General features: G+C 35.3%; 1 protein-coding gene across 1 annotated transcript; it reads left to right on the top strand.

Annotated features, from left to right (window-relative positions):
• Positions 1-26,329: 26,329 nt before the first annotated feature.
• On the top strand, positions 26,330-142,157 carry LOC138713010 (uncharacterized). Its single transcript, XM_069844692.1, has 4 exons — positions 26,330-26,466; positions 79,089-79,231; positions 89,334-89,407; positions 141,834-142,157. The coding sequence occupies exons 1-4, from the start codon at positions 26,330-26,332 to the stop codon at positions 142,023-142,025; spliced, it is 546 nt and encodes a 181-aa protein (XP_069700793.1). The 3' UTR covers positions 142,026-142,157.
• The last annotated feature ends 2,022 nt before the right edge of the window (positions 142,158-144,179 follow it).

The raw sequence follows: 144,179 nt of genomic DNA, 5'->3' as shown, positions 1-144,179 counted from the left end.
AAGATCAATAACTTTTTGTCTTCTTTTTGTATTGAAAGTTGGTACTGAGCCTCTGTGAACAATTTCTAGCTCAGCTGATCCAAGGAATTTAAGTAAAGTCACCCCCTTGGATTAGTGTCCCCACTCTCCCACACGGTGTGGTGGGAGGTGGCGTCACAACCAACTAGTAATGGCAGCCCTTCTCCTTCAAAATATTTCACCAGAATTGCAGAATTGGGACTTTTTCTGGTCTGTGCGGAAAGAATGCACAACAAACTGCCAGTTTCCTCACAGAATCTACATAGAGGAGATTAGTTCACACAGCCACTATATCTCGGCTATCAAACGTTGGCTAACAAAATTGCATTGATTCTCCTTATATATACCACACTACGAGAAACTGAATCAGATATACAACAGTATACTGCACCACCAGAATTTCCTATATATTTGACTTGTCCCTTATACACCCAGAGTTACTGTATTAGGGCCACTTTAATATTAAACTCTTGGAAAAGCCGTGTTACAGAATGACGTGCGAAAATTTAATCGTCAATTTACATTATAATTCTTTTCCACTTCTGACATCTGCTGCCCTACGGAGACTCCTCCACAGGTTCCACTGATTGAGTGCAACCATTGAGTCTCTCCTTCCCAGACCATATTTTCTTCACAATTTCCAATTCAAATATTATTTATGTAGACATTTCAAGAGTAGAAAAAGAAAACTTCAATACATATAAAAAAGAAGAGACCAAATGGAAGAAAGAGAGAAAACCATAAAATAGAGAAGCAAGTAACAAAAGTTACTAAATTCATGTCAAAAAATATTATCCATCGTACTGAAAGTTATCTTACACATTTTGCTATGATCCCTGTATACATCTATATGCACGGTCCTACAAAAGAAAACAATGTATAGTCTACGACAAACAAAAAGAATGACATCAAGCATTTCTTCATATTTTCGTTGCACTGGCATGCAGTGATTGATTACATTGTACTGGAGTATCTTAATAATGTGAATTTTATAAATTGAGAGAAAAAAAAGATATAAAATGGAAACCTAAATATTGATTCAAGTCGAAGAGTATCAACATTAATTGAAAATGACAATGAATAACGAAATGCACTTGCCCACATGGAAGGGAGGTTGGGATGGGCAGGGCGGAACTCGACATGCAGCCACCTCCACGTGGTGAGTTCTGGGTTGTTTCAGTTCATACAGAATGAAACAAGCAAAGAGCTGCATCTCAACTGTGAATGGTGGTACGAAAATTGTACAGGCTGTTCAATAACTGTAACTTCACACACTAAATCCTTAAGACAAAGAAACAGAATATTCCTTCGCCATTTGTTCTTTTTATTTAATAAGAAATCGATTTTATTTCTAGAAAAAATTGATACATCGCAGTGAATTCAGTAGCACTTGCCAACAGATGGAAACACTCTTCCTTGCAGCACAGATGGCAGTCACTAGGAGACTGCCCTTACACCCTGTCCCCGCGATGCTCAGCTCTAAGGTGAGTACGCGTCTTGTAACAGCTTTACAAAGTAGCCATTATTTAAACTGATTTACTATTAATAAAAGTATTAAAATACTCTTAAATCGTAAATGTAACTAAAACATTATGCAAATTATTTATTGCCACTGAAAAGTGTAATGTAGATATTTTTACAAAATGTATATTTGTAAATGTGTTTAAAAGGTACCTGAAGGGTAGGTGAACAATACAGCAAGTGCTTAAAACGCTAGTTTTGCACGTGTTTCATACAAGATTTTATAGACAGTCGCTCAAGAATCCCTAATGTATTTATATTTTAAAGAGAATAAAATTGTTGATTGGTTCTCTCGCAATGGCGAACTTCTGATGTTAAAGAAGAAAGAGTATTCCATTCGTATGGAAGGAGAGAGATTTTATGGCCTTCGGGTATGTACTCGTAGTAGACCATCGTGATTGTTTTGCTGGTTGTTAGGAAGTTGTTTTCTGCTTGTCATGTAATTTGGAATATACAATTATTACAACGAAAGCGATAAAAATTACGAAAATGAGTGATTCTAAAGTGTATAATATAGGTATCAAATCTCCAAATGTTGTAATTTCCAATTTAAATAATTGTGTTGTGAATGTTTTTATAATGAATAAATTGTTGGAATTTATGTTTTCAGTAATTCTAATTAGCGTCTTTAAAAGTACTTTCAGGCATGGAAATTTACTTTTAAGCACGCTAATTTATGAATGCGGAAATCAATGACTTTCGATACTAAAATGAGGATCGAAAATTCGTCATTATGAAGTAGCGAAGCGTGACACAGTTTTTGGGTAAGCTGGCGTTCGAAAATAGTGATCTGGGCCGTGCTTTACATCGCTAAAAGGTAAATGAAACGCGGAAACGCTCCTGTTTTTAATTAACTAAATTCTAAATTGATCTTGTCCCTTCGAAAATGTTTGGGAAAGCTTAGCTTACCCTGCCTACCCTGACGCTACGATGACTGTCTAAAAAGTAATTATTTTTGAGAAATGTTAGCCCAAAGGAATGATATGGTGCAGAACTTTTCCAGTTACACTGTGCTCAGGATTCGTCTCTCAAACGATTATCACCGAAATCTTTCCACTCTATATAAACGTCACTCATTTTTACAGTCAGATAAATTCTCAGGAATAGTTTTCAATTTAGTGTTTAAACTTCACAGAATGTAACAAGAATAAAATAAGCAGAAACACACACTAAATAGCAGACTCTATTAAAACAAGAGAATAAAAGTATTACAGTTTCTTCAGAAACAATTACATTGTGGTATGATTAGGGTAACTCAACAAGATAAAAAAAAAACTTCACAATTGCTCATTGGCTCCACAGGATAGCAAGTCAGCATACCGACAGTATATATTTTACATATAAAAAATAATAAAATTGGGCTTCCAATCATAAAATGAAACTTAATTTATCAATAATTTAAGAACTAATTGCTTAGGCTATATTTTCCATTCTTAAAATCATGTTACCATAAATTGAAGGATTGTCTAATGTGATAAGTCTTTTGCGTCTCGCTAGCTAGTGTCTAAATGTTTGGATAGCCAGATGACCTGGGAGATTAAGCAGTCTTCAATTTTTGGGGACATGGCTCTTTTGATAGTACCAGAAAGTTGGCCCTAATTCTGAATCGTTCGACATGTTAAGTGTCAGCGTACTATCGAAATCCAAGACGAGATAACCTAGAATAATGTATGTAATTATTCGCACTGCAATTGGGTAAAATATACCTGGTGGCAGTGGTAACTAATTACACTCAATAATGACAATAATAATAAAATAATAATAATATAATAATAACAGTATTATAATAATATTTACAAGGATTATGCTGAATTAAATGGAGCACGATCACTTAAAATAACATTTAAAGTAAATCTAACTTACATTTTAACCCAAAGTTCTAACTCAAATCAACGAGTATATATATATATGTTCTTACATGCACAAGTACCTTTCAGAACTACACTCATTTCGCTCTCAACTCACTCACTGCACTGGAACTACGACACATTTCACTGACACTATCCTGATTTCACTAATACTTCAAAAACATTTCACTGTTCAAATAATTTGTACTACCACTATAAACTATAAAACTTCACTGACACGAACACACTTCACTGACACAACACACTTCTTCACTGATACAACACTTCAAATAATAAAACATCAATTACACCCTTATTATTCCGTAGAATCGTACTTACTATATTAGCGTCAAAATCGCTAGTCTAGACCCTATTGCAAGCTATTTTAGCACGTTCACTGAAACTTACACCCTTTCGCTATAAATCAATCTCTTTTCTCTGCAACTGTAACTCAGAATTTGCTTGAAGCTCACTGCACTTTCACTACAACACACTGCACACCCAATATAAATAATTGGAGATTCACCATGTGCCTCTGCTTACTCACTATACTCATAAAACAAAAAATAGTGTGCATAATATACTACTTTTAAATACATTTTTGGTTATTGGTAAAACCTTTAGGAAGTCTGCAGGTAGAGCATCCCAGTCCCTGATAGTACGATTGAGAAAAGAAAACTTTTCAGTGTCCGTCGTCTGTCTTCTTTCACTCAATTTATGTGAGTGGTCGTTTGTCGAAGAGTAATTTGGCGGCTGCAACTTGTTGCATTAAACTTTATATTTGGTTTTTGGCTACCGGTTAATATTAATGGATGGGACTAATTTAATAGACCATACAAGTGTTAAATATATTAGAGAGAAAATAATCCAAAAAGGATAGCTGCCCTTGAAAAAGGGGTACCGAGCGGTAACAGCACCTAAATTAATTGTAGATCAACAATATTCTATTTTATTTTATTTTACTTGCTTGCACTTCCTATTTGGGAAAAGGACATTGTACCAGAAGAATGGAAGGAGTCCATAATTGTACCAATTTTTAAGAAGAGGGACAAGATTAACTGTAGTAACTTTCGAGGAATATCACTTTTGTTGACGTACAAAATTTTGTCCAATATTCTTTTGAGAAGATAAACTCTTTATGTAGATGAAATTATTGGGGATCATTAATGTGGTTTTAGGCGTAATAGATCAACTATTAATAAGATTTTTTGTATTCGACAGATATTGGAGAAAAAAATGGGGGTATAAGGGTACTGTACATCAGTTATACATAGGCTTCAAAAAGATATATGACTCGGCTAAGAGAGAAGTTTCATATAATATTCCCAAAAACTAGTTCGATTAATTAAAATGTGTCTCAGTGAAACATACAGCTACTACTTCTTTCTGATGCTTTTCCAATTCACTGCGGTCTAAAGCAAGGGGATGCACTATCACCATTACTTTTTAACTTCGCTCTAGAATATGCCATTAGGGAAGTCCAGGATAATAGAGAGGGTTTGGAATTAAACGGGTTACATTAGCTTCTTGTCTATTTGAATGACGTGAATATGTTAGGATGAAACCCACAATCGAATATAGAAAACACGATTTGGGAGTAAATTCCGAAAAGACAAAGTATATGATTATGTCTCGTGACCAGAATATTGTACGAAATGGAAATATAAAAATTGAAGATTTATCCTTCGAAGATGTGGAAAAATTTAAATATCTTGGAGCAACAGTAACAAATATAAATGACACTCAGTAGGAAATTAAACGCAGTATAAATGTGGGAAATGTCTGTTATTATTCGGTTGTGAAGTTTTTGTCATCTAGTCTGCTGTCAAAAAATCTTAGTATTTATAAAACAGTTATATTACCGGTTGTTCTGTATGGTTGTGAAACTTGGACTTTCACTTTGAGAGATGAACAGAGGCTAAGGGGTCTAAGTATATTTGGGGCTAAGAGGGATGAAGTTACAGGAGAATGGAAAAAGTTACACAACGCAGAACTGCACGCATTGTATTCTTCACCTGACATAATTAGGAACATTACATCCAGACATTTGAGATGGGCAGGGCATGTAGTACGTATGGGCGAATCCAGAAATGCATATAGAGTGTTAGTTGGGAGGCCGAGACGTAAATGTGAGGATAATATTAAAATGCATTTGAGGGAGGTGGGATATGATGATAGAGACTGGATTAATCTTGCACAGGATAGGGACTGATGGCGGGCTTATGTGAGGGCGGCAATAAACCTACGTGTTTAATAAAAGTCATAAGTAAGTAAGTATAAGTACATGCGTATTTCTGGAGTTTTAGATCATAGAAATCCGAGCACTAATGATGATGATGATGAATAAAAATAATTAATTTGTTTGTTTCCATGAACAAAGAGAGTGGCGGAAATGTATAATTCATGTATTGGTGATGATGATTGTGATAGTAGTGATGATATTGATGATGAAAATAATGATAAATAATAGAAGGAATCTATGTAGGTCACTTGAAAGATGATAATGGTATAATGATGATGGTGGTTGTGGTGGGGAGCAGTGGTGGCCCTCAAAAAAAAAATTAAACATTTAAAATATTCATTTCAAACATGTGCTTTATCAATTTTTGACATCAGTACATTCCATTTTACAAAATTACTGGACATTCTTTTAGCAAGTACCAACATTCACCAGTGAAGTATCTAACACAATAAGATACTTTATTTTTTATTTTTACTCTTTTATGATTTAATGACACAATTTTTCCCTTCTTCTTTCACAATAATGACAAAATATATTTACCGTAGTAATAAGACAAGCAAAGGGAGTAGCAGAGATATTCCTGATACTTGGTCTAAAGAAATATATATATATATATATATATATATATATATATATATATATATATATATATATATGGCATATTGCCAGAATAAATAACTTGGAAGAAATACTATTTACTTTATGTTCTAATAAAGAACTGCCCAATACTGATTCTGTTTAATCGAGATACTGTATATATTATTGTGAAACTAGACGTTTTTAATGACAAAATTATAACGATTTTTTAAAACTCTACATTTTATCTCTGCAACTTTTCAGAATTATGCCTTGCAACATTTGAGGAGGATTGTCATGGTAAGTGATGATGTTTATATGAAATCGATTATAGATGTTTAACTTATGAAATCAAAATAATTCATAAGTAAATACTTTAATTTAAAAGAAATAGAAATGTTATTTGTTATATTGATAAGTTGTGACATTTAAGTAGTTAACAAGTGGCTATTAATCAAATAATTAGGTTGTTATTCGATACTAATAAAAAATTGATAATTTTGGAACTTAAATTAATTTTCCCACATGTCTCTATATTTCACCATGGTTTCATTCAGGGGCGTATTTTGTGGACTACGGGGCTACCGGCGGTAGCCCAAGGAAATTACAAAAGAAAAAGTTTATAATATAACATAATGTAATAATTTTGTATTACCATATTAGTTTTACCACAGTAATTAAAATTAAAGTAATTGTTAGGTTTATATGCGCTCTCTGCTCTCGAAAAGAAACAAGTTGTCAAGGCGGCATCACTGGAGAAACCGCTGCTACGAGGGATAGCCTGTGACCGTTCCGCTCGCGCACAAATGTCTCACAACTGCCCATCCCCCGCTCCCCTCTGTTTCCATCGTGCAGTGTAGGCGGGGTGAGTTACCGCTTTCGTGATCGGTTTCTTCGCAGGCGCGAAGCAACATTACGCTTAGTACGCTAGCTCATGAATGTGATTGTGTTCTTGCAGTGCAGTATTTTAAATTTGTGATTTGTTCAAGTGTCTAAGAGTTATATTAATTGTGAATTATTAAGTTTTTAATTTTCCAATTAAGTGATATTGTGAAAAATATGGCAGAACAAGTTTCTGGAGAGGTTTGTGTTGAAAATGACTGTGTAATAGAAGGTTTATTAAAAGTGCCTTTTAACCGTCGTACATACAACGAGAAAGTTGAAATTGTGAAAATGGAAAGACCAACTCCTGAGTTAAATTTGTCCATGGACGTAAAAGAAAAACAGCGTGAGTACACACGCCATTTCACTTCAACATCATATGGTAAGTGGAATTGGTTGTGTGGTAGTTCTAAACTGTCTAAACTATTTTGCTGGCCATGTTTGTTATTTAGCCGCGAAACTAATGTGTGGTAAAAAGAGGGGTTTTCTAATATGAACTCCCTTCGAACGGCAGTCCTAAAACACGGCAAATCAAAAGCTCATATTTATAGTAGCATGAACTTTGCAAACTTTGGGAAGACAAGAATTGATTTACAGCTAGATATGCAAAAAGCTCTACACATCAACCAACACAATGCTCTTGTGAAAAAAAATCGGGAGATTTTACTGCGTCTTATTAACGCAGTCTGCTTTCTAGGAAAACAAGAATTGGCTTTTCGGGGTCATAATGAGAGTGTGGAATCAGACAATAGAGGAAATTATATTGAATATTTAAGTTCCTTAAGTGAATTTGACCATTTACTGGCCAATCATCTTGAGAGTTCAACAATATTCCGTGGTACTTCTCCCGCAATTCAGAATGACTTAATATTTGCTATAAGTGGGGTTATGATAAAGAACATAAAATCTGAAATAGAAGAAGCACCTTTTGTGGCCATTGTTGTTGATGAATCAAGTGACTGCTCTAATCAGAGTCAACTGTCCACTGTTTTAAGATACGTCGACAGTACTGCCAATGTTCAAGAACGGTTCATAGGATTCACAAATGTCAGTTCGGGCAAAACTGCTGCTGCTTTGTTTCAGCATGTGGAAGGTGTTATAGCAGAATACAATGTCGGCAATAAGTTAATTGTACAGACATACGATGGTGCTTCAGTTATGGCGGGAAATATTAATGGCTTAAAAACAAAAGTTCAAGAAAAGTATCCTCAAGCACTATTTGTCCATTGTTACAGCCATGTTCTCAATTTAGTTTTGCAACAAACTACTTCAACCATTCCAGAATGCCGCATTTTTTCAAAACACTGTCGGGTTTAGCTGCATTTTTCTCATCATCTCCTAAAAGATCAGAAACACTCAAGGAATTTATGAAAAAGAAACTCCCAAAAGTAGCACCAACTACATGGAATTTTACATCTCGGCTTGTAAATACAGTAAAGAAATACAGAGAACAACTGACTGTTTTCTTTGAAAATATCATTTGTAATGACTCTGAAGAAAACTGGGATGATGATGTAATTGTGCAGGCTCATGGATATTTGTATTTTTTCACACAGTTTCAGAATATATTTCTTCTTGAAGTCTATGCTAGAGTGTTCGCATGTACAGATGTGCTCTACAATATTCTTCCGACAAAAAGTCTAGACATAGCATACTACTTGCAAGAGGTATCAAAGTTAAAAAATACTATATCCGAGTTCAGACGTAGTGGGTTTCCGTCCATATGGAGTAATATGGAAAATGAAAATTCTTCAGACAATACAATGGAACCACCATTAAAGCGAAGAAAAGGAGATGATGAATTTAAATACAAGCAGCTGTACTACAGCATACTAGATCATATGCACATGGAAATTACTGACAGATTTTCTGATTATGGAAAGCTTCAGTTCACACATCTTCTAGATTCTCAAAAATTTTCTGATTATAGAGAAAACTTCCCGAATGAGGCACTAAACAAATTATTTCAGTCCTATAACAGTCACTTTGATCAAGTACGTTTGAAAAATGAATTAAGTGTAATATATTCAGCAGAAGTCTTTGATTTTTCGAACAAACCTATCCATGAAATATTATCTGCCATATATGAAAACCAGCTGAACCAAGTTATTCCTGAAGTCCTTAAATTGGCAACATTAATTGTGACAATACCAGCTACGTCAGCATCGGTAGAAAGAACATTTTCTGCGTTGAAGAGAATAAAATGCTACTGTAGATCAACTCATACACAAGAACGTTTATCCGGCTAGGCACTGATGTCCATTGAAAAGTCATTTCTACAGAAACTTCGCAAGCGGCCCAACTGTATGTCAATGACGAAGTCATCAAAGTATTTTCGTCCCAATCAAGACGTCTGGAATTCGCATATAAATAGGTAAGGAATTTTATTATAGGGATTTAAAAATATATTTTGTGTAATAATAGGGTCAGTGGTAGCCCAGACCCTTAAACCAGTATACGCCACAGGTTTCATTTCGTTATTCTCCTGCTCCTGACTTTGCTCTATCCCCTTATACAGTATGACATCATACGAGTAAATCCATTAACAGATTGTGTTGAAATCAGTCATCAGTATGTTTAAGAAGTTCGTACCGCTATATAAGCTTAAAGATTTTAACGAAACATAAGTTAATGTGCAGTTACGATGTTGCACGAGAACTATGGTTGTGGATTCCTGCTTTGAACATGAATGTTAGTCCATTGTATTTACTTATATTTACCTTAAGTAATGGGATTCTGATCACATGGCTGTTTAATGTGAAAGGTAAAATTGACATGGACATCTTGATTACGGTCTCCTATTAACTAACCGCAAAGTAAAAGATCAGAGTCAGAGAAATGACACGCAATTTCTCATTACCATTCTACATGTTTCAAAACAATTCAGTTGTAACATCTGTCTATCATTAATCAGAGCAGATAATCCGCAGTTAACATTGTGAGACAGTTAGACGTCGAACTCAAATCGTCGTGTGATTCCCTCTGCCTTTCTTTTCCCGAAGACTTTACTAAAGCTAAGTATTTTCTTACTGCGTAGAGTAGGTTTAATTTTTACTTAATCAATAAAAAAAATGCTTCTCTCTTCTTAACTTTTACAATAAACTGTCTAGCTTTTATCAATCAGTTAATCTTTTAGTACTTTGATTTTTATTGTATTTGTAAATTTAATATTAATTGTAATTGTAATTGTACTTGTATTCTTAATATTGTAGTTGTAATCCCCTGGTAGAGGGGAAGAGAAGGCCTGATGATCTTATCTCTACCAGGTTAAATAAATAAATAAATAAATAAATAAATAAATAAATAAATAAATAAATAATAACATACTTACTTACTGGCTTTTAAGGAACCGGAGGTTCATTGCCGCCCCCACATAAGCCCGCCATTGGTCCCTATCCTGAGCAAGATTAATCCATTCTCTATCATCATATCCCACCTCCCTCAAATCCATTTTAATATTATCTTCCCATCTACGTCTCGGCCTCCCTAAAGGTCTTTTTCCCTCCGGCCTCCCAACTAACACTCTATATGTATTTCTGGATTCGCCCATACGTGCTACATGTCCTACCCATCTCAAACGTCTGGATTTAATGTTCCTAATTATGTCAGGTGAAGAATACAATGCGTGCAGTTCTGTGTTGTGTAACTTTCTCCATTCTCCTGTAACTTCATCCCTCTTAGCCCCAAATATCTTCCTAAGCACCTTATTCTCAAACACCCTTAAGTTCTGTTCCTCTCTCAAAGTGAGAGTCCAAGTTTCACAACCATAAATAAATAATAAAATAAATAAATTCGAAATTTTCGAGAAGAATTACGAATCATGGAAGACCTTTCAGGACGGGGAAAAGGTGTTGAGGTGCATAGCGAAGTAACAGCCGCCAACAGTTGGATTGCAAACAAGAAAGGACTTTCGACTAGTGAATGGATATCTAGCCTGAAAATGACAGCAAATTTGGCAGCTGTTCGTTCCGTTCCCGGCAGATCTCTCGACGGTACCCGGTGCAGACATGGCTGCCCGGAGATTGAAACTTTAGCAAACGTCTTGGGATTCTGTGAACAGGGATTGCTTTTGAGGAACTCTAGACATCATCTTGTAAGATCCAAAATTGCTGCCGCATTAAGAAATTAGGGCTGGATAGTAGAAGAAGAAATCTCCTGTCTGGCTGAAAATGGGTCAACGAGACGAGTAGATATTTTAGCGTACAATGCTGACACTAAGCAGGGCATCGTTGTGGACCCCACGATACGTTTTGAAGTAGAATATCATCAGTCAGCCGAGGTCCACCTTGAGAAGAAGTCGATCTATAAGCCTACATTCAACTATTTCAAACTGAAATATGCCTTAATTCACGTTGAGGTATTCGGCTTGCTCATAGGTGCTCGAGGGACTATACCAGCTTTTTTCGAAGAATTTCGTCGGCAGTTTGCTCTGCCAACATCTCTGAGGTATAACATTGTGATAATTGTGTTGAAAAATTCTGCCAAATCCTATTTAATCACATGCTGCGACATTAATAGCAACTGTAATTTTTCACGCCCTTTCCTTTGTTTCCTTTTTTAAAAATGTAATATCTATGTTTACATATGTATAATAATTTTTTTTGAGGATATACTGAGTCCGTAAGGGCTATCCTCAATGGGGGGCAGTGTCATATTATTATTATTATTATTATTATTATTATTATTATTATTATTATTATTATTATTATTATTATTATTATTATTATTATTATATCGTATTGTCAATGCTATTTCCGTTTATATGTTTTTATTTTATTGAATTATAATTCAAAAGACACACGTTTACTGTGCTCCAAAAAGATATACATATATTTTTTTCTAGCCTCCACATAAAATACATATTTGTAATCACCAAAGACAGACAAACCTGATTTCAGCTGTGTATTATGTGATCTAAATAAATGGATACCTACTGTTACCAATGAATTTTTCACAAATTCACATAAAGTTATTCATATCGTGCAATGATTTTAATACCGATACAGGTAATGTTTAAAAGTATTAGCGTTTTATAACGATATTCTAAGTATGCTACAAGTAATCAACAGTGATGTTAAAGCAGATTGTTGAAGGGAAAAGTTGTAAAATTAATATTATGTTACGGACACTTGTCTGTGTATACCAAGGAGACCTCTGCGAAGAGTGAAGCAAATTCTTCTAGAAAAGATCTACATCTGATAGTTGTATATGACGTTTCACCTATTTGTGATGGAAGCGAACATGAATTGTGTTAGTATACTTGCAGTTGTGACTTTGTCAACAGAAAAGTTAGGTATAGGGGAGTTAGGCCTAAAATGACATACTTGGGTAAAATGACATACTATGTGTTTTGTGAAAACACTGTAAGCTGAGTTTGAATTTACAGCTCTATAGTGCACAGAAGCTGGAAACAGTGGTTACATCCAAGTTTTAGTAAGCGAAGGCGATTTTTGGTGTAGCAGGTGCAACTAGAGGAAAAAAGTGCAAGACAATATAATATTGTTGAGGTATGTTATGTATTTTTTGTCCTTTTAAGCTTCAGATATTAGTGAAATAATGTTCATGACTGAAAACATGAATATTTCCCTCTATAAAAAGCATTACAACATTACAATATCCAAATTCATAAAGAGGTTAGTCATTTTACCCAAGTGCATGTTCCTGATTGGAAATGAGAAGCCATATATTACGGGCGATAGCGATTTGCAAAATTGGTGTCAAATTTGTTTACAATGGCTGATTAGTGATTACTTCTGTGGAATTATGCAATATAAAGTGGCATTTCTCTCATTGCTCGACTGAATTTTTCGTAAAGCTAACTGATTTTAAAATAGGTGAGATGGGGATTTCTTTAAAATATATAAAACCCTGAAGTTTCTAAAATAAATATATTTTCAATATGTATATGCACTGAATTTTGTTACTCTGATTTATCCTGTTATTAATGAGCTAGATTTTGCGAGTCTGAAGTTTACTTGCACCTACTTCACCAAAAAGCGCTTTTGTGGAAAACATTGTAAGATGAGTTTGGATTTACAGCTCTATAGTGCACAGAAGTTGGCAACAGTGATTACATATCATATTAGCCTTCCCTCGCCACTGCATCCACCGACTCCAGCCACTTGATGTCTCTTTCTTCGGGCCTTTGAAAACATATGATCAGGCCATTACAAAGTGGCTGAGGAACCTTCCTGAACGTGTGATAACACAGTTTCGAATTGCGGACTTATTTTCTGAAGTCTATGGAAAAGCGCAAGCATCACCAATGCATTGGGTGGATTTTCTTCAACAAGAATTTGTCCACTCAATTCGGAGATATTTCCTGATCACTTATTTAGTCCTGCAGCGCCCACAGACAGACCTCTAACGAATGCAGTCCCTACAGAGGGGCCAAAGGGTGCAACACAGAAGAGCAGTTCAACAACAAGAAATGCAAAAGAACATATGATAGGGCCAACCCGGAAACGTCACAAACGAGGCCTTCACCTCATGTGACACAGCAAGAGATCTCCCAGATTCCCTCTGGCACTAGATCTGTGGCGAGAAGAAAGAGAACACATGAAGGGTCCCAAATCGAGCATCTCTTTTATTAACCAATTAAAATTAAAGGAAGCTGAAAGAAGAGCTGTAGAAGAAAGGTGTTCAGCAAACAGAGGAAAAACACAGCTTCAGTTTGATCTAAGCAATGGGGACCAAGATGAAGAGAGTGACTTCGATGGTGATATTGAGAACGATGCACCTTGTCTGTACTGCAATGAATTTTACAGCCAATATAAACCAGAAGAAACATGGCTACAGTGCAAGAAATGTTTCTCATGGACACACAATGAATGTGCAAGTGTATCTAAGGGAACAATTTTTTTTTTTGGAACTATGTAAAAATTAACTTAAGTGTGTCATTTTACCCTAGTAACGTGGGTAAAATGACATAGTTTTTCTATTTTCAAACATATCTTTCAGTTAAAGATTGTCAGTATTTTTCACTTTCTGTTGATCTAAATATATGTGTTAATGTTGTAGTATTAGTTATATATAATTGACTAAAACAAATTTGGTAAAAATATATATTTTTTTCAAGATTTCCTTAAGGTATGTAATTTTAGGCCTAGTTCCCCTATTCCTCATTATCTGCAGTGACTAAAGTTACGTTAACTTTTACAAAGCAGTTCTTATAAATATTCTTAATTCGAAAAATATACCTATAATATGTGAACAAGTTTTCATTTAGAAGCCCAGTTCTCATGTATTGTTGTTAAGATATTAAGAGTCCACTGCAAGAATGATGAATGTCATTTGGAATACATTGTGCAAGAGAAGCAATTGAAAGTTTGAAATGCTTAGCGCTCAAAGCTTAACTGTGATTATCCGATCATTACTGGACAATGACTATCAGTGTTAATGCCATATAACTCTCTATGTACATTCTATATGTCTTAAACTATGCATTGACAGTCTTGGTTCATTTTCGACAAGAAAGCGACATCCATCATTCTTGCAGTGGACTCTTCATGTAAGTAATACATAAATACTCTCTGTATAAAGAAAAACTATTCCCCGAAATTAAAAATATGAGTTTAACAATAAATTTTACAATTTGAACAATACAGTATATAAAACTAAATACAAATACAAATATTTACATACGGAATACTAAATAGATACCTGCAATGACATTTTCTTTTTACAGAAAAATCAAGTTTTTCTTTTGATTTATTTCCATATCAACTAAGATTACGTCAATTTGTAAAGTCATTATTATAGGTCTGTAGTATTTAAATACTGTAGGAACTTGAAATCGAGACGTTTGAGATGGGCAGGGCATGTAGCACGTATGGGCGAATCCAGAAATGCATATAGAGTGTTAGTTGGGAGACCGGAGGGAAAAAGACCTTTAGGGAGGCCGAGACGTAGATGGGAGGATAATATTAAAATGGATTTGAGGGAGGTGGGGTATGATGATAGAGACTGGCTTAATCTTGCACAGGATAGGGACCGCTGGCGGGCTTATGTGAGGGCGGCAATGAACCTTCGGGTTCCTTAAAAGCCATTTGTAAGTAAGTAAGTAAGTATTTAAATTACAAAATATTTATCTGGAGAAGTTTATGACTAGTTGCGAATTATGTAAATAATAATAATTAATTTCCTTCAAAAACATTTTTGAATGTACATTGTCTACACCATTTCATGTAACACACGATTTTTAGCAGAATCATAACAGTGGTACCCATTAGTCGTTTCTTTTCCAAAATTCATTATATATCATGTGCATCTTCCTAGATGAGCAAACTTGTAGGCTCTGAATATGAACAAATCCGACCTGCAGTTTAGGAGAAATCACTGTACAGACAGACGGACAGTTGGGGGCATATAGACAGATTGAATGCTCAAAGCCACTTTTTCAATGTAAAGGATGTTTAAATCGACTCTTTGCAGCATCAAAGTACTTTCCTTCGTATTTCGTATAACAAAAACATAAAAAGAATAGATAGAGAAAAATTAAAAAGTACCGGTAGCCTAAGAGAGAGAAAATCGAAAGAGAGCGAGAGAGAATGGAATAAAAAGAGAGAGGATGAAGGGTGAGAAAGTTACGAAATGAAGGAAAGAAAGAAAGAGAAATGTTTTAGAATATCAATTAACAGCGTGTAAATTTAGTGTAGATTTAATCAGTTAATAATAAATTATAATAAAAATCAATAAATACAATTAATGAACTCCTCTGATAAAGAGAGTATTATTGTAAGAAAAATATTTTCAACTAGTAAATTCCGCACAAAACTCTAGCAAAATTAAGTTCTGTAAATGATGAAGCTTCATCGTAATTGAATTTTTTTTTATTATTTACACAAATACTGATTGAATCATCAAGTTTTCAAAAGGCATATTAATGTTAAAAGATTAAAGAAACAGTTTATATTATAATACTGCTAAGATATATCTTACTGAATATAAAGGGCACACTTCAAGAGTTCTATTTATTGAGCTTGTATTTACATAGTCTACTTCATGAAAACATTCCAAATATTGTTACATATATAACACTTCTGGAACTAATTCATCATTGGAATTCCTGTAACCTATTTAAATTTTTCTCAAGAAATTCTTCGGTTGAATGAAATTATTATGGTGTGTGTTGCTCTTCAGTTCACTAGTGTTTAATATTCGCAATATATATTAATGTATTTCATAATCTGTCATCAGTATTGACTACTGTTACAGAAATTTATTTCAGTCTTCTCATCATGTCCTTTCCCATTTTAATCAACACTTAAAAAAGCACAGAACGAAAATTTCATGGTTTACTGGCCACGGTCACCCAAAGTTAACTCACTGGGAATTTAGAAGGTTCCATTAACTATAAGTTCCATTCTGTTAAAAGTGATGATGTGAATAAGAAATTTGAAACAAATATTCTGAGGCTATACCAGAGTGACATTATTTGAATAAACAAATTTTTGGTGCTGATAAATAGTACTGTTATTGAAGATGATACTGATAATAATAATAATAATAATAATAATAATAATAATAATAATAATAAACAGTAATCCACTTTATGGGTTTAGGCTGCTGAACTGTTCCCAACTTTAGTAGAGTTTATATGCTGTAAAAATTTCCCCTAATCACGTTGAAAGTGCTATATAGTATAGTTTGAAACAATTTTGTGATAATACGCAAACTCTTTGGATGATTAAACTCGGTTATATCTTTTATGGAATAGTGTTAGAGTTATTAATTTAATTAGAGTGGATCGGGGGAATATACCTGACTTTTTCTTTGATTGAAAATTTAAGATACTGTTTATTTAGTTTTGAATTTCATATTGAAATATCGAAGTCTGGAAGGTATTTTGAAGCTATATTTTTGATACAAAACAGAAAACATTAATTAACCTTGTTTATAGATAAAGGTTTTCTTCTTGCCTGCACTGTAGGCATTTTTTCCCGATAGTCGGGTAAAATGGCAAATGTAATTAACACATTTACTGATATATATATATATATATATATATATATATATATATATATATATATATATATGTTTCGTATTACCTGAACGTGGTTTGATACATATATGTAACAAATTTGACTTAATCTAAAGCTCATGGATACTTTCTCACTCGTTTACCACTACTTAGCAACACAGTCATTGCACATATTTTATTGCTGTGTGCAGGACTCGTGAAATCACTTCTTGCACACAATGAATTCAATCCAATACATTTTTTTGTCATTAGTCTCTTTTAGGCGGCGTTTAAGGATACGGTAAGGAATCCCGTATGCTTGCGATACTCTAAAACAGTTCATATCCTCTGTTATAACGTGTTCCATCGCAAGTTGAAGACTGTCCTCAATCCACTGACTTCTATCAGAGGATCTTGTTTAATGTTTAATATTCCCTGCAATAAAACAAACAATAAAACTCTTGCAACAAGTTACCATCTTACCCCGAAAAAAAGTGATCATCTTTCCCAAGTATCAGGGTAAAGATGCCTAGTGCTGTGACGCAACCTAAGATGGCGGAACAAGGTCGTTGGTTGTTAACAATACAAACTTAAGAACCTTTACTACAACATACATTACAAAGGTTTAACAGTTATTACGAATTCAAGGTTGCATTAAAATTTTAACATACCTTTGCAATTATTTTGAAGCAGAAAAATTAGCTGTTTTCTTGCTTTTCTTCTTTTCACAACCAGAACACGTGGCAAAATGAATTAGCTTCCTCCCTACAGAGATTCAACTGACTCAATGATCATGAAGACATGCACATGGCATCTCTCTTGAAAGAATGTGAAACTACAAAGAAATAAACATCTTCCCCCGATAGTCATCTCCCCCCGATTTACTCTATTATACTATTTTTTTATTATGAAATTAAAGATTTTATTCACTTCTAATATATATATATATATATATATATATATATATATATATATATATATACATATATATATAAAACAATATCGATTGTTTACTAAAGAAAAATATGTTTCAGGTCCTTTCCATGATGTAAAACATTCATCTTACGCAGAAGTTAAAAATAATACAGCACTCCACTTGTGTCCCTGAATTTTTTCATGATTATCAACGACAACAGAAATTTGGAAATTATATCAACTTTGTTGTTAATTGTTATGATTGAGTGTAAAGACTAAGAACATTATCGTGCATTCTAAAATAAATTTAACATAATTTGTTATAAGTTAGGGAACGTGTTAAGACGAAGTTAAGTTCAATGTTAATCGAATACATATATTTTTGATTTTACATACAAAATACGATACCAATATTTAATTGACAATGTGAAAAACGTGGCATTTTTCACGTTTTATTATTTCTGGTTGAAGAACTGAAGAAATTGTTTATGTTCATAAAATGTAATTTTTGCACATACCGATATTGCAGCTGTAAATAATTAAGATAATTATTTCTGCAAGCATATCTGCAAGTCATTTTAGCCCTGAGTATAGATCCATAACCAGCTAGCTAACATTCTTTTATTCATAAAAAATTGTGCAGCTTTTCTTCAGATGTACCTACTAGTTTGTCTAATTGAAGAAATGATAATTGCGATCGACTTACGACTTACTTCCTGAATAATGCAGATCTAGTTCAGTTGAACACCAAGGGAGATCAGAGCAACCCCTAGTGTTGTGTGCTGGTTACGACTCTGAGTTATGTATTCTTTTATCACCTTCCAAATATATTTTGCAATAATTCAGAATCTAAATTACTGTAAAACGATAATTAAGGTGAAAAAAAGCATAAAAATATATAGTTTATATGATAGTAAAAAATCTACAATAAATACATTACACAATGTACAGTTCTTAATGTAAATGTGATTGAATATTAAAAAAAAACTCAATTAATTAAGCGAGAACAAAGTTTGCTCAAACTGCAATTCTTGCAGAGTTTATGGATTGCTAAGTGTAAATTACAAAATATTATATTTTGCACTTATTACAACATTGGATACTTCTGTTTGCTACCAGTACTTGTTTAACTGGTTAGATCTAAGCTTGACATAGCATGCAAAATAATGTAAGGTATTGTTATTATTATTATTATTATTATTATTATTATTATTATTATTATTATTATTATTATTAGCATAAAGGTGTAAAATTACGCTAACAAAGATAAAAGTCATCTGAAAAAGCAATAAATTATTATCCCTATTTGCTTAGAAGTTCTTTACAGAATTTATTCCATTTCTTTACAATTAAGTTAGCAGAGAAAAGTACGATATATTTACGTACTTGAATTCTAGTCGAGTCATACCTATTGTGAACAAAGGACAAATTGTGCGGTTACGCCAAGTTTACACCAAAATAAGGGTGGAAAGTTGCTGTGAAAGTGGTGGCCAGCAGAGAGGTGGGATTGCATACCTTGCATGTAAGCTTTTTGGTAGGTACAGCTGCCATGCACTAAGTTCCCTTTGGAAGACTTAAGTTGATTTATGCCACAAAAGGGAAATAACACTGTAGGAGGAGAGGAGAGTTCGATCCGGTGCTGTGGATTGAATTCGGCGTAGCTCAGTGGTCAGAGCGCTTGGTACGTAGAACCAAGGACTCGGGTTCGATCCCCGGCGACGGAACGAATTTTTCTCCTAAAATTTTAATTGTCACTATAACAGATATTATTCTGTTGGACCAAAATAATAACATCTTTAGTAAATTCTTCTAGCTAGCAGTGCATGTTTCTGTACAGATTGCTGTGCACTTTACTGCGGAATCCCGGCCATTAGTCACTCAGCTGAGTGCGCTCCTTGTATAATGGCAGTTGACTTGAAATGTCAACGTATATGCCCAACTTGGAGTCAGGCCACAAAACAGAAATAACACTGTAGGAGGAGAGTTCGATCCGAAGCTGTGGATTGAATTCGACATAGCTCAGTGGTCAGAGCGCTTGGTACATAGAACCAAAGACCCGGGTTCGATCCCTGGCGCCGGAGCGAATTTTTCTTCTCAAATATTAATTTTGATTGAAAGCTGTGTAGACACACGGAATTAACACGTTCTGAAAAAATTAGCACTATCGGTTGGAATTTATAGATTTTATTATCGTTTATACAAATCGCATTTTCGTCGACTGAAACGCACGTATTTCCATTAATTAGTTAACCCCTTCAATCTTGGTGTACATTATAGTATACATTGTTTCTTTTTTTTCTTTTTTTGGAATGTCTTCGATACTTTTAAATATTTAAAAAAAATCAGTGTGATAGAAATCGAGAATATTATTTTTGAAACATTTATATACCTGAATTAAGAATAAAATTTAAAATTTTGGGGCCCCAGGGGTCAAAATTGTCCCCAAATTTGATTTTCTGTGAAGACTTGATTTGGAAATTTTGGATCCCCAGAATAATTATGTGACCAGTTTTTTTTCAATTTTTTTTAAGGGTTAAGTTATTCACTAACAAACTTATAATTCTCTCTACGGGACCAAGAAACTTTTGATAAGAGTGTGTGCAGACACATGAATTAAACATTTTTTTAAAGGAATTAGAAGAATCTGTTGAGATTTGTAGCTTTTCTTCATGTTTTCATATTTGAAAACCTCGCGAAATCTAAATTTACACAATTTTTTTTCTTTGCGTCGAACCTCGAAACCTATGATAGGCCTTGGTCTAGACACATGAATTTAACATTTCTTCCATGTATTAGATAAATGCGTTTGAAATTACAGATTTAATTGACGTTTTAATATTTGAATAAACCGAGAAAACTGTAGACTAGTATTAATGTTTGTGTTCGTTTGCATCGAACCCTGGAAATTTTGAGAGAAAACTGTGAAGACACCTAGATTTAATATTTTCTGAAAGAATTGGTGGAATCGGATGTGATTTATAGATTTTATTATAATTTTAATATTCTATAAAATCGCGAAATGTAGAATTAATATTTTTGTTGCTCCGCACCGAACCCTGGAACTTTTGATAGAAAGCTGTGTAGACACACGAATTAAACACGGTCTGAAATGATTAGCACAATCGGTTGGAATTTATAGATTTTATTAACTACTATACAAATCACATTTTCTTCGTCTGAAACGCACATTTTTTCCATTTCATAGTTATACACTAACCAACTACTTATGTTTCTCGGCATGGGATTATGAAACTTTTGATAGATATGTGTGCAGACAGTCGAATTTTAAGGAATTACAAGAATCTGTTTGTATTTGTAATTTTTATTCATGTTTTCATGTTTGAATATCTCGCGAAATCTAAATATTCACAATTTTTCTTTGCGTCGAACCTCGAACCCTATGGTGGATACTGGTGTAGACACGTAAATTTAATATTGCCTCCAAATGTTAGAAGAATTCGTGTAAATTACAGATTTCATTAACGTTTTAATATTTCAATAAAAAGAGGAAACTGTACTATTAATATTTTTGTTCATTCGAATCGAACCCTGGAACTTTTGATAGAAAACTGTGTAGGCACCTGAATTTAACACTTTCTGAAAGAATTAGTGGTATCGAATGTGACTTATAGATTTTATTATAGTTTGAATACATTTTGAAATCGTGAAGTATGGAAATAATATTTTTGTTTCTAATAAGGTGAAACCACGAGCGCAATTTAATAAGATTATGCAACGAACAAAATTAAATTACTTGCAAAACTGAATTACTTACATAAATGATAATAATTATTATAAAACACAGCAATAAAACATTGCTATATTTCCTTTTAATTATGTTCCAAAACAAACTGCTATCTATCGCGGCATCGACATACTACATATCTTATTGCAAACTACTCTGAGTGTAAATGCGAAACAACAATACTTAACGTTTAGATTGTGTTAGTTGAAATGTTATATTAACAGAATAAAAACACGAAAGGTTTTTACAGATATTTATTTATTACTTGAAATTACAGCTATTGAAAACGCAATTTTCGAAGTTAAATTTTGTTAGTATTTCTTGATTTTCTGTGATTGACTCTGAAGTGGACTGGACTGAGCTGGAGGTAGAGGGATGTCCAGGCATTACATGTCCAGTATTGTACGAGACTTCTTATCAGATGAGGCGCTTCCTTACAAAGCGTTTTATCAAGAAACACAACTGTGATTAGTTGATTTCAAGGCGGTTCTGAAACTTTATTGGCCAATATCGCAAACTCATCCTATAAGTTGAGTTGTCGTGTTAATGCCGGGCTTTGGAAGCCGTAGGCTAATTTTCTGGTGACCCACGCAGGAGAGTTGGTAGGTCTGTACCATAACATAATGAGCTTATCAAACCCACAGTGGCGTCCTGCTTCCGGCACGTTTCTTTCCTTGGACGCAGAATGCAATGTAGCAAACTAATCTCGTTTATTTGTGTACCTTCACTTTTGTACAGACAACGCAGGGATGCGTTCGAAGTTTACCATGCATAATGAAGTCTCATTCATTGAAATATAAAAGAAAACATTTGGTGAAGCCCAACACTGACACTTCGCTGGTGAAGGTAAGCACATTCGTAGAAAACCACAGTAGTATCGTAAGTCGTAACTGCTGCATCACTGGCAATTGTGAAATTTCGCATCTTTTTTGTGGAGGTCCAAGGTTATTGAAGAGGAATATGTACATGTACATATCAAATTGCGCCTCAAAGATGATTTCTTTTTCTATACAATCTCCAGCAGTACCTTCAGCCATGTTAAAATATTATCCCTTCATGTCTTTCTGTATGAACCAAAGAGGTGGAAGATGGAGAAAACTTTTCAGAAGATTTTTTAATCCATTGCACGCCGTTTGCGATATTGTCATGTTGGAGAATGAATATTCTGCCAGGTCGTTTGTTACCGACGATAAACAAAGCTTCTTCAGTGGACTTTCTTGTTACCGATCTCCATTAGCACTTCGATTATGGGCTCGAAGACAATCATCACAACACCTTCAGCATCCCAGAACACTGTGCCCATAAACTTAGAAGCTTTTGGTTTCTTGTCGACGATTGTGGTTGACGCCATTCCATGCTCTTGCATTTGGTTACGAGATCCAAGTGATGAAACCAACTTTTATAACCGTCTCTATCCTAAGAGGGATGAAGTTACAGGAGAATGGAGAAAGTTACACAACGCAGAACTTCACGCATTGTATTCTTCACCTGACATAATTAGGAACATTAAATCCAGACGTTTGAGATGGGCAGGGCATGTAGCACGTATGGGCGAATCCAGAAATACATATAGAGTGTTAGTTGGGAGGCCGGAGGGAAAAAGACCTTTCGGGAGGCCGAGACGTAGTTGGGAGGATAATATTAAATAGATTTGAGGGACATGGGATATGATGATAGAGACTGGATTAATCTTGCACAGGATAGGGACCTATGGCGGGCTTATGTGAGGGCGGCAATGAATCTTCGGGTTCCTTAAAAGCCATTTGTAAGTAAATTCACTGTACCTCTGGAACCAAGCGAGGCACACATCGTGCATGAATTTTTCTATAGCGCAGCTTCAACAGAGTTACTATAACAAAATTTGCGAGGCCTACTATAACAAAATGAGTCCGCCGAGTTAGGTCTGTGGCAGCGCGTCTGCCTCCATACTATCCGGCCCGGGTTCGATTTCCGGCGGGGTCAGAAATTTTCATGTAAAATTTCTACCTCGGGACTAGGAGAGATGGCGGTGCACAACTTCTCATCACTAAATTGTACACCAATATGCCTGGATTAATCTCAAATGTCTCCGCAGTGCGTATGAAGAGAAGGCATATGCCACTGTTGATAGTGATTCGTCCTTCGGATAAGGACGTTAAGCCTGGTGCCCTCCTTGGTGCTGTTCGACAAGAGTAGGCTACGAGCCGGCACCGGGTTTCCCTTTCTCTCTTCTCCACCTTCATCATCATCTTCGCCCATTCCCTAGTCTAAATGAACACTTACACATACATTCATCCTAGTACATGACATAAATCTTCTCAGATATACATCATGCATAACGTGGCCAGCCGAAGTGGTGTGCAACTTGAAAATGGAACACAGTCCTGCCATCTATCCGCAGTATGCGGAACCCGATTCACGCAAGTGAAGTGAGTAGGCATTAGACACACACACACTATAACAAAATGCACTACAAAATTGTTAAACACTCCTCATTTCTGATCCCGTTCTTAAGAATATAGCGATAACCATTGTTATTTTTTTAATAATATTGGATCGTATCCCGGCATAGCTCAGTTGGAAAGAGCACTCAGCGCGTACAGCTGAGAGGTCCCGGGTTCGATTCCCGGTGCCGGAACGAATTTTTCTCAAATTAAATATTGATAATACACATTGACTACTTCATAGTAGTCGTGTAATATTCAATGAGGATGGCGAGACCTCATATATAATGAATATGTGATGTATTAAGAAATCATTTGCATGGATAATGCTCACTTCTATTATATGTTGTAAATTGCAATTTTTATTAAATGTTACTATTTTAATAAAACTTTGCCTTTACCTTATAATAAATTAAATTTAAATAAAAAGTTTATGTATTATTTCTTTGAATTTATATGTTTATTAATCATTATTAAAATTATTCTCCTAAAACTGCCGTCTGTATTCTGAACAACAATTATTGTTTATACAAGCGTGACACAATTACCATAGCAACGAAACACGCATCGATAAAACAAAACCAAACCTTCTAAACAGTATGGTACCTGTATGAAACCAAACTGCTGATATGTACAAAAGATACAGCTGTTTGAAAATGGAAATTTACTTTTGAATAACCCTATATATACATAATATATAATGTATATACAGCATAATGTAACATTTCATTGTGAAAAGGAATTTTAAAATGTTAGGCCTACATTTGTGCAGACCAAATTTCTGCACATTTAAAGAACAAAACTATTTGTTAATGTGTTATCATAATGCACTGCTCTTTTAACTTGACTGATCATACCTGGAAATTAAATCAGTGGCTTTCCCAAAACACGCTATGAAGTGTTTCATATAAAATAATTTTTATCTCGGAAAGGAAGCAAAAACGATAAAAATTGTATTAAACTTTTTTGTTTGAAATAAATCAAAGAATAACTCCCTGAAATTAATGACATTATTTACGGTTCACTCTGTATATTGTGAATTCTTCTCTTTATGTTCCCTGAGATATACTAATTGGATTTCTCTTTTGTCCTTACATTTTCTAAGTTTATTTAACTACTGTGTGACACAAAAATCATTTGACAAACGAGAAAATAATATTATTTTGAAATGACAAAATGTAGGACCATGACAAAGACAAAAGGGACCACAATAAACACCACAACAAGAACAACAAAGACCGCGATAATGATAATGACCACGATAAGGGCCACGCTAATGATCACGATATGGACCACGATAGGGACCTCATTAAGGTTCACGGTAAGGACCACGACAAAGACAAGGACAACGATACGAATTACGGCAAAGATCACGAAATGTTCACGACAAAGTTCACGATATGAACCACGACATGCACCACAAGGACTATGACAATGACAACAAGGACCACGATAAAGACCAAGACAACAAAAACAACGATAAGGTTTACGACAAGGATCACGATAAGGATCACGAATTGGACCACGACAAACACCACGGCAAGGACCACAATAAGAACCATGATAAGTACCACGACAAGGACTATAACATGGACAAAGACAAGGTCTACAAGGACCATGATATTTGGACCATGGTGCTTGTCGTGGTTCATGTCATGATCCTTATTATTATTATTATTATTATTATTATTATTATTATTATTATTATTATTACCTATTCGTGATCCATGACGTGGTCCTTATCGTAATCCTTATAGTAGTTCTTATCGTGATCTTTGTCGTGGTGCTTGTCATGGTACATACAGCGATCCTTATCAAGATCCTTATCGTGACCCACTATTTAATGATCCTTGTCGAAGTCATCTTCTTGATCCTTATCATGGCCCTTGTCGTGGTCCTTGTTGTATTTGTCATGATCCTATATTTGTAATTTAACAATAATGATGTTTTCCCTATTACCAAGTGACTTGTCTATTACACGGTATTCCCGGAACATTCAAATCACTCGTGGACTTCAAGTCAATAGGAAAACTTTCATGGTCGATGTTTATTTGAACTTTGTCCTTGATTTGCTACGGTTGCTCTCGGAATGTCCTGCATGTATTTTACGTTATGTGTAGGCCACATATGTAGCTAGTTGAATAATAAAAATTATTTTATATTCTTTGTGTTTCTCACGGAACAAGGAAAAAGTTTAGGATGGGAGTGCCAGAGGACCTCGACCCACAGCTACTGGTGAGGGAATCTCCCCTGCGGAGAGAGTCCACATGTTATAAACCCCACCTGCGTCCATGTCCAGCAAGTCTTTCGCCTACCATCATAGCTTTCAGATCAAGGTAAGACAGTCCACACATATTTTATCATGTAATGATTGAAATTAATCGAAAGTAGCTTTGAAAATCAATGGACTTAAAAGTGACAATTTTTTTCTTTCTCCTGCAAAATCTTAAAAAACACACACATACACACACAGCGGATTTCAGAGGCGCAGTGACAATTTGTTCGAACGTAGACATACATAGCGTGCAGAAAATACGTAACATAGGCCTATTATGGAGCGCGACGTGGTGCGACTGTTACAGATATTAGAGCGGTTTTTCGTTTTATTCAATAGACGCAATAACAGCATAGTTTCTTCTTAGGTATAGTCTGATATCAACTAAACTTGTACTTACTATTTGGGAAAAGGAAATTGTACCAGAACAATGGAAGGAATCCATAATTGTACCTATTTTTAAGAAGGGGGACAAAACCAACTGCGGTAACTTTCGAGGAATATCACTTTTGTTGAAGTAGTACAAAATTTTGTCCAATATTCTTTTGAGAAGATTAATTCCGTACGTAGATGAAATTATTGGGGATCATCAGTGTGGTTTTAGGCGTAATAGATCGACTATTGATCAGATTTTTTGTATTCGACAGATAATGGAGAAAAAATGGGAGTATAAGGGTACAGTACATCAGTTATTCATAGATTTCAAAAAGGCATATGACTCGGTTAAGAGGGAAGTATTATATGATATTCTTATTGAATTTGGTATTCCCAAGAAACTAGTTCGATTAATTAAAATGTGTCTCAGTGAAACATACAGCAGAGTCCGTATAGGTCAGTTTCTATCTGATGCTTTTCCAATTCACTGCGGGCTAAAGCAGGGAGATGCACCATCACCTTTACTTTTTAACTTCGCTTTAGAATATGCCATTAGGAAAGTTCAGGATAACAGGCAGGGTTTGGAATTGAACGGATTACATCAGCTTCTTGTCTATGCGGATGACGTGAATATGTTAGGAAAAAATACACAAACGATTAGGGAAAACACGGAACTTTTACTTGAAGCAAGTAAAGCGATCGGTTTGGAAGTAAATCCCGAAAAGACAAAGTATATGATTATGTCTCGTGACCAGAATATTGTACGAAATGGAAATATAAAAATTGAAGATTTATCCTTCGAAGAGCTGGAAAAATTCAAATATCTTGAAGCAACAGTAACAAATATAAATGACAGTCGGGAGAAAATTAAACGCAGAATAAATATGGGAAATGCGTGTTATTATTCGATTGAGAAGCTTTTATCATCTAGTCTGCTGTCAAAAAATCTGAAAGTTAGAATTTATAAAACAGTTATATTACCGGTTGTTCTGTATGGCTGTGAAACTTGGGACTCTCACTCTAAGAGAGGAACATAGGTTAAGGGTGTTTGAGAATAAGGTGCTTAGGAAAATATTTGGGGCTAAGAGGGATGAAGTTACAGGAGAATGGAGAAAGTTACACAACGCAGAACTGCACGCATTGTATTCTTCACCTGACATAATTAGGAACATTAAATCCAGACGTTTGCGATGGGCAGAGCATGTAGCACGTATGGGCGAATCCAGAAATGGATATAGAGTGTTAGTTGGGAGACCGGAGGGAAAAAGACCTTTGGGGAGGCCGAGACGTAGATGGGAGGATAATATAAAACTGGATTTGAGGGAGGTGGGATATGATGATAGAGACTGGATTAATCTGGCACAGGATAGGGACCGATGGCGGGCTTATGTGAGGGCAGCAATGAACCTTCGGGTTCCTTAAAAGCCATTTGTAATTGTAATTGTAAGGTGACTAGAGTTCCAAAATTTAAAAAACGGGACACTTATTACAAGCTGTCATGATTCGACATTTTATCTACATGCGTTCACTACAGGCCTTTTTTCAATCCAGCTAGTAATTTATTGTAGCAATTAACAGTCAGCTTTAATATTTACCTTTTAACCTACACCAGGCCCAGGACATTTATCTGCACCTCGAGTGCCATACTTTTGTGACGAATGGATTTCCTCTGAGAGCTGTGGTCTTTCCTTCAGAGTATAGTTGTACTCCATGCAATAAATATCCTTAAAATGAAATCATATTCTGTAATCAATATTGTCTTTACAGTTTAACAGAAAGCTGATTTCTATCATCAGTCTAAAGAGTGTTAATCAATATTTGAGGAGAAAAATTCGCTCCGGCGCCGGGGATCGAACCCGGGTCCTTGGTTCTACGTAGCAAGCGCTCGGACACCACTGAGCTACGCCGAATTCAATCCACAGCACCGGATCGAACCTTCCTCCTTCAATGTTTCCCTTTGTGGCCTGACTCCAAGTTAGGCATATATGTTGACGTATATGTCCAATGTCAACTGCCATTATATTAGGAGCGCACTCAGCTGAGTGACTTGTTTGGCCGGGATTCCGCAGTTAAGTGCACAGTAATCTGTACAGACATATGCACTGCAGCTATGAGAATATTATAGATTTATTAATTTGTCATACAGAATTATGACAGATATTATTCTGTATGACAAATTAATAAATCTGTAATAAAGAGTGTTAGTCAAGAGTATCTAGAGAAAATAAAAACTTGAGTGGGATATAATTGACTATTACACGATTAGAAGATAGTGTATAAAGATTAGAAGAAATAAACTACACTAAGACAATACAATATTATTTGACTTACGAAAATACTGAACTGTCTTCAAATGTATTATTGTACCATCTCATCATAACAAATATTCCGCTAGATGGCAATGTTTCCAAATTATACCTGTGTAATACCCTTTGTCAAATCTGGCAACCTTTTCATGAGGGAAGCTGAATTTATATTTATTATTATATGATGAGCTGTTCTCTTGTTACCAGTTGTGCCAACTATACAATCTTCATTGAACTCTATGAACGATTACTAGTCAAGAAGGATTTGTTGATTCAGTTTCATTTTCATTAAAACAGTTGCATTCCACTTCAATTATCAATATATATAAAACAATCTCTGATACGTGACTATCCATAGTCTCATACAGCAGAAGATATAGCATAATCTAAATAATATAAACAAGATAAATGATAAAAAAGTTTTAAATAAGGATGATGAAATAAATCATTTTAAAAAGTACAATGTTGGCAAACAAAGAAACAAATGCTAGGTAGGAGATAAAACCAAATAAATGCTAAGGGAGTGACAAAAATTGTAGGATAAGCAGCCATGAATGGTTGAAACACGTCGTTCCGCACCGTTTTATTGGTCAAAATTAATATGACATAGTAAAAGTGTAAGAGTCTATGAAAACAACTATTCCGAAGATGCATTGATACTGGGGATTGCAATTTAAAAACTCACAATCTGGATAATGTTTTTAAAAGAAATGTATTTCTTTTTCATCACTTCGAATGTTTCACTCCATCTCTCAGTAGTTTTTACACTATTCGAAATAATTTTAGAACAAATCGCGAGATTTACGAAAACATAAAACACCCATTTTTTAAAGAAAATTAGAAAAAGGGATGACATTAATTTGAAAATAGGACGTTTAGCGTCCAGTTCACATTTTTCTCGGGCTTCGGACGAGAGGTTGAAACAAGGGACCATTCCGCTAAAAATGTGACGTCTGGTACCCTTTACACCGTACACAGCTCTAATTAAATCGGTTAAAATGCCAATGGAAACAAAATCACAGCAATAATTCACGACCTAGTGGTATATAACCAAAGAGTCTACATACACGATATGACGTAAGATGTATATGTATGTATGTATTTATTCACACTGCAATGGGTAAATACCCGATGGCAGTGGTAACTAATTACACTCAATAATGACAATTAATAATAAACACAATTAATAAAAATACAATGAATAATAATACTAATAAAAATAAATACTAATAATAATTAATAGTAGTAATAATAATAATAATAATAATAATAATAATAATAATAATCATCATCATCATCATCATCATCCCAAATTAAATGAAGCACGATCACTTAAAATAACATTTAAAGTAAATCTAATTTGTATCTTAACCCTAAGTTCGAACTAAAACCCACGAGTATGATAGTTAATACATGCACACGTACCTTTCAACACTACACTCATTTCGCTTTCATCTCACTCACTGCATTGGAACTGCGACACATTTCACTGATACTATATTGATTTCACTAACACTTCAAAAACATTTCGCTGTCAAATACTTTGCACTACCACTATAAACTATAAAACTTCACTGACACAAACATACTTCACTTACACAACACACTTCACACTTCACTGACACAACACACTTCTTCACTGATACAACACTTCAAATAACAAAATATTAATTACACCCATTACGTAGTGTGTATAATATACTACCGTCTATTAGTAAAGTCCTTAAGTCTATTTTTAAATACATTTTTGGTTATTGGTAAAGCCTTTAGTTTTAGTAAGTCTGCAGGTAAAGCGTATATAAATAAACTTAAAAAACGATAACAGAAACTCCAATTATGTCAGGCTAACAACAGATTTGTTTTATACTATACACATTAATATCACAATATCTTAATAATACGGTGTAATATCAACAAAACTGTAATTCATTAAATTATACGTTTCTGGCTCTATCTTAGAAACGGACTGAAGAATTATTATTATTATTATTATTATTATTATTATTATTATTATTATTATCATTTTATTTGGTAGACGGATATGACTGAAGATAGGGGGTGCGATTTAAAATTAAAAAATTGGTGTGAGTGAGGACGAAGAAGTGGGATAGAAAATTCAATGGCAGTGGTTTTGAATTTTCCCCTCGAAAAATAAATCGATCTTTCCCCCTCAAAATCGTGTGCCCTGCATATCTAAAATTATTCAATGTGGGAAATTTTGAAATGAACACAAGGTATATTCGATTAAAAAAAAAAAGAAGTTAAAAGTTTAAAATACTTCACAGTCGCAAACACCTGAGTGCAGAGCTTTCTTTCATGAATTGCAAGAGGAATTCTCTAACAGAAAGCGCCATATCTTAATCAAGCGTATGAGCTGTCATGTAAAGTTTGAAGAGCAACCCCAGACTACTAGGGAATATGCGAAGATGGCAAGTCAGTTTTCCATAAAAATGCCTTTTAAAATTGTGACTATTTTACGATTTATGACTACTCTTCAATTATCCTTTGTATATGAGTTGCGGGTCGCTTTATAGGTCAATGTCATAGATTAATATGCTTAAGATGGTCCTTGGATTGAGCCACAATTTCCTAAGCTCACCTGTCTTAGAATTAAATATATGCTGACAGTCAATAGTGACACATTTTTAATTGACAAATACTTCGGTGCCCTTCTAATAGAAAACATAATTTTGTATTCCATAGATCTCACATCAGCATTATAGCTTTGAGATGTGGAACAAGTCGAAAGTTATACAAAAACAGGGGTGCAAAAATTTTCTCTCATTTGAGGAGCCAGCAAAGATCCCACCAATCTGATTCCTAACAGTAATCAAGTTGCTAATAGGCATTGATCTCTGTATTACTTAATTACTTACAAATTGCTTTTAAGGAATCCGGAGATTCATTGCCGTCCTCACCTAAGCTCGCCATCGATCCCTCTCGAGCAATATTAATCCAGTCTCTACCATCATATCCCACCTCCCTCAAATCCAGTTTTATATTATCCTCCCATCTATGTCTCGGCCTCTCCAAAAGTCTCTTTTCCTCCGGCCTCACAACTAACACTCTATATGCATTTCTGGATTCGCCCATACGTGCTACATGCCCTGCCCATCTCCAACATCTGGATTTATTATTCTTAATTATGTCAAGTAAAGAATACAATGTGTGCAGTTCTACGTTGTGTAACTTTCTCCATTCTCCTGTAACTTTATCCCTCTTAGCCCCAAATATTTTCCTAAGCGCCTTATTCTCGAACACCCTTAGCCTCTGTTTCTCTCTCAAAGTGAGAGTCCAAGTTTCACAACCATACAGAACAACCGGTAATATAACTGTTTCATAAATTCTAACTCTCAGCTTTTTTGAGACAGACTGGACGATAAAAGCATCTCAACCGAATAATAAGAGAGACATTTCCCATATTTATTCTACTTTTAATTTACTCCCGAGTGTCATTTATATTTGTTACTCTTGCTCCAAGATATTTGAACTTTTCCACCTTTACAAAGGATACATTTCCAGTTTTTATATTTCCATTTCGTTTGATGTCGCTATCACTTTTTCTAAATATTTAAACCGTCAAAAGCATTAAATGAGACGTGTCAAGTATAAAGTTTTTAACAGTAAATACTAGTGTCAGCTACATTTCACAAAGTGCAGAAAATATTCAACATGGACTTACAATCTTATACAGAGTGAAATGGGTGTAACTGCAATAATTTGAACTCGTATCAATAAAACTAGTAGATAAGTTCGAATGAAGTGTCTCTATCTATTATATTTATGGAAAACGTCTAGTTTCTAATGAGAGATTGGAAGTGGATTCGTTACAACAGCGCAATACTTTGTTTACAGTTGCGGAAGTACGAAGCCTAATGCAGTACTAATAAGCAAAGTATTCGCTTCTGCTTGCTTCGAAAGCTCCTAGATGCCTTTCGGGGAGGAGGCGATCCATAACACCTGATTTGTAGGTCAGTGTGCTTTCTAAAGGCGAACATTCATACATGTGTTGTTATTTTTACGAATAAAGTAAACAACGGAATACTTAAAGGTAACCTTACAATTCATAATGAAAAAACATAAGTATGCTAATTCTCAAAATCAGTAGACTTATTTTATTAAAATTTTGTGAATAACACAAAACAATAAAATTTATTAACGTATCCATACTTTCAGTTGAATAACACTGCAACAAATAAAACAAATTGCTCGTGAACTTTGGTAATAATCAATTCTGTGTAGAACAAACAAGAAAATAAAATAACACATAACGTCGTTGTTCCGGCAATAAATCCTGTGTGACATATTTATCGGTTTTCAGATTTTTGCTCTATAAAATAACTTAAATAGTGATGCAGCAAATAATAAAATTTCCTATAGGCCTATGTAATTCTATTTCTTTCTTTCGAAATGTAACAATTCACAATCTCCTATGCACTACTGCCATAGAAGAATAAATGTGTTTTCTCTTCCTACTGAAAAATTTTATATTTTTTCTAATAGGAGTTATTGCAAGAACAACGACGATAATAAATTAACGTAGGCTAGTAACCGCAGCCCTCGATTTCTATAGGCTGGAATCACACTCCAGTGTCTAACACTCGTTGTGTCACAGCAACAAACGTTCTCAAATTTGGCATTCTTCTGTTAGGAAATCTCATCTGATACAGCCTTACTGATTCCCGGCAATGCTGTCTTGAATCCCAATAAATTAAAGGCATATCTAGGTACTTACGGTTAGTATATTTTGGCATTGTTTTTAATTGACTTCACCTTTAGAATCCTACGAATAGTCTGGCATAAGACTTGCTGCTGGGGTAGACAGTGTACACTTGTCGAGCAACCCTTAAGTGCGGTAATGCTAGATTTCCCTGAAGGTTCCATCACACTGTAAATGCGTTTTTAATCAGTTAATTTTGTTCGTTGTTACACAAACGAAGCGTTTGTTGAAGAAATGACAAAGTGATATTTTTTCGGCTTGTTCTTCGCGTTGACATCTTACCAGTCATACGCCTCAATACTCAGTAGTTTTTTTTTTACCATAAATGGGATTCAAACTTCAGACATAATTTTTTTTTCCGCTAAACCGTTATTCAAATACCAAAATGACAAATTGACTTTTTAGTTACTTACAGCCAGAAACTTTCTATTCTTAAAGTTAATGCTGCAGCTGCGAATATATTGAATAAGCAGTCGTAGGACAGCTGATAAGAGGTGGTCCTCCAGCTTGGGGATTGGGCGAAGGGCTAACAACCCATCACCGTAAGAAACAACTTGTTACGAAACCTCAAAATAAGCCTCAGAATGGAACATCCAGTCTGCTCTCAAAAAAGCTGAAAGTTAGAATTTATAAAACAATTACATTACCGGTTGTTCTATATGGTTGTGAAACTTGGACTCTCATGTTGAGAGAGGAACAGAGGTTAAGGATATTTGAGAATAAGGTGCTTAGGAAAATATCTAGGGATGAGAAGGATGAAGTTACAGGAGAATGGAGAAAGTTACACAACGTAGAACTGCACACATTGTATTCTTCACTCGACATAATTAGGAATATTAAATCCAGACATTTGAGATGGGTAGGGCATGTAGCACGTATGGGCGAATCCAGAAATGCATATAGAGTGATAGTTGGGAAGCCGGAGGGAAAAGGACCTTCGGAGAGGCCAAGATGTAGATGGAAGAATAATATCAAAATGGATTTGAGGGAGATGGGATATGATGGTAGAGACTGGATTAATATTGCTCAGGATAGGGACCGATGGCGGGCTTATGTGAGGGCAGCAATGAACCTGCGAGTTCCTTAAAAGCTATAAGTAAGTAAGTAGGTAAAGTTAATGCAGTTATATCTATTTCACTCTGTATAATAATGATTTAATTCTAGCATGATCGTTTATGATCATGGATCTGTCTTGATCTTGCTACTGAAAGCCACTGGTCCACAGCCCTTGCAGGATAAAATTCCTTTGCTGTAGATATAGATGCTCATATTAGACATAATCAAGTCGCATAAAGTGTTTGTTTCTGATGACGATCTGAATCTCTTATATTATCCATCTGACTAAATCCTCGCTTACATGATGGTGATTATTTTCAAGAATATCTTGACGTGGTTTTATGCTTCTTCAGAGACGCCATGATAGGTGTCACGGGACTTTTTCAGTAGATTTACGAGTAGAAGAAAGACGAAAAAAACAGAAAACAGATTTTTTTGGCCGAAACTTAGGCGCAGTAGCAAAAACACAGTCGCCGTGGTGACCTAGCATCCGCGATGTCTGTACCCCTGAACAAAAATATACAATACATACATGGACGTAATCCACACCTGTGGAGTAACGGTCAACGCGTCTGACCGAAAGCAGGTGGCCTGGGTTCAAATCCCGGTCGGGGGAAGTTACCTGGTTGAGGTTTTTCCGGGGTTTTCTCTCAACCCAATATGAGCAAATGCTGGGTAACTATCGGTGCTGGTCCCCGAATTCATTTCACCGGCATTATCACCTTCATTTCATTCAGACGCTAAATAACCTGAGATGTTGATACAGCGTCGTAAAATAACCCACTAAAATTACTTGGACGTCCGCAGGAATTTTTAGTAGGCTATGTGAGAGGGGGAAATGAAATAAGTGACTACTACCACCACCACCACCATCACCACCACCCCCACCACCACCATCACCACCACCACCACCACCACCACCACCACCACCACCACCACCGCCAACACCACCACCACCACCACCACCACCACCACCACCACCACCACCACCGTCATCCTATCACTGTTACTACTATTGACTACTGCTAAAATAATAGACGCTAATAAATAGTGCCCGGAAGTCTATGGTGATTTAATTGAAATTGGCTTAACTTTGACTAGTGCGAATGAGTGTAGTTGAAGAGAAGACATCGGAGGAGGTAAACATTGGACTCATGTCAGTCAAACATTTACAGTTCCGTGAAAAGGATACGAACGCTGAATTCAACTCGATGTCTTTCGAGTTTGATTTGTAATACAGGGTCCGTATTTTAAAATCTAAAAAGCATAAAATCAAGTTCTATACAATATACTGTAGGTTAATCTACATTTTTAATTTTAATTTTTTTCGTTTTCGTACTTTGTAGAGAAAATAATCTTCATGAGGAGGTGATTTGAATATATATAAACATAACTGAGAAATAAGTTTGATACGAAGTGGAATATTTCCTCGAAAATCGGACCCTATGATTATATTCTTCTTTATAATTGATAATGTAAAATACTGTAGTAGGTACCTACCTATTTCACTCCAGCGTTGCGTAGGATTCCCACTATTACATTTAGCCTACTACAAACCTCTCAGTGGCATCTGTTGCTTCGTCAATACTAACAAATATGTTGTTCTCACCCACATTTTCTCTAATTCTGTTTAGGACGTCTACATACAAAGGAGGGAAGTAATTTTTACATCTTACCTAGTGTATTTTCGTAAAAATTACCGAAAATGTACATTCTCTAATTTATTCAAAGGAATATTTGCACGCACAATCGTATCACACAAATCCCTGCAGAAAGTCTCATTCGTGCATCTTTCTAAATCCGATGTAATCTTTTCACTGCGAGCATGTCTTCTATGTTTTTCAAACTGCAGTACCGTTCCAAGTGCCATTTACCTGCAACTTGTACCTCTGGATTGTATAATTTACATACAATCCTTTCTCCGCGTAAACTGAAAGTATCATCCACGAACTTACTTACAATACGTTTCAAGGTTTCAATGTTTACGTTTTTATTCTTCGGCATTATGACAAAGACAAAACGAAACTTTACACAACTGCTTCTTTATACTGCACTGACACTACTGGGAAAGAAATCCACCTACTGTATAACTGAACGTTGTACTATTACTTCCTGTTTTGCTAGGAGGTGTATTACCAGCGTAGTCTATGACGTCTATGAGTGACTTGGAGTATTGCTACGGTATGATTCTTTATGCAACATCTGTACACAACCGGCGCTACTGGTATTGAAGACGTAATGTTTTGATCCCTGCGCATATACTGTAACTTGAATCCATGAAATCACCATAATGATCCGGACACTGAAGATAAATAATAATAATAATAATAATAATAATAATAATAATAATAATAATAATAATAATAATAGTATCCAAATTGCTTAATTTACTACCTTACGGCTGTGACTGCAAGTAGATTTAGACTACGTTCCTTACATTTAAGTTATTATACACAATGTTTTCAACATTTCAAAATCATAACATCATTTCACTATATCCAATGCCTATAAAATTGACCAATAAGAGCTTAGAATTGTTCTTAAAAGAAGAAGGACTTCAATATTATTAGTTATGTTCTCTATAACTGGGCTAACCAGAATTTTTATGGCCCAGCAGGGGACATCGGCAATTTCAAGAAAAATCACATACGCTTACCTAGTCACTCTCTGTTAAAATGTTGCAGAAAATACATGTAACAGTAAATACAATGATAGACCTTTGCACATTAAATTTGTAGAGTATCTTAACTTTTTTTAATTAAATGCATAAACATACATAACTCTTAAACATAATTATAGCCACTAAAAATTCAACTTCAGTACTGACGCATGCATGGAAGTTTTTCACATAATATTGTACACATTGAACTCTAACACACATTTTACAAGAATTGTTCTGAAGAATGTATCTTTTAAGGATCTGTTCATTCTCATACAGCTTCACACTAAGTTCTTCACATGAGAAATGAAAGTTTGTTTTCACTTGTGAAAAAGCTTTAACTGTTTCAACTTTCATTCTTGACTTTTCATCAGTCCAGATTGAGTTCATTGTGAAGAAAAGTCTTTCAACTGATGAATTACTTACTGGAAGACACAAGATTAATGACACTATTTTGAGAAGATTTTGAAATAAAATTGATTTTTTTTTAATGTTGAAAAACATCATATCACTTTTCACCTGTTGGTTTGTCAGAACATTTCTCATTTTTTTTAACTATTTAAAAATGGACACTGCGGCAGTTCTAACGCTTAAGCGCAACGCGAATGCTAAAATGACCAAAGACAAAGATCCTATGTTCTTCCCGAAGAATGCAGAATATCTCATACTGTGCTCGCTGGTTCTTCTATCCGATACTGAGAACCGTTCAGGAATGTGCATGAATCGCAGCAGTTCCAGTAAAATGTTATTGAAACAAAATCAAAGCTTCTGGGGACAAAATTAATTTCCAGGGACGAAAACGGGGACATTTGTGCCCCGGGGACAGTAACTCAAATTGGGGACTGTCCCGGAAATCAGGGACGTCTCGTCAGCCTATCTATAACATTTACGTCTAATTACTAGAAAGTTGTATCTTTGTTTTTGAAGATGAACTACAGACTTCTTGACGACTGCCTCGGGAATGTTCAAATAACTTGTTGAATGAACTTATCCTTTACCTTGTTAATTATTTCCTGATGCAAATCCATCATGTCATCATGCAGAGGCCGTCCACTCTCTCGTCAATCATTTTTATACGTAACCACGCTTTCACACAGCTTATAGCAGTGCTATTCAATCTTTTTTGCTAACTTATCTTCAAAATACATTTCTTTTTAGCTTGGTGCTTGGTACCCCGAAACTGCATTACAATTATAATAATAATAATAATAATAATAATAATAATAATAATAATAATAATAATAATAATAATAATAATTTATTTATTTAATCTGGCAGAGCTAAGGCCAGTAGGCCTTCTCTTCCGCCCAGCCAGACTCTAATTCTAATTATAACAAATAACAAAATACTATTTTATCACTTGATAAACTTAACCAGTACTTTACTTCACCACCCACCTCACAACCTGATAAACAACAAAAACTTAACACCATGAATACTCTCTTAGAATTTTTCTTCCTGCTCGCGAAAAGTTTTTCTTCTCTAATATTACAGACACTGAAGTTAGGCAGGCTCTTAAAAACACTAGATCTACAGCTCAAGGCTCTGACAACATAAACATTGTTTTTATTAATAAATTAATCGATATCGTGCTTCCTGTGAAAACACATATTTTTAATTCTTCCATCATTGCTTCTACCTACCCAAATCTTTGGAAAACGGCTTTAGTGCGTCCAATACCTAAAGTAAACACACCTGCATCTCCTAAAGACTATAGGCAATCTGCGTTCTTCCTCTTCTATCAAAGGCTCTTGAACGTATTCTCCATAAGCAATTAAGCAAATATCTGATTGAATTTGATATTATCGACCCCTTCCAATCTGGATTCAGAAGCGGGCATAGCACTTCCACTGCTTTATTAACTGAAGATATACGAGAGGCTATGGATAAACGACTAACAACAATATTAATTTTATTGGATTATAGCAAAGTATTTGACTCTGTTGACATGGATCTACTACTAACTAAACTTCGAGTGTTAAATTTTTCTGACAGCGTAATCACCTGGATGCACTCCTACCTCACTGGCCGCCAGCAGAGTGTTGTCTTTAATAATCGGTTCTCCTCCTAGCAGACAGTAGTGTCAGGATTTCCCCAGTGTTCGGTATTGGGTCCATTGCTTTTCTGTCTCTATATTAACGATATCGCCGAGTCATTTAAATATTGCAGATATCATATTTATGCAGATGACGTTCAGTTATATATTTCCGCCAGTCCTGATAGACTAAGTGACTGTTTTAATAGACTCAATAAAGATCTCGAATCCGTTTCATCTTGGTCTCAACAATTCGGACTTAACTTAAATACAGATAAATCACAAGCTATCTCATTTTCGAATAAAAGATTAATCCCCGATATTAATAAGCTAAACCTTCCTCCTGTGACTGAATAAAGCGATCATTCCATTTAGTTCAACTGTAAAAAATCTGGGAGTTCATTTTGAATCTAACCTTACCTGGAACACGCATGTCAAACACACCTACAAGAAAGTATTTTCGACTCTTCACTCATTAAAAAGATTGTACCACTATCCAGCTAAATTAAAGCAGACGCTTGTATAGACTCTTATTATGCCTCATTTCGATTATTGTGACGCTTTATTCAGTGATCTCAGGGTGGATTTATCCCAGAAACTGCAACGTGTTCATAATTCGTGTGTTCATTTCATTTGTAATGTCCGCTACTACGATCACATTTCGCCTTCTTTCGATAAATCATTGTGACTCAGGTTAAATGAGAGGAGAAAGTTACATTCCCTTTCTCTCTTATACCAAATTTTGCACACCTCTACTCCCTCTTACTTATCTGTCCGATTCCACAGTCTTTCTCAGTATCATAACTCAAATACTCGGTCACAATATGATAACACGCTAGAAATACCACTCCACACATCATCTCTTTATTCTTCATCTTTCACTGTTGCTACTTCTCGTCACTGGAATTCTCTGCCGCCTGAAGTCAAGGGCTGCCGAACTTTATTTTCCTTTAAATGTAAATTAGAAAAATATCTTATGATGAATTGCCAGACCTAACGCATTGCAAATATTTAATGGAATGTGTTCCACTATATTTATTTTTATTTATTTATATATTTTTTTTTGTTTCTTATTTTTATTGTGTAATCATGTAAATCGTGCTTATTTATCACTTAACGCCAATATGTATCCCACTGTGTTGTTTTTTATTATTAATCTATTTTTTGTGTACATTTTATTCAATTGTCGGTTTCTGGTTTAATTATGTAAATCCTACTTATTTGTAATCTAATACTAATATGTATACTAATATGTTTATTTTTATTTCTACTGTGTACATTTTTTATTGAATTATCGACTTCTGTTTTTTTGTGATTCGTATTTGATTCTAACAACATTAATATGTATTCCACTATGTTTATTTTTATTTTATGAGGTAAATTTTTATGTAACTACCTCTTTTGATCTCATTATGTATCTAAATTGTATCAGTATGTAATTACTTAATTCTGATCCAGTTTTATGTCTAACTATGTAACCAACTATGTCCTGATTGAGTGTAAGAGAAGGCCTTACGGCCTTAACTCTGCCAGCTTAAACAAAGCCATTATTATTATTATTACTATTATTATTATTATTATTATTATTATTATTATTATTATTATTATTATTATTATTATTATTTTATGTTGTAAGCAAAATAAATTACCTTTAATACAATTTATGTATAAAATACATAATAGTCAAAAAACAAAATAAGCAAGAAACGAAAGAAAGGAGGATAGATAATATTGCAGTTAATATTAGAGCTAAATGTCAATATAATAATGCTGAATTATTTCAAAATTAGAATAAAAGCACTATAATACATTTATTCATAATTTAAATACCTAAGAAAATACAGTTCTTCTTAAAATTGTAGGAAATTTTTTAACTGATAAACAGAATTCTAATTGAGAATCATAGTTTAAAGACAGAGAGTTGTAAGTATTACACATAACAAACAATGGAGAGTTCTTGAAGAAAACAGTTCTAGGAATTGGAATAACAAAAGGTTGCCTATGACGTAATTCTGTTCTTTTTACACTGAACTCAATATATTTAAGAAAATCACAGTTATTCAATATACCATTAACAGTCTTATAGAGTAAAATTTGGTTATTTATTGATTATCTAGATTTTAAAGCTTTATAATTAAATTTAATAAGTAACTACTTATATTAAATTTGCTTTTCATAAGACGACACGCGTGATATTTTTTTAGAATATAAGTAAAGTAAAAATATTTTCTATATCCTTTCTATTTGCATGTGATGGGACTGAAACTGAGGTGACAATTATTATACACGCAAACTCTAGTTTACTTCTAACTAGAATTTTATATAGAGTATCAATAGTCTTTATATTTTTAAATTCTTTTGTATTTCTGATTATAAATCCCAATTTTCTATATGCATCAATTACCAAGTGATTTAATAGCATTTGAAAACATAAGTTATGTGTAAAATAAATACCAAAATCCTTAAATGATTCCATGAGTAATTTCACACCATTAATTTCATACGAATTTTGAGTAAGTATCTTATTATTATTATTATTATTATTATTATTATTATTATTATTATTATTATTATACATACATACATACATATATACACACATATATGAGTTTTTGGTGCAATAATAATAGTAATGAATTATGTAAAATGTTATTGAAGCAAGGAAAAACAGAAGTTGATATAGTAAAAGAACTGCAATAACTCATCATCATCATCATCATCATCATCACCATCATCATAATCATCACCATCTCCTTAAAGTGCAAGCCTTTCCACCTGTTACACCTCCATCAAAATTGGTCTCGCCATCTCTTAACTGGTCTTCCTACTGACCTACTTCTCTTGGATTATAATCCATGGCTGCTCTAGCAATACGTTTAGTTGGTATTCTTTGCATATGTTCTTTCCAGTCCTGTTGTTTTTGTTCTAATTACTTCTATTCTACTTTGTATATTTAGTTTCTTTCTTATATCTTCATTCCTCTTTCTATCTAACAAAGTATAAAGAGCAACGTATCTCAGAAACTTCATTTCTCCTGCTTCGATTCTTCGTTCGTGGTCTTTGGTTAGTAGTAAAATCAGGGATTGCCGTGGCTTTATAAAACTTCAATGAAGTTTACTTTCGCACCTTTTTACCTAAAGTTCGGCGAATTGTACCACAAAAATAATTAAATATATTTCGTTTATTATCACTTTCAAAGTATTTTCCATAAGTTACAGAGCAACCAAAATATTTAAATGTATTAACTTTTTCCATTATTTTACTATTTATAACTATTTTTGCCCTAATTGGTCCAAGAAATGTCATTGCTTTTGTTTCATTTACAGATATTGTCATGTTATAACTGGTCGCTATTTGATTCAACTTGGAAATGGTTTTTTGTAAAGTATTTTAATTTTCACTTATACAACGTGGTAATCAGCAAATAGTATAACTTAGTGTTGTAAGACTTATTTCATTTATTTTAAAATCTCTTAAATCATTCAGCCATATTCCTATGATCTCGTTCAAATATAAGTTAAAAAGTTTCGGTGATAAAGGACATTTTTGTCGGAATCCTTGATTTATTTCTTCTGTATTATTTCGGAATGTTTTATTTGTATTGTATTATACCTGTAAAGGCTCCGTATAGCTCTTATTAGATGACATGGAATTCCTCTATTTTTATATTATCCATAGTTCATATCTATTTACCTTATCGAAAGCCTTTTCATAATCGATAAAGGTGAAATAAGTCCGTAGATTAAATTCTTTTCTTTTCTAATCAATTGAGTTGTCGCAAATATGCAGTCAGAACATGATCTCCATTTTCTAAAAGCATGTTGGCTGTTCGAAATTAAAACTTCCATTATTGATCTCAATCTATCATTTAATAGGGTATTATAGCAAGAGTTCAAGATACTGATACCTAGTATAATTTTTCACTTCAGTTCTATCTCCTTTTTTTTTTAAATTGGGTAGATTAGAGCTGCGTTCCTTTCGTTGGGAACGTAACCACAGAACCAATATGTATTAAAGAGATCTAATAGTCTGATTTCTACATTAGGTGATGCGTATTTTATTAGTTCTCTGTTGATTTTGTCTGTGCCTGAGTATTTCTTATTTTTACTAATTTTAAGAGCTGTTAATAGTTCTACAGTTATCGGGTCTACATTTTCATTTGATTCAGCTAAAATAATTCCATTTTCATTGCATATCAATAGTTCTTTAAAATACTCTAGCCATTCTTTTCCTGTTATTGGATTGATGTGGAATAGCCTACATCTTTTTCTTCTTTATTTAAATGTTTCATAATTTTATATGCCCTATTCTGTCTGCGTGAACATCATGTTCAATTTCGATTATATATTTATCCCAACTATTTCGTTTAATTTGCCTTACACTTCTCTTTACTTAAAGCCAGATTTGCAAAATACATACGTCACTGTAAGTATGTTAACAGAAAACCACAATTCAAGTCGTACAGAGTTTGTGTGCAATCAAAGTTGGCTTTCTGGTGTCTTGCCAGCCCACTTGAGGTATGTGGATATAAAGGGAAAAATTGAGACTGTGTCAGATGCAGTTCCTGGGTAGCTCAGTCAGTAGAGCGTTAGCGCGCTCAGCCAAAGGTCCCGGGAATGATACCCAGCCGCGGAACAATTTTTCTCTTGAAATTATTCAATTCTCTTTCACAGAGAGCTATACCTGAAAGTCAGATTTGCATATTTAAACTATGTACACTAATATGCGAAATTTTTACTATTTATACTATTATAAAGAATGTAGACTTACATTTATCAAACATTTATACTAATATGTATAGTGCTGTTTATTGTAATGTTTTTATTTAACAATGCTATTGGCTACATATTTTCTAAATAGTGTATAATAGTGTAAATATTTTTATTAATGTAAGCTTACATTCATTATGATAGTGTAAACGGTAAAAAACAGCGTATTCTAATTTATATAGTAGGATAAAGGAATTCTCAGACATTGACTACTTTCAAAAGTCGATTCTCAGAAAGACTGCCTTTCGTCTCTAGAATATATTATCTTTCTTCAATATTACTTACAGTATTTAGAATATGATTTTTATTTTTAATAATCTATTTCAATTTCATTCATTATGTTAATCATTTCTTTCGTCCAAAGTATTAATTAATTAACTAATTCATTCATTCATTCATTCATTCATTCATTCAATGTTCTGCCAAAAGAGCAGATCATTCACTGCAAACCCTGCTTCTTGCAGTCTTTCCAATTTTCTGTCTTCCATTTTGTCTCCTCATATGATCCATATATCTTAATGTCTTCTATTACCCGATATCTTCTTTCTTTCTCCGAACTTTTTTCCCGTTCACCATTCCTTACAGTGCATCCTTCAGGAGGCAATTTCTTCTCAGCAAGTGATCCAACCAATTCCTTTTCCTCTTCCTGATCAGTTTCAGCATCATCTTTCTCCATCCACTCTTTATAACACAGCTTCATTTCTTATTCTGTCTGTCCGCTTCACACGTTCCATTCTTCTCCATATCCACATTTCAAATGCTTCTAGTCGCTTCTCTTCATTTCGTCGTATGTCCATTTTTCTGCACTATACAATGCCACACTCCATAAAAAGCAATTCACTAGTATCTTTCTTAGTTCATTTTCCTCTTACTATAATAATAATAATAATAATAATAATAATAATAATAATAATAATAATAATAATAATAATAATAATAATAATAATACGCCATTAGAAGAAGCGTTACCGGTTGTTCTGTATGGCTGTGAAACTTGGACTCTCACTTTGAGAGAGGAACAGAGATTGAGGGTTTTTGAGAATAAGGTTCTTAGGAAAATATTTGGGGTAAGAGGGATGAAGTTACAGGAGAATGGAGAAAATTACAAAACGCAGAGCTGCACGCATTGTATCCTTCACCTGACATAAATAGGAACATTAAATCCAGACGTTTGAGATGGGCAGGGCATGTAGCACGTATGGGCGAATCCAGAAATGCATATAGAGTGTTAGTTGGGAGGCCAGAGGGGAAAAGACCTTTGGGGAGGCCGAGACGTAGATGGGAAGATAACATTAAAATGGATTTAAGGGAGGTGGGATATGATGGTAGGGACTGGATTAATCTTGCTCAGGATAGGGACCAATGGCGGGCTTATGTGAGGGCGGCAATGAACCTCCGGGTTCCTTAAAAGCCAGTAAGTAAGTAAGTAAGTAAGTCTTCATTAGTCACACGTTCGAGTTAATGGCAATTTCACCTTAAATGAGGTATCTTGTGAACAGTCTTTGAAGTCATTTGTAAGTTAAATGATACTAAGAGTAAAGACTATTATGAGGTGTCAGTTAACCTTGTGAAATCAGTTGCTGATAGTACATTTATGCCATTGAGTTTCTGTATTAATTTATGTACGCTACAAGGTGTATTTCCAAATATGTTAAGCATAGCAAAAGTTATACCTATATACAAGAAGGGTGATATTACATTGCTTAGTAGTTATCGGCCAATCTCCTTAGTGCCAATATTTATTAAAATCTTTTAAATCTTGATAAAATATCAATTTTATAGTTATCTTGAAACTAATAACTTAATCTTATATCATCAGTTTGGTTTCCATACTGGAAAGAATACAGTAGCTGCAGTAAATTCTCTTTTGGAAACTGTACATAATGCATATGAAAATGGTGAACGTCCAAAGGGACTTTTTTTGTGGCCTTAGTAAGGCATTTGATTGTATTAGTCATAAGATCCTGTTGGCTAAACTTGAGTACTATGGTATGAATAGAAAATAAATCCAATATTTTAAATCGTATATTGAGGAAAGATTTCAAATTGTCTCTGTAAATGGTGTATAATCTAAAACTACACAAGTTTTAGCAGGGGTCCCTCAGGGCTCCATTTTACGACCTTTACTGTTCATAGTTATGTTAAATGATGTTGGACAATCTGTAAACTGTAATTCCAAACTTATTTTTTAGGCAGATGATACAACTTTCCTAAATGTCGCTTGACATTCTTACAGAAATAACAGAAAGTACATTACATCAGTGTAAAGTTTGGTTTCATAATAATGGTTTTTTTATCAATAATGAAAGAACACAAATGCTGACATTTACTAAAAAGACATTAGTGAGGGTAACAAGAGTATGTTAAACTCTTACGTTTCCTCTTAGGTTGGCCGTCCACTGGAACCGAATTCGGCCGAATAACAACTCGGCTGTTTACGGTCGTACACTGCCGAACGACCCCACAACAAGATAATGTATTGGCGGGCGTCCATTACACTCGCCCTATTCGGCCGTTTGCCGCCGAAGACGGCCGAATGACGATTCGATCCAATTTAGATGGGATTTTCCGGTCTCATTCGGTCGAACAGAGCAACACGTGGTCATTGTTTCCATAAATTTCGCCATGAACGTCGAAAAATTAATTAGTTCTTGTATTTTTTTTTTTCATTAAACAAGTGAAATAACATTTTTAAGGCTTAACAAATTATTATTCATGTACTACTTACCTTAAGATCACTGATAAACGTTTCTCAGGTGGTACAACTTCTCTGAAATTTGACCATTTTGATATTGATGGATGAATAATTACATTTAAAATATGTCTATTGAAATGTATCAACTTTCATCCGATAGTAATCGAAAAACATAGCACTATCCTCTAGAAGTTTATTGTGTACAGTAGGCGTAGATGATGAAACTTAACCCAGGCGACACCTTTCTCTAAGCATCGGATATGCCCTATATTTTCATCGTCTTGCCCTCCATCTCCTCATAAGGTAGGGATTGTCCAATAATAGTAACATGTCCTCCACACTCATTCTAATAATAATAATAATAATAATAATAATAATAATAATAATAATAATAATAACAATAATAAGCATAAGGAAATTGTACCAGAACAATGGAAGGAGTCCATAATTTGACCTATTTTTAAGAAGGGGACAAGACTAACTGTAGTAACTTTCGAGGAACACCACTTTTGTTAACGTCGTACAAAATTTTGTCCAATAATCTTTTGAGAAAGTTAACTACATATGTAGATGAAATTATTAAGGATCAACAGTGCGGTTTTAGACTAATAGATAGACTATTGATCAGATTCTTTCTATTCGAAAGGTGTTGGAGAAAAAATGGGAGTATAAGGGTACAGTACATCAGTTATTCACAGATTTCAAAAAGCCATATGAGTCGGTTAAGAGAGAAGTTTTATATAATATTCTTATTGAATTTGCTATTCCCAAGAAACTAGTTCGATTAATTAAAATGTGTCTCAGTGAAACTTACAGCAGAGTCCGTATACGCCAGCCATTAGGAAAGTTCAGGATAACAGAGAGGGTTTGGAATTGAACGGGTTACATCAGCTTCTTGTCTATGCGGATGACGTGAATATGTTAGAAGAAAATCCACATATGATTAGGGAAAATACGGAAATTTTACTTGAAGCAAGTAAAGTTATAGATTTGAAAGTAAATCCCGAAAAGACAACGTATATATGTCTCGTGACCAGAATTTTGTACGAAATGGAAATATAAAAATTGGAGATTTATCCTTCGTAGAGGTGGAAAAATTCAAATACCTTGGAGCAACAGTAACAAACATAAATGATACTCGGGAGGTAATTAAACGCAGAATAAATATGAGAAATGCCTGTTATTATTCGGTTGAAAAGCTTTTGTCATCCAGTCTGCTCTCAAAAAATATGAAACTTAGAATATATAAGGTAGTGTTATTACCGGTTGTTCTATATGGTTGTGAAACTTGAACTCTCACTTTGAGAAAGGAACAGAGATTAAGGGTGTTTGAGAATAAGGTTCTTAGGAAAATATTTGGGGTAAGAGGGATGAAGTTACAGGAGAATGGAGAAAGTTACACAACGCAGAACTGTACACATTGTACTCTTCATCTGACATAATTAGGAACATTAAATCCAGACGTTTGAGATGGGCATGGCATGTAGCACATATGGGCAAATCCAGAAATGTATATAGAATGTTAGTTGGGAGGCCGGAGGGAAAAAGACCTTTGGGGAGGCCGAGACGTAAATGGGAGAATAATATTAAAATGGATTTTAGGGAGGTGGAATATGATGATAGAGACTGGATTAATCTTGCACAGGATAGGGACCGATGGCGGGCTTATGTGATAGCGACAATGAACCTGCACGTTCCTTAAAAACCATCTGTATGTATGTATGTATGTATGTATGTATGTATGTATGTATGTATGTATGTATTTTTCAGTTGGTTATTTAACGACACTTTATCAACTACGAGGTTATTTAGAGTCGATGATATTGATGATAGCGAGATGGTATTTGGCGAGATAAGCTGAATATTCGCCATCGATTACCTGGCATTCAACTTACGGTTGGGGAAAACCTCGGAAAAGCCCAACCAGGTAATCAGCCCAAGCGAGGATCGAACCCTCGCCCGAGCGCAACTTCAGACCGGCAGGCTAGCGCCTTAACCGACTGAGCCACGCCGATGTATGTATGTATGTATGTATGTATGTATGTATGTATGTATGTATGTATGTATGTATGTATGTATGTATGTATGTATGTATGTATGTATGTATGTATCAGTGGCGTATACTGGTTTAAGGGTCTGGGCTACCACTGACCCTATTATTACACAAAATATATTTTTAAATCCCTATAATAAAATTCCTTACCTATTTATATGTGAATTCCAGACGTCTTGATTGGGACGAAAATACTTTGATGACTTCGTCATTGAAATTACAGTTGGGCCGCTTGCGAAGTTTCTGTAGAAATGACTTTTCAATGGACATCAGTGCCAAGCCGGATAAACGTTCTTGTGTATGAGTTGATCTACAGTAGGATTTTATTCTGTTCAACGCACAAAATGTTCTTTCTACCGATGCTGACGTAGCTGGTATTGTCACAATTAATGTTGCCAATTTAAGGACTTCAGGAATAACTTGGTTCAGCTGGTTTTCATATATGGCAGATAATATTTCATGGATAGGTTTGTTCGAAAAATCAAAGACTTCTGCTGAATATATTACACTTAATTCATTTTTCAAACGTACTTGATCAAAGTGACTGTTATAGGACTGAAATAATTTGTGTAGTGCCTCATTCGGGAAGTTTTCTCTATAATCAGAAAATTTTTGAGAATCTAGAAGATGTGTGAACTGAAGCTTTCCATAATCAGAAAATCTGACAGTAATTTCCATGTGCATACGATCTAGTATGCTGTAGTACAGCTGCTTGTATTTAAATTCATCATCTCCTTTTCTTCGCTTTAATGGTGGTTCCATTGTATTGTCTGAAGAATTTTCATTTTCCATATTACTCCATATGGACGGAAACCCACTACGTCTGAATTCGGATATAGTATTTTTTAACTTCGATTCATCTTGCAAGCAGTATGCTATGTCTAGACTTTTTGTCTGAAGAATATTGTAGAGCACATCTGTACATGCGAACACTCTAGCATAGACTTCAAGAAGAAATATATTCTGAAACTGTGTGAAAAAATACAAATATCCTTGAGCCTGCACAATTACATCATCATCCCAGTTTTCTTCAGAATCATTACAAATGATATTTTCAAAGAAAGCAGTCAGTTGTTCTCTGTATTCCTTTACTGTATTTACAAGCCGAGATGTAAAATTCCATGTAGTTGGTGCTACTTTTGGGAGTTTCTTTTTCATAAGTTCCTTGAGTTTTTCTGATCTTTTAGGAGATGATGAGAAAAATGCAGCTAAACCCGACAGTGTTTTGAAAAAAAAATGCGGCATTCTGGAATGGTTGAAGTAGTTTGTTGCAAAACTAAATTGAGAACATGGCTGTAACAATGGACAAATAGTGCTTGAGGATACTTTTCTTGAACTTTTGTTTTTAAGCCATTAATATTTCCCGCCATAACTGAAGCACCATCGTATGTCTGTGCAATTAACTTATTGCCGACATTGTATTCTGCTATAACACCTTCCACATGCTGAAACAAAGCAGCAGCAGTTTTGCCCGAACTGACATTTGTGAATCCTATGAACCGTTCTTGAACATTGGCAGTACTGTCGACGTATCTTAAAACAGTGGACTGTTGACTCTGATCACTTGTCATCAACAACAATGACCACAAAAGGTGCTTCTTCTATTTCAGATTTTATGTTCTTTATCATAGCCCCACTTATAGCAAATATTAAGTCATTCTGAATTGCGGGAGAAGTACCACGGAATACTGTTGAACTCTCAAGATGATTGGCCAGTAAATGGTCAAATTCACTTAAGGAACTTAAATATTCAATATAATTTCCTCTATTGTCTGATTCCACACTCTCATTATGACCCCGAAAAGCCAATTCTTGTTTTCCTAGAAAGCAGACTGCGTTAATAAGACGCAGTAAAATCTCCCGATTTTTTGTCACAAGAGCATTGTGTTGGTTGATGTGTAGAGGTTTTTGCTTATCTAGCTGTAAATCAATTCTTATCTTCCCAAAGTTTGCAAAGTTCATGCTACTATAAATATGAGCTTTTGATTTGTCGTGTTTTAGGACTGCCGTTCGAAGGGAGTTCATATTAGAAAACCCCTCTTTTGACCACACATTAGTTTCGCGGCTAAATAACAAACATGGCCAGCAAAATAGTTTAGACAGTTTAGAACTACCACACAACCAATTCCACTTACCATATGATGTTGAAGTGAAATGGCGTGTGTACTCACGCTGTTTTTCTTTTACGTCCATGGTCAAATTTAACTCAGGAGTTCGTCTTTCCATTTTCACAATTTCAACTTTCTCGTTGTATGTACGACGGTTAAAAGGCACTTTTAATAAACCTTCTATTACACAGTCATTTTCAACACAAACCTCTCCAGAAACTTGTTCTGCCATATTTTTCACAATATCACTTAATTGGGAAATTAAAAACTTAATAATTCACAATTAATATAACTCTTAGACACTTGAACAAATCACATATTTAAAATACTGCACTGCAAGAACACAATCACATTCATGAGCTAGGGTACTAAGCGTAATGTTGCTTCGCGCCTGCGAAGAAACCGATCACGAGAGCGGCAACTCACCCGGCCTACACTAGTACACTGCACGATGGAAACAGAGGGGAGCGGGGGATGGGCAGTTGTGCGACAGAACAGCGTTAGCGGAACGGTCACAGGCTATCCCTCGTAGCAGCGGTTTCTCCAGTGATGCCGCCTTGACAACTTGTTTCTTTTCGAGAGCAGAGAGCGCATATAAATCTAACAATTACTTTAATTTTAATTACTGTGGTAAAACTAATACGGTAATACAAAATTATTACATTATGTTATATTATAAACTTTTTCTTTTGTAATTTCCTTGGGCTACCGCCGGTAGCCCCGGTAGTCCGCAAAATACGCCCCTAATATGTATGTATGTATGTATGTATGTATGTATGTATGTATGTATGTATGTATGTATGTATGTATGTATGTATGTATGTATGTATGTATGTATGTATGTATGTATGTATGTATGTATGTATGTATGTATGTATGTATGTATGTATGTATGTATGTATGTATGTATGTATGTATGTATGCATGCATGTATGTATGTATGTATGTATGCATGTATGTATGTATGTTTGTATGTATGTATTAAGTATAAGCATGTAGCAAGAGGACATACAATTGGTAATTGACGGCCGAAGCATCGGCTTCAGTGGACGATCGATCGGCTCTTCTGCCGGTCGTCCGGTATTCGGCCGTTTACGGTGCCAGTGGACAGCTATCTTGGAGATCACATATTATGTATATATGCACTAAGTTATCTTTTGTAACCTATTTATGTAAAGAACATTGTTAGTTTTGAATATGTTCGAAATGCATATATTGCTTATTTTGAAAGTGTATTCAGATATGGACTTATTTCGTGGGGAAATTCTAGTGATATTACAGACATTTTATTAATTCAAAAGAAGGTTATTAAAATGCTGACAGTTTCAACTAGTAGAACGCACTGTAGATCCTTGTTCATACAGAAAGGTATTCAGACTGTCATAAATCTGTGCATATATGATGTTCTAGTGTTTATTAAAGTACACGTGTAGGAATTTAACTTGAGAAGTGAGGTACACAATCATACAAGTGGAATAGGCAATTATTAGATTACCACTTTGTAGACTTACAGTAGTGTGACAAAAACCTTATAAGTTGATTGGGATCAAATTGTTTAGCAACCTCCCTATAAACATTCAGCTTCTTCTTATTGAAAGTTATAAAACAAAATTGTATAGTTGGTCAATTAAAAACCCACTTTACTCAATCAACGAGTTCTTTGAAATAGACACAAATTTTTAAATAATGCTGTCTCAAACTTATCAGTATGGTTATTGTTTCTTAATACTTTTTAGTAGTGAGATTTTGAATGAAATTTAATGGTGAATCAATTAATATTTAAATTTCAATGTAATAATGAACAGAGCAAATTGCAGTACTTTATGTTGCATTTTTTAAGTTTTATCTTTAACATCTGTTGTAGTATTCTTAATTAGTTATTAAGCATATGACAGTACTTGATGCTGTCTTTCATCTAGTAAATATAGCACTTTTAACTTTATATTACATAATTCGATAAATATTTGTATTATTTTAATAATTAAATTTTATGTTTTAATTGTAGTAAGATTGTAACACTGACATTGTCTATAGTGAAGTTTTCCATTCAATGTCAATAAAGTTTATTATTATTATTATTATTATTATTATTATTATTATTATTATTATTATTATTATTATTATTATTATTATTCAATTGTTTTAAGTATGGCTGTTTTTATATTTTCTATCTATTTTTATACTGGTTGAGTGGAAAAGAAAGTCTTATGACCTTAACTCCGCCAGTAAAAAGTAAATCAATTAAAAAAAAAGGAAAAAAATACGATTTATTTAACGACGCTCGCAACTGCAGAGGTTATGTCAGTGTCGCCGGTGTGCCGGAATTTTCTCCCGCACGAGTTCTTTCACATGCCAGTAAATCTACTGAAATGGGCCTGTTGCATTTAAGCACACTTAAATGCCATCGATCCGGGATCGAACCCACAACCTCGAGCACAGAAGGCCAGCACTATATCGACTCTACCCAGGCTGACTAAATAAATGAATAAATAATTAAAATTGTAAGAAGAGTCATCGTAATATTAGTCTTTATCACTGTAATACATAGTGAACATTCTCAGAGGTCTGGTATGAATCACGAATAGAACGTCAACTGCAGCACAAAGTGTTCCCTGATAGCATATGAAGAGCACAGGAAAAGAACGTGCTTTGTCCACTTTATCAAATTTTTCAGGAGAGCAATTTCAAAGTTTGAAACCAAATTCCATGGATACTAACAGAGATATTAATGAACACTTCAGTCAGTATGAAAGAACAGGTTATCTGAATGAATTTGAATTTAAGTTTGCATCCTTATTTTTGAAAATTGTAGTTTTATTGACATTTACGTAAAGTAATGTCATAAGTTACAGGGAAAAAACGTGCTTCTTATGTACGGAGGAATTAATTTTAGATTAAATATTACAAGTAAAGCTGTTTTCTTCCGGAAACGTGTTTGTATGTCTGTTCGTGCGTATTGTGTGTATAGAAATTTTGAATTAACATTCAGAATTTCAAAATCACGGGATTGACAAACCTTTAAATGATAACATAACGTTAAACATTTTCTCTTTCCTTTTTTAACTTTTTCTGTAATGAAGTGGAGTGGGGCATAATAATAATAATAATAATAATAATAATAATAATAATAATAATAATAATAATAATAATAATAAAGATCACTTTTGTCACAAAATGCGCAGGGCCTCATAAGAATAAAACAAGATCAATTCTGTCCCAAAACACACAAGGTATAATAATAATAAAGATCACTTTTGGCTCAAAATACACATGAACTAATAATAATAATAAAAATCACTTTTGTCCCAAAATGCACAAAGCCTAATAATAATAATAATAATAATAATAATAATAATAATAATAATAATAATAATAATAATAATAATAAAGATCACTTTTGTGCAATTTTGTCCCAAAATGCACAGGACATAATAATAATAATAATAATAATAATAATAATAATAATAATGCTCACTTTTGACTCAAAACGCACAGAGCCTAATAATAATAATAATAATAATAATAATAATAATAATAATAATAATAATAATAATAATAATAACAATGATCACTTTTGTTCCAAACTGTACAGGACCTAATAATAATAAAAATCACTTTTGTCCCAAAATGCACAGCCCAGTCTAGTGTGGAAGGTTTGTGTAAAACACTCTATCTTTGTGTCCACGAAATTCCTTCAAAATCTGGAGGTCCTAATACTTTTCCTTCGATATTACCAGAGAAGTTTCTTTGTTAGAAATAATGTTACCGATATTTAAATTATTAGGGGATATAAAATAAATTATTCAAAATAATTTGCGTTTTGCCTCTGTAAGCAGGACATGGGTGTTCTTCAGATTGCTGCTCTCGAAATCGCAGTGAAGCTCTCACCACCGATGAAATCCTAGTTCCATTACACATATCACGATGTTGAATGAGGTGAGGGTGTTCTTTTGTGATGATTACCCCTGTGATGGGCCTTGTAAGAAATGAATATTTCCTCAAATATTACTTCTGCAGAAATGACTCCCAACTTCCCATCATATCTTGATTGAACACCACAACATCAAAAGGCGTAGGTTTACTTCGAGCTTGTACCATGATCCGCACCCAACCCATTGGAAGTTCTGCTACTGCTTTTGTATTAGTTAGTCCTATATTTTATTACGTTCCATAAACGAATGTTTCATTCTGTTCATAAGTTTCAATTCGTTCACAAGATAATTAAGATACTTCAGAACAATGTAATTCTTGCTCTGGCCTCAACATGAATCACAAAAATTTTCAAGATATCCGCTTTGTTGTCCATTATTCCTGTCATAAAGTGATTTAAAAAGGATACGACTTCATTGGCTCCTTTTCTACCATTATCTTCAGTACAACTAAAAAACACTGAAGTTTCATCTGAAATTTGATGAATATTGAAAGAGTAAACAGATAATTGCCTTCTGTAATACTAATAGACATCATTGATACTAATGTACGGTAAGCATACATTTTTTTGTAGTCCATGAAAATTGCTTCTGTTTCTTCAAACTTCCGACTTCTTAAACGAGCATTCCTCTTTCTGGGATAAAATATTTCAACTTTGAGTTTATGGACCTTGTTGTTACTGGTGATCTTATTAATTTATTCCAAAACTTGTTTCTTCATGTTGCCATCTAAATTATTTTCAGTCAGTCTTGCATTCAGCACTTCCATCTCAGCTGTGTACTTATCACATGCATGTATCACTCCTTGGATATCCAAATGCTATATTGAATTTGGTGTTGAACATTATTCTGTATGTTTCATATGAAATTATTAAATTTTGGTATTTTTTCTTGAACATTTCATACATCTTTTTCACTGATAGTTCTTCTGGGAGATACAATTTATTGGTCCTTCCATTGCTGTAATGACTGATCGCTTTCGATAAACTGGAGTTATTGTAATGAGCCCAGTCATATGTAATGATTGTTGATTCCAGTCTTCTAAATCATTAAATTGCCTTATAATACTTGATCTTTCTTCAGCACTTACTTCCTCGAAACATTTTAACTAACAGTTGCAGTCTTCTCCTACTTCATGTGATTGAACCCTTAATTTCTTCATGACTACAGTCATTCTCCCTCGTACTTTCTTTTTCTTAACACTGTTAGAAGTCGAAGGTCTCTGAGTTCCATCCTCAGATGAAGTACTCATCATTCAATAATATAATATTATTAATAATAATATTAAAATTTAAGTGACAAATTTACAACACATATACTTCTAAACTGAATTTTTCAAACTAAAAAGATTAATACTTCTACATAAAGTTTATGCAGCAAGAACGAATTTTCTCATTATAACAATAATGAAAAACAATGGAATATTATATTTACTCCAGTTCCCTTCTTCCTGCTATAACATGCATGCCAATCCGTAAGGAAACTAAAAATTAAATCACAGAAACAGTGGACAGAGCACATTATTTCCCTGTAGTGAGAGGACTTAGCACGTTCTTTCCCTGTACGCCAAATCTAAAATCTCTTGTAGCACTTCGACTATTCACATTATCACATTTGTCGATTAATAACTTTAAACTACATGGAATCCTGCATCTCATAGCAAGCATAACTCATTTTTGAAAAAAAAAAAATGGACAAAGCACGTTCTTTTCCTGTGCTCTTCATATGTGACACGCGCCAACACTTCAATATGGTCTATGAACAACTAACCTTATCTCCATATGCCCTGAGCCAGAATACTGTCCCTACTTATTAATGTATTGATAGTAGTAACATTAGTGATGGGCAAAACTAAGAACCTAAGAAAATATAACGTGAGGAATGCTCGTTTGTGTTTTGAGAAGGAAATTTCAACCTTAGTCGATTCACACACGTGAAATACATTCAGACAAATTCATACAAAGAAAAATTACCCAAGAAATTTTTAACCAAAACTTTTATTTTGGTCACGGCATACAGTGATTGTGTCAGTATGGTAGATGAAGACAGAGATAAGGTACTGTAGGCCTATTTGAATTAGCGTATTATATTGTCATGTTGTGTCCACAGGCCCACAAGTATTCTCCAAGTCGTCCTTGACCATTGTATTTATCCTACTTTAAAATTATATTATGCAATCACACATTCAAATGCTTATAGCCTACATCTTTTCTGTGGTTCTGTTAAGGTCCCGGTAGGTCACACGTCGCTACTTTTGATGCACATCTTTTCTACTGCAGCTGCAAAAGTTGTGCGTCGTGTTCACACGTAAGCCAAGAGTAGCGCGCTACACGCTACTTTTCGTACTGCGCAACCCGAGCGCTGAAAAAGTTGCGACTGTAGTTTGCGAGTCTATTCACACACACTTTTGCAGCCGCAGTTTAGCTGCAGCATTCAATCTTCGTTTTGATTCTTCAATACATTTTGTGGTTGTGTTCACATTCAGATTATGAAAGTCATGCGATAGCATACTTATCACTCTTTTAATTATAACATTGAGAACAAAAGTACAAAAAGCAGACGATGCTGGAACAAAGAAAGAATTGAAATACAGAACAATTTGAAGATAGGACCTCCGAGAACTACGATGAAGGGGCTGAATATACCCTAATGTTACGATACACGAAGTATTAGGAAGATTATTATTTTTTAAACGTTCTTTATTGTATTGGTCCCGAGGAGAGTGCATATTTTTAACATCGTCTTCTGGAATTTGTATTACACCAGCAATTTTTGCTAAAGTCTTTTACTTTTTGTTGTGGGAATCGGAATTTGCAAATTCCATAGACATTCTCTTGGTTCAATTTATTTTTCTGTCCTATTTAGCATTCAGAATTTGACATTATTTTATATTAAAGATACTAGAAAAACGTATATATTCTGAATGATAACCAATAGCATATTCTTGTGAGCAATGTGGGCAATACTCCTGTTTGAAACTAGGCTACGGAAAATTAAACAAATGAATTATATATATATATATATCATCAGCATAAAAATTATAATTTTTAATCTTCCTCAGCTTGGTGAGGTTGCCAAAGACAAAGAATGTTAAACAATGACATTTAAGATGTGACATTAAAAATGTCTTATAAGAAGTTTGTTTACAATAAACTAACATTTACAGTAGACAATGTTATAAAATAATAAAAATTTGTAGTAAAATATGAAACATAAAAAATAGAATGAGAAAATTCAACTGTAATTTGAATTGAAGTACAAGTGTCGCCGTAAAATCTGCTATCATAGAAATTTCCTTAATAATTGTTGTTTTTGAGACTCCAAATTTATGACAGAATGAGACGAATTGTTTTATTACGGTCCCTCTATAGCCCACCATGAATCCGATGACTTCTATATCTCTGAGTTTATATAATGTTTCTTAATAAAGGATAGTTGGTTCATAAATTTCCCTTTTCTCTAGATTAACCTCCTCGAGTTGATTCTGATGCGTCGAATCTGATGGTTGGATCCAGAATATAACCTTTTGTCTCTTCAGGTTTAAATGTCATAATATCAATACGCCGAAGACTTCCGGTATCCGTTATTCCATGGACTTCTTCGTAAGTAGTGTAGCCATTGGACTTAGGGCATGTTGCGATTACACACCTATCTTGTGATGTCTGCTGTTACGAAGAGTTTCGCCAAATGGGCATGAACCCAAGACATGAGCCAAAGATTCAACCTCACTGTGCCATCGCCTACTCTCACTGCGGTGTACATTTAGTTACTGTTACAAATCATTTATTTTCATCACGACAAACATTGAAAAATATATTAAAACAATATAACGCATCATTTGCACATTTTGATGGCAACACTGTTCGCAACTACTGCAAAAGTTTCAATAAAACCAACGTCAAAAATGCTGCGGCTGCAATCCTGAGAACCCTGTTCACACGTTGCCACTTTTAAAATGTGACAGCATGAAAAAGTAGCGAGCAGCTGGTTCGACAGCCCCTACTTTTCGGGTTGCACCGTTGTTCATACGTCGCAGTACGAGAGTTGCACAGTATTTTTTACTGCAGCGCTCCAAAAATAGCGACGTGAGACCGTACCTTTATGCTTCGACAGGCACATCCATCTCGTGAATCATCGTTTCTACATTGGATTCTTCTTTTCGCAGGCTCTGGGTCAACTTACGCAATGGTAGGTGATTTTTAGATACAGTGCGATCAGTTTTGCCTATGAACGAGCGCGCCGGGTCTTGGTAATTAACGGGAGGGTAAAACAATAAAACAAATCAACCATACAGCAATACACACACAAATTTATGCCGCTCGTTAGCCTGGTCTCGGTAATTAACGGCAGGGTAAAACAATAAAACAAACCAACAATACAAATTTAAGGGACACATTACTTACAGAATTATCAAACGAGGTGTTGAAACTGCCCGCCTTTATTCTCTTTAGGAAATCATTTATCATTCGCTATAGATCATTTTTGAGAAATTCGGACAATTTCCTGACGAATATTATCTTGAGTTCTTGTATGGTGTAAGGGTTCGTCTTGTACACGAAATTTTTTAATTTACCCCAGAGATAATAATCGCAGGCTGTTAGATCGGGGGACCAAGGAGGCTACAAATCCCTACTAATAATTCTTTCTTGTGGAAACACATTGTGAATTTCTCTCATGGAAATATTCGCAGTGTGAGCAATGGCAGAGCCCTGATGAAAAAATGCATGATCGCGCTCCCTGTCGGTTAATTCTCTGAAAAGAGGAGTTAATGTGGTATTCATATAAGTAACAGAATCAACTGTATTCTAAAAAAAAAATATCCTATGATTATTTCACCACTGATGGCGCACCATACACCGATTTTGTCATCATGCAGAAGGTGAAATCAGGCCTTGTCCGAGAAGAATATTAAAATGTGGGTCTATTTGTCCATTGTACATATTTTCCAGAATCCACTCATAAAATGTGCGCCTAAGTACGGGGTCACTTGGCTGAAGAGCATGTGCCACAGTTATTTTCTACCACTTGAAGTGCAATAATTTACTAGCCTTTTGCACAGATTCTTACGAAATTCTCACTTATTTGCAAGAGATTTTCTAGGAGAATTTTCTAAACGATTACGAATGTCATGTAATCTTTCTTCGGTGAGAACTCAACGCTGCTCTTTTGATTTCTTAGGCTGGACACCTTCCTGAAATGTATGATTAAGATTATGGACTGTTTTAGGATCTGGAGCGCCTACACGTTGGAATCTTTCATGAAACCGTCTTCGAACTTCACGAGCTGAGCTACACATATGACTCGTAAATTTAATAAAGACACGCTGTGCCGTGCATTTTTGATACCAGGTTCGTTGCAACTCGTAGTTTGAAATTGATTCCACAAACCTGTGGATATTGAGTTTCAGCAATAGCCCGCATTCCTCTTCCACGAACCATGATGTAAGGCTATTCGAATACTTAAAAAATTTAATCATTTGACTCGGGATTATCATCTGAAGCACAGTACGGAAGGTGTCTGCAACATCCTCAACGGAAACAAATGCTACAGTTCAAATCTGTTCGAATACTTGCCTGATGTCAGACAGTATTATTCGCATTATTGTAAGCACCGTGAAGTACTAATTTTTTAATCCTTCTCCAGGCATTTTTCTTTAAATTGAAGAAAGAATGCTTTGACATTTCTGGTCTCTCCTGGCAATGGCTTCTTTGTAACCCGCTTCTGAGGTTGGGGCGCCTGGAAAACGGAATTACGCTGCCCCGATGATATTATGATAGGATGATTACGAAGTGCCAGGAGAGGTCTTAAACCTAAGCCTAACCTAATTTTCAGACCATGGAAGAACATAGGAACATTCTCCTTTAAGGAATAATTCCAATGATTCCACACTTGTGGAGTAACGGTCAGCGCGTCTGGCTGAGAAACCAGGTGACCCGGGTTCGATTCCCGGTCGGGGCAAGTTACCTGGTTGAGGTTTTTTCCGGGGTTTTCCCTCAACCCAATATGGGCAAATGCTGGGTAACTTTCGGACTCATTTCACCGGCATTATCACCTTCATCTCATTCAGACGCTAAATAACCTAAGATGTTGATAAAGCGTCGTAAATAACCTAGTAAAATATAATTCCAGTGTTCTAGCCGGGAATTAGTTAATTAATTTATTTACTTATCTATTTATTTATTTTTGTTTATTTTCTCGTTGCCAAACTTTCAGAACGGCCCCAAGGTTCACTCAGCCTTCTATAAAATTGAGTACCGGGTCTTTCCCGGGGGTAAAAGGCGGTCAGAGCGTGGTGCCGACCACACCACCTCATTCTAGTGCCGAGGTCATGGAAAGCATGGGGCTCTACCTCCATGCCCCCCAAGTGCCTTCATGGCATGTTACGGGGATACCTTTACCTTTTATTTATTATTTATTTATACTGGCAGAGTTAAGGTCATAAAGCTTTCCCTTCCATTCAACCAGTATTAGAACAACAGGAAATATAAAAATGGCAGAAATACAGGAACAATATACAATTAATAACAATAATAATAAAGTAAATCCATGGCGCTACAGTCCATGAAGGCCCAAGATCGACCAAAGTTTAGTTACATCGAACCCAGGGCCTCATGAACTATAGTCAGAAGCTCTGACCACTATTCCATGAGGCTGGTCCGAAGTCCGAAATTACCACAATAATAATGTCTTGTTCAGTTACTACTTCAGGAATGTTATGCATGTATCCTTTTTACAACAATATAAAATCATTTCTTTCATTCGATAACATTTCGCCGCTGGGTCACTGGCTTAAAAGAAACTATCTACTGAAGGATGCACTGGAAGGAATGGTGAACGGGAGAAAAGTTAGGGCAGAAGAAGGTATCAGATGATAGAATATATATATATATATATATATATATATATATATATATGGATCGTATGTGGAGACTAAAAGGAAGGTAGAAAATAGGAAAAATTGGAAAATGCTGGGTTTGCAGTGAAAGATCTGCCCTTCGACAGAAAACTATGAATAAAAGAATGAACATTTCGCTTTCATTTTCCATTACTCAAAATCACACACGCAGTTTTTCATTTACTCATCTTACCCAAGAAACGACCGTTTCCCGCTACGACTGAATTCGTCCTTAAATGTGTGGCTAAAGTGAAGGGGAAGTTCTCTTGTGCTGCTGCTCTGTCTCATTTAAGCGCTGTCATTCCATTTGTAACATTTGACTACATCGTCGAGACTTCCTCCTTGCTCTCCGACCTCTCATCTGATGTGCTCTTGACGTTTATGACAGTGAGGAAAGATGACATAATGCAATTTATTGTCTGTTGACCTTGGCTGGAAAGTAAACCTCACGAATTCTTCTCGAATTACAGGTTGCCGCCGTGCGTGTTCGTGAAACACTCGAGTTTAGTAGCCTGAGGGATATACCATATGTACTTTTAAACTTACGTTAAACCTATGTTAAAACTTAACTGAAGAATATTGCTGGAGAATTTTTAGTGTAGTGTAAATATTCATAATTCAAATATGAATGTCACTATTGTATTGATTAAGGCTGGTTGAGTGGAAGAGGAGGCCTTATGGTCTTAACTTTGCCAACGAAAATTAAAAAAAAAAAAATTCTATTCTATTCTGCTTTTTAATACTTTAGATGTACTAGAAGCAGTAACATGAGCTGCTGCCAGAAAGTGAAAAGCAGGATAGCAATGGCAAAGAAAGTTTTTAATAGAAGAAGGAGCGTCTTCTGCGGACCTCTGGAAAAAGAACTAAGGACGAGACTAGTGAAGTGCTTTGTGTGGAGTGTGGCATTGTATATGCGGCAGAAACATAGACATTACAACGAAGTGAAGAGGAGCGACTAAAAGCATTCGAAATGTGGATGTCGAAAAAAATGGAACATGTGAAGTGGACAGATAGAATAAAAATGAAGCTGTGCTGGAAAAGGTGGCTGAAGAAAAAACGATGCTCAAGCCACGTGCTCAAGCTGATCAGTGATCAGGAAGAGGAAAAGGAATTGGTTGGGTCACTGTCTGAGAAGAAACTGCCTACTGAAGGATGCATTCGAAGGAATTGTAAACCGGAGAAGAGTTCGGGGTAGAAGAAGATTTCAGATGATAGACGATACTAAGATATATGGATCATATGCGGAGACAAAGAGGAAGGCAGAAAATAGGTAAGATTGGAGAAAGCTGGATTTGCAGTGAAAAACCTGCCTTTGGGCAAACACTATGAATGAATGAATGAATGAATCCTCATCTATAGGTCAGGGCTGCACGCAGGCCTGGTCATGATAGAATTCGTGGTGGACAGCAGGGCCGGATTTAGGTACAGTGCCGCCCCTAGACAGTACTAAAATTCCCCCCCCCCCCAAACTCCCACAAACAGATTATGAGCAGCTATTATATAGGTCATGCTTAGTTTGAATTAGTTATAAATGAAATGTTACAATTGAGAAAACAATAACTTACTGCAATCAAAATACTCGCATTTTACTTGTGAATTATAAAGATTACCCTTGCACTTTCTTCACAGAGAAAACATTGATGATCCAATCAAAGTCGATCTGACGAAGCACATCAGACTCGTTGCAAAGAAAATAATAAGACTCATTCATTGTTGACACAAATATGAATTTATGAAAGGAAAGCTGTGATTTATTTTTAAGCATTGATTTTATTGGTGGTATAATTATTATGAGTATTTCTTACTTCGATACGAAGTAAGCTTATAAAGTAAATTGAAAAATAAACGCCAACTCTTTGCAGAATAGATGAGGGTAAAGTCGATCACAATTTTGCAATTTTTTATGATATTGAGGTTATGCAATGAAGCGAAGTTCCTCAGAAAACAGCATTTTGTCGTCATATCCTTCACTTATGAAGCCACGTTACAAGAAGTGAATTACAATCTATCAAAGAATGATTTTTTAATTTGACTTGTGATCGAAGTTACCTCCTTAAGTAGGGTAAAGTCGATCACCATCGAATTTTTAATTTCAGATCGATTTTAAAATGTTGCGGAGTAAAGTCGATCACTGTTAATGTTTTTAAAAAACAATTAAGTGTATTACATACATGTTATTTGTTATAAGGGATGTAGAAAACAATAATAATCTACAATATATGCCTATAGGATTATATAGTGCATCTTTTCTTACTGTGATGATGCATTTCGATACAATTAGACCTATAGGTCTACACTAGACAAACTTGACTATGATTGACAACATATAAAACATAAAAACACATTTTAATACTTCACATACCAACAAACAAAGATGTCAGAACTCAAAATTTGCATTGAAATACGACACTTCAATTATGATCCAAAATGCTTCAACATTGCTTCGGTTTATGTCGGATATTATTTGAAATCTTCTCCTCCTCATGCCATTAGCAGTCACTTTAGAAACTACGTTGTTCCCATCGTCAGGTACAGAGGGGTATACAAAATATGTTCCTTTGGCAGTGCTTCTCTTACGCAAGAAATTCGCCATAATTCCGTCTTCGTCTTTGCCCACTATCCCATCAATATAAGCTATACTTTGAAACTTTTCTGTTAATAAGTGTTAGTTCGAGTTATTTCGATGAACAATTTATGTTTCCTGCTGGTCCTATCTACTTCGAGTAGGTCGAGGACATGATCGACTTAACCCTACAAAGGTACAAGTTTTCTTAAAATAATAAGTTACAATACATACATTTACGAACTGCAAAACTGTTATTTCAAGAAACAATCTTAACGAAATGTACTTAAGTATATTTACTGTCTTCTTTCACTGCTAACAATAATTTAGAGTGTGTAAGACTTTGTTTTCGTTTAAGAGAAAAAAGTTGAGAATAACAGTTTTCACTTCAACGTGTTCCCATTGTTGGCATGCGCAGGCTTTTTGTTGTCCATCTCGCTTACATTTGCAATGTCAGGCAATGAAGCCAGCATAGCAAATTTGTAACAAGTAACTGAGAGAATATATAATTTGCAATAAAAATCGGAAATGATCGATTATACACTCACTGATTGACTTTACCCACTTCTACGGTACTGTACCTTTCATATCTAAATATATAGTGCACATGCTAGAAAGTGACTGTTGACGATATATTAGATTGAAAATGTAACTGAGAGTTGTGGTTACTTTTCATAGCGATAATAATAAAATAAACATACATCCAATTTGATTTTCAACAATGTATTCTTGTTTATAAAAGCAGTAAAATTTAAGCAGTTTCATAATATAATAACATAATACCGGCATTACAATATAACAATGCAACTGCACACTTTTCTTTTACTCTCGCCACGCCCACGGCAATGCGAAAACATAACAATATCTGACTTCTACAAGGTGTTCAAGAACAAACTTCAGAAAAGATTTACCAACAAGTGTTTTATAAACAAATTTCACTGTAAAATGAAAATGGAAAAAAGGAAGAGAAAGAGAGAGAGAAAATGCCCCTCCCCTAGAAATTGTCGGCTTAGGCAACTGCCTGGGTTCCTAGGCCTAAATCCGGCACTGATGGACAGACAAGACGTTGCAGAGGCTTATTCTCGCGCTACTCCCATTTTCCTCTTTTACTCCAACAACCTATCACATGCAATGCTTAACATTAGGTTGAAGTGAAGTCTTTTAGTAGTACGGGTCTCCGATAGTGATACAGTTCGTTATGTAATGACTCTGTATCAACTACTAGGTAATTTAGCGTTAACAATGTAATTGGTGATAGCGAGATGGTATTTATCGAGATGAGGCCCAGGATTCACAATAGATTACCTGACATTCGACCTACTGTTGAGGAAAACCTAGGAAGAAATCCAACCAGGTAATCATCCCAACCCGAATCAGCAGAAAAACACTCATACCGACTGAGCTACACCGGAATTTATTAGATACTCGAATAGAGCTGGGACCTGGTGTGTCAGGGCTGAAGCAGGATGGTCTGCCTGTCAGTATCGGAATCACGAATGTCACTTAGGCCAATAGTCGGAGCAAAGAGGTGTGCTTGTTGTACTAGAGTTCCTCGATAATAATCAGTGAACGTAAGAGTTGAGACAATGAGCATTCTCCTTCTGTTGGATTGGATCCAACCATGACTTCCATTACATGCTACACATACTACATGTACTCAATTAAAAATAAATTAGGTCGATTAAATAATAAATCCGTCATTGTCTGTAAAGTCTACATTCTAGAGTCCATTTGAATCGTTTATTTCTAAAACCCCACAAGTGACAAACACAAAACTTTTGGGAAACCAATAAAATCTGTTTAGTATAATTACTTATATTTTTATTGTCAAAATGTATTTAACAAGTGATATTAATTGCTAAATATGAGATTTATTCAACATTAGTTGTGTTTTATTAATTAGGATGTTATGGGGGTTTTCCAACAAACAAACTGGAACTAAACAAAGCATTGCCTTTTCCAAGCAACTATAACGTCATTGTTTCCAAGTATCAGAGTGAATGAAAGTAAGTTTGAACAAACTTTATAATCTATGTAAAAACTATAGTGTAAAATCACAAAAAAATTAAGGTTTTTTCTGTTGCAACAGACATTTTTCTTATCAGAACATATTTTTCTAGTCTTCCCTTCCACTGTCATTATTATTTTTGTTGGTGGTAGGCCATGTGTACAGTTCTGTGTAGAATCCCTTCATTTCATCCGGTATGTACTGCAAAATCTTCTTAAGGTTATCCATTTTTTTAACATTGATTGGTAGCCTAGAGCTGTTATAAGCTAGGACTGTTGGCAGTTCAAACGGTAAATTTTCAGTACAACACTTTTCTCAGGAATTCGATTGGTGAATACTTCTGCCGGTACAGTGCTGTCAATGAACCCTTTACCAAAGAACTTTACCTTTTTGTTCATTCCAGTGAAAAAACTCATTCACCTTCCAAATATTAAAATGTACCTTTTTATCCTTTGGTACACCACGGCCATAAGTTGAATCAGACATGTTAGATAGCTTATAAAATTTTCGCCACCAAGCTTTGAACTTAACCACATCATTAGCTGTGACTCGTTTTACCTTGAACTTAGACGAGTTCTCAATAATCCTCATTACCAACATTTTCATCACTTGAACTAATCATCTTGTAATAAAGTACTCAAAACAGATAATAATAGTAAGCGCAACACTTAATCATCAATAGACAGAATAAAACACTGATTCGGCTGTGACTGAAATCAGCTGTTGGGTGCGACAGTGCTGCTGTCAGCTAGTGTGGCAGACTAGTTTATTTGAAAAACACCATATGTGATGTTAGTTGTGGAGTTTTTACAATAAATGCATATTTCTTGTCCAATTTTTTACATGTTACAGTCATGCTAGATATAAGGTTTTTATATAAAAAATTCGCATTCATGCTGGCAATCAAAATCCACAAAAAACTCATTTTGTAAAAAAAAAGTCGGTTGTGGTGTTTTTACAATAAACGATTCATTTATAATGAGAACTGAGACGTTGATCCCATCAGCAATTTAAATAGTATCTAATGATTTTATAGCACCGAAGATGGAAAAACAAATCTCCTATGAGAAGTAGTATAGCTGGTCCTATATATTATTTACAGATGTGAAACAAATTTATACGTAATTTTATAGAATATATTAAATCATTTATGACCTCTGATTGAGGTTCTGGCTGATATGTATATCTATTATTAGGCAGTACATATCACTTGACGATATTGTGTCAGAGGAAGAATAATTGTTTGTATGCATCTGAAGTCAGACTAGTGTAAGTATGTAGCTAGTCGGCGATGTATGCAATGGAGGGGAAAGTAACTGGCCACACTACCCCATTATCTCCTGGCATAGTTGCCTTCTTGGTATCACTTGTGAGATTCAGGCCTGTCTTCGGACAGTTGACTAAACAACAACATCATTTATAATATAATTTATTATATATAATATATAAACATTATTATTGTACCTAGTTTATCACTTAGGAATAAGGAAACTCTGTTAACTTGTATTTACTAGAAGTAGGCTACTATGCGTCTGATTGAGGTCCGTCCTGGCTGATATGTGCAGTCCATAATGACATACAAAACCCGAATGTACAATAAAAACAAAGTCTACTATAAAGTTATATAATTTATAAACTGTTTTGTTGTTTTCTCAAAATGTTTGCTGACGGATAATCTCCTTTTCGAATTCAACCCTTCAATTGTCTCGAAATCTCTGAATACTGCGAAATCGAATAATGGCTGCTGTGGGAACAATACTCATTACGAGTGTGGAAGAATTGGACTATCTTTTAGACGTGTGCCGTATAAATGAGGGGCACGCATTGTGGATTTGCAAGGTCGAAGATCAAAACTTGGAGAGTGTTTTTTTTCTCTCTCTTGTACGGAGAAGGGACCAGAAGGCTTACACTGCAGCCTGAGCCTTATTGTGTTTACCACTCCTATTCTATGAATGATTGGGTAGCCGAACGCCCGCGCTCTTGTACAAGTACAGCACGCCGCACTATGAACTTAACTCGGGCTACGATATGGATGATGATGATGATGATTGATGATGATAATGATGATGATGATGATTGATGATGATGGATGATGATGATAATGATATGTGAATTAATGATGGCAAAATGAATCCGAGGTCCAACGCCGAAAGTTACCCAGAAATCCTGCTTCAGTTAGTTCAGGAAAAACTCCGGAAAAAGATGCCAGCCAGGTAAATTGTCCCAACCAGGATTTGAACCCGAGCCCGCTCGTTTCAGGGTTACACGTGCTAACCGTTACTCCACAGTTGGGGAGTTTTACTTTCTTTCTGTGTATTTTTACTTGGTTATTTAACGACGTTGTATCAAGTATTCGAGATTATTTAATGTCGATGAAATTGGTAATAGCGAGATGGTATATGGCGAGATGAGGCCGAGGATTCGCCATAAATTATTAGCTTACGGTTGGGGAAAACCTCGGAAAAAACTCAGCCAAGTAATCAGCCCAAACGGAAATCGAATCCATGCTCGTGCGCAATTCTGGATCGGCAGACAAGTGCCTCAGCCGACTAAGCTACGCCGGTGGCTTTCTTTTGGTGTAAAAAGTACGTTTAAACATTAGTAACTAAAGTAATAGACGTCTGAAATATCAATATTCATTTTTCTTCTAACCAATGTCATGGTGCGTTTATAAACAGTGATGAATTAGAGGATAGCACGGGGGGAATGCCTCCCCCTGGATTCCAGAATGCCCCCCCCCCCGCGCCCAGAGATTTCAGATTTTTTAAAACTAAGTAATATAATTTACACAAAAGAACAATTCACATCGACTTTTGCGACAATTTTACACAGAATGACAGTTATATACCTATTCATGTTCACCACGTTTTATGTAACACTACTATATTTTTTAAGTTAATGCCTTTATTAACATTCAGTACTACAGTCGGCCTGGTTGGCGCAGTCTGTAGACTGCTGGCCTTCTGTGCCGAGGTTGCGGGTTCGATTCCGGCCCAGGTCGATGGCATTTAAATGAGCTTAAATGCAACAGGCTCATGTCAGTAGATTTACTGGCATGTAAAAGAACTGCAGCGGGAGAAAATTCCGGCACACTGGTGACGCTGATATAATCTCGGAAGTTGCGAGAGTCGTTAAATAAAACACATTATTAAAAAATATATATTAAAATAAGTATGAACGAATGAAAGCTTTATTTCTTTAATTGACCTAATTTTTCTATGTTACATAGACTGCCTCTTAGTGTTGTTCGGTAAGGTATGATTCATTCTTTCTTTTTCTGTTGATTCCACCGGAGTTTACTAGTTCGGTCCCATTGTAAAAAAAAGTATATAGTAGTTCGGACCTGAGTCAAAAATTAAACAATATAGTTCGGTCTCGGGTCATTAAGTTAATAGTAATAGTTCGGTCCCGGATCGAAAATAGAGCAGTACTGGTTGGAAATCAACATTTTCTTTCCCATTCTATGCAGGTTTAGGACTGTCATAAGGCAGGGACGGGTAAATTCGTGACTCGAGACAGCAAACGACAAAATTGCCTGCCCCTTCCTTAAGGCATGGTTAAAAATGGTGATTTTCATGTACATTGTACAGTATAAACCATACTCAAAACTTCTTAAACTTCAGAGTAGTCAGTGATACTAGGTGCTATGTTTTGGGAGAAATTTGTAGAATAGTGTTATATATATATATATATATATATATATATATATATATATATATATATATGAGTCTGTTTATTGATTTAGATACAAATTCTGTCATTTTCTCTCAAACATATTGTTAATTTTTTAATTGTTCTCGTCTTCTTTTTGTTTCTGGACTTCTAATTTGTATGTAATTGTCAATTTGAATTCGTTTTAGAACGTCTATTATTTGATAAATGGCAGGGTGAGCGGTGTAGAATAAGCCATTTAACTTTGCATGGAAAGATTCACAACTGTTTGCCGTTCTTTCTATCGGCCCATAATTCTGGTAGGAAAGTAGTATTAGGCTTGATGTTCTCCTCTAGCATATAATCGGTAATTGCTGCACTCTTTGATGTTGGGGTTAAATGCTCATCAAATCTTCTGTAATACAGTCGACCACATCTTGCGGCGGCAGGGATGGAAGGCCGAAAATATACTTAAGGAATTTTCCAGTTTCTGAATTGTTCTTATACTCTGTTGCTAAGTGTAGTTTCTGTATACATCGCCACCAACATTGCCCTAAATGAAATCTACAATCTTTAATTTCAATATCTTCCCATACGGTTGTTATTGCAGTATCGAAGTCTATATACGCTCTTTTCGGAGAAAAAGTAAAACCCAGATTATTGCATTCACTCACTAAGTGTCTTAAAGCATGGACATAATTATCTACAGCCTTTTCTAGTAAGAGTGGCAGAAAGCAAGTGGCAAGTAATGGGCATTAAGAAAACCATGCTCTGTGAAAAGTTGATGAAACAGTCTCTTTGATATAAGTACAAAAATTTGTCTGTGCCTGCATAGTTCGGACTGAATTAATACTGTACCTTTCTGAACCCCGGACCGAATTAGTACTGTATATTTCAGATATGTATCTGATGGGACCGAACTATAAGTATAGAATTCTTTAGTTGGCAGAGAAATTTAAACGGAGAAAGATATGGTTCTTACCTCTCACTCACTCAGTGGCTGACCGCACTTCTGCGGGGGGGGGGGATGGTGGCAAGAGACAGACACCCTCCATGAAACTATTTGTATGTGCAGTGGTGGATTCTTCTACTTCTACTTCCATGTTGTCGTCACCGTCATCGTCGTCACTACCAGAGTCCAAACTTATTACGAAACGATCCACAGCCTTGTCAATCATTCCATCCCTTTCCCAATAAAAATCCTCTTTCTTTTAAAAATGTTCGCACGCATTTTTCCAGTTCTCTGGCGTGACCTTGGATAACGCTCCTTCAAATAATTTTATAACTTCACTGGATTTGAAAGATACATTGTATTTAGCGACATCATATTTCACTTGTGCCCAGATGAACTCAATGGCACTAAAATTGCAGTGGTATGTGGCAGTCGTACTACGGTATGCCGGTGTGGTTCACTTTGAGCTAGTTTATCCAGTTCGTACCTTACCATTTTCTTTTTTTTCAATGTTATTATGTCGTACAGTATGATTTTTGTCGCATTTGGGTCGTACTCTAACTTATATTGTTCTGACGTAACCAAGACTGCATGTCGGATTTAGAAGATGCAGAAGTGGGAGCTTTATTTAACTGTACAGAGAGGCGTTGTCCCTTACTACGATGCTGTTTTGTGGAATGTTCGGAAGGAGTTTGTTTTCGAACCAATGTTTGAAATTAACGGCGTTCATTTCTTGACTTAAAACTGTGATAGGCTCCTGGTATAAATCCACAAGAAGATCCAGCATGCACAATAATAAATCGTCCCCCTTTTCTTAAGGGCACGTTCAGAGGAATATCACCATCGTCACAAACCCAAATTTTACTCTTCGTGTGATTAATGTTTAGCCATGTTTCGTCTAGGTAAACGATAGGGCGGCCAGTTATTCTTAAGTCGCGCATCCTCCTTAAGAAATGGAATTGCTTAGCAATTATGTCGGGTTTCTCTATCAAAACTTCCGTCCGAAGTTCTTAGCGTAACGGACATTAAGTTTTTTTAGTAATTCCCACACCGACCATTTACTGCCAGAAAATAATGCGGACTTATCGAGAGCATCACGAATATCTTCGACACTCGGAATGAAATCAGTCTTATACGAGGAGTAAATCTGCCTCTTGATGGCGGCCGCAGTGAACAAGTCTATATTGGTTTTCGTGTGAGTTCTTTGCGGCTGTTTTTTGCCCGGAGTTGACACTTTTTTTTCTAATTCATCTGCTTCTCTCGTTTCATTTAGGATACGTTAAGCAGTGCGTTCAGATACTCCACACGCAGCAGCAGTTCGCTTCGCTATTTCGACTACGCTTTTTGTAGGATTTCCGACTTTCAAGGCATCATATTCCTCTACGAAAAACTTATGTACAGTAGTGGCAAAAAAACCGGACCGAACCTTGTAGCTGATACAAAAGAATCCGTGCTGTGTATTGTGTCAAACTGTGGTAATTACAATATGGATAGTGAAGCCAGAGGTATGTACTGCTATTTAATGTAAAAATACGCAGTTATCTTTGCCAAATAGAGGTAGAAATTATTGATGCCAGATGAAAATAAAACTCTCAAAGTTTTTTCGCGTGTAAGTTTGAGGTTCTGAAGGAAACAAAAGACGGTTAGAATCGAACAAATGCAATAAATTTCATTGTTACAATTAATTATACAAGATGAATGTGTTTTGTGACTAGCAAAGTTTGAATCTGTGACTCTGAAATCAGCTGCAAGGGTCGGTCCGGTTTTTTTTTTGCCACTACTGTACAATGCACACTATTTCCCTGGCGTCAGACTGCAGTGGATTTTCTCTTGTTGCTAAACCAAGAATCACAAACACTAGGGCAAGTAGGCCTAATATAAAGCACAACACTTCTAACATTTTAATTATTAAATAATTATAGGCACCTCCTCAAACTACACAGAAAAATGTTAACATACAGTTGTAATAACATCCACCACTGACAACCTCTCGAGATGTACTGGTTTGGTGAGGAGGAGGGAGGAAAGAAAGAGAAAATGCTGTTATACAAGTGTCTGTGTCCTAGGATTAATTCAACTCACTCTCCCTGACCCTTCCCAAAATATCAGGTAGCTCTGACAACATAGACCTTCCCTAGTATATATTACTATATATATTTATTTAAGCTGGTAGAGATAAGGCCATGAGGCATTCTCTTCCCCTCTACTAGGGGATTACAACTACAATATTAAGATTACATTTATAATTACAATTCATATTCAATTTACAAATACAATAAAAATCAAAGTACAAAAAGACAATTTATTGTAGAAGTTAAGAGCAAAGAGATTTTTTTTTTTACTTACGTAAAAATTAAACCTGAGATAATAAAATTACATATTGATGAAATTACCGGATATTGAAATATTTTGTGCTAGAATAAGAGAACTATTTACAAGAAACCATGTCTGAACGAGTCTCAATTACTGACCAAGTGCCTAGTATGTTTGCGTTTGAATTCAATTTTATTTCGGCAGTCCCTGATGCTAGCAGGTAACGAATTCCAGAGTCTTGGCAGGGCTAATGTGAAAGAGGATGAGTATGAGGAGGTGCGATGGGATGGTATTGTTAGTATTGTTTCAAGGCGAGAGCGTGTGTTCAGATTGTGTTGGGAAGAAAGGTTAAGTGAAGCGAGACGACAGGTACAAAGGAATAGAAGAATTCAGTATTTCGGAGAGCAGGAGAAGTGAATGTAAATGTTTTTCTTATCTAATTTAAGCCAACCTATTTCTTCCAGAGATGGGGTAATATGATAGTTTTTGCGAACATTGCTCACAAAACGTACACACAAATTATGAGCATGTTGAAGTTTCGTTTTGTTGGCGTTGGAAAGGTCAGTCAGTAAAATGTCGGCGTAGTCAAAATAGGGCAATACAAGAGTCTACACAAGGAATTTTTTAAGCAAGAGGGAAGATGAACATTTATCCTTTTTAGCACATGGATAAAAGAATATACTTTTCTGCAGGTTTCTGTGATTTGCATTTCTCAGTTTAGATTATTATCCATGTGAATGCCAGGATAATTTACTGAAATAAATATGCATTGTACTTTAACGGGGGAAATGTTAAGTTGTTTTACAACGTCAGTTTGCCGTTTTCCGAATTCATCACTGGGTGCCGATGTCTGAATTCAGCACTGTTTTACAAGTAATTTCTCAACCCATTTGTATACTTCAGGTACTATCTTGCGTAATGTGTACAGTTGTCAAAAAAAAAGTGGCCGCACTCGTGAATAGCGAAAATTTTCCAAGTCCACTTTGGGTCACGGCGATGTTACACGATGCATGTCCTTGTAGAAGCAGTTCCGGAACTATGAAGTTGTTCCGTATCTATATCACATAGCCGAGTGGTAGAGTGCTCGCTTGATGATTCGAGGAGTGTGAGTTCGGGCCTTGTTGAAGTTTTAATTTTATTTTTTTAATCGTTCTTTAGTAATATAAATAATATTCAAATTATATTTTGTATTCTGTTATCATTCTTTAGCGTTACAAATAATATTCAAGTTAACATTTATATTCTGTTATCGTTCTTTATCGATATAAATAATATTTAATTTATTTATATACTGCTTTCGTTCTTTCGTGATACAAATAATATTCAAGTCATCATTTGTAATCTGTTATCGTTGTTGAGCGATATAAATGATATTCAAGTTATCATTTATATTTTGTTATTGTTCTTTAGCGATATAAATAATATTCAAATTATAATTTATATTTTGTTATCGTTATTTAGCGATATAAATAATATTCAAGTTATTTATATTCTGTTATTGTTCTTTCGCGATATAAATACTCTGATTTTATATGAGAATTATTGTAATATAAATAACCAATTTTCTTTGTAAAATAGGTTATTTTATTTAAATAATTAATTATATGTTATATAATATCTTATTTTAATTAAACAAACCGATATTTATCATTTATATTGTTATCGTTCTTTATTGATCCTGTATAAATAATATTGAAGTTATTTATATTTTGTTATCGTTGTTAGCGATATAAATAGTATTCAAGTTATCATTTATATTCTGTTATCGTTCTTTAGCGACATAAATAACATAAATTTAATATTAAGTTTGGAACAATACAGTTGCATAATGCTGGTGTTAGTTTTTTTTATTTTTTTTTATTATTACATTATACTATCTTCAAACACAATAACATGAAAAGGAGTGACGAGGAATTGAAACAGAGACGCTTACATCTAAATTCCGACGTTCTTCTGACTGAACTACGAGGGCACAAGTAAAGAAACATTTGCGGAAAAATTGACCCAATCCCCCTCCAAGATTTTCTGATGACTTGTAGAAGTTCGTCCAGGATGCAGGGGCAAAGGCTAATTGGGATTTCCCGGTATCTGATCAGATCAAAAATCTTGATAGAACTAATATTTAACCCTTGCGGTAAATTTCGGTGAAGTCCGGAGGGCCCAATTAGTCAAGTCCACTCTCTCACCGCCACGCTTGGGCCCCTGGGATCTACTAAGATTCGAAAGAGACAGTGGTATGCGGAAAGCAACGGGAAGTTAACGCATTTATCCTTCCCAAGAAAAACTGCAAAGATGAGCAAAGGAAGCTTTCAACAGAAAAAGGAGCAACTTCTGCGGACCCTGAAAAAAGAACTAAGGAAGAGACCAATGAAGTGTTTTGTGTGGAGTGTGGAACTGTATGGGGAAAAAACGTGGACATTACGATGAAATAAAGAGAAAGGAATAGAAGCATTTGAAATTTGGATGTGGAGAAAAATGTAACTTGTGAAGTGAACAGACAGAATAAGAAATGAAGTTGTGTTGGAAAAAGTGGATGAAGAAAGAATGATGGTGAAACTGATTAGAAAGAGAAAAAGGAATTGGTTGGATCACTGGTTGAGAAGAAACTGCCTACTGGAGGATGCACTGGAAGGAATGGTGAAAGGGAGAAGAGTTCGGGGCAGAAGAAGATATGAAATAATAGACGACATTAAGATAAATTAATCATATGCGGAGACTAAAATGAAGGCAGAAAATAGGAAAATTGGAGAATGCTGACTTTGCAGTGAAAGATCTGCCATGGCAGAACACTTACGTACAGATGCCTCAAACTAGGAAGCTGCCTGGAGAGGAGAAGTAGTAGAGCTAACGGAGGGGGCCCACCTAGGCTCCGATACCCAGGTATAGTCATATTATCTGAAAAGTTGACCTCTTGACAATGTATTCAAGATGTACCCTCCCTATGCAGCCTTCTCAACTGTTATTAGAACTGAGCTGTACCCTTCTAGTCCACAGTGCACAGCAGTATTCGGACAGTGGTAGGGGAGAAGTGCTCTATGCGCCTGCGCGAACGAGACAGCTTGCTATACTAGATGTGATGTATCTTGTCTCACTGTGAAAAGAGAGAGAAAGGAGATATGTCTTACCTCGTCTGTATTGCTATGGTGATTGGGGCAATGGAGCGATGCCGTCCATACATCCAGTGGCGGAAGGGCCTGCTTCCATGAAAATAGAGATGTCGTTAGTCTCCTCACACTCATTTGTATCTGTACCTGTATTCGATTCTTCTAAATTTATTACAAAACTGTCCAAGAGTTCATCCATATAAAAATCCTATAAAAATCTTCAATATACCGAACATGTTCACACGCACTATTCCAATTTTCAGGTGTTATTTTTTCCAACGCGGCTTCAAACAGTTCCTTAGTTTTGATAATTTTGAAATCAGTGTTGTGTTTTGCTACGTCACTTTTTACTTGCGCCCATATCAATTTTATTGGATTAAAGTCACAATGATATGGTGGCAAACGCAGTACGGTGTGTCCATGTTGAACAACAACTGTGTCGATTTCGTATGTTCTGAATCTGTCTTTTGATCTTTTAACAATATCATATCAAACTGGTTTAGTATAACACGGATCGTACGGAATATTGTGATAGCGTAACCATGCTTGCATTTTTTTTTTTTTAGCGGAAGAAACGGGAGCTTTATTTAGTTCAACTGAATGGTAAGATGCATTGTCCATTACTATCACTAAATTCTGTGGTATATTAGGGAGGAGAGTATTAATAAACCAGTTCTTAAAAACATTCCCGTCCATTTCTTCATGGTAGTCTCGTGTAGATTTGGATTTGAAACACAATAAACCATTAGGTACAAATCCAGTCTGCGATCCAGCGTGAAGCACGATAAGTCGTTGGCTTTTGCCTATGAGGACTCGTAGTGGTGATTCTAGGTCGCCCTCAGAATTTTCACACATCCATATTTTATCTTTAGTGTGATTTACGTTGATCCAGGTGTCGTCCAAATAGATAATGGGGCGGTTAGAAGATCGATATTCTCTTATTTTCCTCAAAAAATGAAATCTCTTTACTACAACATCACTCCTTTGCATTAGCATTTTCCGTCCTTGATTATTTTTGACGTAGCGAAATTTCATTTTCTTCAATATCTGTCGAAGAGTCCATTTGCCGCCATCAAACAATTTCGCCTCTTTTAGAGCCTCCCTCATATTATCTATACTTGGCAAAAACTTTGATTGATACAAATTGTAAATTGTATGGCGAATAGCAGAACCGGTAAACTAATCTATAACAGTTTTATTTGGTGTTCTGTTGGGTCTCTTCTTTCCCGGTGTTGACAAAACGTTTCCACTTTTTTCCGCCTGTTGTTTTTGATTTAAAATACGAGAAACTGTTCGCCTAGATACACCAGTCGCCGTTCTACCCAATACATTTGATACTGATATTGTTTCTCTTCCGTTTTTCAGTGCGTCTAATTCTTCTTCAAAGAACTTATGCACCAAACATACGATTTCCCTAGCGTCTTACTGTAAAGGTTTCCCTTGTTTGCCTACACCAGCTAGGAGCACCAAAATCAAAAGCACAAATAACAGAAATAAATTAAAAGGGATGTAAAAATCACTTACAAGTTGATACATTCTGTAGCTCAAAATAAAATACTCAGTAACAAAATATCTCTCTTCGTACTGTGTAGTTCCGTCACTGAGCTTGTCTTTCAAGAAACTGAGTTCCGGTAGCCTGCACAATAACAAGGTTTTGAAAGGAATACTGAGAATTTACAACCCTCCTATAATCTCCACCCTCATTTGAAGGGACTTGGTTTTATTGCTACTGAGACAAGTTAAACCTCACCAGGTATAGTTTGAGGCATCTGTATGTATGTCCAGGATACCTGGAACGTCGTGGCTAAGAACTGTCACTATTTGAAAAGACTAGTCGAGTCAATGCCCACTCGACTGGAAGATGTGATCGAGATGTGAAGAAGATAGACTAGTGTAAATATATTGAACCGTGGCCTTTTTGTTTTGTTTTTGAACGATTAATTTTTTGAATGTTCTAAGGAAGACGCCAGTAAGTTTGTTTTGTATATGTCACGAAACAGATTTTTGTTGAGAATAAAATCTTTTTTTCTTTTCAGTTGCAGCCATAATGTCATAATAAATAATGATAAAGTTATGGCATAATACGTTCATGAATCTGATGTTAATTACTAAAATAATCATAAAAGAGAAAAGAGTAATTATGTATATTTTGTATCTCTGTCTTAAAAACAAAATAAAAAAGAACATAAAAAAGGCATCAAGTTGTATTCGAACGCAGGACCTCACGCATAACAGACCGGAACGCTATTATTACGCTATTAAGTAACACAAAGAAAACTTTAATTATAACTGTAGATATCATGCAACGTGGTACAACAACATGTAACATCGCCTGTCTCCGAATTGTAGCGAAGATACCCGAAGGGAACTTTGCTTCTGGAAAGCGGCCACCTTTTCTTTTGACAACTGTACATTAACTCCGTTTTCTTTTTTCTATTAGATCCTAAGTCAACCGTTTTTGCTACAGCATTTCGTACTTGTTCTGTTTGCAGCTACAACCCAATCATGCGTGCCTTCTTCCTGCTGTTCGTGTTGGCGTTATGGAGTCATTCAGCGCTTTCCGAGATAGTCACACCTTGTCAACTTGCTCGTGAGCTGAAGAGAGCTGGTGTGCCAAAGAACGAGTGGAATAGATGTAAGTATAGCCAGTGCCAGCGTTTTTGGCGCGTGTCCTTGAGTAAAAAGCCAGTCAGTGAGCACTTGTTGCCAGTGCAGCTGAGAACGCTACCACCCAACACGTCACGTCAGCAATCTGCCAATCACAGTTGTCAGCTTTCTCGCCCACATTTTTTGCAAAGAAAAGATACTCGCTTTCAAGTTCTCATTATTTATTTCACACGCCAGAATCGGTGGCACTGGCTGTAACATCACGTGACTTTAGAACACAAACTCTTCTGTCCTCTCTTTGTGCTGCTGCAAAAAACCTTGTTCAGAGATTGTAGTGTTTTCAGATTACCGGACACCGCAAGAGGTTTATTTGAACAAAGTGCCTCCAACGCAGGTAGTTCCATAGGACTCACAAGGAATGCTCACCAAGTGATAATGGATTTTCACAACGATTTATCTCCCATACGTTCCATTTGAAATAAGAAATCTCCCGATAAATTTTTGCATTCGGAGAAAGCCTAGTTTTCTAGACATGCTTTTTTTAAATCTTAAATCCATAGCTGTAACAGTTAACACAAACAGTGCTATGTGTTAGCCAGACATGTCAGGCAATAAATCTCACCCAGCTGCTACCGTACTGTCAAAAACTCCTTAAATAAGTTAATATAAGTTATGAAAATTACATACCAAATACATAATATTCATGAAATTGACTGTAGAATAGTCAGTGATGAAATGATAAAGAAATGAAACTTACCTGAAATTACTCACTGTACTGATCACAGTAATGGAAGTCATAAAAATGCTTAAAACACAGTGGAACTTTGCACCACGAACATTTCAGAAAAGTAAGTTTCTCACAGTCACCTTTAGAGCAGTTCTGTACATCAACGTGAAAACAGAATTCTGCAGGAGTAACTAATTTATCAGGTTTGTTGTCAAGGTACCCAGCTTTATGCCAGCCATATTTAAACATATTTACATGTCTTGGAAATGAAAGCTGATTATGTGTGAAGGACTGCAATTTTATCACATTGTATCTCTGGTGGAAATTATAATATTAGTGTCAAGTAACAAAACACTATCAGAGAGCTTCCGAACGAAATTTTTCCAAAGCCTAAAGCCATAAACGTCAAGACGCTGAACAATCGGAGCTGTGTGCTTTGAAATTGTTAACACTTCCGCCGTTTACCTTCTGAAGTTGTTGTTTAGTTAACTGTCCGAAGACAGGTTTGAATCTCATAAGTAATACCAACAAGACATCACTCATGAGGTAACTAGGCTGGGAGATAATGGGGTAAGTGGCCAGTTCCTTTCCCCCTCCAACGCATACATCGCCGAATAGCTACGTATTCCACTAATCAGACTTCAGATGCATATAAACAATTATTGCTTTTTCTCTGAAACATATTGTCAAGTGAGATGTATTGCCTGAGAATATATATCAGCCAGAACCTCAATCAGAGGCGCTTCTGAAGTTGTTTTTTTGTATAGCCTGTCTACGTTGGTAACTGGTTCACGAGTCTACAAAAGAATGCTATGATCACTAACAGATGGAAAGTATACTTGTTGAAGCCACTTGAAGAGGTGAGTTTTTATAAGCTTCCCTGATTTTGAGGTCTATGCATAAACATTTGGGGCCTTTAATATTTTCCTCTTCAAGATGGCAATGGAGATATGAGACTTATCTGAGCATCAAGCGATTATTTTGAAAAATCATATCTCGAAGGCTAGGCCTTCTCCGAATGTAGAAATTTATAGGAAGGTTTTATATTTCATATGGAACGTATGGGAGAAAAATCGTTGTGAAAATTCATTATCACCTGATGAGCTTTCCTTGTCAGTACACTCGCAAAATTTGATACAGGTATCATTGATACAATAAAATTACAATAAGATTTCTGACAAACCGTGTCTGCCTGTACGACAATTTGTCATGATTCATGAAGTATTGATCAGATTTTGTTTATATTTAGATTCAGTTCAATCAGGAGAGATACGCATGAAACACAGTAAATTACTTTGACTGAAAGTATTAATTCTTGCTCGGAAAAAAAAATGTAAATCTGATATAATATACAAAATCAAAGTAGGTACCTATGTAATGTATGTTTTCTATACAAATCTACACGCTTTGATCGATATTTACCAAATTTTACACACTTAGCTTCTTTAATTAGCCATAGGTTATTTAACATTTCTGTATCAACTATTAGGCTATTTAGAGTCGATGGAATTGATGATAGCGGAATGGTATTTGGCGAGATGAGGCCGAGGATTAGCTGCAGATTACCTGACATTGGCCTTATTGTTGGGGAAAACCTCAGGAAAATCCCAATTAGTAATCAGACCAAGCGGCAATCAAACTCACGTCCGAGCGCAACTCCGGATCAGTAGACCAGCGCCTCAGCAGGCCGAGCTACGCCATGCCCACTCGGCTTTTACAACCAGAAAAAAAATGTTAGGCTACATTAAAATAGGGACAAACTACCTTTTCCTTGACTTCATCCTTTTATCATTTAAAAGGAACAATAGTTGGAATAGACTAATAAAGAAGATTGTTTTGGAGTTCTTTGATACGAAAAATTAGCTTACCATGAGTCCAAAGTGCTTTAGTCAAAGTACAATTATTTTGTTTTTGGAGGGGGGGGGGGTTGGACACATAATGCGATTATGGAATTGATTTTTCTGTTTTCCCCTCATTTCAACCCCTAAACAGATGTATAGGAGTCAAGGGGTAGAAAATCCAAAGTTCTCCAATATACAAGAAATTTTAGATTATTACATGCCTTTATATCTGTAGGCTATATGTTTTTTTTTTCTTTGATGCGACTGATAAAGAGAGCTCACCATGACACCCCATGGGGTTCAGAGTGGAACAAGGGAATTCCCTATGTATCGTCAAGTGGATTCCTGCGGTAGCTGAGTGGTCAGAACTAGAATCTGTAACGCACATGGTCCGGTTCGAATCCCGGTTAGGTTTGGGATTTTTAATTGAAAAGCTCATAGTGACCCTTGTGGAGGACAAGGTCGCAGTTGGGATTTTTTTCGGAGGTCTTCCGTTTCCCCATATTAGGCATCTACATAATTCCGTCAACATTTCCCCATTTCGTCATTAATTAGTATCGTTCTCCGTGATTTCTCCTAAAAACATTGGCAGGGACCGTATTTTTTTGGTAATAGAGATATGCGCGAAATTTTCCACAATTACTGTTTTTTGCTACATTTACTCTTGTAAATACCTAAAATACCATATTTAAGCAAAACAAATTCGCGAAATAATGCTAAATTAGGACCATTGTGAAAATTTGTCAATAACCACGAAATACGAATATACTCCTTCTATAGCGAAAACTACGAAATATGCATAAAAATTTTATTCATTATTGTTAAAATAATATGTTTGTAACTTTTATTTCAGTCAATTTGTCAGTCGCTCATTAACGCCAATATTTCTCTATTTTTCTCTATGGATATTGTGTACACTCACTTTTACTATCTCTATGGCTATCGAAAAAAGTTTGATTGCTGCAATATGTTATGCATCGGAGGCTACATTTTGATGCAGTTTTTGGGAGAATTGCCGTAACTTATTTACTTGGTTATTTAACGACGCTGTATCAACTACGAGGTTATTTAGCGTCGATGGAGTTGATGATAGGGAGATGATATTTGGCGAGATGAGGCCGAGGATTCGCCATAGATTACCTGATATTTGCCTTGTGGTTCGAGAAAACCTCGGAAAAAACCAAACCAAGTAATCAGTCCACTATGAACCCGCGTCCGAACACAACTCCGGATCGGCAGGCAAGCGCTTTAGCCGACTGAGCTAGAACTAGACAGAACCGCAATGAATTTGGTGTGAATTGCTTGCAGGAAGTGTGGTTCCCTATATCTAATGTGGAAAGTAAAGGGGCTTTGTTCGCCGCTGGCGTAACGGTTAGCAGTCTGACCGTGAAACGAGTGGGCCCGGGTTGAAATCCTGGTTGGGACAAGTTACCTGGTTGGGGTTTTCCCTCAATCAATTGAAGCAGAATTGTTGGGTAACTTTCGGCGTTGGACCTCGGACTCATTTCGCCATCATTATCACCATCAGTATCCATACCACAGCCAGGTTAAGTTCACGGCTCGTCCGTTCGACTACAAATATAATTCACAGAACGGGAGTGGTAAGCACAATAAGCCTCCGGCTGGAGTGTAAAGTCTTCGGGTCCCTCCTCCGTGACGAGACAGAGAGAGAGAGAGAGAGAGAGAGAGAGAGAGAGAGAGAGAGAGAGAGCTTTTCTGCGTACACGAAAATATTCGCTGGTTGTGGCACAATGTTGAAACAGTGCTTACTTTATATTTTGACGATGCTGATGTGATATGTATAAACAAAAAGAAAAAAAAGTAAGAAACAGTTTTACATTGAATATAACACAATACATTTGACTAACGACTTATTTCACGCAATATCCCTAATTGACAACTTATTTGACGAAATACCCACGGAAATAGTAACAGTTTAACACTGAAATAGTCACCGTGGTAGTTCAGTCGGCTTGCCTGCCGATCCGGAGTTGCGCTCGATCCTCGCTTGGGCTGATTACCTGCTTGTAATATTTCCGAGGTTTTTCCCCAAGCGTAAGGCTCATATCACGTAATCTATGTCGAATTCTCGGCCTCATCTCACCAAATACCATCTCGCTAGCACGAATCTCATCTACGCTAAATAACTTAGTAATTGATACAGCGTCGTTAAATAGCCAAGCTAAAAAAATATAAAAAAAAACAGCGAAATCACCCATTTTACTTCACCAAAAATACGCTGCCTAAATATTGGACGTCTTTTGTCCATAATCAGTAGCCACGAGTCAATTATGTTATGTTATAATTATTAGCAAAATAATAAATAAATAAATAAATAAATAAATAAATAAATAAATAAATAAATAAATAAATAAATAAATAAATAAATAAATAAATTGAGGGGTTTGGTGCAAGAAAGGCACTTCTCTCAAATGCAAGTTTTTTGATGCTGAAAATTCAAGCCGTAATAAATGTGAACTATATACACCTTTACATTTTGAGTACTCCTGACCTCTATGATTATAGTATTGAACTACAACTTGGTGATCATATGCATAACAGATCAAAGAACACAATAAAGCGTTTCACTCAAAGCGAGCACATCCTCTAAAATGCCCTTCTTGCACCCAGCCCCTCAATTTATCCGGGAATGATGCATATGAAGTAGAATACTTTTAGCAAAAAAAAAATAATAATAATAATAATAACATGTCTTTATTTAAAATAAAACGCATAAATTTATTATCAACTGGAATTTTATCTCAAAGATTTTTTCTTTAATAACTATATTTCTTCTTTAAGATGAAGAGGTTTTGAAATGAGCTGAGCCGTATATTTCCAGACCCCTAAATTGTGAAGAAATGAATTATTTTATGCAAAATTAACCACTAATTTTCGTTGGTAATTTTAATAGACTCCGTAAAATTCCCACATCATGTCAGGCTAAGTCAGTGGTTCCCAAATTATGGGTCTGGGAAGATGTGTAAAGAGCTGAGGAAGGTCGCGAAATTATTTAGAAAATAAAAGAAAAAAAAAACTCCTTATTGACATACATTTGTTTTATTTAAACACATAAACTTAAACAACGTTGAACATGTAATTATAAATTTAAAAATAATTAATTCGGTTAATGTCTTTTTATTTTAGAAAGCATGTTCTCAAATCTGAACTCTATATTCGACAAACACACACACATTGATATCATTTTCAATTTCAAGGATATCTCTCGCTTTTGTTTTGATGGCAATCATAGGCGCCAACTCTGGGGACAAGACACTTTCTGTCCCTTCAAATTAAGGGTTAGGTACAGCTTACAGCAGTAAAATTTTTGGAAATATTCATCATTTTTTTCCTCCATTACTGTATCTTGTACAATAATGAAAACTGGTATGTGTAAAGACTATCCTTCTGCTATATGAAAAAAATATTTTTACAATTAAAAAAAATTATTTATATTATTTTTACAAATTCAAAATGGTGGCAGTTCACTCTGCAGTGATGAAGCTTTTCTCTCATAATTCATAAACTTGTTAACTTTTTCACGTTCTCTCTCTTTTATTTTATTACTGAAATTAATGTTTACAATATCAAGCTCTTTCAACTACATTCCTTAATGAATATATATTTTTTTATTTTGTGTTAGAAGAAAGTACTGATACTTGATCATTTTGTAAATGAATTTATTTTTATGAGACAATCTATCAATGGTAGAGAAGTGATATTGCATCTTATTGTAGATATAACATGCATAAATACACACAAAAAATGTCATCACAGAATGTTGGATAGTTTTTGAGTTATGTGGGAAATTCTTCATCACTGCACAATGAAATGAATTCCGAAAAAAAAAAAATGTAAATAATTTTTTTTAAATCTTAAAAATATTTTTTTCATACAGCAGAAGGAAAAAAATGTTGCATATTGCCAAAATTTTACTGCTGTAAGCTGTACCTAACCCCTTAAAGAGCAAGGCGGGTCTCTTCAGGAATAAAATTCATAGATGGGCCTCGCCCCTCGGAATAATTCGAAGAGAGAGTCTTCATGTTAAAGAAATAATTAACTTGTTTAAAAGATCAAAGAAAACTTTAGCCAAAAATGGTTATTTCAAATCCATAGACAAGATAACCGCGCAGTAAACTTGCTAGATCGGTGAGTTCTCACACATGATGGAACAGTGATTCGATATTTGCCTATGATCCACATTTTTTCACTTCACTTCTAATCTTGTAACTATTGCGATCGAACAGTAACTGTCATGTCATAAGGAGGCCTCGCCATTTTCGATCCACGGTCGTATAGTTTGTGATACATTTACATAGCGTTTCAAATTTCGGTCGCATGGCGGGAACAGGAGATCGTATAAGCAATGCAGTGCAGGACAACTGGGTGCGTAAACAAATAGACCCAATACAACATGCACTTTATCTAACTACAAGTTGTACCTGAAATAAGTGCGGTTTGTAATTTTGAATATCAAATAGCATTAAGGTCTGCATGTTCATACAGTGCAATTATATATGTTTAAAAAACAGAATACATTGTACTTACTTAGTTTAGTTGCACAATTGAGTACAGTAAAGGGAGGAAAAGAAGAGTATTTAATATATTAGGAATTACAGAAAAATAATAATAAAAATTTTGTTCTTTATATAACGATTCTATTGCTAAATTTATAAACATTTAATATAAAATCGAATTGCAGTTAATTTGGTATGTAAATAAGTCATTATTTATTTATTTACTTGTTTATTAATTAATTAATTTATTTATTTGCTTACTTATTTATTGGTTTGCTTGCTTGTCTATCTATCTGTCCGTCCGTCCGTCCGTCCATCCGTCCATCCGTCCATCTATCTATCTATCTATCTATCTATCTATCTATCTATCTATCTATCTATCTATCTATCTATCTATCTATCTATCTATCTATCTATCTATCTATCTATCTATCTATCTATCTATCTATCTATCTATCTATCTATCTATCTATCTATCTATCTATCTATCTAAATCTAATCTAATCTAATCTAATCTAATCTATCTAATCTATCTAATCTATCTATCTATCTATCTATCTATCTATCTATCTATCTATCTATCTATCTATCTATCTATCTATCTATCTATCTATCTATCTATCTATCTATCTATCTATCTATCTATCTATCTATCTATCTATCTATCTATCCATCTATCCATCCATCCATCCATCCATCCATCCATCCATCCATCCATCCATCCATCCATCCATCCATCCATCCATCCATCCATCCATCCATCTATCTATCTATCTATCTATCTATCTATCTATCTATCTATCTATCTATCTATCTATCTATCTATCTATCTATGTATCTATCTATCTATCTATCTATCTATCTATCTATCTATCTATCTATCTATCTATCTATCTATCTATCTATCTATCTATCTATCTATCTATCTATCTATCTATCTATCTATCTATCTATCTATCTATCTATCTATCTATCTATCTATCTATCTATCTATCTATCTATCTATCTATCTATCTATCTATCTATCTATCTATCTATCTATCTATCTATCTATCTATCTATCTATCTATCTATCTATCTATCTATCTATCTATCTATCTATCTATCTATCTATCTATCTATCTATCTATCTATCTATCTATCTATCTATCTATCTATCTATCTATCTATCTATCATAGAATAGCCAGCACCTAGTACGTAGCCCAACCATTTTTGTATTCAAACCACTAATTCTATATTTGACTTGTGTTTTTTGGTATTGCAGTGTTCGTTTACAAATAGTCGTTTTCGTCCTTTTATGACATGTTGCAATACGTGCCTTACACGCAATGGTTTCTCGGAAAGTGCTTAGAGCCCAACTCGTTCACAATTTTATGGAATAGTGTATAAGAAGAACCCTCCAATGGTGACATATTTACAGATTTATTTCAACTGCACAATAACTCCACAATAACATGTGCCTACACACTGCCGATGCAACTATTAACTACGTAGTTGCTATCACACAGCGAATGTACTGTACATAGCGCGCGGCCTCCTGGCCTTCTGACGTCTGTGTGCTCGGAGGTCCGTGTGCTCTAAACTGGCTGCTTTGTTGGGGGTCGGAAACGAGTTGCCCTGTCATAAGTATTACCAAGTGGAAATAATAATAAGGAATTAACAGTTCAATTAACAGTGTATTCTACTATATTTTTGCCTGATACCAGTTAACAAATTATTATTATTATTATTATTATTATTATTATTATTATTATTATTATTATTATTGTTAGTATTATTATTCAACATTTTTGCATAAACAATTAAATTTATTACGAAGTGTTTTATCATTCTTGGATACACTCTTTTAACACTGATCAAGCAATAACTGCTTTACTATGTTAATATTGTGAAAAATTACCTGGCTGACCAGTTTCGACGTGGTTTGCATCATTCTCCGAAGCCTAATGAGGTCACCACGTCGAAACTAGTCAGCCAGGTAATTTACCATAATATGAATATAGGAAAACAGTTATTACTTGTTCAGTGATCAGTTCTTGTGATGATCGTCATTGACGGTATGTGCTTTTTAAGTGATTACGATGTAACTATTGATAATAATGGCTAAATTCTTAATAAAGACAACTGTTCAAAGTAAAACTGCAATGTACCGGTACGGGAACATAATAATAAATTGAATTGTAGAAGTGGCAGTGTAACTAATAGCTCATGTTCATTGTCGCTGCAAGGATCAACTAAAGCAATCAAAAGCGAAAAGAAGTGCATATGATGCAAAGCATTCAAAAGGGAAAGGTAGTGCATATGAATCAAAGAAGTCAAAAGGGAAAGTTGTGCATATGGGTCGTAGTTTTCAATCATTTTGGGTTAAGCAATTTCCATCGGTATTATATAAAAATTTTTGACGATATAATTTTCTGTAAAATACAGAGTGAGCCAGGAGGAAAGGTACATGATGTGAGGGGTGATTCTGAACAAGAAAGTTTCTATGATACAACAGCATAGTTACAATATTTATTATATGTAATGGGTTAAGCCGAAGTTGCGCAATCTGACATGTTCAACAAGCAATTCCATGAACTAGAATGTGATTCTTTAATTTAAATTTGAATTTTGATGTTGTCCGACAGTCTCTGACATGGTCAGGGAGAGAATTCCAGAGGCGTGGAATCGATATGCTGAAAGATGATGATTATTATTATTTATTATACATATCGACCCTCCCAAGTACTAACATTGTAACTCAATTTTTTATGGTTTTGAGTTGTCCTAGTTAATATGGCCTTAAATTGTTTCTTTTTCTCCCAGTACTATCATTGTATAGCTCTAAACCTCCCCAATTGTATGTAAAATCTTATTGTTACTCTATATTTTGTATACACTAATTTACAGGATCATTTTAAAACTTCATTTTCATCTCCTGAAAAATGTAAAAAAGTGAGTTACAATGTTAGTACTTGGGAGGGTCGATATATGAGGGCGGTTTCTTAAAAGCCATAAGTAAGTAAGTAGGTAAGTAATTAAGTACAAAACTTTTTTTGTTGTAGGGGTGTGCATCGCTAAATACGAGAGTGGCTTCAACACGTTAGCCAGAAGCCCATACGACTGGGGACTCTTCCAGGTAAGTCGCCGTAACATGTTGTCTAGTAAAGGCCTGCATGTTTAATTTCTTTATAGTTCAGTCATTGGTCTTTTAGACAAAGTGGGTGGAATAACTCCAGAGATAATTCCACGTGAACGTCTCTCAGCCAATGAACACACTTATTGATACTCACTGACCAATGAGAATCGTACTGCACTGATAGTCAAAAGCATAGTGCTAAAAACTGATATCTGATAGTATTTTAACTATGGCACCAATATGGCATAACTCATGAGGAAACTAAGGTATGAGATAGTGGGTAGGGAGGCCAGTTCCTTTCCTCCTCCATTGCATACATCGCTGACATATTACACTAATCAGACTTCAGATGTACTGTTTACAGAGTGGAAGGTAACCACTGCACCAAAATGAAACTGAAAATCTAAATAAGTTTCTTTTTCTAATATTCACCATTTTCGAAGAAATCTACGAAACATTTGGCAAAATTAAGGCGTTTGCAATAACTCTAGCAAGCAAAGCCTCAGGCCTGCACTGTGACAAGGCCGAATGAATATTAAAGACGATGACAAGAGTCTAGGGCAGAGCTTTCCAAACTGGGTGTCGCGACACCTTGGGGTGTCGCCTGAAGGTTTATGGGGTGTCGCGAACTCTCTGGTAAATTTCATTATTTTGAGCTACTAACTCATGGTAACTGAAATGAAGTAAGAAAATCGCTGGTCACCCCTTGCTTATCTAGCTGCCTTGTAGATACGTAACCTTGACAGACGCATAGATGAGCGTGTAGTTATAATATACAAATACAGGGTCTTCATGTAATAAGTAACTATTTTCATGGAAACGATCAGCTAACAAACGGTTAAAAAATTATATAAATCGGATTAAAATTTTTAAAATTTCTAAACTCAGTTCTAGTGTTCATTAAGATATAGGTCTATTGCTATATGTAGTCCTTCCTGGAAATGCTCGTCACTTTCCCATTCTGTTGGATATGTTTCCAAGGAGTCAGTACTTATTGAAAACCTTTCAAAAAAATCTCCTTACATCTTGGGAAATAAAGTTTTCAATGCCTTTTCCTAAATATTGATCTTAGAACTTCTGTTCAATTGATAACTTTTTGATATTTCTTATTAAACTTTTTGAACATTTCAAGGCATCAGTAATTTACTTTCAACTGATGTGTTGTTATCAAAGAATGCCAATGCGTTGTTTCTGGTGCAAGTTACCATAAATTATTACAAAATTTCTGCAAAAGCTACTCCGCTAATCTGTAATTAATATTCATATAAGAATAAAGATTACAAAGAAATTGTAAATCCTGAAGAGGAGATTTTATGCAACAAGTAAATGAATCCACAAGAAATATGCACCCCATTGTATTCATCGGAGGAGAGAGGAAACTGATGCAGGAAAAGAAACATTTTGAGGTAATAAATTGGTTTTGCCATTCATCTTACATAATAAAAAGGCTCCTGAAATCCTTAATAATAATCCTCGCGGGAAAGTTCCTCCAAGAAAAATTACCATAAGTTCCAGCATTTCTCAATAGTCTTCGCGAGGATATTCTTCTTCAAAATTTGCTGGATGAACATTAAGCAGCCATCACTGTTCGACAGCCTTTCTTTGGCGTATTCATCTCCTACACCTGGAATTAATTTTACCTTATTTATTTTAGACCAAATTCCCTGGAATTTCTGGAAAATTAGAATAACTGGTCCTTCAAGATAATTTCAGAGATATTAGGGGAAAAGCCCCTATATTGAACCACTTAGCCTTCAACACTAAATTGTGGCAATAATCTCAAATCAAATTTATCAGGAAAATATGCATTAGATTTGCAGACTCTTTGGCTATACATAGCCTGAACACAATTGCTAATTAATATTGTAATTATTTAAATAAAAAATTAAAACTGGGAAGGTGCGAAATGGTCCAAATTAGGAACATGGTCTTTAAATTGGACCACCCTTATCTTAAAATGAACCACATCATTTTAAATTCAGAAACATTTTTATTAATAGAAAATATAAATATTTTGTCCTATACTTAAAGCAATTATTCAATTAGCAACAAAAGTACAAAAGACGTTTGTGATTATAATGTCAATTTCCTTGAAAACTGGAGTTTTTAGGTAATAAAAAACACCTTGTTTTTAGAACATGAATTACAAATATAGGGTTTTCATTGTTATATAAAAGAGTCCATTATCCACAGTCTTCACAGTAAAACACTTTTTCTTTAGCACTAACGTTTGAACATTTTTGGTGAAGCCATATCCTACATTTCATGCACTGGATCATATCCATCATTTCTGACAATTCACAATTTTTCTTGTCTTCATTTTCTAGTTGACCATATTGGACCTTTCTCTTTAACGGTTTATTTCTTGGTGTCGATGTATGCCTACCTGCTACTTTCTTGCTTTGCTTTTCCTGCAACTCATTCCTGTATGGACTGCTTATGATGATTGCAACTGACGTGGCTTTTTTTTTGTTTCCTTGATCTGGTAAGTTCAGGAATGGGAGATATTTCAACAACAGTGTTAGGCCTACGCCTAGTTATGTTTGGAGATTTTCCTGGACAGTGAGAATTGAACGCAGAAATGTATTCAGAAATGTTAGGTCTACTAGATTGAAAAGAGGGAACTGGATTTTGTAAAGGTGAGTTTGAAACACTTGTGTTAGGGTCATTGTATGGTTGACGGCAGCAGAAGCGAAGTCGCGGTCCTGGAAAACGTTTCTGTCGAGTGCCCCAATTCCAGTTTTCGCAAATTCACTCGTTGCATTTACCACTGTAGCAGCTTTACCATAAGCTTCTCCTATTAAAGCTGACACCTGAAACTGAGTTATATTTCGAGACGGGTTACTTCGAAGCCATTTGTCTCCAGCCTGATTGTGGTATGATGACAAGGGCTTGAAGAAGACACGTCACATGGTTGAAACTTGTGCGTTGTATGTGCGAGCAAATAAAGCATTACAATACCATTTTCCCGAGCAAGAATGATAGCTTCTACATTTTTGGTGTAAGTGGAATGGCCATCAAGGATAAGTAACACTTTATTATTAGTGCTGGGCTTCACAATGGCGATGAAATGTTGAAACCACTTAAGAAATAACTCGCTAGTAATCCATCCACTTTCAGAACATGTGCATATTGCACCTGGTGGTGCACCGGTGTTCAGTTCATCCTTAAATCTCAGCCCTTTGAAGATCAACATGGGAGGAACATACGTTCCTGTTGCACTCATGCAACACACATAGGTTGTTGGTTCCTCTTTCACCACTTATGAAGTATATTTATTTGCGCGAGATATTCACAGTTGGAAGCTCCTAAAACATAACAAGGTTTCTTAAATTGGACCGGTTCAATATAGGGTTCAAACGGTGGTTCAAATTACGGGCAATGCCATTTTACATTCTTTACTAATTGTGAAATACGGAAACGTGTTGCCTGAAAGAGTTTACGCATGGATATTGTTGCTATGTAATTACTTCACAACATGCAATAGATTAAAATTATTACAATCTTACCTGATTTGTTGTACAAGCTTAGCTAGGAGAGTCAAATATTACATCAGAAGCACCATAAACACACAACACTTCTTACAGCTGAAACCATTGCTCCGAACGCAAGATCAACTGCACCCAACATTCACTGCGCTACACAGTACTCTTCTGCTTGGATTATGGTGAAGTCTGTCGCACAGTTTGGGAAATAATCGAGTGTTTCAATTTAAGACACGGTTCAATATAGGGACCTTTCCCCTATGCCTACCTGGTAAATATCAATATTTCTTCCTAATTTCTGTTCAAGTACCTAACACAGAACAAAACAGAGCGCTTGCGCTTTTTCAATGCTTTTCACTCTTATAGTAATTGATACACTGCATCGGTTTGGTGTTGGTCAGTAAAAATTCATGGCGCTACAGCCCGTGAAGGGCCAAGACCGACCAGCCGACTGCTGATCTCACGGCCACATGCCGAAGCAGAGGTGGACGATCATCCAACCAGAATGGAGGTATCGTGTGGTTAGCACGATAATCCCCCAGCCATTATAGCTGGTTTGCGAAACCGGATTTTTGTACCTATTGTAGCTCCCGAAGTGCATCACGATGCTGTGTGGGCACCGGTCCCATACACTGATCGAAATTTTATGAGAAAATTTCTTCCCCCGTGAGGACTCGAACCAGCGCGCATTCCGTAACGCGAGTCCTAGGCAGGATGCCTTAGACCACGACGCCACGGCGCGGGATGATGTTGGTCAGTACCTGAAGGAATTACAGATATCCCTATCTATTTTTTCACTGCACCGGAAGTTATGTAGGTTCTTCAACTGGATTCGAATCGTTTTCTGTGGCTGAAGAACTCATGATGCTCTGTTCCCTCTGTAAATGAAAGGCGATGTATGTCAGAAATATTTACTATTGATTCATTTCTTTTAAACAGTTTGTGAACAAATTAAGTTTGAGTCCGTGTCAATGTGGCAATGGTAATATTTATTATATTCAACAGCAAACATTGTGTACCGTAACACCTTTATTATTTTTTGCGCTATGAATGTAATAATTATTACCACCATTAATGATTAATATTGTGCATTATAACCAACATTGAATTGACAATATTTTAATTTTTAAGAATTTGCAGTAAAAGTTACCTTGCACTGACATTTCTCTGACCCACAGTGATCACCTGGATTCTTTCTGTTTTTGACGTAGGCCACTTTTTATCTTTTTTTTTTTTTCCATCAATACGCGATCTGTTCCAATCATTGAGCTTGGTCTACCGGCTTGGTAGTTTGCAATCTTCTTGAATGGTGATGATCTGAAGGGAATATGCATGCGCAACACCTAAGAGATCATCTAGTTTTTATTTCCAGGAATACCTGCTCTCCTTGTTCTTGAAGTTCAGATCTGTATTTAGAACACTCTTTTGCTGCACTTTCCATTATTTACACAATGTCTCCAACTTTTTGAATTGTCTTGAAAGTTTCTTGTAGGAATTCGTGCTTCCTCCCAAAACACTTCCAGTACTTTCATAACCAGATGTGCACTAGAACGTGAGTTCATTTTTACTTTACGTATATTGTAGATCAACTTTTACAACCTGGCCATTAGAAGTCAATTTTGCACTCACTAAGCTTATGTATTTGTCTCTCATCGTGTACTAAGAGAAAGAACGAATCAGACATTCTTTTTCCCATTTTCGATTACTTTTCAACGGCAACATTAAATGGTACCAATCTCCATCACCATCTTAGCAACACAACAGAGTAACTACGCAATACCTACATATTTGTCACAATCGGCACTTGGCAGGATAGTCTCCACTCAAAGCTATGCGATATGCGTTCTCTCCATCCAATCTCACTCATCTAAATACGCCTTTTCCGGTCTAGTAAACAGGAAATCTCAACCTATTTTTTTTAATCCGGATAATATAATAGTCGCCCTCCAATCACATACCCAGCCACAAATAACCCTTAGTCATAAATCCAACCCTGTAATAAAACTATCTATTCGGGAAAAGTGTTCCACTGCTAATCTTCAGAAAAATACATTACCATTTACTTTCGTCCGATCGACTTCAAACGTAACACGTTTTTTATTTGTACCATGTGTAATAACTTTAAGGGGTGTCCCATAGAAAATTGAGAAATTCAAAATTAAGGGCCGGCTTAATTGGTCCACCTATCAGCCGACGATGCCAGGAAGGGCCTGAGGCTTCAGACTCCAGGAGTTTTCAGGCTACTCGTCCGCGAAGCAGGACCTGACTCTATCAGGGGCTGAGACAGGATTACCCATCTGTCAGCATTGGATTCACTAATGCCACCCAGGCCACCTGTCGGACTTGGACAATTATCGGGGATAGTGTGTTACCCATTTCTGTGAAAGGAATACTTCTTGTACATTACAACTTTTAAAACGTGACATGTATTGTAGGGTAAAGTTGCCTAAACCCGTGATACTTTTTTTTTAACTGAATGTCAGTCAAAATTTTGCCGTTCGATCATAGTGCCAGACATCTTTCTCGAAAGAGTACATCTTTCAGCTACTTTTGAGATATCGGTGAACTTTCAAGCAAGATATCCAATCCCGTGATAGTTAGTGAAAAAAGCGTATCACGGAATTAGGGGTATCACGGCATTAGACAACTTTACCCTATATACATAGATATTCGCTGGCCTTCTGTACCCGAGGTTGTGGGTTCGATCGCGGCCCAGGTCTATGGCATTTAAGTGTCCTTAAATGCGACAGGCTCATGTCAGTAGATTTGCTGACATGTAAAGGAACTCCTGCGGGATAAAATTCCGGCACTCCGGCGACGCTGATATAACCTCGTGCGAGCGTTGTTAAATAAAACACAATTTAAAATTTGAAATAGCACTGCTTCCATGCGGGGCAAGCGTGCATTACCTCGTGCTAGGCATTATACAACCCTATCTCCCGTTCAGTAGCGGCTCTTGGCAGAAGCTAGCTGCAATGTTGAATAGAAGTAGTAGACTATGTCTCAACCAAGTCCCCACACTGCCAGCTGCGCAGAAGATACGACTGGACCCAAATTGAAGCCATCTTGAGGCGGACGGAAAGCAATGTTGATAGAACGCAATCGTAAAACAAACTAAGATTTATTACTATACAACATAAAAACAACCAAACATGAGCCTAAGAGTAACAAGGATAAAGACAAATATAAATAGTAAAACGTAATTACCTACATTCTTGTGGTATAACATCAAATAATCAAAGATATTAATCCTGCAACTGTCAGTCAATAATCTTCGTCGTCTTTGTAACTCGGGGGTATTTATATTTACATAATTCATCATATCCGTAGGATGGGCTTCCTGAAATATATTTCAATAACCGAGTGAGAACATTAACTTAATCTTGCACATTGTGTGCATCTTGCGGTCGTGAAAAATAGCGGACGAAAAGTAATGCTGATAGAACGCAACTGCAAAAGACACTAAGATTTATTACTATACCATAAAAAACAACCAAATATAAGCTAAAAGAATAACAAGGATAAAAACAAATATAAACAGTGGAACGTAATCACCTGCATTCCTGTAGTAGTCTACAACAGCAAATAATTGAAGAAACTGGAACTGTCGGTCAGTAATCGTCATCTTTGTGAACAACAAATATTAAGCTGTTATGCTAAAACTGTCAATTAAAAATTCTTGTCTTCGTGATTAGGCCTATTCATATTTACACAATTCATCAAATCTGTACCGATGGAGTTCCTGAAATATTTAATTAATCGAGTTAGGACATTAACTTAATCTTGCACACTGTGTGCATTTTGCTTAGGCCTAATAATAAATATTTCAATAAACAAGGAAATGCATAAACTGTTATTATTAAATCGAATATGTGCAACAATGTCAAGATATTGTAACTAGGCCATATCTAGATAGTATGAAAATACTTAACCAGATGTATTTTGCACTCACTTATTGATTCATAAATAAAATTGATTTAGAGAGATACTGTCTAACTATCTTCTTGTGCAAAGCAATACTCGTGGTGAATTGATGGTATAAATTTATCGCGTTTAACAGCAGATAACCATTTACTGAGAAGCTCAGGCTTTTGCAATGGAAACCTAAAAAGAAAGTTTGCGCTTACTCCTATAAAACATTCTCTTCTATTAACACAATAAATATGTACTAATGTTCTTAGTCATTTTACAATATCCTAATACAATATATGTAACTAACTTACTTGTGAAAAGAAATTTCCGAATCCTTCTTACGTCGATTCGTACAGTTGTATGCGGCACAACTATGCACCATGATTCCACTTACGGAATTTATATAGGAGTACGATGAAAATAAATGATAAAAGAACACTATTTGCACAGTTGTATGCAGCACAAGAGCACACGATGGTTTCACTTATAACAGAGAAATATGATTAAAATACTACTATTTATATAGGCCTCATATTATGTAGCACAGTATTAGGCCTACACTGTGATTTCACGTATATCACAGGAGAACGATTCATTTAAACTATATAAATACTATATACACACACTATTGATTAAATTAATACGCACTTACTCCTAACACATTCAATAATACTGAATAACCTTCTATGTTATTTGAAATTAGGCGGAATCATGATGTAAACATATTGTAGTCACATGCCACTCACCCTCAAGATGGAGATGCGCGAAAGTGTTCAATTTTTGGTCGAGGAACAGCGCTCGTAGTGAGTCTAGGTTAAACTATAAAACGTCTTTGGTCTCAACAGTCGTCAGGAATTTCATACACAGTTTCAAGAGTTGAACGTATTATGTCAGATTTCAAGATTTTCATAGCCTAGCGTTGGGAAAAATCGTCCTTTTTCTGGAATTTTTCCAAGAGTTTCGTTTCCAAGAAAGTACTAGTTTCAAAGAACAGTTCAGAAATAACAGCAAATGTCTGACATAACGTAATAATCACCAAAATTTTATATTGTTTCGGAACTAGTTTCGTTTTAAAAAATCTTAGACCATAATGCAATTCGAACCACGACAGCTGTTACAGTCAGGTGTAACAGTAATTTATACAAACCATAAAACATCGCAATAATTTGACCATTCCTCCTGTTAAATAAGGGATATTACTACTACGTGATATTAGTCTCTATTAGCCTAAAGCTTCTTAATTTATTTGTAATAAACATTGAGATTAGTTGGGCTACATTTGCACTCTTGTTACCGTAGTCATTCATTCATAGTGTTAGGCCCAAGGGCAGGTATTTCACTGCAAATCCAGCATTCTCCAGTCTTTCTATTTTCTGCCTTCCTCTTAGTCTTCGCATATGATCCATATAATATCTTAATGTCGTCTATCATCTGATATCTTCTTCTGCCCCAGACTCTTCTCCCGTTCACCATTCCTGCCTTCAGAAGGCAGATATGTTACAATATACAAATTTTATAACACAGTACAGTGCGGTATATAAACTTGTGTATTTTTTTCATTTTATATAGTAAAACAGTGACTTTGAAATAGTAATAATAATAATAATAATAATAATAATAATAATAATAATAATAATAATAATAATAATAACAATAGGCACAATCTCACAATTTGATTTTCTTTTCATTCTTATTACTGGGTAATTCCACGAAAACCATGAAATCAGATGTCACATATGAAGTTGTTGTTTTAAAGTCTTTACTATTTTTACGTCTGAGAGTGATGAATGGACAAGACTGAGGCACAGAAGAGAGCTTGTTTTCGTTTATAGTTTGTTCTGTATGTGAGCGGGAAGTTAGAGCATATTATTCCTACAAGCGAAGCAACTGCAGTGAACTTTGGTCTCCCTTATCTCATCAGCAGACATCGGATTCTAGGGCAAATGCCTATTTTGGTTCTCTAGGAGAAAAGTAAAAATAATTATTAATATTTGTGTTTCATGGAAATTGAAAGGTATTCAAAGAGTTTTATAGTGCCCTAAAATGCCCTAAAACGGTTATTAGAGCCTAATTTGTTAATATTCGCCTAAAAATGCCTAACTCACTGTAAAGTTTCGCATTTTACTCTTACTTTTTATAATTTATACATGCATTCACTGCGAAATTTAAGGCATTTAAAAAGTGGAAAGTTTGCTTCACACCGGCCATGAAACCATTGATAAAGGAAACAAAATGTTTTGAATCTCACGACACTCGCAATAGATTTCACCGCATTTAACATGTTTGGAGGCATAAATGCCGACAAAGAACCAACCTTAGTTTTGAAGCAGGCAACAATCACAACATGTGCTGCTACCGATTCAGAAATATACTATACTATAAAAATGACTGTTTTCGGTCTGAAACCGATTAGCTGTACTGCCCTTCAGAGTGTCATAAAATCACAATTTTTGGAGAAAGAGTGTTTTTGAAATATTTATGAAAAGTCGTAAAACTGCGAATTAGTAGGGTAAACCGTTACAAAATATTTAAAAGAATGGCCCTCCTAGTGTTAACAGTACCAGGAAATGCAACAATAAGTGGAACTTTGTATTTTTGTCCAATTGAATCTCAATAACAACGGTTCATTTGAATGCTCGTTAACAGTTGCTGTTTCCCTCACCTTATTTGTGTTGAGAAGTTATGAGCGGTAGGAAGTTTTCCTGTGAAGTTTAACGCGAAAATGCCGAAAAATATAAGTGCAAAATCTACATTGATCCGGCAATGGCTAACAGAATATTCAGAATTCACTTATGATGGAAAAATAATATTCTGCAAGATTTGTAGCAAACAGGTATGTAACAATAGTTGAAATATATAAATTCTATTAATTTTAATGAGTAGGCCTATAATATTTGTACATTGACTGAGCTATCCTTATCCTGAGGTATAATTCTTTTTAAGATCACTACACTTTAACCTTTTAAATTCCGATAGTTAAAGTATTTGCAGGTCATTAAAATTTTGATTGTTCGAACCCACTAACTTTGTGATAGAAATACGGCAATACAACAATTAGGATTTTATTTTAATTCAGTTTACTTTACATTTTTAGATTTCGCAAGAAAAGAAGTGCCACCTAAAGCAGCATGTGCAAGGAGCGGCTCATAAGGCTAAAGCTCAGCAGAAAAATCAACTGCAACAAACTTTACTAACACAGCCTACTACATCCAATCTCAGCAGCAATTTCTATGCTGATTTAACCAGAGCGTTTGTTGCTGCTAACATTCCTTGGAATGCAATTGAAAATCCGGTTTTAAGACAGTTTTTACAAAAATACTGCAAATAAAATATCCCATCTGAGTCGACCCTAAGAAAAAATTACTTAGACAGAATATACAATGAAACTTTAGCTTCCATTCGGGAGGATATAGGTGATTCTTACATATGGGTCTCTGTGGATGAAACCTCAGATCCTATGAATAGGTATATAGCAAATATGGTAGTAGGAAAACTTAGTCCTGATGGACCTTCGATTCCACACCTCGTATGTGTTAAGGAACTTTCGAAAGTGAATAGCCAAGCCATTGCTTATTTTGTAAATAAAGGCCTACAGTCTTTATACTCAGGTAATATAGACGATTCTAAAGTTCTGTTGTTTTGTACTGATGCTGCCTCATACATGGTTGCTGCAGCTCCACTTCTTAAAACATTTTATCCTAACCTCACGCATGTAACCTGTCTAGCACATGGCCTTCACAGGGTTTCTGAAACAATCCGGAATGAATTTCCTCTTGTCAATTCGTTTATTTCTAACACAAAAAAATGTTTTTGTAAAGCCCCATCCAGGATTTCAATATTCAGAGAGAACTTTCCAGATATCCCACTCCCACCTCAGCCGGTTGTTACACGATGGGGAACTTGGATTCAGTCAGTGGTGTATTATTCTAAGTATTTTAAAGAAGTGGTCACAGTTATTGATAAATTACCTGAAACTGATAGTGCAGCGTGTGTGAAAGCAGTGAAAGATTGTCTGAATGACTCACGAGTGAAAAACGATATTGCCTACATAACATCAAACTTTTCTTTCATACCTGCAAGCATTGAACAATTAGAACGTGAAAAACAATCTCTTTGTAGCCAAATAGCAATAGTAAAGGAAGCTCAAGTGAACATACATTCTGCTTTGGGGAAACTGGGAAAAAAGGTTAAAAATAAGTGGGACAACGTATTAAATAAGAATGTAGGATTTTCATTGTTGGAAAAAGTATCAAGAGTGATATCGGGGGAAAGTGTAAATGTTCCAGTAAGTATTGATGTTTCTATTGTACCTAATTTAAAATTTGCGCCTCTCACATCAGTTTCGGTTGAAAGAAGTTTTTTCTGCTTTCAAAATGATTCTCAGTGACAAAAGGCAAAGGTTAACTGTGGAGAATTTAGAAAAAATTCTGGTGGTGTACTGTGCAGATAATTATAATAAAGTCTGAGCATGGAACTGAATTTCAATAACTTAAAATGAGTAATCTTGATATCAATAATCATTATTTCATTAGTTTCAATATATTAAATTTGTGCAGCTCTGTTTATAAATATAATATAGTATTCTTTTTTAATGTTTAAACATACTTTTTTGTGCGTATTTTAGTGTATAACTAAAAATTTCAGTGAAAGAAATAAGTATGATACCTTGATGTGCCTAAAATGCCTATTTTCATTAAAATAGAGCCTAATTGTACAAATTTTGAGCTTATTTTAGGCGCCTAAAACTGCAATTTTTAGTGCCTAAAAATCCGATGTCTACTCATCAGTCTGTGAATGATCTTAACAGTGAGTGGTTAGGTTGAACGTACACCTTCGCGAAAGAGGATGAAGCAGGTATAATACATTGCCTCATTCGATAGTTTTAACTTTTGTTATGAGGTCATCTAAATCAGCTCAAGTCTATGTCCCGTCCGTTACCAAATGTCTGAATTTATTTAGTTTCAAGCCATACTATTGCAAACTAGCCAATGAAAAAACATATTCTCTTCCAATATTCCATGATGAACACCATAAACTTTCAAGACCTTAATTAAATTCAAAACAATATTTTTAATCGTGGCAACAGACGGGACATCTTGTGGTAACAGACGGGACAAGAATAACTGTCCCATCCGTTACTTGTCCGTAATCATGAAGCCCATACCGTGAATTCGTTATTATTGTTATTATCATTATTATTACTAGTATCATCATCATTATTACCATCATCATCATCATCATAGTCATCCATATAGTTAGTTGAAGTGCATATTGCAGGTTAATAGTACTTTAACAACATGGCAAATATGTCTCCAGCCGAGAAAATGAAGCGGTATAGAGAATGCCTTAAAGAGTCGGAGAATTATGAAGCTGCTAAAATTAAGGACAGAAGAAGGAAGAAACATGCACGGGCTCTGAAGAAGACAACTGTGACACCGAAGGATATGAGAAAGCAAAGAAAATATGATCGTGAGCTGAAACGTGTCTACCGGTAAAAATTGAATAGCCTGAGTCCAAGTGAAGATCCAACTTGTTCAAGTATTCTGTTTCTAACACTAGGGCTAAAGTTGTCCATCGTGCTCTCCGTAATCTGCCTCAGTGTCCGAGAAGGCATTATGAGGTTTTGGGTGTATTAGCGAGAACCTGTGAATTATGGATGAAGGAGAGCAACATATCTGTAATAGGAAACCCTATCAAAGATGTTGAAGATGATGCAATTAAATTTTATTGCAGGGAAGATATTAGGAGATAGGCTTCCGGAAGGAAAGACTGTTTAACAATTTACACAGATACTGGGAAGGTAAAAAATGCAGAAACAACATCTTGTGACGACCATTAAAGAAGCTTATAACCTATTCGTTGCAGGGAAAGGAACAAACATAATACGACTTTCAAAATTTGCACCCCTTCGTCCTAAATACGTTCTTCCTATACACTTATCACTGTATGTATCACTGTAATGCCGAATATTTTAGTAGGAAACTTTGTCTTTCTACAATGAATACTGTTCGAGCTTACATGGAATCAGTAATTTGTGGTGTGGCAAACGAAAAGTGTATGTATGTTCAAATATTGCTAACAAATATGGAGACTACGATAACTTAGACAAACGATTAGAAATTATGGAAGAATATTTAAAGAAACAGGTTATATATAAACAATGGGCACATGCAAATGGAAGAGTATAAGAAATTGAAATCAGTAGTCAAATTGCAGCTATGCAAGCATTGAAAAAGCAGACACCAACCCTCCTGATACATTGCTTCATCACAAGGCAACAAAGTGCATTTTTTAATGACAAGCTTCATCTGAAGTGTGCTACCAGTGGACATTTCGGAGAACTATTCCGCTATGTTTCAAAATGAAATACAGGCTGCCCATTGGAATAAGAAGCAAATTACAGTTTTCACAGCAGTGGCGTGGTTTGGCAACGAACCTTGTAATTATGCCTTGACGTATGATAAATATGCTGTTTTTGCTTTCTTAGACGAAATTTTTAGAGACATAAAATAATCATCCAAATGTGAAATACCTACACATATTTTCTGCCTCTCAATTCAAGCAGAGATTTAATTTCAAGAACATACCATTTGTAGAAGAATTTTATGGAATACAACTGTCCTGGCCTTTTTTTCTCCTTGAGCCATGGGAAAGACGCTGTAGATGGTGTAGGGGCAACTATTAAAAGGCTTATTTGGACTCGGGTGAAAATAGGAAAATACACAGTTCAAGATGCACAATCATTTGTCGAATGTGCTGCAATTTCTTCCGTCAAGATAATTTTGATTACAGATGAAACAGTGAAACATCATGGTATGTTGAACGCGCGTTGAAACAACGCGGCGTCCCTTCCAGAGACACAAAAAATGCATTCCATAATTGGAGTATCTCCATACAAAATCGAATGGAAATATTACTCTTACAGCTCTGATGACCATGAACTTACATTAAAAAAAACCAAATCTTCAAGTAAAAAATAAAAATATACCTATTAAATGCATTTATCGTGTGTATGTTCAATCTGATTTTTTTACTCTTTGTTTTATTTGTACTTTCACCAAACAGTTTTGGTATTACAACGTTAAATGATTACGTTGTACAATATGCGACATTATAGACGTACTCAATTGCATTATTTTGTTGTTATAAGAGATATGCTAAAGTAATATGTGCAGATATAATATCTATTAATTGTTTAAAAATTTTTTTAATTAGTTCACTGTTTTATTCAGTTGTTCTTTCCATTCATTACAAGACACATTCAAAAATGTCCCGTCCGTTACCTTATGTCCCGTCTGTTACCCATTTTTAGACAGTTTCTCTCAATACACAATTCATATTACACAAAGTTTGAATGCACCCCATGAATAGCTATGTACACTCGCAGTATTTGGTAATGTTGTGGTATTTTTGTATTTCATAACAGGACAGAGATTGTATGGAGTTTGTGTTCGTTGTATATATTGTGTCATTTTTATGTCCCGTCTGTTACCTTTTTTTAAACAGTTATAACTGTTGTCAAATATTTTATAATTTGCTTTTCAACAGAAATAATATCAGCTTATAACCTGATGCAGGCATTCTGACTTTTATTTTGTATATTAAATAATTTCCGTACGAAATAAATATAGCCTATATATTATACTGAACAACTTGTATGATTGTCCCATCCAATACCATGGAATTACCCTGCTATATTAATAGCAAACAATGGAACAGAAGCTGATTCGCCAATCAGATTGATTACTTAATATTGAAACGCGACCTGCAAATTCATTGTAGTAAAAAATTTCGCTCTCCTTCCAACATAGTCAATTCTGAAGGAACTACTGTACATCCAAGGAGAACATTTAGGCTGTCTCCGAGAGAATATCTGGAGTGTTCCAGACAAGATAATTGAACGGTACGTTACACAGTACTCCAGTTCCTATGAGAAAGATTCTGTCAGAAACTCCTACTGTTATTTTGGAACAGAGTGCTCCGACCTATAGTTCTTTTTCTGGAACTGTTATTTTCTCGGAACTGTTTCGAAAGTACTGTTATGTTATTTTTCCCTATCTCTATCATAGACCCATCTACTGTGGATGTAGATTGTGCTCCTGCTTAGCTTCAGCTAGAAATGACAGACTGATAGTGTGATAATGAATTGAAGGTGATATAAGTACTGCATAAAAGCAGGAAAACGTCTGTATGATTTTTATTCACATTTTCCATTAGTCAGATTGCTCAGGCTTTATCAGCAGCTTTCGACAGACTGTGCATGTTCGGATCCACATACATATACGAACATTATTTTCTTTAATAAAAATAAGTAAATCCCACCACAGAACTAGTTAATTCATCTGACTACAATCTACAAAATTTTCTCAGTTCAGGCGCTGCCCAGATCATAGTGCATAATATTGAGCAATCAGTACGCAATAAAGAGGCTAAAAACCTCGTAAAATTAGCATTACAGAAGATCAGGAAATAATTTTACTAATAGTCATGCATTAACAAAATGAAAAGAAAAAGTAGAAATTTAAAATGCAGTATAGTATTTAGTTTTATTGAGCTTTAATTTCATCCCTAACTTATCAACCAATTGCTTTCATAAATGTAAATACCAGTATTAGGTATTCACATTACTTTAAGTTTAATTTGATCAGTATGAGAAACATTTATTATCACGAAAAAACAGCCACCATCGCAAGTCTCCGCTGTGCCCGCGGTAGCGAAACACGAGCGCAGCGGGCTTCAGAGTTGCCTGAGATGACGTCACAGGGCATCGAGTTGATGACCATTGATTTAAATGGTACAATACTGAATATATCCTTACAAATTCAAATTCCTTACTTGAAGGAAAAATTCGCTCTTCTGTCCTTGACACTCGAAAATTTTTCGATTACTCACTGGTTGATGTCCGGGATAGGCCTATTCAAGATGAAGTATCACTCTATTGGCAGCATTGCTAAGGCTGATTTTCTTGAGACATGGTATTTCTTAGAAATTATTTTATACGCTTAAGAATCGTCATTGGTATTTATTAAAATTAACAGTCATCAGTTTCACACATTTACTGGAGGTCTCTGAAAGATTATTCAGTAGAGAAAAGTCCAAAAGATTTAAACAACCTGGTACGTTTCTAAACTATTGTCTTGCGTAAATAACATCTAGTTCCATTCTAAGCTTTTTCGAATCCAGAAATGTTTAACAATAGGTAGAAAATTTGAATGGATTTTCTGGAATCCTTTTGCTGTAATGTGAGAACTTTTCGTGGAGAAAAAAGGATGCTTAAAGAAGATGCCCAGTAAATTTGAATCTTTCTCTTGCTTCGCGTTTTGATCACATCGCAAATTTCTTTGGCTTCTCTTTGCCTTCCAGAGCTTTTGTCTTCATGTCTCTTCCTTTTTCCCGTGCATTACTGGAATCTGGCACAGTTCATCTACTCTGCTTCTAACATTAAACGTTTTTCGTTCGAAGGACTCAAATTGAAGACTGGACATAAAAAAGGCTGTAAGTGCCAGAGAGGCAAACTGTAGAAAACAGGGCTTTCTTGTGCGTCTAGTAATGTAATACCATATGTGTTGCACATATATGGGAGAAGCTAGGGCCTAAATAAAATTACAATTGAACTTATAATTTTTCTCAGTGGATTGAGCCTCTTTTTCCGGAAAAATTAATTTTCAACGTTATTGCACTCACAGCCTCTTTTGTGTCCAGTCTTCAATTGAGTTTAACTATAGCTAAATCAATATCTCACATTTCTGGCAGATTATACAGAATAGGAACCAGAAAACAAAACTGTCATTCTTTAACCTGATGCCTGGTGTATTGTGGCGGCATTTCTTATATGTTCTCCAGTAAGTATGGTCCTCATACATTTCAGAAACAAATCAAGTTTTTTTTTTGTGTGAACACAGAATTCTGAATGGAATGATGACCGAATGATAATTTGTTCGTTTAATATTGTAGCAGATGAGACGGACCCTGACCGTCTTTACAGTTGAGTCATCAGTCAAACTCCGCAATGAATGCTTTTGTGTATAGGGTAAACATTGGTAATTTCGTGGCAGTGGTTATTTCGTGATACTTTTTCTTTGCTCTTTCGTGAACTAACCAATGGTGTTACGAGATTCAAATTTCCGCCAAGGGTTTGCATATGTTGTCCAGTTTCCAGAAACATACAGCTACGCTTTGTGTGACTATTTTAGCTGCTTCAGTGAGCTTTTATGTTTGGAGAGAGCACATTAGCGTCGACTTCTCAGACGTACAAATTTTGTGGATATTTGTAATTACATTACAGGCTTATTACTAAAGGTAAGCATATGATATTTGGTACAAAGATTAATCATATCTTAATGAAATTTTAGGAAATGTTTTTGGAACTTTAGATACAACTGTAGTCGCCATATAGGCTTAGCTTTACTGATAGAAATCTTAGCTGTTTGAGGCGAAATTTTGTTGAGTATTAAGCGTTACATTTTATACTATTTTAAAAATTGTAATACAATACGAATTTTAGAAATCTGAAGACAAGATGTGATAACAAAAAAGAAAAGGGTGACTCAATGGGTTCACTGTAGCTTCTGTTTGATTTGTTATCATGCTAAGAGTCAATGATAAGTGCTAGATGACTTACTTGCAAGAATTGTGACAGAAGATGAAACATGGCTCCACCATTTTGGACCGGAGACAGAGACAGACATTAGAGTGGCATCATGCAAATTCACCAAAGAAATAGAAGTTCAAAAGTGCACCTTCGGCAGGAAAAGATATGGCTACTGTGTTTTTCGATTCAGAAGGACTCTTGCTTATGGACATCATGCCACACGGAACCACCATTAATTCTGACGCGTATGTGACAACTCTCAAGAAACTTCAAGCTCGACTGAGTCGTGTTCGACGACATAGGGAGAAGCAGGATGTTCTGCTATTGCACGACAACGCACAGCCATATGTCAGTCACAAGACCACAGACCAGATCAGAAAATTCGGAGAGACAACACTGAAACATCCGCCTTACAGTCCTGAACTGGAACCTTGCGATTACCATCTCTTTGGTAAACTGAAGGATCTCTTCGCGAAACGAGGTTAGAAGATGACTCCCTTGTGCACGCTGCTAAAGAGTGGCTCAGACGTGTTGGTCCAGACTTTTAGCGTGCTGGTCTACAGGCCCTCGTTCCTAGGTTACGTAAGGCAGTTAAAAGGGACGGGGATTATGTGTAAAAGTGACATTTTGTTCCTAAAGGATGTATCTACATTCTGTGAAAATAGCAAAGCTGTAGGATAAAAATATAATTTTTAAACACATGCTATGCATTACTTTTGAAGTTACCCTAGTAATATAGGCTATAGTAAAGTCCGTAATAAAAGTGTTAACCCTTTCTGGGGAAAGAAGATGCCTTTTCAATTTCAATTTTTACTTTGATTTCATTCTTATTATGTGTTGATATGTATTTCTATGTTTTCTTGCTATGAATATTAGACGGAATTGCTAAGTTTGAAGTCTTGTAACAATAAATGAGAATTTCATTTGACTTTAATGAATTTTTCCATAATTATTCTATCTCTCACGAAATTGTCAATGTAATATCACGAAATTTCCAAGGTTATCACGAAATAACCAACCTTTCAGCTTAAGTTGTAAAAATGGTTTTTGGCACTTGTTCAAGAACGTATCCAATCTTTTATGTGTCCAGATTTGTATAGCAAATTATCGTCTTTTACATGAAAAAGTCGGAATAAGGATATATTTACACATTTGCATTTTAAATTAATTTTCATAAAATTATCACGAAATTACCAATGTTTATCCTACACAGAATTGAGCTTACACGAGCGTTAAACCACTGCTCCCTTTTTTCGCGCCTCTCAACCCCCGAACAAGCCCAAGTTTAATCTTTCTTCAGATATACAGCAACTCTAAAGGTGCGCACACATTTAGCGAAGAACATCGAACGAATGATGAAGCGAAATTTCGTTGTTCGTTCGCTGTTTGGAGCAACGTACAAAACATCAACAAGTAGTCAGAAAACATTCACGTTCGCTGATTATCCGCAATAATAGCAGACGAAAATATAATTATAGCAAGTGCAGCCGTTGTTATTATAGGCAGTTTAATAAAAAGAATGTTAAAAAAAATAAAAGGCGATGGTAGCAGACGCCATTCTACGAAAGTCGCAATCAATATGGAGGCACTGACTTGCTTCCTGATTTACGTCTAATGGAATCGGGACAGTTTGACAACTTCTGTCGCATTTCAGAAACAGACTTCGAAATATTACTGTGTAAAATAGGGCCCAACATTTTCAAGAAAGACACAGGCTGACGAGAAGCAATACCTATTCAGGAAAGGCTAGCATTAACACTTCGATATCTTGCTACAGGGGATTCGTATATAAGTTTAATGTATTTATTCAAGGAATCGAAACAGCTGATTACCAGGATTGTTCCAGAAGTATGTACAGCTATAATTGAGGAACTGGAAGATTTTATTAAGGTACGACTGCAAGACAGGGGAAAGTTTCAATATGTTTATACAGATACCTCACTGACAATAATTATCTTAAAATACTAAAAAGAGAGATTTGTCTGTGGTTGTCGAATGCGCATCATGCTTACGAAAATGCACTTTTAAGTGCCAATAATTTATTTTGTGTGCACAAGGTTGCAGATTTGTTTTTTTCTGGGCATCAATTTGTCCAAAAGGAACGACATATGTTTATACGCAAACCAAGTTGACTCGTACACTTCATCACTCCCCATTCCAGATCTTTTTGTGGACTTCTGTCTTTCCCACCGGAATGATGTCAGTAGGGACTCACTTTTCTTTTTGACTTCTGCTCCCTACAATAAACAAAAAATATGTATCCACTGAAAATAAATAAAGAAAAATAATTTTCAAATTTTGCAAGTGTTTGACTGGCCTACTTTACAGCTGAATATCTTTCCAATAGCTTCCCAAACATCATGTTTGCTTATTTAATTGTGGTAAGTAGAATGCTTGGGATTCCATAAAGTTTCCTGCTCCCTATATGCATTAATAAGATTTATAACAGCGTCTTCCGTCCACTCCAGTTTCGACATCCTGTTGGTGAAATTGAATTAAGCGCTGCGTTCTGCTACGAACTACAAGCTAGTGGCAAATCCCGTCCACAACGAATACCAACTTCCTTTGATGTACCGACAAGCGACGGATCACTTCCGAAGGCAAGCCGAACGATTGGTTTGCCTTTGCTGCGACGTACACACGTTCCGATTTCAATCAGCGAATGCATTCGTTTGTCGTTCGTTCGTTCGTTGTTCGTTCGCTAAGTGTGTACGCACCTTAACAAGACTAACAACCTAGCAAGGCTCCTAAACGACAAAGTTCTCGTCACAATTGAAAGCCTATAGGTGCCAGTCAGATTAAAACTTAAATAAATTGTAATTTAAAAATATCTCACAAACAAAAATTGAAACATTTCACGAAGAAAATTTTGGTGGTAGCGCAAACCTGCTACCATATGCAGCGCCCCTCTTTATTGCGGAGAGTCATGCATAACTTTCAAAGTAGATTACAAGAATAACATTGTGTTATTATGGAGGTTATTTAAACAATGTACTTTTTAAATATTAAGTACAGATTGCTAGCGGTATGGTAGAGGGTTGGCCTTGCATTCGGAAGGTCCGTGGTTCGATCCCAGGGGCTGGCAATCCTAACTGAGGTTTTTCATGGTTTCCTCAGTTATTTCCAGGCAAATGCCGGGATTGTACCTCTTGAGAGTCTGGCCATGGACGGCGATCCTTCCCTTAATCCTTTCATATGTGTGAGTGAATGCTGTGTAATGTCTTAAATGTTTGTGTTGTATCGGAGGTGGCCCTGGCATTGAGCTGATCCCTCATCCGGGGAGGCCCTCTATGTCCTTGTGTGGTCAAAAAAGTATGTATGTGATCCAATAGATTAATTCCTTTCCCAACAGGTCGCGGACCTGTAAGATCCGGCGTATAAATGAACCTAAAAGGGAGAGGTTAAACTAAGGTAAAGAAAGAAAGAAAGAAAGAAAGAAAGAAAGAAAGAAAGAAAAGAAAGTACATATTGATAAATATTGCATTGCTCTGATAATCTTCGAGAATAAAAAATATTTTCTTTTAATTTGGCTCAGCGACCTACAAAAAGACTATGAATACCGTTACATTCCATTGCCACACCTTGTATATTAAATTTCATAGTATAATTTTGTTCACCTCAAATCTCACACGATCAATTAAAAGTTCAGAAGTCGTTTCTGACCTTAAGTTACAGCGTGTGACGTCATCTACGATACGCGGGAGAGGGAAGTCGTACGAATTGGCTGGTCGCAAAGCAACGGATGCAGTGTAACTCGAGAATTCGAAGAGATAGAACGTTTGCAGGGTTTCAAACTATTCGAAACGACCAAGGCTATAATCTCAATTGAGCAGCAATCAGCAGTCGAGATGTTAAATTGGAAATATTCGCGATTGAATTTGAATGAATAGAGAAAGTTAAAAATGTCGAGGCATATGTAACGCAAATGGAAGCTGTTGTACAGGGACATCATTTTATTTTTACTTCAATTTTTATTGTACCTGAGTTTTTTAATGTACTTCACTCCCACCCCTTCTACTAGTAAACTTCCAATCGTCCTTCACACAGAACCAAGGCCGCGTATGCAGTCAAATTGCCTTACGGTGATATTAAACAGTACTGAGTTAGTGAGTATAGTACGTTCCATAAATATATTCGCGTTTTTCAGTGACGAAAGAATTTTCAATATTGAATCATATTTTCGTACAGGTACTGTTGTCCATTTGCCTACGTCGCATCCCGATTTTCCCCACCTACTTCTGCTCGCCTCTCTGTAAAGGCTAATGGCTGGGCTGTCTTAGCTCTTTTCTGAAAACATTAATTTCTGTTAGAAATTGGGTGTCTACGTAATATTATACAACTGTTTAAAATAACTTAAATAAAAGGACCTCCTTGCTTTCTACGACCTTGCGACATAATTACTTGGATGGAAAGTAAATAGCATGTCTAAGTAATTTTATCTTTTCGGATCGGGCAGAAAGATTGAATTTACAGTACGTCAGGTAATCTTTTATAGAGTAGGTACAGAATTATTTCCACATGAGTTACTAGTACGAAGGACGAAACTGATAATTGAAATTAGGTACAATAGTTTATAGTGCGATAATATGCACATTAGAACTGAAGCCTGTATCGAAATGAACGGCCACCATTTTCAAAATTGTGTTTAAATATCCATATTATGATTATTTTTAAATTTAACTTCATTCTCTATATTGTTCGCTAATGTGCTGTAGACAGTATAATATACACTGCATAATGAATACGTCCAAATGGATAGCTCATTTCGTGAGTAAAAACACTTATTGTTAATACAGTACTGTATTTAGATTAAACAAAAACCTAATGAAAATTATCAAACTCAAAATCGTGGTATTTCCAGGGGCGGCCCGTCTTATGTGCTACTGTGCTACAGCACAATGATAATTTTTGCTCAAATAATGTATTTGCAATATCACCATAGTATCTGATCTGCCATTTGACAATTTTCCGTGGTTATGTTCATGACACGTTGTAGAGTGTTTAGTCTTCGCTCTTAGCTCTTTGGTGCCTCAGGGGGTACAATGTGCTACTCAAAACTCTAAATGAGGATGTAGACAATTAATGCGCATGTGCGAAGCTGAAATCACTGCCCTGATTGGCTATTTTTACGCGGGGAAGTGCTGTAGTCAGCTTCAGCACAACACAGCTTGGAGATTGCAAAAGTAAAGCGTAACGAAAGAATGCTTGTTTGTGGAAGAACTCGGAACTATTTACAATGTAGGCCTATTTGGTAATTCAAGTGTCCGACTGCTGCTGCCGTATACCTGGTTTTTGAGGTTCCCCGTGAATAAGTCAGCAAGCGACGGAGAATGGAATCCCAGAAAACTGAAGCCAAGGAAGTACATGACCGTATAATTCAGAAAACTACTCACCGTTTCCAGTCTTTAAGCTATCTAGATGCAACAAAATTGTTAAACAGCAAATTTTTTGGCAATTTTTGGATAGCCTAATTTTCCTGAACGCGAACTTGAAGTTGCTGTCAACAGCTATACTGTACTGAACAAAAGAGTGTTAAGGACACAACTTTGAGTTCTATATGGAACACCTGCCTTCCGGAATATAAATGGAGCTGTTCAATTGTTACGATACATATCCTCCAACAATTCACAGGATCCATTCTGTGAAGTAACACTGTCAATAGAAAAGAGTATGATATCCAAGTTGAAGGGTTTAACACCAGGGTAATTGACAGGTTCTGCAGTAGGAAGGAACGTCGTATGGATTTCATATTTCGTCACTAGGCGAGTCTCAAATTAAGATAAATACATATAAATGTATACAGTAGGCCAATATAGAAATTGTAGCACACTCATTATTTTCACCACCAGCCGCCACTGGGTATTTCCTTACTTACTTACTGGCTTTTAAGGAACCCGGAGGTTCATTGCCGCCCTCACATAAGCCCGCCATTGGTCCCTATCCTGAGCAAGATTAATCCAGTCTCTATCATCATATCCCACCTCCCTCAAATCCAGTTTTATATTATCCTCCCATCTACGTCTCGGCCTTCCCAAAGGTCTCTTTCCCTCCGGCCTCCCAACTAACACTCTATATGCATTTCTGGATTCGCCCATACGTGCTACATGTCCTGCCAATCTCAAACGTCTGGATTTTATGTTCCTAATTATGTCAGGTGAAGAATACAATGCGTGCAGTTCTGCGTTGTGTAACTTTCTCCATTCTCCTGTAACTTCATCCCACTTAGCACCAAATATTTTCCTAAGCACCTTATTCTCAAACACCCTTAACCTATGTTCCTCTCTCAAGGTGAGAGTCCAAGTTGCACAACCATAAAGAACAACCGGCAATATAACTGTTTTATAAATTCTAACTTTCAGATTTTTTGACAGCAGACTGGATGATAAAAGCTTCTCAACCGAATAATAACAGGCATTTCCCATATTTATTCTGTGTTTAATTTCCTCCCGAATATCATTTATATTTGTTACTGTTGCTCAAAGATATTTGAACTTCTCCACCTCTTCAAAAGATAAATTTCCAATTTTTATATTTCCATTTCGTACAATATTCTGGTCACGAGACATAATCATATACTTTGTCTTTTCGGGATTTACTTCCAAACCTATCTCTTTACTTGCTTCCAGCAAAATTCCCGTGTTTTCCATAATTTTTTGTGGATTTTCTCCTAACATATTCACGTCATCCGCATAGACAAGCAGCTGATGTAACCCGTTCAATTCCAAGCCCTCTCTGTTATCCTGGACTTTCCAAATGGCATACTCTAGAGCAAAGTTAAAAAGTAAAGGTGATAGTGCATCTCCTTGCTTTAGCCCGCAGTGAATTGGAAACGCATCTGACAGAAACTGACCTATACGAACTCTGCTGTAAGTTTCACTGAGACACATTTTAATTAATCGAACTAGTTTCTTGGGAATACCAAATTCAATAAGAATATCATATAAAACTTCTCTCTTAACTGAGTCATATGCCTTTTTGAAATCTATGAATAACTGATGCACTGTACCCTTATACTCCCATTTTTTCTCCATTATCTGTCGAATACAAAATATCTAGTCAATAGTTGATCTATTACGCCTAAAACCACACTGATGATCCCCAATAATTTCATCTACATATGGAGTTAATCTTCTTAAAAGAATATTGGACAAAATTTTGTACGACGTTAACAAAAGTGATATTCCTCGAAAGTTACTACAGTTAGTCCTGTGGGCCTGAATTAAATAAATCGAAATAATCCATAATCTCGCTTATTATTGATTTTTATGAAAAATGTTACATAACAAAAGTTTTTTTAAAACTAATTTGTGATAAGTTTTATTACTTGAAACATTTTGATAGGATTGATATTTAATGAGATAAATGAGTTTTAAAATTAAAATAACTGCCATCTAAGGCCGTGTAATGAATTAAAAAACAAATGACTTCGTCTATAAGGGGCCTTGGAAAGCAACAATCGAAAACTATGAAAGATAGCCTACAGAGAATGTTTCTGTGTTTGTATGAAGTAATATCGGAAGCTAAATTAACCGATTTGTATAATTAATTATTATTTCATCATTGGAAAGTGTAGTTTCTCTAGATGGACATAATGCTATAATGTTATTACAGTAACTTCTGATGTAATATAAAGTAATATAATATAATATAATATAATATAATATAATATAATATAATATAATATAATATAATATAATATAATATAATATAATATAATATAATATAATATAATTTAAGTTATTGAAGGGTTCAGAACCATAGTGGGCCAAGCGCCATTTACTGAATATGTAGAAAACAAGGGTTAAAATTAAGTTATTACCATAATTCAATGGAAACCTATAACAAGTAAAATAAAATATACACATTAAATCTAAATGATGTCAATCTTCATTAAACTATGGTTGCATGTAATAAAAATTAAGAAACATGTTATTGTCATTGCACCAAATGAGTGTCTCTGGACCAAAATGATCGCATTTTAATTATTTGGATGCAATTTAAATTAAGTAACATATTAAACGATTTATCTTTCCATCAAACACGAATGTTCCCTGGATCAAATGTCCTATTTTAATTATGTAATTACTTTATATTTATTATTAACGGGTGCAGCGGAGCGCACGGGTACGGCTAGTTACACATAAAATAAGAAAATACCGAGATAAAGAGAGAGAGAATCTAGAAAGAGATATCTGCCCTATAACAAGGGGTACCATTTGGTCATAATCACGCATTTAACTTCTTTATATAAAAAACAAATATTTTCACATAGTTAAATTCTTTTTGCCAGCCATTCCTGAAGCCGTATAATTTATTTATTTATTTATTTATTTATTTACTTACTTACTTACTCACTTATTTATTTATTTATTTATAAAACGTACAAATGATCATTTACAAACGAACAGCGAAGAAATTAAAATTTGTGTAAATATATCCTGGAGCTCTGATGTAACAGTATGAAATCTATGGCAAAAAAATTACACAATATTTTGAAACAGTTCCTTATGCTCCAAACAATATACTCATCTTACAGCGATTTTCAGGCATATCGTATTTTTCTCCCAGGTAATTGAATAAAAGTATAAAATGTAAAACAAAATATTTATAATTTCATAGCAATTAGTCTACATATCCTAAAATTGCAAAAATTAAAATTATAATATTACAAAAATTATTTGGAGGTAAATTACAGAGTTAGTAGTAGTAGTAGTAGTAGTAGTAGTAGTAGTAGTATTAGTAGTAGTATCTTGGTTTTGCCTGGCAGAGTTAAGTCCATAAGGCCTTCTCTTCCACTCAACCAAATATACACATAAGATACATAAAACACATAAACAGGACACAAAACAACACTGATGTAGACAAGATATTACATAAAATAAAGTACACAATTACATATTATATCAAGACCAGTTACATAACATAATATAAGGTAAGACATGGAAATTTCTCGAGAAAGTCTCGATAATTACGAACCAATAATAGACCCATAGGATATATAATAAGACTATAAACAAATTGGATGATATAGAAATCACTTGAAATAGACTATATATTAACAATGATAATAATACTTACTTACTTACAAATGGCTTTTAAGGAAACCGGAGGTTCATTGCCACCCTTATATAAGCCCGCCATAGGTCCCTATTCTGTGCAAGATCAATCCAGTCTCTATCATCATATCCCACATCTCTCAAATCTATGTTAATATTATCCTCCCATCTACGTCTCGGTCTCCCCAAAGGTCTTTTTCCCTCCGGTCTCCCAACTAACACTCTATATGCATTTATGGATTCGCCCATACGTGCTACTCAAACGTCTGGATTTAATGTTCCTAATTATGTCAGGTGAAGAATACAATGCGTGCAGTCCTGCGTTGTGTAACTTTCTCCATTCTCCTGTAACTTCATCCCTCTTAGGCCCAAATATTTTCCTAAGAACCTTATTCTCAAACACCCTTAATCTCTGTTCTTCTCTTAAAGTGGGAGTCCAAGTTCCACAACCATACAGAACAACCGGTAATATAACTGTGTTATAAATTCTAACTTTCAGATTTTTTGACAGCAGAATAGATGAAAAAACTTCTCAACCAAATAATAACAGCATTTCTCCTATTTATTCTGCCTTTAATTTCCGAGTGTCATTTATATTTGTTACTGTTGCTCCAAGATATCTGAATTTTTCCACCTCTTCTAAGGATAAATCTCCAATTTTTATATTTCCATTTCGTACAATATTCTGGTTACGAGACATAATCATATAAGGATAAATCTCCAATTTTTATATTTCCATTTCGTACAATATTCTGGTTACGAGACATAATCATATACTTTGTCTTTTCGGGATTTACTTCCAAACCTATCACTTTATTTTCTTCAACTAAAATATCCGTGTTTTTTCCTAATCGTTTGTGGATTCTCTCCTAACATATTCACGTCATCCGCATAGACAAGAAGCTGATGTAACGCTTTCAATTCCAAACCCTGTCTGTTATCCTGAACTTTCCTAATGACATATTCTAGAGCGAAGTTTAAAAAGTAAAGGTGATTGTGCATCTCCTTGCTTTAGCCCGCAGTGAACTGGAAAAGCATCAGATAAAATCTGGCTGATACGGACTTTGCTGTAATTTTCACTGAGACACATTTTAATTAATCGAACTAGTTTCTTAGGAATAACAAATTCAATAAGAATACTATACAAAACTTCTCTCTTAACCGAGTCATATGCCTTTTTGAAATCTATGAATAACTGTTGTACTGTACACTTATAATCCCATTTTTTCTCCAATATCTGTCGAATACAAAAAATCTGATCAATAGTCGATCTATTACGCCTAAAACTGCACTGATAATTTCGTCTACATACGGAGTTCATCTTCTCAAAAGAATATTGGACAAAAGTTTGTACGATGTCAACAAAAGTGATATTCCTCGAAAATTAGTACAGTTAGTCTTGTCCCCCTTCTTAAAAATAGATAAAAGTATGGACTCCTTCCATTGTTCTGGTACAATTTCCTTTCCCGAAATAGCAAGTACAAGTTTATAAATTTAACTACATAATGCGCTTCCACCCTCTTGTATTAATTCTACTGGAATTTAATCGATACCTGGAGACTTATAATTTTTCAGATTTTCTATCGCAATTTCGACTTCAGAAAGTGTGGGTTCGCGTATAAATGGCTCAGCAGTTTGTATTTGAATTTCGTCCCGATAATTTCTATTTTGCCTATGAACATTTAGTAATTGCTCAAAATAGTTTTTCCATCTGTTCAGGATTGAATGAGAGTCTGCAAGCAAGTCACCATTCTCATCCTTGATCACATTTACTCTTGGCTGATATCCGTTCTTAAATACCTTTATATCCTTATGTAAATCTCGAATGTTTTTATTCTTACTAATTGTTTCTACCTCATTCAGTTTTTCTTTCAAGTAACCTCCCTTTTTATTCCGAAATGTACGACTTGTTTCACGTCTTTCATTGAAATAATTATCTCTATTCTCCTCAACTGGATCCAGTAAGAATTTCAACCTATGCCCTGCTCTGCTGCAATTTTAATAGTAGTATCTCTGATATTTTCCCACACGCTATTAACATCTAACTTTTTCTCAACTTCGTCGGAGCTTTCTAAAGTGGCAAACCTATTCGAAATTTCGACGTGATAATGCTGCTTAGTTTCCTCGTCTTTTAATTTCAGAATATTGAATTTACTAATATTAACAATATTAATATCTACTCGCTTGGCTACTGATAGTCTTTCTCTTAATTATCCAATTATCAAATAATGGTCAGAATTACAGTCTGGCCCCCCTGAAAGTTCGAGTGTCTACTATACTAGTATGTCTCCGTTTATCTATCAAGATGTGATCTATTTGCTTGTTTGTCAATCCATCTGGAGAAGTCCAAGTATATTTATGTATATCCTTATTGGGAAATATTGTACTTTTGACAATTAATAATAATAATAATAATAATAATAATAATAATAATATCATCCGTGGCACTAGAGCCCTTTAAGGGCCCAGACCGATCAGCCGGCTGCTGGCCTCATGTCCACATGACGAAGCAAATATGGACAATCAGCCAACTAGAATGGAGGTGTCATGTGGTTAGCACGATGGTCACCCAGCCATTATATCTGGCTTTCGTAACCTGATTTCGCTACCTATCGTAGCTCCACAAGTGTATCACGATGCTGGTTGAGCACCGGTCCCATACACTGGCGGAAATTTCATGAGAAAATTTCTTCTCCCATGAGGACTCGAACCAGCGCGCTTTCCGTTTTTTTGGGCAGGTTGCCTTAGACCAAGACGCCACGGTGCGACCTTGAAATAGACTAGACCAGGCATGTCAAAACCCTGCACATTGTGCAATCGCGCACATTGTGCAGCGGTCTGTGTGCACTGTTCGTTTCCTATTCCCCTACCTGGAGGGAGTGAATCGGCGTGGACGGGAGCGCGACAGGGCTGTACAGTTCGGTATCCGCAGTTTCAGATAAGTTATCGTTCCAGGAACACAGTATGTCCTGCAACCCAGAAAAACGAAAATCCTCCAGTCGATTCAATCCCGATTGGCGCTATATGTTTCTTAGTGCAGAATATCGTGGAGATGCACAGTGTTTAGTCTGCAAGAAACAAATGGTATGTAAGAAATTCAATGTTCAGCGGCATTATGAAATGCACCATGAAGTGGATTATAAAAGTTACCAAAGCGAAGAGAGGATAAAATTGATTTCTCACCTTTCAGAAGAGGTAAGTACAATTTAGAGGACCTAAATATTTTCTATAATTTTCTACACTTTATTTATACTTTTAGGCATTAACTAAATAAACGTTAATAATTGTTAATTAATCTATATTAATTGCTTTCAGAATGCTACTAACACTGTTGACTCACAACCTAATCATCATGAAAGCTGCTTACGTGTTAGTTATGAAATATCTTTGAAAATCGCAAAGAAATGTCGTCCGTTTACAGAAGGGGAATTCATTAAAGATTGTATTACCGATGCAGTGCATATAATGTCCCCTAAGAAAGTTAAGAAATACAGCTCGATACCTTTGTCGAGAAATACTGTATCTAGCAGAATAAACGATCTTGCCGAAGACTCAGAACGTCAATTGAGAAGCCTATGTAATAATTTCGTTTCTTTTTCGCTGGCTACTGATGAGAGCACTGACGTATGTGATACGGCTTAGCTTGTTGTATTTATTAGAGGAGTGGATGAAAACTTAGAAATTACAGAGGAATTTTTAGACTTAATTCCTCTGAAAAATACAACAACAGGTGAAGATATTTTCAACGGAATCGTAAAATCCATTGAACGTGTAGGGCTGTCTTGGGATAAATTGACGTCCGTCACAACTGATGGTGCCCCTTCTATGACTGGAGAGAAGCAAGGTTTCGTAGGATTATTAAAACGGCATCTTGAATTAAATAATTTCAAACGTAACATAATAGCTATTCATTGTGTTATTCATCAAGAAGCCTTATGTGCTAAACGTGCAAATATTAAACATGTGATGGATGTAGTACTGAAGTGTGTAAATTTCATAAGGTCACATGCTCTAAATCACAGACAATTCAAGGACTTTTTGGAATCAATTGAATGTGACTACACGGATGTTCCATATCATTGTGAAGTTCGGTGGCTAAGTCGCGCAAAAACTCTCGAAAGATTTTTCAATTTGAGAGAGTACATTTCGGAATTTATGCTTGGGAGGGGCAAAAATATTCCTGAATTAGACGATCCTACATGGGTTCAGGACTTGGCTTTCTTGGTGGACCTCACGAAACATTTGAATGATTTAAACTTAAAACTACAAGGGAAAGATAAACTGATTTGTGATATTAATGATGCAGTGAAAGCATTTAAACTTATGATTTCCTTATGGAAAACACAAATAGAGGATCACAATTTTACCCATTTTCCCTATCTTCGGTCGCTGAATGCAAGAGTGGACGTCCAGAAATACATAACCATTTTGAGCAGTGTGAAAGATGAATTTGACAATAGATTTCATGACTTGGAGGCACTGCAATTGAAGTTGGAACTCTTCACTATGCCATACTCTGCAAAGCCTTTGGACGTTCCTTCCAGTTTGCAACTTGAACTAATCGACTTACAATGTAATTCAGAACTTAAAAAAATCTACATTAATAAAGATATCACTGGATTTTACAAGGCACTTGAACGAACACGCTACCCACAATTTCATAAATTTGCAGCAGAAATGATTTCTATATTTTCCAGCACTTACACTTGCGAACAGTTTTTTTCCCTGATGAAGCAAAATAAATCTGGAGAGAGAGCCCGACTTTCAGACGAAAATCTCCGCTCTGTAGTGAGACTTTCTACAGCTAATAAAATAGTGCCAGATATAGAAAGAATAGTATCTGCAAAAGTGAACATTGTGCCTGATAATGAAGCATCGTCATCCAAGTCGGACCAGTAAATACTGTGTTCACAATACGTAATTTGTGTTTCATTGTATCTTCAAATTTACAGTAGTAAAAATTCTTAAAAGATCAATTTGAAACATTTTTCTAAGAGAGATGTTAATTTTAGTTCACTTAATAATTCAAATGTGTTTTTTTAATCTTTATTAAAGGAATATGTAATTGTATGACATATCATTCCAAGGCTAATTGTTTTTAGGGTAACATTTTTTCAATGTTTAGCTTACTATATTATATTATAGACTATTTTGGAACACTTTGAGAGCAGCATGTTTTTTCAGACGTGAATTTTTATTTTTTGTTATTATTATTATTATTATTATTATTATTATTTGTATTATTATTATTATTATTATTATTATTATTATTATTATTATTATTATTATTGTTATTATTATTAACAAAAACTTTTGTCATTTCGTACTCACGAAAAACTACTTCCATAAAATTTAACTATTCTCTTAACAACGTCTGTATTATTAGGAAAAATTCTATTAAAGATCTTGGTGTATTACTCGATTCTAAATTATACTTTCACAATCATGTTCAATATATTTATAATCATTCAATAAGAATGCTTGGTTTAATAAGATCTATAACTTATTCTTTTTCTACTCCAGAGTCACTATTAATTCTATGCTTTACTTTGGTTCGATCTAAACTTGAATATGCATCTGTAGCCTGGAATTCCATTACTTCAACTGATTCAGTTAAATTGGAAAATATTCAAAGAAAATTTATTTCCTTATGTGCTTTTCGATTTATACCCAATTCCTCTGACTTTAACTATGAGATTACCTGTAAATATTTTAACTGTTGTAGCCTTTATTCTAGACGTCAAAATATTGATTATCAATTTTTTTGCAAAGTTATCAAGGGTGATATTGATTGTGAGTCTATCATAAACAATATCAGCCTTCGTATTCCTACAAAAGGTTTAAGATTTCAAAAAAATATTTATAACAGAAATTCAAAATCACTTTCTCCAGTCTGTAGATGCATAAAATATGCCAATTTGTACGGGCACAATTTAGATCCCTTTAAGGTATAGTTTCGTTTTGATTATTAGTATTTACTGTTCTTGTTCTCAATTTTATTTATGTATGTTTTTGTTTATTTAAGATATTTATTTTGTTTTTGCACCTTTGTATCTTCTGTTTGTGTTTTGTGCTGAACTATAATTGGCCTCTGGCTATTGTTCAGCACACAAATATTAATAATAAATAAATAAATTATTATAACTACATTATGATTACATAGGCCTATGCCGGTTTCCCTTCAATTTATAAATGTTCCTGCATTTTCTTTCCTTATTATTATTATTATTATTATTATTATTATTATTATTATTATTATTATTATTATTATTATTATTAACCATTTTTTTAACTTCTGTAGCTAAGTTTTATAAAATTATAAAATCACCTCTTATTCTGATAGGTGGATGAATTATTTGCCGCTCAAATACTACCATTTACTCAATGCATACTATTGTATTACACTCGCTCAAAAAACTGTACACGCGCAATTCAAAAGCGATCAGGATTTGAAAATAATTAATTTTCTTAGAAAATCACAATCCACATTAGGTACACTGTAGAACTTTACACTTGTTTTGGGTATGGTGAATGATTGGCCTGTGAATGTGAACGCGTTACGAAAAATAAAGTGAGTCCGCAGACATAACGAAGACGAGAAATCAGGAATCATAGAAAATGATTATTAATATTTCCTCAATCAAATATAGCTAATAATTATTTTAAAACGGTAGGATTTCATCAGCCCATGTCAAGCTAATAATGTTGTGACAGTTTAGATTAGGTTAGTAAAGTTTTCAGAATATATTCGACAACGCTTATTTCTTAATCAGTAGGCCTATTGTCAAGGGAAGACAAAACGTGAGTTTCTTCTCACACTGCCGTCAAAGGTTAAACGACTTACGACTTCCATTTGATAAGCTGTTAAGTTATGAAACTACTGAGCGAGGAATACCTGTGAGGCTCTTGAGGTTGTAAGGGAGCAAGAAAGAAACTATTTGCAAAGACGGAAACATTTTCTGGAAAAATATAATGGCAAATTTTCCATGTTACGTCACTGTATCATGTTGATATACTTCCAGAAATTTATCTTTAATTTTTAATCCAACACCAGAAGCGCAGAATAGATTCTTGTACATCCCTCCAGCTAAGAACTGATAAGAGCAGCGTGTGAATGACGCAATCTGCACAGACAGACGATCCCGTGCACATATACTGCACATTCAGTGCCTCGTTTTTGACATGCCTGGTTTATAGGATACATTCCTCGTTGTTAATAAAACTATCTGAGTCACCACTTTTAAAATTAATTATGAAACTATCACTAAAAATAAATAACTGCTTAGTTAACTTAATCTTCTAATATATCGTTTTAGCAACAAGACATAACACAGTCACTCTATACACACGTCAAACAAAATGAAATGAAGAAGTACAAAGAAATGTGGACACTCATTGTATTCGCGTGCCGTTATTTTCCTTTGAAAGAGCGAAGCCAGGAAGCGATAAGGGTGCTTGCAGCTACAAAGGAAATGTTTTGTCAGCGATTCACGTACCCTCGAAGACAGGCTCTATAGAAATCTTGTAAGGGTTCGTTGCTATGGTGACCCGTAAATAAATCCGCAAATTGTGAAGCTCTACCTCGGAAAGAGGGAAATAGCTGCAATCTTCACCCTTCCTCACTCTCCCTACGCCAACAGGTAGTGACAAGTTACTCTCCAATAGGACTAGTGTTCCATAATGCAGAATACCTATGTGTAGAACATATCACAACGCAGAACGTAAAAGACAAAAATTAAGTGAAATAAAAAATATGTATTAAAGTATTTGTAAATAAGTGAAGTTGCACTTAGCAAACGGGTGATGCATCGCTTCACGAGCTTCACCCGAAAAACCGTCCCTGCTGTAATGTGAGTCCGCCACTGCGAGAACGTTCTGCTCCAGCTTGGAATTGAAGTGCTTTGCGGAGCGAGAGCAGCTCTGCCCGGCACTGGCACTGTAGGTTGTAGGTACTGTGGATAACAGTTATTTGAATAAAAGCGTGATTTCAAAAAGTTATGGAGTGGGTGAGTGTTGACACAAATGTTCTATTCTTCTCATGGCCTGAGCTGAGTCCCATATAACAGAACTGTTGGACAATTAAGCTTTGGTTTTTCTAAACCGACGCATGCGTCGATTCAGAAAACCAACGCTTAACAGTAGTTGAAATACTAACGTCGCTACGGAAATATTTTTGTTTGGTTCTTCCGCCCAGAAAATCTTCTGCTGATAAGCGCTTCAGATCAATACTTTACAAAACAGTTGTATTTTAATGTAAATATGTCTGCGTCGACAAAAACAGCGTTGCGAAAGATTGAAGTGTAAAATCTCTCCAGATGTATCGTGATTTTCCAAGCGGTCCGTCTGACGACGTAAATACGTCTATTCGCATGGGTAATATTTTTACAATTCTCTAGAAAATTGTAGTATAATGCAAGGGAATCACGTTTGAACCATATCTAAAGATGAAAGGTTTCAGCAACTTAAAAGTTTAGCATTTTATAGAACTTTTAATGTTATAATTTAGTATTTTGTAGCATTTTGAGATGGATATTTTTTATGGAAAGTTTGGTGGTAGAAATTCAATGCCCTATATTACTACGTTTTCATGGAGTATTCAAATCGATTTGAATACGCTTACCGTATTGAAAACTTCATGAGAACGGAGATTCGAAACGATTTGAGTCTAAAGGTCGATACACCTAAAAAGTGGGATCGAATCGTATTTAAAACGGAATGAGTTGCATAATAACGCATAACGTACTCAAAACGATTTCAATATGCTAAGCGCATGAACGATCGACATTTGTTTGATCTGTCATCTGTTTTACCAGGAGCACATTTTGTATTTTCCTGAAAGCCATTATTACCATTCTACTTTAACAGTCAGCATATTAAGTTTTTATTAAAAACACATTATTGGTAGCAAAGGCGTACAGGATTACCCATGACTGGATGACATTTTAACCAACGTAACTACTTTCGAAACTTCAGTTTCCGTATTCAAATAGTTTTCAATATCTAAGTATCAAAAATTGCATGATGACAGGGTTCTGGGGCATCGTATTCAATACTGTAAACGCATTCAGATCGATTTGAATACTCCATAAGAACATAATAAATGTGTTAACAGGTACATTTTCTATATTTTCCAGTTAAAATTCTTGAAAATAATAAAAAATAAAGGAAAATATAAAATTACAGTATGAAACATGGCAAAAGATATAGTGTGATGTCCACACCTGTGGAGTAACGGTTAGAGCGTATAGCCGCGAAACCAGGTGGCCCGGGTTCGATTCCCGGTCGAGGCAAGTTACTTGCTTGAGGTTTTTCCGGAGTTTTCCCTCAACCCAATATGAGCAAATACTGGGTAACTTTCGGTGCTGGACCCCGGACTCATGTCACCGGCATTATCACCTTCATCTCATTCAGACGCTAAATAACCTGAGATGTTCAGAGGGCATAAAGCGTCGTAAAATAACCTACTAAAATAAAAAATATAGTGTGATTTTATCTTGACCCATCTTGTTATTCAATAAATTATTGTCTCCCGCTACCACATCAACTTTAGTGAGTGAACACTGGACCTACGTAAAGAGATAGCATATGCAGCCAATATTCTACCACCAGCACCAAACAATTAGTTGAAAACTCGAGTTAACAGTTGGCTATGATAACAACAAAGTTGGTATCACATAGGTTACATTTCTGTGCTATTCACATTGTAAAAACCAGCATAAAGAGGTGTCCAAACATATAAGAATCAGTAGAGGTGGGGCCTATAGGCTAAAGATTCTTATTTAAAAAAGAAACACAAAAAGTCTCATAAAATATAATTTCACCCTTGGCAGCATTTGGACATTTCGCATTTATAGTGATTGCAAAAATCTACCTTCTCTAAACACATCTCACGAGCTTCATAATACAATTTTAATGTCCCTTTCTTTTCGGTGATGGGACTGCTTGCGTAGCTTGATTTCATCTCCAGCTTTCCTGAAGTTGACAGCTGACAATCGGTCTGTGTTTAGATTGTATTGAATGTGAGGTTGTACCTAAAGCGACTTGTTTGTAAGTGTGTTGTTTTCATATGTACACAAGTTTAGCATTTTATAGCACTTGATTGATGAATCAAGTACAAGTAATAGCAGTGGCCCTGTTGTAACAAAAGATGTAAAGTTAATCATGGACAAAACAGAGAAATAATTTTTAAGATGTACAGTGCTTTTTTCCTAATTTATCGCTCTCAGATGAAAGTGTGATCGTTGATTTTTCCATGAGTGGAACTTAACGTCTTCAGGCTTTTGGTGATATGCACGTAGGCCTATGGGTCTGAGACTGATGCAATTTAGAAAGTGCCGTTGGATGAATTTTCGAAAGAAGTTCTGCATAAGACTATTTACAGTTTCTACGTAGTAGCAGAATGATCTGTAATAAACATATGGGATGACAGTGATAGTGGTATGAGGAGGACATCAGCCGAAAAGAATAAAAGTGCTTGATGAATTTTTGAAAAGTTTTACACCAAACTTACTTATTTATGGCTTTTAAGGAACCTGTCCTCAACTAAGCCCGCCATCGGTCCCTGCCCTGAGCAAGATTAATCCAGTCTCTACAATCATACCCCACCTCCCACAAATCTATTTTATTATTATCGTCCCACCTACGTCTCGGCCTCCCCAAAGGTCTTTTTCCCTCCGGACTTCCAACTAAAACTCTATATGCATTTCTGAATTCACTCATACGTGCTACATTCCCTGTCCATCTCAAACGCATAGATTTAATGTTCCTAACTATGTCAGGTAAAGAATATAATGCGTGCAGTTCTGCGTTGTGTAACGTTCTCCATTCTCCTATAACTTCATCCCTCTTAGCCCCAAATATTTCCCTAAGAAACTTATTCTCAAACACCCTTAACCTCTGTTCCTTTCTCAAAGTGGAAGTCCAAGTTTCACAACCATACAGAACAACCGGTAATATAAAGTTTTATAAATTCTAACTTTCAGGTTTTTTGACAGCAGACTGGATGGCAAAATATTTTAAACTCAATAATAACAGGTATTTCCCATTCTGCGTTTAATTTCCTCCTGAGTGTCATTTATTTGTTACTGTTGCTCCAAGATATTTGAATTTTTCCACCTCTTCAAAGCATAAATTTCCAATATTTATATTTCAATTTCGTACAATATTCTGGTCACGAGACATAATCATATACTTTGTCTTTTCGGGATTTACTTCAAAACCTATCTCTTTACTTTATTAAGTAATATTCCCATGTTTTTCCCTAATAGTTTGTGGATTTTACATCAAAGTAGTTATAGTTTCTACGTAGTAGAAGAATAATCTATGATAAGCGTGTGGGATGACAAGATAGTGATATAAGAAAGACATAGTGTTTTGCCAAAAGACAGATCTTTCACTGCAAATCCAGCAATCCCCAGTCTTTTCTATTTTCCGCCGTCCTTGTAGTATCCACACATGATCCATGTACGAGTATTTTAATGTTGTCTATCATCTGATATTTTATTCTGCCCCGAACTTTCCTCACGTTCACCATTCTTTTCAGTGTAGGTAGTGGCTCAGCCAATTCCTTTTTCTCTTCTTGATCAGTTTCAGCATTATTCTTTCTTCAACTACTCTTTTTAGCACAGCTTCATTTCTCATTCTGCCTGTTCATTTCACACGCTCCATTCTTCTCCACATCCACATTTCAAATGCTCCTAATCGCTTCTCTTCACTTCGTTGTAATGTCCACGCTTCTGCCCTATACAATGACCAGTGGCGGCTCGTGGCTATTGAATTACGGAGGGCTGCATACAAAAATAAACCAAGCAACTTACTTTATTTAATGATTAGTTCCATGCGCCTTGTCTTGTAGGTTGCAAACTTTTGAATCATCATCTATTAAAATCCGATATGTCGTTTAACATAGTCTTTACAATGGAAAACATAGCTAATGCGGTCAGTCTCTCTTCTCTCATCGTATTTCTAAGATAAGACTTTACTCTCTTCAAACACGAAAAGCAACGTTCTGGTTCGGAAGTTGTCATTGGTATAGTGATAGCTATGCGTAGTAGTTTCACAACTTCTGAAAATGAGGCCTGCAAGTTCTCAGATAGAAGAAACTGCAAGAGCTTGACTGCGTCACTGATATTTCTGAATTCTTGTCTCTGATACAACACGGTGAGTTCCGTTTTTAGTTTGTCTTTATCGAGCATTGGGAAAAGCTTCACACATACATTTAAGTCATTTTCAGGAAATGAGCTTTTGTAGCAATCAAATTTTTCTTGACACAGAAGAGAAGATAATATCAGATGATCTATGAACTGGAATCAGGTGCCAGCTTGTGTGATAATGAGGTCACACACTTCCTTGGCTGCCGCAACCCTTGTCTGAATCCCTTCGACCTTACGACGCTTTTTAGGGTTTTCATTTTCACAGATCTCGCTGCTCAACATTATTGTGCACTGTTCCGTATTGTCTGTATGGCATTGACAAAACTTGATATACAGAGTCGACCTCGGTAGCATAGTCGGTTGCGGTTCGATTCCGGCCCAGGTCGATGGCATTTAAGTGTGTTTAAATGAGACAGGCTCGTGTCAGTAGATTTACTGGCATTTAAAAGAATCCTGCGGGACAAAATTCCACTACACCAACGGCGCTGATATAACCTCTGCAGTTGCAAGTGTCGCTAAATAAACCAAAATTTAATTTTTTATATGCAGACTTGAACCTTAGAAATATCTAACTGGCGATGTTGTAGTTGGTTGTATAATATATCTAAAGATACATCAATAAATGAAAAAAAAAAACTGAGCCAGAAATTGATTCGGGGTCTTCAAGAGTTCGCACCAGGGCGCTTGCCTCATTTATTGTGATGTTGTTAGATGTTTCAGATTCCATTATGGTTTGAAAACATTCTAGCAATGGCTCCTTCTTCTCATGAACAACATTTACTGTTCTTATTTAAAACTCCATCTTGTTGCCCCAGCTGATGGAATTATCTTTCAAACACATTAATTTAATACAGACTGTGTGGAGATGGAGAGAAGAAAGCAGGGATACTGGATACATTAGCAAAAAATATGCGAGCTTTGTAGGCTGTTTTGTTTAGCGGCTCTTTCCATTATGAGATTCAACTGCTGGGCACTTAATTTCACATTTCTCCTGAATTGTTAAGGTACTGAACTGAATAGACTGTAAATATTGTACAGAATTAAACATTGTCGCACTTTTTATACGTTGAAGAAAATGTATTTAACCCTTTCTTACCTATAGATACCATATGGCAATAATTAACTTTATAGCATTTATATACTTGTGTGTTACATATGAAGGTAAATTTTGCTGGATAACTTCTATTTCAATACATTTTCATCAATATAGTTTTGTTTCAAATGTTGCCACTCCCGTAACTTGGTCACTGAATTGGTCCTAATACAGCTATTTGTTTCAACATGGATTGCTTGTAAGTTTAATTTGGGTTAGAAAGGGTTAAAACTGCGCCCTACTGACAAACTGCTGCAAATTTTGCAGCGCCTGGAAACTCTGGATTCATGGCAAGGGGCTAGCAGGGGGAGGGGTAAAACTAACGCGCAAAGCTTCCGAGACGAGACTGGCAGCTCCAAGGGAGGAAGTGGTTTCACCCTATAGTCCTTGTTTCTGGTTTCGCTCTGGCAGCACCAGGGGAGGAAGTGACTTCACTAACGATTGCGTGCATGTCAATGAGAGCGAAATTAAAAAAAAAAAAAAATCGAGCCGCTAACTAGAGACTGTATAATAAATGTATTTCACAACATAAAACGAGACAAGAACTACAAATGTCTGGGGGTGCTGCAGCTCCGCAGCCCCCCTTCGAAAGCCGCCCCTGACAATGACTTATGTCTAGCCTCTGACAAGTGTGATGCTAATTGCGGCTTCAGTGGGCTATGTTCGGTTATATTCGCAAGCTTAGCGCTCTCCTGACATGGTCTCGGAGCCGCTGTCAAGTGTGGTGCTAATCTCGGCTGCTGTCGGCAATGTTCGTCAGTATTTGCTAGTCTGGCGCCTTTTTTGGACAATTCGCGCCTTTGTAAGTTGTTAGTTTTCTCTCCTGTGCGGGTAAAAGTTTTGTTCTGTGTGCGTGCGTGCGTGTGTGTGTGTGTGTGTTTGTGTGTGTGGGGGGCTGTTTCTGTTACGTTTTTCTCTTGGGTTGTAAAATTCGATCTTGTATATTTATTTATTTATTTATTTATTCGGAATTTAGAAGTAAATGCAAATTGTAATCGGACACAATGAATGAGTTCGTATGTAAACACTGCAGTAATACTTTCACTCATAATAGAACTTTGGTTAAACATACCAAGTTGAAACATTCAGGTTCTACTACAAAATTCGACTGTGATTTATGTAGCTTCTGCAGTGATTCTAAATTCTCTTTAACACGACATATAAAAACAAAACATTCAGCATCAGAAACAGAAAGTCTTTGTAATGTTAAGTGTCCACTTTGTAAAGAGAGTCGGGCAACGAAACAAGATATTATATATCACTATAAGTCACAGCATGATATTTGTGTTTTAAGTGAAACATTAAAGTTTTCGAAAGAAGCAGAATTTCACAGTTGGAAAACTGAAACTGAAAGAAGAAAGAAGTGTGTGAGGTCAAAATATATAAATAAGAAAGATGGTTCTGCAAAAATGTCATTTAGATGCCATCGCGACGGTGACTTCAAATCAGAAAGCAAGAATGTACGTCACAGTAAAATGTTAGGTCGTAAAATTGACGTCATATTTTACACATCAGGTGAAATAACAGTATTGTACTGTAAAACCTATGTCGGTCATCAGTCAGAATTAGGCCGTTTAAGATTATCACAAGCCGAAAGAAATGACATCGCAGCCAAAATAGCCATGAAAATCCCATTCACTAAAATACTGGATGGAATTAGGGATTCTATCAGCAATTGTGAACTGGAACGTATCCATCTCTTTACAAGAAAGGACCTTTGCAATGTAGAACAGCAGTACAGCTTAAAATCAGAAGCTATAAGACACAGCAATGACTGCACAAGTGTCGAATCCTGGATAAAGGAGATGGAGGCTGCTGGTGATGTAGTGTTTTCTACAAACCACAGGACGTTCTCATAGAAACCCACCCTCAATTACATACTGATGACTTCATTCTCATCATAATGAATGAAGTACAGAGGGAAATGCTTAGGCAGTACGGCAACAATTTTCTGTGCTTCGATAGCATTCATGGACTTAATAATTATGGATTCGAACTTACAACTCTTTTAGTGCTAGATGATCTTTATCAGAGTTTTCCTTGTGCATTTATGTTTTCGAACAGAAGTGATACATGTGTCATAGAACTATTTTTAACAGTTTTGAGAACTGCACTATCTGACTATCATGTCAGATATGATGAAACATACTACAACGCGTGGGTTCGGATAATGATGGCTCCTAAATTTCGTCTGTTCTGTACGTGGCATGTTGATCAAGCATGAAGGAAAAATCTTTCCAAAGTGAACAGCCGCGAGAAACAAACTGAGGTCTACAAATTGCTGCGGACGTTACTGGAGGAGAGGGACGAAACAGCATTCTCTAGAATGCTACAGGAAGCTGTAGTTTTCCTGAAAAATGATCCAGACACCACTGCTTTCGGTTTTTATTTTGAAAACGAATACAAACCATCTGTGTCTAGTTGGGCCTATTGTCACTGCCTCTATGCAGGACTCAACACAAATATACACCTCGAACGTATGCATGGCGTATTAAAACACATTTACATGGGAGGTAAAAAACCAAAGAGAATGGACGTAGCAATTAATACCATAATGATGTTTGTGAGAGACAAACTCTACGATCGACTCATTCACCTCCACGAAAGCAAAGTGACAAGCAAACTGTCAATGATTCGACAGAGACACCAACGTTCACTGCTGCTTTCTGAAGACAATGTTATCTGTGAGGGGGTAATATGGAAAGTGCCATCATTAAACAGGAATGAAATCTATGAAGTGAGTAAGACAGAGCAAGAACATTGCAACTGTAGCCTACAATGCACTGATTGTAAGGCATGCATTCATGCATACATCTGCACCTGTCTTGATTCAGCTATAAAATTTAATATGTGTAAGCACATTCATCTAGTTAGCAGAAAAGAAAACAGCCTTGTCATCCAGGAATAGCCAAATATTGAAGAACAAGACATCATTCTTAAGCAATTACAAAATCCTGAAGCCATAAAGAAATCCACGGACATCGAACAGAGCAAAGCTAAACTATTACACAAATTTAAGGAAATTCTTGATCAAGTTGGTTCCGATGAAGACATAGAAATCATTCAAAGACAGATTAAACCCATTATTCCCTGTATTCAGGCCCAAAAATCAAAATTAACTTTTCTCTCCAGTCCAGAACATACAACGCCTAAGGTAATGAAATTTGAACCTCAAAGGAGAGCAAATTGTTGGATGTGAATTCATAAAAAAATTCAACGTAGGCCTTCTTATAACATTTTTATTATTATCCATGTATATTTTATTCTTGTACAATTTTGTTTCTAAAGTGACGAAACTGTATTATTTTAATATTTGAACTGTTCATCGCAATAATGCATCTACAAGCATCAGACATCAACTTCAATAATTTTTGGTAAGTACAATAATTATTTTCACTTTGGAGCCACGCCTATCAGGAGATATTTAAATTTTTAAATTCGTAAATCTCACCTCCGCTTCCTTCATGTGTCGAATTGCAGGTGGTGGCAGGGACATTGACAATACATAGTTCACTGTAATAGGGGACATTCTTACACCTTTAGTGATTAAACTGTACGCTCCGTTGGAATAATGTGTCTACAGACATCGAACACGATCTACGGGGACAATTTTGAGTAAGTACAATAATTCCTTTTATACTGCATTAAGTTTTTATATTCGTAAATCTCACCTGCGCTGCGTTACGCGGCCCTCTTGCGTTCGCTAAGTTTCTCTGTTGGAACAGTGACGAATGGAACCGAATATAGCCGACTATATACGAAAAAGCACAACACTTGGCAATGACTCCGAGACCATGTCAGGAGAGCGCTAAGTTTGCGAATATAACCGAACATAGCCGACTGAAGCCGAAATTAGCAGCACCCTTGTCAACGGCTATAGACAAGTTATACAATGCCACACTTCACACAAAGCACTTCACTAGTCTTTTCCTTAGTTACTTTTACAGAGATCTGCAGGTCTATTAAAAGCTTCCTTTGCCATTGCTATCCTACTTTTGACTTCTGGCACCAACTCATGTTACTTCTTATAGTACACCCCAAGTATTTGAAGCTGTCCACTTGTTCCACTACCTCATTTCGAATTCGCAAGCTTACCTTCTTTAGTTTTCTTCCGATTATCATGGACTTCGTCTTATTTGCATTTATCTTCTTCCCATACTGCTCACAGCTGTTATTTAGCTCCAGTAAGCCGAAAATAATAAAAGCGTTGCATCAATTTTAAAGGAAGTTTTGCAAAAATTATTTATAGTTTCCACGTAGTAGCAGAATGATATGTGATACGCGTGTAATGTGACAATAAAATTATAGTGACATGAAAAAAGGATACTGAGTAGAAAAAGTAGAAATGTTACATGAATGTTCGAAATATGTTTTGCATCAGCCTATGTTTTATACATAGTAGTAGAATGATATGCAGTAAACGTGTGGGTTGACAGTAATAGTGATATAATAAAAAGGCATGCTTAATAAGCCGAAAAGAGTAGAAGTATTAAATGAATATTGGAAGAAGTTTTGCACCAAACTATTTACATTACAGTTTCTACGTAGTAGCAGAATGATTTTATAATAAACGTGTGGGATGAACAATGATAACGATAGTGGGGTTCCTCAACATCTATAAGCCTAGTATGCCGCACACAATTTTCTCAATTTTTATATGTGTAACACAACCAAGCATTTTTCTTTCCTATGGGATTTTTTAGACACGTAGATAGCCTTTGAAGAAATGCATCTTTCGCTGTCTTAATAAATTTGTCTTGCCATATTTTAGATTTTGTGTGTTCTGTATCTACCCAAGTTTCATCTAGTAGGCCTAATACATTTTTCGTCCTTCAGCACGATAATGTTTTATGTATCGGAGATAATTTCTATGTCACGAAACAATAGCTCTGCGTTCTAACAGACAGCTATTCTTATCGTGTTTTTTAAATTTAAATTGAGAGATTAGTAGTCAGTAGTTTGTGAAAAGTCGTTTTTTTTTAAAGCAGGCAAATCAGGATCGGTATTTACTGCAGGGAGAACTTTATCAATAGTAGGAACAGAATTCTCGAAATAGAAATTGTACATGTTTTGCCTGATGGCAATTTTTGTAATTTTTTCTGTAGGCCTACTGTCAAAATTGTATCCGATCTTGCTTTTAGTTTACGCGGCGATTAAAGCTCTGCTGTCATTTTATGCTCCTTAACAGAGGAGATGGGTGAAAATTAAGCAATTTCTGATTTTAAAAAATCACGTTTTTAAGAAATTGAAGCTGTGATGTCTATTTTGCGATTAGAACCTTACGATGGTTGTGTCATTAATTACGCCATCTCTGAAGGCCGCGCTCGCAAACTTTTAAAATAGTTTTCCCGTACTTTTTTGTGTCCCACTTTTCTGCATTGATATTGTTACGGATTCCACAAATTTTATGCTTTTATTCCATTTTCTTTAAAGTAGGGTCATGTAGTTCTATGGAATTCGCACTACCTGCTCCGTTGCTCCGGCGTCGCGCGATTTAGAGAGCGGAGGAGTGGTTTCAACAATGCCGTGCCATAATTTGACATAGGCTACTCACAAAATATGACGCTGGAAGTACAAACTGATTTTGGTATATTATTATTATTATTATTATTATTATTATTATTATTATTAACTTATTATTAGGCCTATTATTATATTATTATTATTATTATTATTATTATTATTATTATTATTATTATTATTATTATTATTATTATTGTCATCATCATCATCATCAACATTCTTCTTCTACTTATTATTACTATTATTTATTTATTTATTTATGTCTATAACAGGGAAAAGCCCCTATTATTATTATTATTATTATTATTATTATTATTATTATTATTATTATTATTATTATTATTACTATTATTATTATTATTATTATTATTATTATTATTATTATTATTATTACAAATGAAGTACTGGGGCACGTATGAAGGTGTTTTTTTCCTTTTCTGATAATAACATTTAATGAAACTATTGCTGTGCTATTTCATGAGAAAATGGACATGAGGAAGAGTTTTTAACTTTCAGTGAATAATAATCATTTTAAACCAAAAATTGCACAAATGTCTATATTTTATTGTTTCACGTATTAAAAATATAATGTAAGTAGCTGAAAGCACCCGGTGTTGCCCGGGTTTTCCTTTCTGCTTCTATTTTTAATTAAACTGATTATCAAATTTTCGGAAATCTCGGAAACCTAACTATAGACAACCAAAACGAATTGTCTTTATTAAGCTTGCCTCGCCCATAAAGATTACTCTTTACTTAAAGTCACTTACATGAATTAATGAACTCCTTAGCCAAATGCCAGCCAGGGTTAACTCAATCTAAAACAGTTGTAAATCAAGCACCGAAAAGAAAACATTTCATCATGTGCCTGACGTTCAACTATTTTTTTTTAATTTATATATTTATTTGTTTTTACTTACTTATTTATTCTGGTGTAGTTAAAGTCATTAGGCCTTCTCTTCCACACCGCCAGAAATACAAATAAAATAATAGAAAAATCAAACCATAAACAAAGTAAAACTCAACAAAAATATAATTCCTTTTCCTCTTTCTGATCACTTTCAGCATCGAATCAGTTTATACATATATAATTTAATTTATATTGGAAGATTTTTTACCCCTTAACCGTTATATTATACCCAGTTTTTTTTAATATGACTTGGAAAACTACATATCACAAATTCAGAATATATTATAGTAATTCTTATTTTATATACGGAATACAGATACAATATAAATGGCAAGAAATCATTTTTAACATAAAATAATATTCTGAGAGACATATAGGCCTACCGGTATTTTAGAAATTAAGAGACTGTTGTCCACACCTGTGGAGGAACGGTTAGCGCGTCTGGCCGAGAAACCAGGTGGCCCGGGTTCAATTTCCGGTCGGGGCAAGTTACATGGTTGAGATTTTTTCCGAGGTTTTCCCTCAACCCAATATGAGCAAATGCTGGGTAACTTTCGGTGCTGGACCCCGGACTCATTTCACCGGCATTATCACCTTCATCTCATTCAGACGCTAAATAACCTAAGATGTTGATAAAGCGTCGTAAAATAACCTACTAAAATAAAAATAAAGAGACTGTTATTTCCACAACGCTTAATATACTACATTTGCAACGTCATTATACAGATAGAATTTCGCAGCAACACAACAATATTTTTAGAGACGTATATTTTAGAATTAATACAGTGTTATTTTCAGTGGGCTTATGTATATTCACATACTACATTAGCAATATGACAAAAGTACTATCACTGAATTGCTTTTTAATGTGTGCAAAATCTTGGTTTTTCCTGCTTCTTTGTATAAAATATAGTTGGGAATGTGAAAAACACGGAGTTTTTAAGTTTTAATGTCTGCAACTTTGAGCGACTGTCCTTGAGCTTAATTTTAATATGACCATTACAAATGCTAGTCGCACTGAAATTGCAGTTGCTTAAAATCGAATGAGTATCATAGCAATATGTGGGATAAAAATATCATCTACTTTCGTTTTTCCAGTTAATATTGTCAATTCTATTACGTTTTGAATGTGTTTTTCACACCAATTCTTATTGGTGCATAATTTTGGTGAGTCAATATTTCACAATAGTACTATTGGTTATTCAGTATTAAGTAAATTATGTGGTAGCAATCCTTGTACCTTCAAAGAATTCTAGAATTCAGTTGGATAAAACACAGTCTGTTCACTATCTACAACTGCATCGAGAAATTCATAATACGGTCCTGGCCTGCGTAAAGATTCTTATTGCATGAATTATCTAGTTTTAGCCTTCATGATGTGTATCAACACTGTTATTTAATTTCGTGTTATAATTTCCATGGCCTCTTGAAAGTCGATGTTGAATACAACAGACAATAATAAAAAAAATGAACTATAGAAAACTGCATTTTAATATTATACATGAATGTTTGATCCTATTTATTTCTATTTTTAATTTAACGTCCATTTGCACAATTTTAATGTAGCCTATGTTTTTCTTCTGGTTATGATGGTTAAATGTGCTAACTTTGGCACATTTCGATCAAAGCGTATAAATTTGTATAGAGACAAAAAACACACACACACACGCACGCACACACATTCACTTTTATATATTAAGATTAATGACTTCAAGAAATACGAAGTTAAAATTAACTCTCTTTGATGCTGCTCATTGATCTTTCAAGAAGGCATTTTTAAGTTGTTTAGTTAGAACATGTTCAAATACTACTTAGTTCATTGTCTGCAGCTTCTTTTGCTCTACATATTATATTTTATCTTAATCAATCTGGTAATCAGAGTCTAATGTCCATGTTGAGATTTCACAGTCATAATGTAACAGATGTAACAGAAAACTACAAAAAGTTATTTTCTGTAAGGATTACGAGTAGATAATTATTTTTTTTTTTGTGGAAGTAAGGCTAACGTGTTCTAATAATTGCAAAACTATTTTCATTAAAAGAACAATTATTTCCTTATAAAAATATATGATTAAAAAGTGTAACGTATGTAACACAGTTTTAGTAGAATACCAAGAATTTCATTTACATTGGTGATGCACTTATTTAAGTACTGAAAACGTAATGTGTTTAAGTGCTGAAAACATAATGTTTATATTTGTAGATAGGCCTATTATGTAAACTTAAATCTCGTTGTTGAATCTCTGCATAACAAACTTAAAACTGATTTTCCTGTAAGTGGCAGCGAATTATTAGCTAAGGTACGCTTAATATGGACAGTGAGCAATGAATGGCTAATAACTATAAGAACATTGAGTCCGTCCTTCGAGCTGATAACATAAATCTTGCCAAGGGTATTAATATGCAAACAATGGGAAGATGTTGAAGGCCACCTTAAAGCTTCTTAAAACTGAAGGCATAGTTGAGGAGTTGGCTTCGGTGGCGTACTTGGTATAGCGCTGGCCTTCTATGCTCGAGGTTGCAGGTTTGATTCCGGCCCAGGTTGATGGCATTTAAATCGGTGATGCTGATATAGCGTCTGCAGTTGTGAGCGTTGTTAAATAAACCATAATTAAACAGTTGAGGATGTAGTGAATAAACTCCAGGTCCAGTTGTCTGTGTTTAAAATTCACTCCTTTGTTAAAGAAAATCTAATCCAAAGATTTTCAAACTAGAAAGCTAAACATCGTAGAAAGTCATCCTATAATACAAGCGAAAATGCGGAAAACTTCAACAATATATTCTGGGATGAGATTCAAATCGCTCATTGGAGTCCTTATCAGATTAGCTTGTTCACCTGCTGTACCTGGTTAAAAGACAGTTTGTTACACTTGCTCTTTCGTAGTTGCCAGTGATTGTACATCTCATGACAAAATTTTCTGTGTGAACCTGCTTAAAAGGTATTAAATAAACTAAAAAAAGAACTCCCTGCCCTGTAATCCATAACAGTGTTTTCTTTTCGCTGTGTAGCATAATTCAAAAATAAATACACGCTTTAATGAAAAAGGATTTTGACACAGACGAGGGAGAACTCTCGACTGGATAGGAGGTTTGACTAAACGACTTCCATGGAATGAAGTAAGGTCAAGGAGAATAATAAAGTCAGCCTCTGATTTCTACAAATGTGTTCAGAAAGTAAGTGGAGCCATTAAAGTAATACTATTAATAGAAGATGACATTGATGCAAGCAAGAAAATCTCAGTGACAGGTGGATGAAAATACAGCCAATCCTGGGACTCCAAAACACTATTTTCGTGGAGAAAGTGAAGTAAACGTCACTGTTGTATCAGTGCTTCAATAAAAGAAAGATGTAATCTTTTTCCAAAAAAATAGATCACAGAGATATCAAAAGCGTGGAGCCACAATATGTTACTTCTTGGAATCCAACTATACAGGACATAAAACCAGGTAAAATTTATTAGTAGAATTGTTTACTTACAAATAAAATGCCAGAAGAACTCTGAAATGTCGTTATGCAGTTATCAGCCAGACTGAGGTTGGCTAAGATCTTGAAGTAAAAATAATGTGCGTGAAAGTTGTGACAGGAATCAAAAAACATTTATTGCCAATGAGAAAGACATTTGTGACATAACATTTGATCAAATAATAGAAATTTTTCCCCAGTCAAAATTAAAGGGTATTTGGACAGAGAAAATTGAAGTTTTTGAGAGACAATAAACATAAATGCGTTCTGTTCAAGCTATAAGTAAGTAAAATATAGTTTATTTGTGTTTAAAATACCCAAATTATTGAGTAAAAACAATTAAATTTACTATATATGATTTCGTACTGTGTAGGCCCTAAAATACGTAACAATACTACGTAACATATGTAACAGAAGAAAAAAATTGAAAATCTTAAAAATGAACCTAAACTCTTAAAGCTATGGTATTAAGTTTAAGAGTATAATCTTAGCTGCCGATATTAAGAAAAAACATGATAGCGTTCTTATATCAGGTAATTCACGGGAATTGTAATTAAGAATGGACCACCTCATATGCTATGTCAATTTTTTTGCAACATTCATAACACTCACTTCAATCAAAATACTATTTAATCTCGTCCATTTGTTTAATAAATTAATATATAATTTGATAGCGCACTTTTTGTTTGTTCTTCTGTTCCATATGAAGTTTCAGTTATTAGAATAATTTTGTAATTACATGGAACTAAATATTGTCAGAATGTAACATACGTAACAATGGAATGGCCCTGATACTAAATGCATATAGAGTGTTAGTTGGAAGGCCAGAGGGAAAAAGACCTTTGGGAAGGCCCAAATATAAATGGTAAGATAATATTAAAATGGATTTGAGGAAGGTGAGATATGATGTTAGAGACTGGATTAATCTTGCTCAGGATAGGGACTGATGGCGAGCTTATGTGAGGGCGTCAAGAAACCTCCAGGTTCCTTACATAAGTAAATAAGTAAGTAAATATTGATACTAAAAGTAAACATTCCTTCACAAACTTTCTTTCACTGAAGGGCCATAAGGTTTTCCCTATTTGCAGTGCAATCTTGTAACTGGCTCAAATAGCAGTTTCACTTAGATGTACACATTTCTGTGAAAATAAATTAATAACATTATAATGTCAATGGGGCGGCCAGGTAGCTCAGTTGGTAGAGCAGCTGGCTATGGACTGGAAGGGCCGGGGTTCGATCCCAGGTGGTGACAGGATTTTTCTCGTTGTCAAGCTTTCAGAACGGCCCCGAGGTTCACTCAGCCTCCTATAAAATTGGGTACCGGGTCTTTCCCGGGGATAAAAGGCGGTCAGAGCGTGGTGCCGACCACACTACCTCATTCTAGGGCCGAGGTTATGGAAAGTATGGGGCTCTACCTCCATGCCCCCCAAGTGCCTTCATGGCATGTGAAGGGGATACCTTTACCTTATCTATGTCAATGAATATCCAATACGAATAAAAGGTACTGTGTGCTTAATAAAATATTGTCTAGACTAATTAGAATTTATCGTGAAATATTAACATAATATGTCCTTACGTCCTCACACTTACTAATTTATAATCTCTTTAAGTATCCTTTCCTGGCGAAACATTTTGCGTACTAGTTACATAGCATAAAAAAGTCGATTGATGTCACTGCATGTAATTATTTTAACGAGATTCAATATATTTTGCCTTATTATTATATTCAATTATTAAATAGGCTTTTCCTCACGAATGGTTGAAGCCTATTGGCGTTGAATGTTTATTCTTATTTGTCCGTCCTCCATTGCAAACACTTTCCCAAGTAGGATGCTCTGAATGCTCCTCCCACCTTTTCGAATTGTCGAGCAAGCTTGCTCCGAATCCTGAATGCTCCGAGCTGATGATCCCTGCTTTGAAGTATACTTACCAAAGCTATGTTGGCATATTTTTTAATAAAATAGATTTTGAATAAAAAATAAAATGTGTGCATTGACATTATAAATTTCATAAATTTTAAAGTGAATAAGTGTAATTTTTTCCCCTGTTTTTACAAGATAAAGCTAAAAAATGTGAGAACATAGGAACTTTCTAAAGAATCAAAGGTAATAATAGTCAACAAGTGTGTGGCTCTCGCCAACCTTTTAGTATTTCTTCCTCTTGTCCCTTTAGTGACACATCCTGCACAAATGTCACTTCTGGTGAAGGTACCGGTAATCAATACGTTTTTAATTTTATTCTCAGATCTATTGTATGACATCCAGGCATCAATCAGGTGCGCTAGGCACATCAAGGAGGTGCAGGAATGGGAAGCCTGGACGGTCATCAACAGGTGCTGGGGACACCCACCTGACCTTCCAGACGTCACGAGGACCTGTCTTCTGTGAGCAGTTTGACCACCATCATGCAAGATTAGTGTTCATTGCAAGATTATGAGTTATTCTGATCTAGTATGTGACCCATTAACACTCTAGAGGTGGCTACATTGGATATGATTGGCTTAATAAATGTTTAACGAACTAACAGAAAATAAATTCTCTGGATGACAAACAGAAGTACGGTACATTGAATATAGTTAACTTGCTTTCTCTTTCTTCTCAACTTTGCTTTTACAATTTTTTTTACTTTTTTCATCCTTCTCACCTCCACTCTTTCTTCTATATCTTCTCTTTGTTATCATGCTTTTTCTCTCTGATCTTTCTTTTTCTCTCCTTCTTATGTTCTTCTTTTCCTTATATTTTTTTCTTCATTTCTTCTATCTTCCTCTTAATTTCTTGCTCAGGATAGGGACCAATGGCGGGCTTATGTGAGGGCGGCAATGAACTTCCGGGTTCCTTAAAAGCCAGTAAGTAAGTAAGTAAGTAAGTAAGTAAGTAAGTAAGTAAGTAAGTAAGTAAGTAAGTAAGTAAGTAAGTATCTTCCTCTTAATTTCCTCTTCATCCTCTTTTCCTTATCTTTAAAATTTTCTTACATTCTTCTCTTATTGCGCCTCTTCCTAATGTTTCTTCTATTCCTCCTTTTTTGTTTTGTTTTCCTCCTCTTCTTCCTTCTTTTTATCTATTCCTTCAATTTTCCTCTTACTCTTCTTTCTTTACACTTTCCCCTAGTTCTTTCTCTTGCTCCTCTTATGTTCCTCTTCTTCCTCTTGCTTTTTCTCTCCTCCTTTTCCTCTTCCTGCTTTTTCCTATTTCTCCTCTTGTTTTACCTCTTATTCCTCTTGCTATTTTTTCTCTTACACCTCTTGCTTTTTGTCTTAAACTACTTTTTCCCTCTTTTTCCTCAACTCAGCTTGTGTCTTTTTCTTAAAACTCTTGCTTTTGTCTTGCATCTCTTGTTTTTTCTCTTGCTTTTTTCTAACTCCTTCATTTTTCCTCTTTCTCCTTTTGTTTTCCCTCTAACTCACCTTAGTTCGTTCTTTCACCCCTCTTTTTCTCTCTTACTCCTCTTACTCTATATCTTGAAACAGCAAGGATACGACACACAAAATGGTGGGAACCACCCGACCTAGATACACCTTACCATGTTCTTTTTCGTCCAGATAACCTTCGAACATGCGGAATAAGGCATCGGCGATGATTTCTGGCTTACCGGTACTTCTAATATGTTCAACACAGTCTAAAAGCTGAAATGCAGAGCACTCAACAGGTCAAATGATCTGACATCCTACGTTTAATGAGAACCCATCTCAAAGTCTGATTATTGACATCCAAATGAAATTCTGCACACTCGAGGTACCGTATTGTATATCATAAACTTCTTCACCCCAAACAAAACCCCAAGAGTCTCTAACTCACAAAGAGAATATTTCTGCTCCTAGAAGGCTGACGCTCACTGGCACGAACCGACAGGAACGGAAATCTACAGCAGTCCGTCTTCCGCGGAAGCTCTGACGCTCACTGCTCGGAATATTCCGGTACAGTCGACAGGTAGTCTGTTTTAAACATGGAGTGGGATAGTAGTTCCGAAGATTATTTTATTTTACTGAGTCTTTAGCTGATGAGGAAGGAAAAAAGAAAAGAAAAAAGGAAATATGGGTCCATAACTAGAGCCCGGATTTTATGTAATGTGAAAATGAGAACTATGTAGACTACATAAATATGAAGCTAAAAAAGTATGTAGATAAATATGTAATAAATAAAAAAAAGTTGGTAATTTAAAATCTAAGCTTTATTAGATGTATTTGTGCACACTAATAAAAAAATTACAGGTGCACATGTGATTGAACCTCATTGTTTGGAGGCGCAATTAATAATTGAATATTTTTACATATTTTCTACGGTTATTGATCGTCTCGTCAACGGCAACCCATACGTAGGAATCATCAAGTCCATCTCTAATCGTTTCCATTGTGTCAGTGTAGCAGGAGTTCAAATATTTTTTCCGGAGTGTTGATTCATGAGAAATATTGAAGTTGCAGTATTTGCGTAGGAATGCTTGGAACTTTGGAACTCCAAGTTTATACCACTGTATATGTTTGCAGCAACCATTGCCATGCACAAATTTTTATTAAATTCACTTGTAGAAGACGAATGTTTCAGCATCACTTGTGTAAGAAGAACTTTTTCTTTTCGACGGAGCACTTTTTTATTT

The sequence above is a fragment of the Periplaneta americana genome, chromosome 14, assembly GCF_040183065.1.
Source record: "Periplaneta americana isolate PAMFEO1 chromosome 14, P.americana_PAMFEO1_priV1, whole genome shotgun sequence".
In the NCBI taxonomy this organism is placed as follows: domain Eukaryota; kingdom Metazoa; phylum Arthropoda; class Insecta; order Blattodea; family Blattidae; genus Periplaneta; species Periplaneta americana.
This window is presented reverse-complemented; position numbering and strand designations above follow the sequence as displayed.

Coding starts and splice junctions, on each gene's coding strand:
- LOC138713010 (XM_069844692.1), top strand. CDS start 26,330: ATGGGAGTGCCAGAGGACCTCGACCCACAGCTACTGGTGAGGGAATCT. Junction 26,467..79,088: donor ATCATAGCTTTCAGATCAAG/GTAAGACAGTCC, acceptor TTCTGTTTGCAG/CTACAACCCAATCATGCGTG. Junction 79,232..89,333: donor AAAGAACGAGTGGAATAGAT/GTAAGTATAGCC, acceptor TTTTTGTTGTAG/GGGTGTGCATCGCTAAATAC.